The following is a 144179-nucleotide window of genomic DNA, read 5'->3' as shown; positions in this document are numbered from 1 at the left end:
CACCTACAAAATTTAGTGGAGCCTTCCATGGCCTAAAAATGTATCTGTCCTGAAAATTTGTATAAAATCTGTGAGGTAGTTTTGATGTAATCCTGCTAACAGACAGACAAATAAATAAATAAATGCTGATTAATTTATTACATCCTTGGCGGGTGTAAAAATGTCACTTTACAACAATAATGGTTAAAACAAAGCTAAGAAATTCCAGATCACAGCTGTCCTCTTCAGGAATTCTCAAAAGAACTTCAGTCCACAAACTCACGAAAAAGAATACATGTCATGCACGGATTTTGACAAAATTTTCACCACAGATAGATATTAGGCCAAGGAAGAAACCATGAAACTTTGGAGGTGATCCGGATTCTGGATCAAGTTACACTTTCTATAGGCTTTGAAGGATTACTGTTAGCACAATTATGTCAGCTTTTGACATCATTTTCCAACACAGATACACAATAGGCCATAGAAGACTCCATTAAATTTTGGAGGTGATCTGGATCCGGATCCTGAATCAAGTTTCACTTTATATAGGCTTTGAAGGATTACGTCAAAACTACTTCACAGATTCTCACCAAATTTTCACCATGGATACATATTAAGCCATGGAACACTCCATTAAATTTTGGAGGTGATCTGGATCCGCGGATTCTGAATCAAGTTTCACATTATACGAGGTCTGTTAGAAAAGTATCCGACCTTTTCTTTTTTTGCAAAAACCATATGGATTTGAATCACGTGTGATTGTATCAGCCAAGCTTGAACCTTCGTGCGCATACGTGAGATTTGTCACACCTGTCGGTTGCGTCATTCGCCTGTGAGCACGCTTTGTGAGAGGAGTGGTCCAGCCCCCTCAGCGGATTTTTGTCAGGAAAATGGCTGAGCGGCTGCCGCTTTGCTGCATCAAAATTTTTTCAGAAACTGTGAGAGACAGCCAGGTGGAAACCATTCAGAAAATTCAGATGGCTTTCGGTGAAGATTCTATGAGCATCACACAGATTAAGGAGCATTACAACCGGATTAAAGTTGGCCCACAGCGGCTGAGGGCGCGCCGCACTTCGAGCGTCCATCGACAGGCTGAAACGACCAGATCATTTCCAAAGTGAAGGCTGTGTTGATCCGGGACATCGTCTGACTACCAGAGAAATGGCAAGAGAGGTGGACATAGCACTTTTTCAGCACATTACACTGTTACAGGAGATTTTGTAATGAAAGACGTGCGGCGGAATTCGCGCATCAGAACGGAGCTGCGTAATGGTGCAGAACAAAAAGCACCTCCGTGTTGGAAGTCTCACGGGACATGCCCAGCTCTTCCACCATTTGGAAGATTCAGACGGCTTTGGGTGACTTTTCAATCGAGTGAGTATCCGAGAAATTCTGGGCATGTCACATGTCCTGTGAGACCAACACGGAGATGCTTTTGTTCCGCACCATTAGCGGCTCCGTGGCGAATTCCTCCGCTCCTGTTTTCATGACAAAATCTCCTTTAACAGTGGAATGTGCCGGAAAAGTGCTGATGTCCACCTTTTCTGCCATTTCTCTGGTAGTCAGACGACATCCCGGATCAACACAGCATTCAGTTTGGAAATGATCTGGTCGTTTCAGCCGCTCGGAGCACGGCGCGCCCTCCGCCATTGTGCGCCGTCTTTAAACCGGCTGTAACACTCCTTAATCTGTGTGATGCCCATAAAATCGTCACTGAAAGCCATCTGAATTTTCCGAATGGTGTCCACCTGGCTGTCTCTCACAGTTTCTGGAAAAATTTGATGCAGCGCTGCTCCAGCCATTCAGACATTTTCGTCACAATGAAAATCCGACGAGGGGGCTGGACCAGTGCTCACTCAAAGCGTGCTCACAGGCGAATGACGCAACCGACAGGCGTGAAAAAACTCACGCATGCGCACGAAGGTTCAAGCTTAGCTGATGCAATCACACGTGCTTCAAATCCATATGGTTTTTGCAAAAAAATAAAAAGGTCGGATACTTTTCTAACAGACTTCGTATAAGCTTTGAAGGATTACGTCAAAACTACTTCACGGATTCTCACCAAATTTTCACCATGGATACATATTAAGCCATGGAACACTCCATTAAATTTTGGAGGTGATCTGGATCCGCGAATTCTGTTTTTTCACGCGTGTCGGTGACATCATTCTCCTGTGGGCAGGCCTTGAGTGAGGAGTGCTCCACCCCGCCCGTCGGAATCTCTTTGTCTGAATAGCCGCTGCGGACGGCGCGCGTTGCTTTATCAACATTTTTTCTGGACCTGTGAGGGATATCCGAGTGGACACTATTCGAGAAATTAAGATGGTTTTCGGTGAAAAGTTTAACAGCTGATGAGAGATTATGGGGCGTTTCTGTCGCTGTAAGGACTTCCCACAGAGCGGGACGTCGCGCAGCGCTTCCAGGCACTGGCGTCGGCCTGTTTCGACCTGAAAACGTTCTAATTTAAGGCTTAATTCACCCAGGATGTCGTGAGAGAATAGAGAAGATTCAGAAGAGGCCGGCATGAGGACTTTATGCAGACATTCCACTGTTTAAGGACATTTTGTAATGAAAGACGTGCGTGCAAATTCGCCGAGTCGTTTCCGTGACGACTCGGCGAATCTGTGTGCGCCGCGACAGGAAAAACACCTCCGTGTTGAAAACCATTTGTAAAATTCAGGCGGCTAACAGTGGAATGTCCGAATAAACTCCTCATGCCGACTTCTTCTGAAAGTTCTCTGTTCTCTGACGACTTCCTGGGTCAACAGAGCCTGAAATGTGGAAGTTTTCAACTTGAAACGGTGAGACGCTGCCGCCTCGAAGCGCAGATCGCCATCAGGCGCCGTGGGCCGTCCTTAAAGCGACACTACCAGACCAAAATCTCTCATAGCCGTTAAAATTTTTACCGAAAACCAGCTGAATTTATCGAATGGTGTCCACTCAGTTGTGCCTTACAGTTTTTGAAAAAAATTTTGATCAAACAAAGCAGCAGTCTCTGAGCCATTCCTAAACAATGAAAAAAACGACGAGAGGGTGGGCCTCACTCAAAGGCTGCCCACAGGCGAATGACGTAACCGACAAGCGTGAAAAAACTCTTGCATGCCCACGAGGGTGCAAGCATGTCTGATGTAATCACACGTGATTCAAATCCATATGGTTTTTGAAAAAAATAATAAGGTTGGTTACTTTTATCACAGACCTTGTATTAGGCCATGGAAGACTCCATTAATTTTTGGAGGTGATCCAGATCCGAATTCTAGATCAAGATTTCACTTTATAAACGCTCAAGGATTACGTCAAAACTGTTTCATGTATTCTCACCAAATTTGCACATCAGATAGGTATTAGGGCATGGAGGACTCCACTGAATTTTAGAGGTGATCTGAATCTGGATTGGCAGACGCCAGGAATCTCTGATTGCTCTCGTCTCTTTATATTTCATAATGACCGAACTACAAAAATAAAAATCAGATCTAAAATAAACACACACCTGGAGATGTGATGACAGTGAAATACGAGTACTGATATTGTGGGAAGGTTTTTGTGCAATCTTAAACCTTGCTGCCCAGATTTTTTTTATTTATTTTTTAAGCCGTGGCCTTTGAAGCTTTGGGCTTCTTCATCTCATCAAATCAGGATCTTCTGGTTTTTTTTTTTGGGGGGGGGGGGTGGGGGGGTTGAGACACTTTTCATTGAACTTGTACTGATGGTGTTCTTAGTGATAAAATGCTGACCACCCTCCAGAGATGAAGATCAAAGCCCGGCGTGACCTCGACCTGAATACCTGCAGCGATAAGACCTCAACCTCACGCCACTGCACCTCCACCCTCCAGCTCGCACAAATATGAAAACTCTTTTCAGGAGCTGTTCTGAAGTGTCCAATCAAAGCTTCAAAGTTGAAGCAGGTAGCCACATCAGAACATAACATCAACCGAGACACATTGCTGGCGCATTCCAATATGGGTTTTTCAGAGGTCAATTCTGAAATTTTACAACACCAATCTTGGTTGGAATTACAGTCTTCTATGGATGTGAGTCAAGGAACTGGGAACGGTGCAACATTTGCCTGTTACTTCCCAAATCAATCTCACGGCATTGCGAAAAGTACATTAATCTAAGGATTTGTGACGAGGGCACGAAAATAGGGCTCTTTTTGTGACTGGTGCATGAATTCTTCGTGACGGGGGCACAAAATGTGGGATGATGGGGAGGATTTTGGGGAGTTAGGGGAGGGTAGACACTAACGCTATGGTTATGGGTTAGGGTTAGGACAAGAGGAGGATTATAAATAAAATAAAAAATTGTGTCATGAAACTATAAAACAGGACAAACCAATCAAATCTAGACCCCGATTTTCCATGTGCCTTCTAGCAAAACTGCAGCTGAAATTTCACGTTCTTTGAAAAAGAAAAAAAAAAAATCCTTCTATGACTTCATTGTGAAGCTGTATAATTGGTGATGCACCAGACAAAAGTTGCTCTCTGTGCAGTTCTCCATCCACAACCACAGAAGGCTGTATAACTCCTTCAGAAGTGTGTGGGTATCTCAGTGGCTTCCCTCACTCATCTCCTTCCTGCGTGGTCACTGAATTTTTGAGAACTGTCTACATGACACAGATTTATCTACAGTACCACACTGTATTTCTTAACAACTGATGGAAATGAAGCAACAAATTCTGAGTGGAAGCTATGATCTCATCATTTCTTTTCTTCCTCCCGTTTGTGTAGTAAATCACCTGCTAACCAAGGTCATCCTTCACAGCAGACTCAGTTTGAAGTGCGTCTTTTGTTGTGCAGTCAGCTCTGCAGAATTAAGCCTGGAGTTTTTTCACAGAGTTCTGCTGGAGTTCTAGATTGTCTGTTTGGAGGAACAGATGGACCTTTTCTGGTACTTCAGAAGGACTTTGGTGAACAGAAAACAATGTTCCAAATCGAGAAGTAGAAGAAACTCAAAAACTGTTATTGCTAAGTTCATCAGACTGGTTCAAATGTCCTCATTCAATCTCAAAAGGAGGAGAATAAACAGATGCCTCTGTTTCAAGCTGATCCTTAACCCGTGTCAAAGAACGTCACTGCTGAAATCAGTGGATGACTCTATAAGTTCTATACTTTCACCACATCCAGATACGCATCTGATGGCCGAGTCCAGGAAGTCACTGAAAGCCTGGATCTTAGTTTGGATCCAGCACCATCATAAACCCAGAAACTGATTCCTCACTCAGCTTCTCAAGAGCTACAATCAGAGTATCCAGTGATCCCACAAAGATCACCACATCATCCACAAAGTCAAGGTCAGTAAACCTTTCATCACCAACAAACGCCAGACCATGCAAGCATTAAACAGTGTAGGACCCAGAACACATCCCTGAGGAACGCCAGTTCTCACTGAGTCCCTGCCTATGCTGCATACAGTGCTCACAGTACCTATATGTGTTGGCTGGATATGACACACAGAAACGTTTTGTGGATCCCACAAATTCTCAGGATGTCCAGGAGGGCAGTCCAATCAGCTGACCCAAACATTACGTGAAAATTAACATACGACGGCTGCAAAGAAGCACTGCCAATATCCACGGTTAAGGGCTAGGAGTCCTTGCAGGGCTCGGCTGCGAATGATGATTGACTTCTTGGATGTGACTCCAGATTGAGCACCTTTCCCTGCCTCCTGCTAGCATCTCCACCTGCCTACAGGAGCTCACTGCCTTTGTGATGTCACTGAGGTTTGATGGTTTACAGATGTCTGTCGGATCGCCACAGCCACGGCACTGGATCCTGGTAGGAGGATCAGTACCGTAGAGTCAGTGTCAGGATTCTCCATGATGTTGGTATGTTTCTCATCATGTGTGTGTCTCGTGAACGGCTTCTGTTCATTCTTTCCTCTTAAGATCCTGTAGTTTGGTTTTTTGGGGGGCGGGGGGTGCAGCAGTAAGCAGAGACGTGCAGATGCACGGAAAATTTAGCTGCACTTGTTGGTGAGATTTAAAGGTGCCTTCAGGCTTTCAGCACCTCTTAAAGCGGGAACGCTAAACACACGGACATACAGAAAAATAACACAACTCACCGAGTGTTTCACACCAGCACCAGCAAATAAAATTAATCCCTGCACCGCCACAAAACCGCTTTTACAGTAACGTCTGCAGGCAAACGGCCACAGAAACAAGGCCCGTTTCACGGAACGAAGCCGCGTCTGCAGCCTCAGCCTTCTTAACGAAGCGCGTAAGTACACTTATTAGTCAAACTCTCAGTCCGCAACTGAGCCAAGACTAATTAATCAACAGAAATACTCTAATCAGGAGGGCACTCGTTAGAGCGCGTGCCTCTGCCAAAGCCCAAAAATCCTGGCTCCTCCCCTGTAATCACAGCTGCTCTGAAACACAAGTGCTGGTTTTTCACTTAAACTGTTTATAAAGTTGTCTAAGAAATTATCACATTTTGTCCAACACATCTTCAAAGATAACTTACAGAACGTGTGTGTGACATGTTTAAATGTCCGTAAGTACACGATTACTGCACAGAAGAAGAGTAACACTAATCAAACACTGACAATTTCTTCTTAATAAAGCTATCTATCTACATATATATATACATATATATATACGTATATATATACATATATATATATATGTGTGTGTGTGTGTGTGGGGGTCACACTGGTGGTTTGCTTTTAAAGTGCAGATCAGATAATGTGACTTGTGTTATCTTTTTTGGGTTGAGGTGGATAAATAAATATAAAAAGTTTCAAAACCATGTGAGAATCACAATGTAAAAAAAATAGTTGTTTAACTTTCTTGCATTCTTGTAATTTTATTTCATGCGCTAATATTTTAGTGTTTATATATATATATATATATATATATATATATATATATATATATATATATATATATATAAAACAAATGACATTGTACGGTTTGATGTTTTTAAAATGCCTCCTCACTCAATCATTGTCAGTATTTTTGTAAAATATTTACATTGTGATTTTTTATTTTTGCTCTTGCTAACTCACTGCAGATCCTAAAGGTGGCAGCACTGATCAGCTTCAATTCTCAAACCATGAATATTACAAATGAACAAACTGCATGATTAGTGGTTACTATGGAAACACCAACTCCACACATCATATTTTCATGAATTCAAATTCTTATGGACCCAAATAATGACGGCTCCACTGTGTCATGTGACTTCGTATAATGAGCCACACTCTGAGTTCTCATCTAGTTTTTGTTCTGAAATGTGCAAAACTGTAGAGAAGATCAAAATTGTCAGAAAGTTAACCAAACTTGGACCACTTCAAATATTGCAGATGTTTCAACTTGTCTACAATTTGAAATGAACCATAATTAAGAAGCTGATTTCAGTAAGTTGTCCCAACTCAATTTTATGTCATGTTTTTCCCCGTTATCAAACATTTCTCGATTTTTTTTTTATTCACATTTGATGGCTTAAGTCATAATTAGTGAAACTGTATTTCAGTGATTAAATCTCTTTGACCGCCACAAAACAAACAGAATAAAAATCATTCACTGGTTCAACATTGGTCATTTAATTAATAACAACATTAATTAATGCATTAAACAATATTTTTTCTATTAATAGGATACATTAGAATAAAATAGCAGGAATAATTACATTTTTCTTAAGGACTTCATTTTATAGCTACTATTTCACAAGATGTGGTTTGATTTCTTTATTACAACTGTTGAAATTATTTACAGTAAATATTCAGATAATTTTTAATGTCTCTTTGAAACATTTTTCATCCAAACAAATCAGATTCACTGAGTGTTTAAAATATTTTAAAATCTCACTGTGTTTATGGAAATATTTCTCTTTTTATAGGAATATAAGTTATACAAACACTAGTTATTTAAAGTGTACATAATTAAAATAGGTGATTTAAATAACTGTTCAGGTTCACTCAGCGTTTTCATTCAAACATAATTATTAATGTCTAATGTTAAAAAGTACCATCAGCCATTTCAGATATTTTTAATCACATCAACAGTCTTCAGGTTGATAAACTGATTGATCATATTGGTAGTTAACAGAAAACAGCCTCATGATGAACATTTTAATGTTCTGAAAATGAAGCGTCGTCTTCATAAATGCAAAGAACAGCAGATCTGATTCTATTTAGATCCATCAGAAAATAAATTGTACAGCAAATATACATTCTTAAACTGCAAAAAGTACATCTGTGTCTGAAACATTACTCTGTTATGTGTCAGTAATAGGGTGATTCTTTAACTACGGGCACTATTGGCCTTGTAAATGTAATTTCCACCACACCATTGCCTTACAATATAAAGCGCCTTGGGGCAACTGTTTGTTGTGATTTGGTGCTATATACATGTGCTCTGATGTCACTGTTTATCTCCATACAAACTACCCAAACAATCTTTCATACAAACTGTTTAAAGGGACATTACAGTGTTGTGGAAATTACGGCAATAGTGTGGGACAACTACATTTTGTTTAAAAAAATCACAACAGTTGTATGACATTGAATACCCCATTTATGTTTTATTTTACTGATATTTTATTCAGAGATATTTTAAAACATTAGAAAAACGTTTCTTTACCATTCATTTTTATCATTGAAGATAAAAAAGTCTGGGTGTGGGACAAGCACAAAACGGCAATATTTGCATATAATGATGCTGAAAAAAGGTGAAAAAGTCATCATAGACTACTAGAACAAATTTCTTAACACACTTTCTTTGTAAAGATAACTATAAAAGTGTGAAATCTCCCCTTTTTTCTGTTTTTCATACAATATGATCAAAGGACATAATAAGTGCCCGTAGTCTACGAATCACCCAATAATAATAATCCAGTCCAGTGATCCAGTCGAGTATTTTCCAAATGCAATATTCACATTATTCAAAATTGATGAATAAAATGGTGATTTAAATTGAAAAAAGAATCAGTTTGAAAAAATGGTATATTGAAAAAGTATTTAAAATGTGATAAATGTTGAGTACAATAAATTCAAATGCCTCAAATTTAATGAGAAAAATTAAGAGTACAAACTGATCCGATCACCCTGTGTTACAGTCAGGTCAGGGAGCAGACTGCTGCATCCACCACAGCACGGAACCACCTTGAGACCTGGGTGGCAACCACCCAGACAGATAACCAGACCATCAAATCTATCTGCTACAACAAGATCAAATGTGGGCATGTTCTTGATTTTTACTCTCTTGGGTCCTCAACACTGAGGGGCGTGCATGCTGGATCATGTCCAGAGAAACACGCATGCACAAAATGTCAAAGCTGATGTTCCCTCACAATGTCAGTGATCCTCATCTGAGTCTCACTAACTGTTCATTTGACACAAAGTCATTCCAGTGGGACCCAAAGATCCTCCACAGAGACCTGGTACCACAGAGATCCGGTGGTCTCCCTTAGCTGGTTATAGAGTCCAAGTCTCAGGAAGAATCAGAACCCTAAAACCTCGGACCTTTCTTCTCATCCAAAGGTATCGCCTTCGTCATAGTGATGATTTTGTTCGGAGGTCAGGTTTGTTTTTTAATATCCCCACCCACCCCCCACAATTGGAATGTTTTCCAAAATCTAAATCTGAATGTTAGCAATTTAATTTGATCTTGTTTTTGAATATATGCAACTTTTAATATTTTAGATTTGACAGATTAAATCTGATTTTGTTAAATTTGGCTTTAAACTCAGAGTTAACATCAACGACTTTTTGATATTATTCCCCAGAGGTGTTTGATACTTCACTCAAATTAAACTAAGAAACCTGTCAGTCATACATGTGGCATGACAGATGACCAATAAGTGAAATTAGGTGCAGATCCGAATCAGGATCCGCAAGTAATGTGAATCAAACAAACCGTCTGCTTGGCAGAGGTATGCTCCCAGTGCTCCTCTAGTTAAACTCTTTTACATTTTATTTTTTGAAAATGCACAAAGGTTCACTTGTTTGTTTGTTTTGCTGAGTTTGTGCAAAAGTGTGTTTATCCAGCAAGCAGATAAGATCATTTTGATTCTTTCAACCAGCTGATTTAAAGCAGTTTTTTTTTTTTTTCACAAAACATTTTGTTGTCTTTGCCAAAGATTGTAAATGTGATTTAAAGTGGGTTTTGTTTCCACTTGTCCTAGTGAGTCGGAGAGTTGTTGTGCAGTTTGTTAGGTGGGGCACGAACACTTGCACTCGGAGACCACCGGGTACTGGACCGGGATCCAGGCGCACTTCAGACCCGCCTTCCTCTGGACGCACCACCAGCGCAGGACGGTGAAGTGAGCGGACTTTGCGGGTTTGCAGATCATCCCTTCGGGGACCGAACACGACCGCTTATTGGAGCAGTTCCCCACCTTCACGTAGCGCGGCCAGAACCTGGTGCCCAGGTCGGTCCACGCGTGGACCACCGGGCACAGCGCGTACGACCACAGCCACAGCTGCAGCCGCCTGCGCAGCTTCTTACTCGGCTTCTGCTTCTTGCCGTTGTGGACCTCGAACTCCATGGCCCGGATCTCTTTGGGCATCGCTCCTGACAGCTTGTTCCGAAAGTCCGCGTCGCTGGAGTCCTCGTGTCCCGCGTGTCCTGCGTGTCTGTACCCCGGCGCGCTGACGGACATGAAGTGCGCGTCGAAGTGGCCGCCCAGCGCGCTCCGGAGCTCGGTCTCGTTCAGGTCCTTTTCCTTCGGGTCCAGCAGCGGATCGGGGTCCTCTGTGAGAGGCACGAGGGGGAGGGTGTCGCTGGGGATGGGCCGGAGGAGGTAGTAGTGTTGACACATGGCCTCCTCGATCCTGAAGACCAGAGAACCCACGAGCACGAGCGCAGCCAGCAGATAAAGGGAGTTTTCCATCGCCTCGGTACCGGTACCAGGACCGGTCCAAGAGCAGGAGCAGAGCAAGTCCCGGTGGTCAGGCTGAAGTCTTCCCAAAAAGACTTGATGACAGAATGAATCCACGAACAGCCGAACGCCACAGAACCGAGTGGGTTTCTCCGCGTGTCGTCACAGTCCGTGACGGGACCCGAGTTGACGTGACCTCCGGGCGTCTGCGCGCGCGGCGGTCAGCACAGCGCCCCGCAGTGCGCGGATCCGCGTCCACATTCTGACGGAACCCTGGTCCTCCTCCAGCCGAACTGAACCAAACCAACCTCTGACTGAACCCAAATACACCTCTCTCTCTCTCTCTCTCTCTCTCTGTTTTGAGGAACACCGACACATTTACCAGTTTTGAGGAGCACCGACACAGTTACCAGTTTTGAGGAGAGGTGATACATTTACCAGTTTTGAGGAGAGGTGACACATTTACCAGTTTTGAGGAGAGGTGACACATTTACCAGTTTTGAGGAGCACCGACACAGTTACCAGTTTTGACCAGTTTTGAGGAGAGGTGCTACATTTACCAGTTTTGAGGAGAGGTGCTACATTTACCAGTTTTGAGGAGCACCGACACAGTTACCAGTTTTGAGGAGAGGTGCTACATTTACCAGTTTTGAGGAGAGGTGATACATTTACCAGTTTTGAGGAGCACCGACACAGTTACCAGTTTTGACCAGTTTTGAGGAGCACAGAAACAATTACCAGTTTTGAGGAGAGGTGATACATTTACCAGTTTTGAGGAGCACTGACACAGTTACCAGTTTTGAGGAGAGGTGATACATTTACCAGTTTTGAGGAGAGGTGACACATTTACCAGTTTTGAGGAGCACCGACAGTTACCAGTTTTGACCAGTTTTGAGGAGCACAGAAACAATTACCAGTTTTGAGGAGAGGTGCTACATTTACCAGTTTTGAGGAGCACCGACACAGTTACCAGTTTTGAGGAGAGGTGCTACATTTACCAGTTTTGAGGAGAGGTGACACATTTACCAGTTTTGAGGAGAGGTGACACATTTACCAGTTTTGAGGAGCACCGACACAGTTACCAGTTTTGACCAGTTTTGAGGAGCACAGAAACAATTACCAGTTTTGAGGACAGGTGATACATTTACCAGTTTTGAGGAGAGGTGATACATTTACCAGTTTTGAGGAGCACAGAAACAATTACCAGTTTTGAGGAGAGGTGATACATTTACCAGTTTTGAGGAGCACAGAAACAATTACCAGTTTTGAGGAGAGGTGATACATTTACCAGTTTTGAGGAGAGGTGATACATTTACCAGTTTTGAGGAGCACAGACACATTTACCACTTTTGAGGAGCACAGAAACAATTACCACTTTTGAGGAGCACAGAAACAATTACCAGTTTTGAGGAGAGGTGATACATTTACCAGTTTTGAGGAGCACCGACACAATTACCAGTTTTGACCAGTTTTGAGGAGCACCGACACAGTTACCAGTTTTGAGGAGAGTTGATACATTTACCAGTTTTGAGGAGCACAGAAACAATTACCAGTTTTGAGGAGAGGTGACACATTTACCAGTTTTGAGGAGAGGTGACACATTTACCAGTTTTGAGGAGAGGTGATACATTTACCAGTTTTGAGGAGCACGGACACAATTACCAGTTTTGAGGAGAGGTGACGCATTTACCAGTTTTGAGGAGCACCGACACAGTTACCAGTTTTGAGGAGAGGTGATACATTTACCAGTTTTGAGGAGCACAGATACATTTACCAGTTTTGAGGAGAGGTGACACATTTACCAGTTTTGAGGAGAGGTGACACATTTACCAGTTTTGAGGAGCACAGATACATTTACCAGTTTTGATGAGAGGTGATACATTTACCAGTTTTGAGGAGCACAGAAACAATTACCAGTTTTGAGGACAGGTGATACAGTTACCAGTTTTGAGGAGCACAGAAACAATTACCAGTTTTGAGGAGCACAGATACAGTTACCAGTTTCGAGGAGCACCGACACAATTACCAGTTTTGAGGAGAGGTGACACATTTACCAGTTTTGAGGAGCACCGACACAGTTACCAGTTTTGACCAGTTTTGAGGAGCACAGAAACAATTACCAGTTTTGAGGAGCACAGAAACAATTACCAGTTTTGAGGAGAGGTGATACATTTACCAGTTTTGAGGAGAGGTGATACATTTACCAGTTTTGAGGAGCACAGAAACAATTACCAGTTTTGAGGAGAGGTGATACATATACCAGTTTTGAGGAGAGGTGATACATTTACCAGTTTTGAGGAGCACAGACACATTTACCACTTTTGAGGAGCACAGAAACAATTACCAGTTTTGAGGAGAGGTGATACATTTACCAGTTTTGAGGAGCACCGACACAATTACCAGTTTTGACCAGTTTTGAGGAGCACCGACACAGTTACCAGTTTTGAGGAGAGTTGATACATTTACCAGTTTTGAGGAGCACAGAAACAATTACCAGTTTTGAGGAGAGGTGACACATTTACCAGTTTTGAGGAGAGGTGACACATTTACCAGTTTTGAGGAGAGGTGACACATTTACCAGTTTTGAGGAGAGGTGATACATTTACCAGTTTTGAGGAGCACGGACACAATTACCAGTTTTGAGGAGAGGTGACGCATTTACCAGTTTTGAGGAGCACCGACACAGTTACCAGTTTTGAGGAGAGGTGATACATTTACCAGTTTTGAGGAGCACAGAAACAATTACCAGTTTTGAGGACAGGTGATACAGTTACCAGTTTTGAGGAGCACAGAAACAATTACCAGTTTTGAGGAGCACAGATACAGTTACCAGTTTCGAGGAGCACCGACACAATTACCAGTTTTGAGGAGAGGTGATACATTTACCAGTTTTGAGAAGCACCGACACAATTACCAGTTTTGAGGAGAGGTGACACAGTTACCAGTTTTGAGGAGCACAGCCACAGTTACCAGTTTTGAGGAGAGGTGACACATTTACCAGTTTTGATGAGCACAGATACATTTACCAGTTTTGACGAGAGGTGACACATTTACCAGTTTTGATGAGCACAGATACATTTACCAGTTTTGACGAGAGGTGATACATTTACCAGTTTTGAGGAGCACAGATACAGTTACCAGTTTTGACGAGAGGTGATACATTTACCAGTTTTGAGGAGCACAGAAACAATTACCAGTTTTGAGGAGAGGTGATACATTTACCAGTTTTGAGGAGCACAGAAACAATTACCAGTTTTGAGGAGAGGTGATACATTTACCAGTTTTGAGGAGCACAGATACAGTTACCAGTTTTGAGGAGCACAGACAGAATTACCAGTTTGAGGAGCACGGACACAGTTACCAGCTTTGAGGAGAGGCGATACATTTACCAGCTTTGAGGAGCACCGACACAATTACCAGTTTTGAGGAGAGGTGACACATTTACCAGTTTTGAGGAGCACCGACACATTTACCAGTTTTGAGGAGAGGTGATACATTTACCAGTTTTGAGGAGAGGTGATACATTTACCAGTTTTGAGGAGCACAGAAACAATTACCAGTTTTGAGGAGAGGTGATACATTTACCAGTTTTGAGGAGAGGTGATACATTTACCAGTTTTGAGGAGCACAGAAACAATTACCAGTTTTGAGGAGCACAGATACAGTTACCAGTTTTGAGGAGCACAGACACATTTACCAGTTTTGAGGAGCACAGAAACAATTACCAGTTTTGAGGAGAGGTGATACATTTACCAGTTTTGAGGAGCACAGAAACAATTACCAGTTTTGAGGAGAGGTGATACATTTACCAGTTTTGAGGAGCACAGAAACAATTACCAGTTTTGACGAGAGGTGACACATTTACCAGTTTTGAGGAGCACAGAAACAATTACCAGTTTTGACGAGAGGTGACACAGTTACCAGTTTTGAGGAGCACAGACGGAATTACCAGTTTTGAGGAGAGGCGATACATTTACTAGCTTTGAGGAGCACCGACACAGTCACCAGTTTTGAGGAGAGGTGACACATTTACCAGTTTTGAGGAGCACCGACACAGTTACCAGTTTTGAGGAGCACCGACACAGTTACCAGTTTTGAGGAGAGGTGACACATTTACCAGTTTTGAGGAGCACCGACACAGTTACCAGTTTTGAGGAGCACAGACACAGTTACCAGTTTTGAGGAGAGGTGACACATTTACCAGTTTTGAGGAGCACCGACAGTTACCAGTTTTGAGGAGCACAGACACAATTACCAGTTTTGAGGAGCACCGACACAGTTACCAGTTTTGAGGAGCACCGACACAGTCACCAGTTTTGAGGAGAGGTGACACATTTACCAGTTTTGAGGAGCACCGACACAGTTACCAGTTTTGAGGAGAGGTGACACATTTACCAGTTTTGAGGAGCACCGACACAGTTACCAGTTTTGAGGAGCACAGACACAATTACCAGTTTTGAGGAGCACAGAAACAATTACCAGTTTTGAGGAGCACAGAAACAATTACCAGTTTTGAGGACAGGTGATACATTTACCAGTTTTGAGGAGCACAGAAACAATTACCAGTTTTGAGGAGCACAGATACAGTTACCAGTTTTGAGGAGCACAGAAACAATTACCAGTTTTGAGGAGCACAGATACAGTTACCAGTTTTGAGGAGCACAGACACAATTACCAGTTTTGAGGAGAGGTGATACATTTACCAGTTTTGAGGAGCACAGAATCAATTACCAGTTTTGAGGAGAGGTGATACATTTACCAGTTTTGAGGAGCAGAGACACAATTACCAGTTTGAGGAGAGGTGACACAGTTACCAGTTTTGAGGAGAGGTGACACATTTACCAGTTTTGAGGAGCAGTGGTGTCATGCATCACTGCATCCATCACGCTACAGGAATGCATGGGTCTTCGTTGGCAACCACCCAGGCAGAAAGCTGTTCCATCCCACCTCTCCAGAGTAACCCCATTTCTGCTGCAGTCAGATGAAATGTGGATGTGTCCTTGACCTTCTTCAGCCCCGTTCTTACCTTTGACCTCCTTGACTGAGACACCTGGGTGATTCTTAGACTACGGGCACTTATGTCCTTTGATCACATTGTATGAAAAACAGAAAAAAGGGGAAATTTCACACTTTTATAGTTATCTTTACAATGAAAGTGTGATAAGAAATTTGTTCTAGTAGTCTATGATGACTTTTTCACCTTTTTTCAGCATCATTATATGCAAATATTGCCGTTTTGTGCTTGTCCCACACCCAGACTTTTGATCTTCAATGATAAAATTGAATGGTAAAGAAACGTTTTTTCTAATGTTTTAAAATATCTCTGAATAAAATATCAGTAAAATAATCAAAACATAATTGGGGTATTCAATGTCATACAACTGTTGTGATTTTTTTAAACAAAATGTAGTTGTCCCACACTATTGCCGTAATTTCCACCACAACACTGTAATGTCCCTTTAAACAGTTTGTATGAAAGATTGTTTGAGTAGTTTCTATGGAGATAAACAGTGACATCAGAACACATGTATATAAATCCAAATCACAACAAACAGTTGCCCCAAGGCGCTTTATATTGTAAGGCAATGGTGTGGTGGAAATTACATTTACAAGGCCAATAGTGCCCATAGTTAAAGAATCACCCACCTGCGTGCTGGATCATGTCCACAAAACCACGCATGCACAAAATGTCAAAGCTGATGTGCCTTCACAATGTCAGTGATCCTCCTCATCTGAGTCTCACTAAGTAACTGTTCATTTGACACAAAGGCATGCCAGTAGGACCCAAAGATCCTCCACAGAGACTTGCTACCAAAGACATTTAGTCTTCACCTTTCGCCACTGGTTAGTTCACCCAACCATACACTAAGACAGGAAGCACCTGGACCCTAAAGAATTGGACCTTCATTCTCCTGCAAAGAAAAAGCATCAACAAACACCTCTAACCTTTGGCCTCCATAAGAAGTTTTCAGTCACCTCTGGATCTCAAAGGCCGAGGACCCAGAGACATGAACGTGACTGTTCTGATGTCCAAGTCCAGGAAGTGACTGAAAGCCTGAATCTTAGTCTGGATCCAGGACTCTCAGAAACCCTGATTCCTCACTCAGCTTCTCACATGCTGCCGTCACAAACAATCGGTGCATAAATTTCTGTCCAATTTGAATCAGCTTGTTCTATTGCTTAAATTACGGATCATTTTCTCAAGGCAGTTATGTTATTTTACCTTCGTTCCCTCGCTGCCAGAAAACGTTTGATTTGCTGCGATAAAGTCTGAGTCTAAATGAAAGCAGGTTTAGTGTTAGAAAGTGTTCCCGTAAGACCGCGTGTTAATTGGAGGAGCTGATAAATAAAGGAGCAGAATGATGAGAACTGAATTAGTCAGTGAGGAGTGCTGGACCCGCCTGCTCCTCGTCTTAGAGCCAGAAGGCAAAAACCGTTGGAATGTTTGCGCATGTTGTAAAGGTTGAATTATGGGCCTGATAAAAAACAACTCTTGTCTAAGACGCTAATGCAGAAAGAGGCGGGCTGAGATAAAGGACCGACTGTGCTCGGCTGCACCGCACAAGGACAGGGACAAAAAAGCCCTGACTGTGGGGAACTGGTTCCTGCTGGGAATCCCGGCGCTCAGCCTTAATGTGCCCACACGGAGCTGTAACACTTGACTGGTGCACTACACGGGCAGACCAGCTTCCACATGGCTCCTTAGTCCCAAAAACCAATTAGTGTCACGTCCAGCGCTCCAGAAAAACAAGACGCACTGGATTCTGAACATCACGCCACAGACTGAGGACGTCTGAAGGAAATATTTCTGTTTCTATCTGAATATAAGTTACACAAACATTAATTATTTAAAATCTACAAAGTTATAGTCACTCATTTCCATTAATTAAACTAACTCAAAAATTAATTGTTGTCATAACAACTCAGTTCCTTTAAGTGCATTTAAAGTTTTGGAGCATTTAAGTGTTGGTGATGTATTTCCAGTGCATTCCATTGACTCATTTTAATTGAGTTTATACCATTATGATAAACTGTAAGTTCTGCTCATGGGCTACCATTTAGCATTTTTCATTTTGTTTTAGTCCTTTTAGATTTTTTTTTTTTAGGAAGCAGATTATTGTCAACAAGTAAACCAAAGAATGCATCCAAAAATGTAATCCAAAATATAATGCAAAATTTGTCATTTTTTATTGAAAAACAAACTAGATTTACTTAAGTTTGATTAACTATAAATTGTTAAGTTCCTAAAACATTAACAATTAAATTGTTGAAAATTATTTTATTTAAGTTGGCAAACTCAAATGGTTTAAGGAAATAGGTTTCCTCAAATGGTTTGAGTTCAGCTAACTCATTGAGTTTTACAGTGTACACAATTATTAATGTCTGACGTTAAAAAGTACAGTACATCAGTCATTTCAGATGTTCTTAATCACATCAAAACTCTTCAGGTTGATAAACGGATTGATCGTATTGGGTAGTTAACAGAAAACAACGTCATGATGAACATTTTAATGTTTTGCAAATGAAGCGTTGTCATCATAAATACAAAGAACAGCAGATCTGATTCTATTCGTGACAAAAAACCAACAGAAAATAAAATGTACAGCAAATATACATTCTTATACTGCAAAAAGTACATCTAAGTCTGCAAACATTACTTTGTTATGTGTCAGACAACTCCGAAGGTATTATAGGCTTCTGTGGCTGTGACTGGAGAAATTAGATTAGATTAAATACATCTTAATTGATCCCTTGGGAAGATTCCCTCAAGGAAATTTAAGTTCCAGCAGCATTGCATAATAGCACACAGGGTAAGAAGCACACAGAGTAGCAAAAGTGAAAAAGGAAACAGTTTGCAAATACACAATATCAATACCAGACATACTGATCAATACTAATTGTGCACAGTGCAAGCTTTGTATTTTGTAACCCCATTTATACAGCTTCATGAAGTGGTATAGAGGAGGATTTTCTTAAAAAGAAGACCTGAAAGTTTAGCTACAAATTGCCAGAAGGTACTTCTGAGATGCAAGCCTGGATTTGATCTGTTCTGGTGATCTGTTTCTTTTTATTGTTGTTTATGCACCAATGACATCAGATCAAATTTCGTGTATGTGAGAACTTACTTGGCAATAAATTTGATTCTGATTCTGAATATCCTTCTCTACTCTACTCAACTATGAAGCTAAGAGTGGTGATGCAAACTGCAAAATTTGCACTGTGCACAGTTTCTCCAATCACAGTCAAATAAGCCTATAAGTTCTTCTGGGTTGTCTCGATGTCTTGGTGGCTTTCCTCACTCTTCTCCTTCTTGCACAGTCACTCAGTTTTTGAGAACTGTCTATTTCATGCAGATTTACCACACTGTAAAACTCAGTAAGTTAGTTGAACTCAAAACATTTGAGTTAACCGATTGCCTTAAACCATTTGAGTTTGCCAACTTAAATAATTTTCTAAAATTTGTTAAAGTTTTAGTGACTTAATTAATAGTTAATTAAACTTATGTAAATCTAATTTATGTTTTTCAATAAAAAAAGTGACAAATTTCTGCCTAAAAAATTTGCATTACATTTTAGATTAGATTTTTTTTGATGCATTCTTTGGTTTACTTGTTGACTCTGCGTTGTGTTGTTATGACTCCGCCCATTTGCTCCCCTCGGGACGCAAACTCACGATCTCCGGCATGGATGTCGGACTCTCTAACCAGAAGGCTAAAACCCAGGACTTTGGCCTTGTGACCAGAGAATCCTTTTGAGCTGTTGGGAGTGAGGTTTACTAACTACATATGCACAGTGACACCTGCTGGCCTCCGTTACATAAACTCAATTAAAATGAGTGAATGGAATGCACTGGAAATACATCACCAAAACTTAAATGCCCCAAAACCTTAAATGCACTTAAATAAATAGAGTTATGACAATTTATTTTTGAGTTAGTTTAATTAATGGAAATGAGTAACTATAACTTTTCAAAATTTGAGTTACATTAACTTAATTATTGTATTAAAATGGAGTGTTTGGTTTACTTAACCAAACACTCCATTTTAATACAATATAAGTATTAAGTGTAGGGGGGCTGAGTAGGGGGGCAAAGCTCTCGATTTACAGATCGATCTACGTTCCGATCCTCACCTATGGTCATGAGATTTGGCTCATGACCGAAAGAACGAGATCGTGGGTACAAGTGGCTGAGTTTCCTCCACAGGGTGGCTGGACGCTCCCTTAGAGATAGGGTGAGGAGCTTGGTCACTTGGGAGGAGCTCGGAGTCGAGCCGCTGCTCCTCCACGTCGAAAGGAGTCAGTTGAGGTGGCTCGGGCATCTTTTCTGGATGCCCCATGGACGCCTCGCTGGAGAGGTGTTCCGGGCACGTCCCATTGAGAGGAGGCCCCAGGGAAGACCCAGGACACACTGGAAGGATTACATCTCTCGGCTGGCTTGGGAACGCCTTGGGGTTCCCCCGGAGGAGCTGGGGGAGGTGTGTGTGGATCGGGAGGTGTGGGCGGCTTTGCTTGAGCTGCTGCCCCCGCGACCTGACTCCGGATAAAGCAGAAGAAAATGGATGGATGGATGGATGGTGTTTGGTTTAACAGTGCATAAAGTGCCATACTGTTTGTATTTCTTAATAATTCATGTAAAGTCCAATATACACTCAGTGGCAGCTTTAACATGAGAGAACCTCATCCACAACTACCACAAAAGACTCCAAGCTGTCATTGATCTTAAAGGGTTCAGTGCACACTGAAAACAGAATAATTGAACCAACTTAAAAAAGCGTTACAATTGGCAAAACCCGAATGAATTAAGTTGTTTGAACTTAAGTTTGTAAGTTAGAGTTGATGTAACTTGCTAACTTAAGTTCAAACAACTTCATTCAGGTTTTTACCAATTGCAACGCTTTTTCAGCTAGTTCTTTTTTCAGTGCACGGTATTAAGAACAGGGGTATGTAAACTTTTGATTAGGATCATTTGGGTAGTTTCTGTTGTCATGATTTAAAAAGAGTAAACACAATTGTTTGACATTAAATGGCTTCACCCAACCACTAACCATAAGTGGAAAAAAAGGTTTTGTGCACTGAAAAAAGAGAATAGTTGAACCAACTTTAAAAAGCATTACAATTGGTAAAAAAAACCTGAATGAATTAAGTTGTTTGAATTTAAGTTTGTAAGTTAGAGTTGATCTAACTTGCTAACTTAAGTTCAAACAACTTCATTCAGGTTTTACCAATTGCAATGTTTTTTGAGTTAGTTCTTTTTTTCAGTGCACAGTATAAAGAATAGTTGAACCAACTTTAAAAAGCATTACAATTGGTAAAAAACCTGAATGAATTAAGTTGTTTGAACTTATGTTTGTAAATTAGAGTTTGGCAGCTTTGTTGTGATTTGGCGTTATATAAATAGAGTTGATCTAACTTGCTAATTGAAGTTCAAACAACTTAATTCTTACAGGTTATACCAATTGTAACACTTTTTGAATTAGTTCTTTTTTTCAGTGCATGGTATTAAGAACAGGGGTATGTAAACTTTTGATCAGGGTCATTTGGGTAGTTTCTGTTGTCATTATTATTAAAAAGGGCTAACACAATTGTTTGACAATAAATGGCTTCACCCAACCGTTAACCATGAGTGAAAAAAAGGTTTTGTGCATTGAATAAAGAATAGTTGAACCAACTTAAAAAGCATTACAATTGGTAAAAACCTCAATTAATTAAGTTGTTTGAACTTAGGCAGCTTTGTTGTGATTTGGCATTATATAAATAGAGTTGATCTAACATGCTAACTGAAGTTCAAACAACTTAATTCACTCAGGTTTATCAATTGTGACGCTTTTTAAGTTGGTTCTTTTTTCAGTGTTATCATATTCTTTGAAAAATGGCCAAAAAAAACCCCCAAAAAAACCAAATATATTTTCCTAGCTTTTTCTTAAAAATAAAACCTTTCATCATCTCTACAGAAAATTATTTCTTAGCTCTGGGTGATCGGACACAGGTGAAAATACACTGTCATGTCAGCAGGGTAAAAATTAATTTTCATTTAAATAAAAGCGGGATAAAAATGTGGGAAAACTGATGGATGCAGACGACAGAGGAACACTCCTGCACCTGTTTCATTATGTCACCGTGATCTCACCATGGTGCAGCCATGAATCACCGAACAGCTCTGTTTTTAACCTCTGACCCCTCTGTGCCTGGAGGGAGGATCTGGGAAACGTTTGGGTCGGGAGATGTGAATGTGTGAGCCGGGAACCACAGTGAAGCTTTGAGGCGAGGAAGACGATGCTCAGATAAGACTTCCTCTCTCTGCCCCATGTGCATATCAGGACCACAGTCAGGGACTCTGAGGGGGACGTGTGGTCCTACTGGGACTGATTTAGGTCTCATGAAGATTCTCATGGTCTGAGGGGAAACAACCATTATGTTCCAAGAGCATCAGTCTGCCTCTGTTCCCTCCCCAAAAAGTCAAATCTGAGTTATGTCTACGCGTAAGAGTTAACGAATGTCACCACCTTTGTGGAACCTTCTTTTGCCATCTTTCTTTAAATGTGTCACCAAAACATCTAAATACAGACTTGTGTCTGGTTGGAGGCAGTTCGCGTAACAAGTCTCGTAACTCTCAGACGTTGGCGTTAGCCACGGCTGTGGCGGTTTAGCACCCTGATTGGTCAGGTGTGCAGCGGTGCCCGTTGGGTTTTTGTTCCTGTCCCTTGGTGAACTCGCTCTCAGAGAAACTGTGTCTTACAAAGTCTGTTTGTTTTATCCATCTGTGCCAGATTAGTTCTTTGTCCACTTGTCTCACAAAGAAGTGGGTAAAATTCGTAGAGGTGATGCTCGAGCTCGCTTGTCTCACTCTATGGATCATTTTCGTGATGTTCACGTTTTCATGTGTACTTTAGCTGACATGAATAAAAGTGTTCCACATCAAACAGACACTGATGAGAGTTTAAACTTCAACTAGCGTGTTGCCGGAATGCCGTAGGGATCCACGGGCTCTAGATTGGGTACTCTTTATAAAATAGGTAGCTGACATTTTTCAAGGGTGGCAATCACTGGTCAAAAAAAAAAGAAGAAAATTCTTGCATGAACTTTGAAAAATGATTTAGAGTCATCTTGGGGTGCTGCATCCAAATCTGAGCTCAGATTTCTTCTATCACGTAACTTTTTTTTTGCAATCTACATGATCCCTATTGAGGGCTTCTGCAAAAGTTGCTCATTCACTCACAAGTTTGACACCACTAATCCTGCACAAAAGCAGCTTCAAAAGCATAATTTTTCAACCAGGTTCGCGAAATGTGAACAAGAGCCGTAATATCCTTTATGGTGCCGAAGAGGTGTGCAAGACTGCAGCTTCTGCTTCAATGCTTGATACGAGAAATATGTTTTCATATCTCAAAAAGGTGATGTGATTGGCAAAAACTAACACTAGATTTGGATTCAGTGCCCCCAAATTACCCAAAATCTGTTGAAAAACTCCATGCAAGAAAAACTGACCAGTGTTATGCAAAGTTTCTATAATGATTTAGAATGACATGCAAGTCCAGAATGTAAATATCAACGCCCACTGTTCAGTGTTGTTACGTAATATCAGTAATTTCTCCAAAAATATTAGTCCTGTTAACATTCTGTTTTGGCGGTGTTCATCCTTGACCCAAAATGCATAAGCACAGCAAACGCCAAATGTCAGCTCTCCCCAGTTTGTCCGTGAGAAGCCATATGCATGTACACAGAGGCCACTTGGCTTTTAATATATAGATGATCCAACAGCGACAGAATTTCACTCCTGTTGCCTTTGGACGGCTGACAGAAAGCAAAAAGCTTCATAAAAAAACCACTAAGGCAGTCAAAGTGTATCTCGGCCTTAACATCACGTTCACTCATCATCAAGCGTGTCATCATTAAGATTCCACTTTGCTTTACGCACATTTTAAATCACATTATCCTTTGATTTTCCACATCATGGCGGCGACACGGCTGAGCGGCGTGGATCGGTGCGTCCAGTTTGTGTGATGTTTAAATACATTTGTTCAATCTGAACAAAAATCAGACGAGCCACCGAGGATCAAAGACGAACAGGCCGCCTGCTTCCTCCATGACCCCGAAAGATAAAAACACTCAAAAAGCAGCCACTTGTTTGTTGTTTATGTCACTGACCACAAACAGAACATCTGATAGAGGAGTGGCTCGTTTAGCTGCTCCATTTGGGACCAAAATCTTCAGGGTGGCAGAAAACGCAGACGCTTTATCTTCCGTCAGTCTGCCAAAGTGTCGAAATAAGACACACTGAAACAGGAAGAACTCCTCCTGTGGAGCAAAAAAAAATGGAGTCACACAATCAGCAGATGGAATGCAAAAAAAAAAAAAAAATTAAACCCAGGTTCATTAAAAAATAAATAAATCAGCTGATTGAGTTTAAGCAAAAAAGATTTTGAAGAAAAAAAAAGGCCAGCTTCATTAAAAAATATAGAATATAATAAAACTCATTTGATTGAGCAAAAAAAGAGAAAAATTCTGACCCAAATTTCATTTAAAAAATAAAAATCAGCTGACCAAATTGAAGCAAGAAATAAAGGGGAAAACTCTGAGCAAAGGTTAATAAAAAAAATAAAATAAAATTGTCAAATCGAGTTTAAGCAAAAAATAAATAAATAAATAAATATTAAAGAAAATAAATTAACTGATCAAGCAAAAAAAGAGAAAAAACAGCCCAGTTTCATTCAAAAATAAAATAAAATTATTTGATCAACTTTAAACAAAACAATGAGAAAAACTGATTAAAAAATAAATCAAAACCAGAAAATGCAGAAAATAGCAAAAGAATTGGTTGAAACATTTTACAGGTTAATGTTCATGCTAGAATGATGACATTCAGATGGCTGAAATATTGTCCCATACATTATTCTGATTTTTGCACCATCACACTTTCTTATTTAATGTCATCACTGATTTTCTCTTTTCTATTAATTAACCTCTGGAAATGTTCAATCAATAAATCTATATCAAATAAAATAATGACAAAAGGTTACGTATTAACAAGGTTTTACACATTTCTTCTCAGAGGTGCAGAATTTTTTTTTTAAAGTTTCCAGATTGTCACAAAACTAGAACAGGCAAAGATTAAATCAGTTACAGGACAACTGGTTACTGTCTGCATTCATCATGTTAATATCTGAATAAGTGTATAAAACTGGAATTTATTTCAAGGTCAGATCTGCTACAGAAATACTGGAGTTTGGAGTTTTCTCAGCGTGTGTGAAGCAGCTGATGAGATTTCAGTTAGGTCACCAACAGAACTAAATAAACGGTTCTACGTTTCCAGAGTGGCGTTTAGATTACTGACGGCCTCCTTGTGTGAAATGCCAAGTCCTTCAGCAACCACGGCTGCCAAGCAGCGATCCTGTGGTTTGGACAGTGGCTCTGAAATACTTCGAGCGCCCCAGTGGGAAAAGTCTCTGCCAGCGGTGGTGTGAGATTCCAATTGGTTCACACCCTCCCACATGGCGTCCTGCGACCGCCACAGCTCAGCCTGCTGCTCGGGAGGCAGCTGAGCGTTTGGTTAGAGTGGATCGGATTCCTTCAAGCCTGCACTCAGAGGAAATGAAGCTGGAACCTTTTCTGCCCAGTGGCCTCACCAGAGCCACATACAGATGGATTAGGCCCCCAACCTCATAGTGACCCCTCCTCCCCAAACTCAACAACACGACACGTCACCCTTACCAAAAAGTAGTATATGCAAGTATGTTTCAAGTATACTTCCAGTTTACTTTTTACATACTTATCAGTACTATTTTTTGGTAAGGGCAGTCAGCCTCCAGCTGCAGAACCTGGAGCGTACACTGGCATCACCACATCCAGGATCCAATTGTGTTGGATGGCAACCACCCAGCCAGATGTCTGGTCCATCCCCACCTCATGAAAGTAAACATTAATTTGGTGCCGGGTGAAATGTGGGTGTCTCATTGACCTCGTCCAGTTGCTGGGGTCCTCCATACTGAGGCACCTGTGTGCTGGATCATGTCAATAAAAACACCCCACATGGACAAAATGTGGTGCTAAATGTTCCGTCACCATGTCAGTGATCCTCATCTAAGTCTCACTACGTAACCATTCATTTGACACAATGTCATTCCAGTGGGACCCAAAGGTCCTCCACAGAGACCAGGTACCAAAGAAATCCAGTCATCCCCTTAGGTCACTGTAGAACCTTAAAGACTTGGAGGTTCATTCTCCTGCAAAGAGTCCTCTCCATCCTCAAATCAAGATGCACCAAAACAAAACTGGTAAACTATTGCAGAGACAGGCACCAGCACCTACACAATTCTGAGGTGATCAGCATCAGTCAGACCAGACCGATCTGCATGGTTGAGAGAGAGAGAGGGTGGATCCTGCCCAATTAGGCTCTCCTGTGATCCTGCCGCTGGGTTCAAAAGAAGGAAAAAAAAGATCCCAGTAGGTGGTGTGTGCACTGTGTGCATTTAGAGAAATCCATCTTCTAGCTCCACACCATTGTTACAGCTTCTGAAAAGTTGAAATATCTGATTCTCTATAGAAATGGCTCAGATCATTCAAAGAAAGTCCGTCTGGTGTTGTATTCACATTTGCATAAGCACCGAACAGTAAATGGGATGTTCTCAATTCCGCCACCACTTGCTATGATTTTTTACACAACCACGAGCGCGTGAGAGCTTCCTGTTCTAATCTTCATTAAGTTACTGTCTATTTAACTCTGCAAAACCAGTGCATCACGTGTCAACACTTATCGTCTCCCACTACAGACGATGGTGATTCTGCACAGCAGATTAATTTTTTTTTACCATTAGCATGTGAATGCTGATCAGCCTCGGTTCCCAGAATCAGCAACTGTGTGACCGATTTCGATTCCCAGAAAATGCATCTGCGTGACTGACTTCAGTTCCCAGAATCAACAACTGTGTGACCGACTTCGGTTCCCAGAATCAGCGCCTGTGTGAACGACGTCGGTTCCCATTATCAGTAACTGTGTGAATGACTTCTGTTCCCAGAATCAGTGACTGTGTGACCGACTTCTGTTCCCAGAATCAGCAACTGTGTGACCGATTTCAATTCCCAGAATCCGCATCTGCGTGACCGACTTCGGTTCCCAGAATCAGCGACTGTGTGACCCATTTCAGTTCCCCGAATCAGCGACTGTGCAACCGACTTCAGTTCCTAGAATCAACAACTGTGTGACTGACTTCGGTTTGCAGAATCAATGACTGTGTGACTGACTTCGGTTCCCAGAATTAGCAACGTGTGACTGACTTCAGTTCTCAGAATCAGCGTCTGTGTGACCGAATTCGGTTCCCAGAAACAGCATCTGTGTGACAGACTTCGGTTCCCATTATCAGCAACTGTGTGACCAACTTCGGTTCCCAGAATCAGCGTCTGTGTGACTGACTTCGGTTCCCAGTATCAGCGTCTGTGTGACCGACTTCAGTTCCCAGAATCAGCGACTGTGTGACCTCAAGCGAGAAGTCTGTGAAGAAAAAACTCCCATACGAACGCAACCACAAATATCAAAGTTTAGGTGCAAAACATCCAGGCGATGTTTATTTCAATGTACATCCAGTCATGTGATTTCAAAAGGCATAAACACAGGACCACTTAACACATTCCATCTATACAAGGGGGGGAAGAAAAATCTACAGCTGCAAATAAATAAAATGTCGAGCATTTAGGATCAAAACTATACATACAGGAAGTTCAGCTTTGGCTGCACACGGACAAAAATATATATAAAATATCTCAGGCTTCATTGTCCACAGTGTAATAAAATAAAGAGCATCAATCCAACATCGGAATCAACCGTTTCTTTGGAAACGGCGCAGTTTCAGGCTAATAACAGTCATTAAACAGAGATTAAACACTTTAACGGTCAAATTTTGGACAGGAACAAAACTAAAAACCTATGAGGTGTTTCTGTGTTTTCTCTCCTAACCACAAGTCTTGATACTACAGATTCATTCCCATCAAGTAACTTTTATTTGCAGAGTAAACAAGCTAGCATGCTAGTTGGCTAATCTGTCTCACTACAAAGACTCATTAAGCCGTGAAATGACAGCAGATTTGCAGATGTATTTACGCTGCTGACACCTTTTTAGCGATCGGTTCTGATTCTTATTAGGTCAATTCCAGACACAATGTTCTGGCTTCCTAACTTAATACTAGATTTAGAAAAAAAAAAAAAAATTATCAGGCTTCCTTAAGAGTTCTGATGTACGCCGTTAGCTTCCTTTTTTTTTTTTTTTTTTTAAGTGCATTGTGAAATCCATTCGACATTTCCAAACACATTCCAAAAAAAACCCCTGTAAATTTACACTCAAAAACCTATGAAATGTGTTTCACCGTCTTTCCTGTTATAAGCTGCCACCGTTAATGCCCAAATGACCTCAATTAGCTCTAAATTCCATACTAATAAATTAGTATGTGCAAAAATTAAAAATATACTTTTCAAATGTGCATACTTCAGGAATGTGTTCATACGTCTGACAAAAAAAAAAACATTTAACACAACAACCTTCAACAATCCAACATAAGAAAACAAAAACACAGAAGAAACAACGGCATGAACCGTACAGTGACCCCTGAGCCCATCATGCTGAACCAGGAGGAGGCACAAAGTTTCAGTCAAGAAAACAAACAAGCAGACAAACAAACAAAATGACTTCATGCCTATACAAAGTACAGCTGGGATTACTCAGGAACATTCCAAGTAAAATACTACATCTGTAGTAGAAAAATACTTTTAAGGTTACTCGTAGTATGCATCATGTGACTGAGGCACATCACGTTTCCGGGATACGGCCGACATATTATCAATAGCGTTTTTATATTTGACCATGTCGGGACTCAGAGCGGCTCAAAATAATGGCGACCACACAGAACCAAACTACATTCACATCCGGTAAAGAATCCACGTGCAGACGAAAATAAGAAATATAATCCAATTTTAATTTGCCAGAAGCTAAAAGCAAAACGTTCTCAAGCTGCAGTTTTTGGTCGTGTGCAAAGTTCCTGGTTGGAGAAGCAGTGCTCGGTTTCTTGTAACAGTCGATGCCATGAGTTCTGAGGCTTGGCAGAGTTGAACCAGCAACTTTCCCTTTAGTCTACAATATACAAAGAATTCACGGACAAAATAAGTGAGACATGAACAACGGAACGCCAACAGAGACCGAAAACAAGCGCTTTGGCTACACTGGGCAACTTTTGAATTTGCAGGCTTTTTTTTTTTGGTCATTTGAAGAACTTCTCTGTTCAAGTGAAGATTTTATTTCTACACGAGCCGGATGTCCACATGTAAATGACTGACTGACAGAGTTAAAGTGCCATCAGGGATTTTTCCACCATCTGTTCGCAACTGGTCAACCTGCTCATCCCTCAGCTCCTCCTGAGCAAGCCAAATGTTTTCCAAGGTTGCATGAGATTAAAAAAAATTCCACCAGTGAAAACCACTTGAATCCCCCTCTAACGGGAACTCCATTTCTCCAGTTTGTATGTGCAGATGTTGTGAAGCAGGTTTATCGCTTTGTGCCGAATGACCAGACCTATATTAAGACCTATGGTCAGATTTGTTTCAAAGACGCTCGATGGACCATGTGGATAAACTTCTCCTCCGCAGATCCAACATCAGCCCTGTTTTTTCAAACTTTTGTTTCATTCGGCTTTATCACACCTATAAAACATCTGAATTTCATGTTCATATACACTTCCAAAATCATCTTCAGATTATAAGGACCATGCTTGTTTGTAACAGATCCGTCACAACAATTCCTTTTTTAATGTAATTCATGGATTTGCCAAACGCCTGATGGTCAGATGTGTTTTGTGATACTGATATATTTACAGGAGAACGAAGGTCCAAGTCTTTAGGGTTCTGGTGCTTCCTGTATTTCTATGTGGTTGTCCTAAGGTGATGACTTGATGTGTTTGATGCCAGGTTTCTTTGGAGGACCTTTGGGTCCTGCTGGAATAACTGTGTCAAATGAACGGTTAGTTAGTGAGACTCAGATGAGGAGGATCACTGACACTGTGAAGGAACATCAGCTGCCACATTTTGTCCATGTGGTGTGTTTTTCTGGACATGATCCAGCACATAGGTGCCTCAGTGTTGAGGACCAAAGCAGCTGGAGAAGGTCAAAGACAGAGAGAGCCACATTTTGGTCAAGGACACGCCCACATTTCACCTTGCTGCAGCATACAGATGGCTACCTTGGATAGGTTGGGGTGGACCAGTGGTCTAATTTGGTGGTTGCCATCCAGGACCCAAGGCGATCCAGTGTTGTAGTGGAACATGCAGCATGATGAGATTTTCCTCATATAATCCATGCAGATACTTTGCATCAAATCCAATTCCATATTGGTAAACTTTGGAGTACAAATCCTCATGAGGCTGAACAATTTTATTTTATTTTACGTGAAATTGTCAGATAGCAGGGTGGTTTTCTTCTCTATCTCTTTTTTGTTTTTGTATGTTTGACTATTCTTTGTCATACTTTATTTTATATCAAGCAGTTGGTCGACCCTCTAAGTCTGGTCTGTTCGATGTTTCTTCCTCAAAAACATCCAAGGGCATTTTTCCTCACCACTGTACCCTTGTGAAGTCACCTTGGGGTGACTTATATTGTGATTTGGCCCTACATAATCTAATTAAATTGAACTGAATCAGGGTTTCCAGTGATGCTTCCAAAAAGCATTGTAAAATTTGAGTTACATTTTTCATTTGAGAGTCTGAAGGATTTGTCAGAAAGAGTCCAAAGCTTCACTACCATGAAAGACGAAGTCTTGTAGAAATCATCTGTACCAGTCGAACTGACGTCTCCGTGTACTGATATTTCTTAGTAAAATTCCAAACTTAAGATTTTTAATTCTTTCAAATGTGATTTTTTTTTAGAAACTCAAACTGAAGTGGATTCATGGAAAAACATGGGAATTTTTACAACGAACTGAACCACTGTTCAAAGGTTTCAAGAGCCAAAACATATCTGTGAAGTGTCCTTTTTTTTTGCCCAGTGTAGCCACCCACCTGCACCATCAAACCTAAACATGGCTCCCAACTCTAGAGGGTGCTAATGAGTATCTCTGAAACCTGGGTGTCAGTTTGGTCATCTGAGTCTACATCTAGTCCTGTGGCCTCTTCTTGCTCTTCCCCTTCAGACTCTGCGTGTGCCACCACCACGGACACAGGTGAGGTTTTCATCTGTGTCGTCACTCCTTCCTCGTCTTCCTGCCAGCTCGTCCTCTCATGGCTGGGAGACAGCTCCCTACAGGGTTCTATGAAGATCCGCCGAACATGGGGTCTCTGCTCCCTGTGTCGGCTCTTCCGGTTCTCCAGCACACAGGAGGCCTGGCTTACGTAGGTGGTGCACTGTGGGGAGGGCACAGGCAGATCCAGGTCCTGCTTTGTGTAGATGCCCTCAGACAAGGACCCCGTGTGGCTTTCACCACTGTAGCCCCTGAGCCAGCGCTGTGGCCCGCTGAAGTACTGGCCCCCGTGGCTCCTAGATAGTAGTTTGCGTTTGGAAGGGGGGTTGGGCAAAGACCTCACAGGTGTGGCAGCTGGGTTACTCTCCTGGTTGCTCTTGGATAGCGATAATCCCTCCATAGTCTTGGTCGTGTCTGACAGTCCCGGCGAAAGTGGAAGAGATAGCGGGAGGTCTTTGGAAATTGTGGGAGACAGAGGGACGGATGGCGAGGCTGGGAAGGTTTTGGAGAGTGAAGGAGAGCGAGGCAAAGTGGAGGCTGAGAAGGGGCAGTCTTTAGACTGAGAGGGAGAGTGAGCAGTTCGGGATGAGAACAGATGAGCGTCAGATTTAGGATCCTTCAGCACAGGAGAAAGGGGGAGCTCTTTGGACAGGCAGGCACCATACCTAAGAAACAAGAAAAAAAGATGGACAGGAAGGCAAGGGTATTTCTAATATTCATAATTCTATTTGCGGATCACATCAGCACCTTCAAAAAGGCTGAAAAACCCCATTTATTTTAGAATTTTTTGATAACTATTAGTTTCCGTCAAGACCTAAGTTTTAAATCACTTGGGTATTTATGACTTGATGTGCCATGGCAGACTTTCCATGTAACGGGTACATCTACTACTATAAGCAACAGATTATCCCGTCCCAAGGTTCTTGAAATGGAGCAATATCTCCAACTAGTGGACAATTAATGCAAGTACAATAGACTTTCACCAAGACCTCTTGTCAAATATAAATATAAATGAAATCCTGAGCAGGCTGCAGCCTCCACATCAACGTTGCTCATAAAAATGGTTAAATGCTGCCGGGAACTCCATTTTCAGTTCATCGGGCTTCTACCAGCGAGAGTTTCTGGCTAACAGCCATCGTTCATGTCACTGGGCATGTTGAGCCACAGGACATCTCCAGAAAACGTGATGGTGCATATCACACAGCTTTTCCAGGTTTCCGCTGTGTACCTGGATCACTTCCATCTCTTATGGTAACATAAAGATTACTGTGGTGTGTGTTTCTCGTGGCACTTTCTCTGCCATCTCTCCTGCTTGTGGCTGGATATCACGGCAAGCAATTAATTAGTTGTAAAAAGTCACATACTAAAGAGCCATCATCAATATACAAAGTAGGACAGTTACACGTAACAGTCTCAGGAGCAGACTTTTGGCCACCATCGTAAATCCTGGATTCCACAGCTAGAAATCCAATATGGTGGTTTTTCACAGACCACGCGAGGAGCTTGCCATCCTCAGGAACTAATCCATTCTGGACCAACTTTCCATGTCCGACTATTTTATGACTGTAATCAGACGTGGTAATAGTGACTCCCAAAATGAGGGGCCCAAAACAAGATAACAAACCACAAAAGGCTACAAGAGATAAACGTTATCCGACAAACTGTTCAGATTATTGAAAAGACCAGAAGGCCTTCAACAATGGAAACAGAGTGGTGGGTTCTCATCTGACAAATGTTTTAACTTTCCAACTTTGACAGCTGCGTTCGTCTCCGATTGGTCAGCTGGGGACTGACATATAATCACATTGTTTTGCTTTTGCAAATGTGTTCAAGACAAAAACAATGATTGCAAATCAATAACAAAATTGCCAAACTTGTCTACCAGTTTCCTTGTATTGCTGAAATGTTTCATCCAACCCACAACTGTAGGTCACTGAAAGAACTCAACACATGGTGGACGTTCTGACCAGTGATCTTTTTAACTAGACCAGATGCTGTAACCTTACTTGAGCTCATGGAGCTGGAGCACATCTGGAGCGCTGCCACATAGTGAATGCACAGCCTGGAGGGATAGTTCCTGGGTTGGCGAGTAGAGCAGGTCTAAATCACGGGGGCTCAGGGCATCGCTGGAGTCATAGTCGCTGTCTGTAGGCAGGAAAACCTCAGATAATCCATCTTCATCCAAGCCAAACTGGGAGTCTGTGAACACAAATAAAGGTCAGCAATGGGAAAAAACACAGGTCAGTAACAACTATGAACAACATGTGCAACTGCTCAGCATTTTTTTTTTTTTTTTAATGGTTCATCCATCGTGTGGAATATTTCTGCTGATTTTTATTGGATAAAACTGCAGAACTGAAGTTGGGGAATGTAGCACTTGAACTTTTGCCATCTTATTGTGAGACACCACAATGACATCGTGCAAGTTTTGTGAACAGGATGAACCCGCAACTTTTACTTTGTGGCAGAGGTGGGACGAAGTCACCATCAAGTCACTCTCAAATCATGAATTAGCAAGTCCCAGGTCAAGTCTCAAGTCACCTTGCAAACAATTGGTGGTTATTATGACTTGAGATTTGACTTGTTTTTTTTGTCACTTTTCTCTCTGAACAAAGCCGTAAGAATTCCCAACAAATCCAGGGATATCAAATTTCGGTGCGAGTGATGTCCTGCTGAAATTATGGTGATTGATAGAGGACTGTGGAGCATTTTCCAGTGGTGGTTAAAACACGTATTTTTATTGGTCAACAGTTAAAATTTGGCCAATCTGCATCACTCTAACAATCCTGTCATCCAAGCGTGGCTGTTTGACTGATGTCAGATATCCACCGGTCTGCGGGAGTTCTAATGTTACGAGCAGAGGTGTATTAGTTTCTGTCTCAAAGTATCTTGTGCAACAGCATGTAAATAAACTCCTGTGGTAACATTTTTGTTTGCTCCGGTAGAAATACAAAATATCTTTATTCCTTCAGGACTGCACATCCAGTGAATTAGCACCATGATATATCTCACCACTGACGGCTTTCCTCCTTCGGGGTTCAGGTGAGGGTGAAGGCGTGGGCAGGCAGTCCATGTTTGACGAAGTGGAGTCAGTCTTCTGCTGTCCAGAGCCGCTCTCTGATGCAGTGACGTCCACCAGGCAGGTGATGGGAACACCACTGCAAGGCTGCTTGTAGCGAGCGTACTGCAGAACATCCATGATCCAGCGAAGGTCACGCCTCATCTCGTCCACTTGCTGTGACGCAGCAGAGGTTTGGACATGAAAAGATCATGTGACTACATGATACAAGTCAAAGTGAGATTACTTTTCTTATATACAGTCTTCCATATTTTTGTGTTCATTGCTAGTTTTTCTGTGTGTGCAGGATGACCTCCAGATCTACACATCTGTGTGATGAAGTCACCCAACTAAAGTGTATACAGTAGTGTTCAGAATAATAGTAGTGCCATGTGACTAAAAAGATTAATCCAGGTTTTGAGTATATTTCTTATTGTTACATGGGAAACAAGGTACCAGTAGATTCAGTAGATTCTCACAAATCCAACAAGACCAAGCATTCATGATATGCACACTCTTAAGGCTATGAAATTGGGCTATTAGTAAAAAAAAGTAAAAAAGGGGGTGTTCACAATAATGGTAGCATCTGCTGTTGACGCTACAAACTCAAAACTGTTATGTTCAAACTGTTTTTTAACAATCCTGTGAATAACTAAACCAGTATTTAGTTGGATAACCACAGTTTTTCATGATTTCTTCACATCTGCGAGGCATTAATTTTGTTGGTTTGGAACCAAGATTTTGCTCATTTACTAGTGTGCTTGGGGTCATTGTCTTGTTGAAACACCCATTTCAAGGGCATGTCCTCTTCAGCATAAGGCAACATGACCTCTTCAAGTATTTTGACATATCCAAACTGATCCATGATACCTGGTATGCGATATATAGGCCCAACACCATAGTAGGAGAAACATGCCCATATCATGATGCTTGCACCACCATGTTTCACTGTCTTCACTGTAAACTGTGGCTTGAATTCAGAGTTTGGGGGTCGTCTCACAAACTGTCTGCGGCCCTTGGACCCAAAAAGAACAATTTTACTCTCATCAGTCCACAAAATATTCCTCCATTTCTCTTTAGGCCAGTTGATGTGTTCTTTGGCAAATTGTAACCTCTTCTGCACATCTTTTATTTAACAGAGGGACTTTGCGGGGGATTCTTGCAAATAAATTAGCTTCACACAGGCATCTTCTAACTGTCACAGCACTTACAGGTAACTCCAGACTGTCTTTGATCATCCTGGAACTGATCAATGGGTGAGCCTTTGCCATTCTGGTTATTCTTCTATCCATTTTGATGGTTGTTTTCCGTTTTCTTCCACACATCTGGGTTTTTTTTTTTTGTCCATTTTAAAGCATTGGAGATCATTGTAGATGAACAGCCTATAATTTTTTGCACCTGCGTATGTTTTCCCCTCTCCAATCAACTTTTTAATCAAACTACGCTGTTCTTCTGAACAATGTCTTGAACGTCCCATTTTCCTCAGACTTCAACAGGTGCTGGCTTCATCCTTAAATACGGGACACCTGATTCACACCTGTTTGTTCCACAAAACTGGCGAACTCACTGACTGAATGCCACACTACTATTATTGTGAACACCCCCTTTTCTACTTTTTTTTTTTTTTTTTTTTTTTACTAATAGCCCAATTTCATAGCCTTAAGAGTGTGTATATCATGAATGCTTGGTCTTGTTGGATTTGTGAGAATCTACTGAATCTACTGGTACCTTGTTTCCCATGTAACAATAAGAAATATAATCAAAACCTGGATTAATCTTTTTAGTCACATAGCACTACTATTATTCTGAACACTACTGTATACGTATAGACCGCCTGAATATTCTGTATAAAATTCATCTGCATTTAATGCCAATAAACCTCTTTCAGGGTTTCCCCTGCCATCATACAGGCATGGCAGGCCCTCGTGCCAATGCTGGGGGCCATCTTTGTGGTGAACTGATGTCAGGAAACGTAACGAGGCTTAATAGATGTTCAAGTTTTCTTAAAAAAAAAAAACAGATTTCTAATATTAACATGTTTTGTTGAGAAGTTTTTTTTAGACTCACTGTCACACATGTCAATAAAATAAAGAAAATGATAACAACTGATGACATCTGGCTAGTTAAAGCCTGGAACAGAAATCTGCATAATCAACAAGAAAAATAAATTAATTCAATTAAATAAAGAGACACACGTTAGGATAAACACACAGATGTTTTCTGTAGGTTGGCAATTTCAGTAAATAAGCTGAGTAATGTTTGTATCACTGTCTAACATAGGTAACCATTGGGTGGCACTAGTGCTAATCCTGATGAAATTTAATCTTCTTTAATGTTCTGTAAATTCTTTGGGATCCTGTCTGAACCTCTTCAAAGAAATGCAGATATATTTTAGTTTCATTCCACATACCTATGACATAATAATAATAATAATAATCTGAAAAATCTCATTAATAAATAACTATACATAAATATAATGTGTAAACACTCAGCCTGTAAGCTGCATTTGTTTGAGCCAACTCTTGCAATTAATTAAAACCAGAATCCAATTAATCAGATTTTTTATTATTGAATGATTATTGACAGTTTGGCGCTGTCGTGTAAAAAGTGTCACACAAAGAATTCAATTTGGCTTTTATTTGAAAATTTCTGATTAGTTTCTTAAATGAAACCGAGGGAAAGAATGAATAGGAAAGCTTGAACATTTTAAATCATACAATTTACATGACATGACGTTCATTTAGCCAACACTTTTATACAAATGGACTTACAAGCGAAGAATCAAATCAAGCAACATTTAGAAGAAGAATGTAGCGTCCTGGGTGTACCCCGCCTCGCGCTCTATGACTGCTGGGATAGGCTCCAGCCCCCCGCGACCCCTAAATGGACTAAGCGGTAGAAGATGGATGGATGGATGTCAACAAAACAATAAAAAAAAAAACTCTCCTTACAATTTAAAGAAACCTTCAGTATAATGATAAATACCATTTTTTACAGACATATTTAGTCAAGCGATTGGTGCAAAAATGTAATTAACCGAAGAGAGAAATGAAGTTCGGCATGTTCAGGTTGTTGGAGATGTTGGGAGAAGAGAAGAGCTGGATTTCAGGAGCTTCTTGAAGGTAGCGCGGGACAGTGCTCTGATGATGTTTGGCAGTTTGTTCCAACATTGAGGAACTAAAAACAAGAATAGTCTGGATCGCCTCGTAGGTAAGATCCTTTGAGGGACGCAGCAGGCGAGGGGGTGGTATGGACCTCCATGAGAACATAGACATAGGTGGGTGGGTGCAGAAGCCCCAGTGGTCATTTTGCAGGCAAACTTTAGTGTCTTGGATTTGAACGCAGTTGGCAACCAGCAGCCAGTGGAGTTGTATCAGGGGCGCAGTAAGATGAGCCCTTTAGGGTTGATGAAAAACCAGAAGTGCTGCCAGGAGCCAGATCATCTGTAAGAGCTTCACCGTGCAAGCTGGGAGGCCTGTTGGAAAAGCGCCACAGTAGTCCTGGCGAGAGATAACCACGGTCTGTACCAGGACCTGGGTGGCATTGAGTTACACAGGGGTTTGCTCGCAACGCTCTGACCGTGTGGCATGCTGCTCTGTGCACGTGTTGGGGTCAGACTGAGTGACAGCGCCGTGACTCGGCTGGAAAGAATGTGGAAACTCAGGGAGCAGGCGAGGCGTCGCTCCCACCACAGATTCCTGCTCATCCCACCGCCGGAATTTCAGTGTTTACCAACAAACCTGCCAGAGAGGGCGGAGCTTTTTGGTCCATATAAACAAAAAATAGACAGCTCAGGATGTCCTCCTATCAAATTATGTAATATTTATTATTTATCAGCTTTATTATAAAAAAAAAAATAAATTCACAGAACACCTTTTCATTAAAATTAAGTGAATAATTTTTCACATTTTCAGAGGAATCCATTTACAAAAACTGAACGTAAACACAAGTTAGTAAAATTAAAAGCTGTTTTCTGAGTGCATAGGTTTAACTGCGTTTGTTAAAAAATGCCTCAAAGCTGTCACCGTTTATATCTCATGTTTGGGAATTTGCAGATAACTTGGTGATTTCAAAATAAAAGCACATGTGGCGCCACCAGGAAATGCTTTTACTTTGAAGTTGAGTGAGCACCAAGTGCCGAGTTAATGTGACAAACATTACAAATATTTAACAATTATTTAAAAATTTCTGAAATGTCTTATCTTTGATTCAACTCCAAAATCTGACATGATCTCATTTTTAATCCGAGCGACAACGTTTCATCAGATTTAAGAGAAATCAGTTATTCATGTCTTGAGAAAGAAATCAACAGATGGAACCTCGTTTTTTAAAACGATGTACTGCCGTTAGTTTGTAATATCTCTGGAGAAAAGTGAAGTCTTGCTGTGAGGAAGAATCTCCCATGTCGTCTGAGCATCGTGCACGGCGGGCGAACATTAACGCTCCGATCAGAATCATGGCACACTAAAACACACACACACACACACACACACACACACACACACACACACGCTCTGATGATCGCTGTTAGTTTTTCCCTGCAGTAATTTGTGGTCAGAGGCCACGTTGTTCCTCTAAAGTCGCAGACGGCGAGACAGACGGTGACACGCTCTGTGATTGAAGAGCACCATGTGGTTTTGTGGTCAGCCTCCATTAACAGAAGCGGTGAGCGCCGGACAAACTCCTAAACTGTTTAACGGCTGCAGCATCCAAATGGCTTCTGCTTTTCACACATTTTACGGCATCTAATGCTTCAAGCTTCTTCATACATTTTTTTTTATTATGATCTAAAAAAAGGTATCATTCAGGTAAATGAGTAAAAAAGAAATATAAGGAATTAATAACACAATGTGGTAAAGGTGTCTAAAACAGGCCGTCCTCAAAAACTGAGTGAGTGAGGGAAGCCACCAAGAAACCCATAACAATTTTTAAGGTATTACTATAGCACATTGGTTGTGATGACAGAGAGGTTTTTTTTTTGTTTTGTTTTCTTCACCAGTCACAGCCAGTGAGCCTTATAATGCCTTCATAATTGTTATGGGTTTCTTGGTGGCTTCCTTCACTCACTCAGGTTTCAGGACGGCATGCTTTAGACATGTGCTGCAGTAATTTGTGGTCAAAGGCCACGTTTTTTTTATAAAGTCACGAACAGCACCACACCCTAATCAAATCTAAATTCCACATTAATCTAAAAATGTTGAATCTGGACATTTTATATCCTGTTGTCTTAAGATATCCGTGGACAACATGAGGAGATTTTCTTGTATTCCAGGTAAATTAGTCATGAGGGAATGTAAAGAGTTTAACACACAATCTGGGAAATGTGTCTAAAGCAAGCGGTCCTCAAAAAGTAAGTACGTAAGTGGAATGAGTGAGTGAGTGAAGCCACCAAGAAACCCATAACAATTATGAAGGCATTACAAGAAATCTGAGATATGTGATTTAAAAGATTTCCATCTGTTACTTCACACAGACAGATTCTGGGGAAAAGATAAGTGCCAGAATGTTTCGCATGCCTTCTCTTTTTTTTTTTTTAATTCAGAGTGTGTTATGCTGCATTCACACCGGGTGCGACGCAACGCTACCACCGCCCGGTGTGTCGCTCTGCTTTCGCTGCGAAAATTCGCCCCAGCGCGTCATCAAATAGGAGGAGCTTCCATTCCGCTTGCCGGCTCCAGTTGTCAGTCAAGTTAACATGGCGGCCCTTGATCACACGGAGCGAGTTGCTGTGCTCTTAATTGTTGTGGAAAGCTGACAAACGTCACCAGCGGCGCCATCCCTGGGTTCACAGCATCCTCATGAGATGTTCCCAATTCGGGGAGTATCATTATTTGCTGCAGGAACTGCGTCTGGATGACGGCCGCTTTCAGAGGTCCATCTGCCTCTGCACGACCCAGTTTGAGGACCTCCTGTCCCATTCACGCACGCACATGTAAACAATAAAAAAAAAAAAAAAAAAAAACTGTCCGCTGCCACTGCTGCTGCTCGCTCTCTGTCATAATTGTGTTGATAAACCAGTCACCATTTGTTTTATTATTCATCTGTGTAGTTAAATAAAATAATCTTCACTGATGATTTGCTCGCGCGTGCACGTGAAAACAAAAAAACTGTCCGCTGCCGCTGCTGTGGGGCTGCTGCTCGCTCTTCCCCCAAAAACTCTGTCATAATTGTGAAATAAAGGACAAAAGGGACATAAGTCCTGCTCACAGGCTGGCTACCAGAGACAAGACATGTTCACATCCAACTCATGTCAAACTCCAGACATCTCCACGTCACTACATATCCAGCGCGACAAGATGAAAAAGTTCAGATTTTTCAGCTCGGGGGGGAGGGCAACGCGACACGATATCGCGCCACAAACGCGCCAATCGCTCAAAATCGCTTCATTCCCGTCCATCGTGTCACGTTGCGTGGCTTGGCGCCACAACGTGTCCTTCCATAGGGATTACATGGCAACCTGTCGCTGCTGTCGCTCGCGTTGCGCCCGGTGTGAACGCGGCTTTAGAGAAATGTGATTGCACTTTGAGATTAAACTCCATGATTTGGTAAAACCTGGTACTGTATGAAAAAGGCAGATTTTTATTTTTTTCTAATTAAAATTATTTAACTAATAGCACAAATGTGTGTCGATTTTTTTACCCAAGGCCAAAATATGGCCATCGGGCATCGTGTCCATCCATCCACCTGTCTGTCTGTACTGATCATAACTCCAGTCCTCTTACTGCCAGGGTCTTTAAATTCACAGGGAACATTCTTGGGACACAGACCTTGGACAAGTTCAAAGGTGGCGAACCTTGACCCATTTTAAGAGGTCAAAAGGTCACATATTCTGTTTCCTATTTTTATGCTTATACAGCTGAGGATATTGTAGCACTGTGTGACATTTATAGTCTGCAGTGACATTTTTCTGCAACAAGAAGTCTTTCTTTAATAGAAGTAATGGATATGAATAAAAAGCTGAAAGAGAGATTTATTGTCTTTAATAAGAGCTGAACCTCGTTCATTCATGTATCAAATGTCAAATGTTTCAGTCTGAAGTTTTACATCCAGCAAGCTGAAAGTCTCAGAATGAATCTGAAACCACTCAGACTGAATAATCGCTGAAGAACAATAAATAAAAGAATAAATCTCTGCTGATGATCAAAAGCTGTTTGGGAGGTTTTTAACTAATTAAACACCACTTCCACAGCTGAAAACATCTCTTAGCCTCTTGCTAAACTAACTTTGTTAAGAATTTCACCGTGCTTGCATGAACTAAAAAAAAAAAACCTGTAATACATCCAGAACACTGCTACCTGTTAGTACTTCAGTGTTATAACACACAGTATTAGTTTGGCTTTCCAGCTTCATTTAAATTACTAGGTGAGTGATTACTCTCCCCAGAGCGGGTGTGATTCAGAAACTGAAATGAAAAATTCGTTTTCACCAACAAAACTATCACCTCCCACCTATCCCGGATTCCACAGAACTGTTAGGGCAGGACTAAAGCTATGTACTAATACAGTGATTAGTGAGGGTTATTACGCTACATTCAATGGGCACTGGGAACTCCAAATTTCCCATTTCTGACTAGGGGTGAGGGAATGAAAGAAAACACTGCCAAAGGGCACAATTCCTGCTCTATACCTTGAGAAGGATTCTCAACTCTTCTACACCAGTTTACATTAAATTTATTGGCCCAATTTGGGGACAGCACCTTAATTTACTACCGATGACATCTATATATAGCAATTTTCTTAATTTTCATCTGTGTTTTTTTGACTGTCCTGTGATATCTCCTTGAGCCACAATGGAAATACATGTGTTTTTTATTTTTATTTTTCTCGCTGTTGTTTCATGGCTGGCTATACACTATGGCACGTTTTCTTTTTTGGAATAGCTTTGCCTTAAACTCAGGCTAAGTGGGGTTTTAATACACTGGATAACATAGCGCAACATACCAGCTTGGTAGCCTTTATGCTAGTTTCTAAACACGCTCACGCACTGGTGACTGATAAAAGTGAAAACCTGTACTTAAGCTCCGGCCTTCCAGATGTTTGATTTGTGGGATTGGTTCCTACCTGGATGTAGTCCAGGATCAGCTGGTGCCTCTGTTTTGCTGTCGCCACCTCGGTGTCAGTAATGGCTTCCCGCAATGTCTGCTGGGTAATGAGGGCGTCCAAGTCCAGTACCGAAGACAGACGGCAGTACAGACTGATGAACTTTTCTTTGTAGGTGCAAAAGTGAACTAAAGACAAACACAAAGACAAACCCTGTCAACAGTCATGTGACTTTTAGAATATTTATTTATTTTTAACTTATTTGCTGATGCTCTTTGCTTATTTATGTTTTTTGTTATAATTATTCGAAAAGACTAATTTAATTTTGATGATCACCACAATTTCCTTCTCTTAACACGACTAATCGTCCTTCCAGGTTTGGTGGATGTTGCCTGAAAACTATGTTTTCATCAGCAGTGATCACAGCTAATGACAAGTTAGCTTCAATAACCGCTAATTTGCTAACTGAAATGTTAACTGTGATAATGCTAAACCAACAAACTGCTAAAACATTTACCTAATGCTACCACACGCGGCTAACCTTTGTTAAATTAATTTGGCTTTGGTTTGTGATTTTTAGCTGTGAAACCCTGAAAACAGCTGAAATTCTAATATGTTGTAGCGTAAATATGGAGGTTTAGCTTTAGCATACAGAGATCAGATGTCTGCTAATGGTTTTAATGGTTTTCAAAGTTAGCTGATAAGCTAATCTGCTCATGAAAAAGCTAGCTTGTCTAACAAGCTGTTAGCTGATTAGCTGAACTCTGTCAAACCACCTATTTTTACCCAGATATTTTCTTCCATATTGGTTGATTAAATTGGTAATCGGATTACTCACAATTTGACAATTTGGTGTCCTTTAGGAGGCTGAAGCTGGTTTAAACCATTTAACCTCAAATACACCATCAAATCATGACTTTTAAGGAACCAAACAAAAATCAAAATATCAATCAATCAATCAATTTTTTTTTATATAGCGCCAAATCACAACAAACAGTTGCCCCAAGGCGCTTTATATTGTAAGGCAAGGCCATACAATAATGATGTAAAACCCCAACGGTCAAAACGACCCCCTGTGAGCAAGCACTTGGCTACAGTGGGAAGGAAAAACTCCCTTTTAACAGGAAGAAACCTCCAGCAGAACCAGGCTCAGGGAGGGGCAGTCTTCTGCTGGGACTGGTTGGGGCTGAGGGAGAGAACCAGGAAAAAGACATGCTGTGGAGGGGAGCAGAGATCGATCACTAATGATTAAATGCAGAGTGGTGCATACAGAGCAAAAAGAGAAAGAAACAGTGCATCATGGGAACCCCCCAGCAGTCTACGTCTATAGCAGCATAACTAAGGGATGGTTCAGGGTCACCTGATCCAGCCCTAACTATAAGCTTTAGCAAAAAGGAAAGTTTTAAGCCTAATCTTAAAAGTAGAGAGGGTGTCTGTCTCCCTGATCTGAATTGGGAGCTGGTTCCACAGGAGAGGAGCCTGAAAGCTGAAGGCTCTGCCTCCCATTCTACTCTTACAAACCCTAGGAACTACAAGTAAGCCTGCAGTCTGAGAGCGAAGCGCTCTATTGGGGTGATATGGTACTACGAGGTCCCTAAGATAAGATGGGACCTGATTATTCAAAACCTTATAAGTAAGAAGAAGAATTTTAAATTCTATTCTAGAATTAACAGGAAGCCAATGAAGAGAGGCCAATATGGGTGAGATATGCTCTCTCCTTCTAGTCCCCGTCAGTACTCTAGCTGCAGCATTTTGAATTAACTGAAGGCTTTTTAGGGAACTTTTAGGACAACCTGATAATAATGAATTACAATAGTCCAGCCTAGAGGAAATAAATGCATGAATTAGTTTTTCAGCATCACTCTGAGACAAGACCTTTCTGATTTTAGAGATATTGCGTAAATGCAAAAAAGCAGTCCTACATATTTGTTTAATATGCGCTTTGAATGACATATCCTGATCAAAAATGACTCCAAGATTTCTCACAGTATTACTAGAGGTCAGGGTAATGCCATCCAGAGTAAGGATCTGGTTAGACACCATGTTTCTAAGATTTGTGGGGCCAAGTACAATAACTTCAGTTTTATCTGAGTTTAAAAGCAGGAAATTAGAGGTCATCCATGTCTTTATGTCTGTAAGACAATCCTGCAGTTTAGCTAATTGGTGTGTGTCCTCTGGCTTCATGGATAGATAAAGCTGGGTATCATCTGCGTAACAATGAAAATTTAAGCAATACCATCTAATAATACTGCCTAAGGGAAGCATATATAAAGTGAATAAAATTGGTCCTAGCACAGAACCTTGTGGAACTCCATAATTAACTTTAGTCTGTGAAGAAGATTCCCCATTTACATGAACAAATTGTAATCTATTAGACAAATATGATTCAAACCACCGCAGCGCAGTGCCTTTAATACCTATGGCATGCTCTAATCTCTGTAATAAAATTTTATGGTCAACAGTATCAAAAGCAGCACTGAGGTCTAACAGAACAAGCACAGAGATGAGTCCACTGTCCGAGGCCATAAGAAGATCATTTGTAACCTTCACTAATGCTGTTTCTGTACTATGATGAATTCTAAAACCTGACTGAAACTCTTCAAATAGACCATTCCTCTGCAGATGATCAGTTAGCTGTTTTACAACTACCCTTTCAAGAATTTTTGAGAGAAAAGGAAGGTTGGAGATTGGCCTATAATTAGCTAAGATAGCTGGGTCAAGTGATGGCTTTTTAAGTAATGGTTTAATTACTGCCACCTTAAAAGCCTGTGGTACATAGCCAACTAACAAAGATAGATTGATCATATTTAAGATCGAAGCATTAAATAATGGTAGGGCTTCCTTGAGCAGCCTGGTAGGAATGGGGTCTAATAAACATGTTGATGGTTTGGATGAAGTAACTAATGAAAATAACTCAGACAGAACAATCGGAGAGAAAGAGTCTAACCAAATACCGGCATCACTGAAAGCAGCCAAAGATAACGATACGTCTTTGGGATGGTTATGAGTAATTTTTTCTCTAATAGTTAAAATTTTGTTAGCAAAGAAAGTCATGAAGTCATTACTAGTTAAAGTTAATGGAATACTCAGCTCAATAGAGCTCTGACTCTTTGTCAGCCTGGCTACAGTGCTGAAAAGAAACCTGGGGTTGTTCTTATTTTCTTCAATTAGTGATGAGTAGAAAGATGTCCTAGCTTTACGGAGGGCTTTTTTATAGAGCAACAGACTCTTTTTCCAGGCTAAGTGAAGATCTTCTAAATTAGTGAGACGCCATTTCCTCTCCAACTTACGGGTTATCTGCTTTAAGCTACGAGTTTGAGAGTTATACCACGGAGTCAGACACTTCTGATTTAAAGCTCTCTTTTTCAGAGGAGCTACAGCATCCAAAGTTGTCTTCAATGAGGATGTAAAACTATTGACGAGATACTCTATCTCCCTTACAGAGTTTAGGTAGCTACTCTGCACTGTGTTGTTATATGGCATTAGAGAACATAAAGAAGGAATCATATCCTTAAACCTAGTTACAGCGCTTTCTGAAAGACTTCTAGTGTAATGAAACTTATTCCCTACTGCTGGGTAGTCCATCAGAGTAAATGTAAATGTTATTAAGAAATGATCAGACAGAAGGGAGTTTTCAGGGAATACTGTTAAGTCTTCTATTTCCATACCATAAGTCAGAACAAGATCTAAGATATGATTATATATGGTATTATATATATATTAAATATGGTCTTTTTAGCACTACAGTATGTTTGCATGTAATAACAATGACCAAAGTGGCAAATAAATAAATAAATAAATCACAACTAGGGGCCAAAACCCCTTCAGGAAATTTTGAAGGTGCTTTCAGACTAAAACATTTAAAATTTTAAATTACGGCTTTAACTAATGTGCAAATCTCTGTGTAAACTGTGGAGGCGTTAACGATTTAAAGGGCTTGAAAGCAATTCATTAAGGAAGTCTTAATTCTCAGGTATATTTATTGTCTTCTTCATGGTCATGTTCAGGTTTGTGTTAATATTTCCAGAATTACCGTACACTGGCTTCAATAATTATCTGAGCTCGGATTAGCTAACTGTGCCCATAACTGGCCTGCGTGCTCTTACCGAGTTCAAACATTTGTAGACGGAGGTGGAGAAATCCGGACAAAGTGGTGTAGGGGTTCGTCTGGCCGGGGACGGAGCAAACATCATCGGCGGCCGGCAGCAGCAGCAGAAAAGAGACGCCATGACCAAGTTCCACCACTTCCTGACTGTACAGACGAAAGTGCTGAGCCTGAACACCAACAAGATTCAGATGAAACAGTAACTACCAGGATCATTTCTAGTCTTTTAAAATATCACAAGAATTTACAGTCTGCAAAACACCCAACATGCTCTGTAGACCCAGAGTCTGTAAAAAAACCCAAAAAACTCTCAGAATTTGAGATCTGGTCCTGAACTGGAGACTTGACCCATGTTGACAAGAAGAACCCAAAAATATCACTCTGGACGAACGACACGTGGTAAACTTTCACAGCTCACCAAACTTCAGTCTGTAAGGTTGATGGTCAAAGAGAGATGCAAAGCTTTGTTTCAACACTAATGAAGACAATGAGAAGTGAGAAGAAAGGGGGGGGGGGGGGTTGTAGAGCTGGTTTAACATTTCTGCATTGTGTTTCCCCACTCAGGGTGTGAACCCACAATCTCCTGGATGGAAGGCAGGCACTCTAGTGCCTTCCATCCAGGAGATTGTGGTTAAAACCTATGGTCTCTAGCGTCTGTTAATAGGGTGTCTGTTGCCATTTGGGGGTGAGGTTTATGGACCTCAATTGCAGAGCAACTCCTTGCTAAAAATGCCACAACAGAAAACACTGTTGATCACCTGAGAGCACCAAGGGTCTTGTCTCAGAAGGATGGTGACTGGTGTGGACCGAAAGGTTGTCCACTGTACAGCAGGGTTCAAGTCCAAATGTTAGGCAACTCTCATGTACATACACATGGAACATCCTTTCTTTCAGCTCCTTCAAATATCACCCCATCAACAAGTGTATGATGAAGCTCATATTTACTGTGGTAAGTGATATCTCAGTGTGGAAGACTTTTCTTGCTCTGTGATTGACTTCAGTGTCCTGATGTTTGAGTCTTACTGTATGGACATGAACCAGTGAGCTAAGGTGATGGCTGGATGTCTGTAGGTCTTTGGTACCAGGTCTCTTTGAAGCATCCTTGGGTCCCGCTGGAATGACTTTGTGTCAAATAAGCGGTTACTTAGTGAGACTCAGATGAGGAGGATCACTGACATTGTGAGGGAACATCAGCTATGACATTTTGTCCATGTGGTGTGGTTCGACTTTACCCTTGTGAAGCACCTTGGGGTGACTTGTGATTTTGTGCAACATAAATAAATTGAATTAAATTGAATTCTTGAGCGTCAAACATACGAGGCAGTCTGGCTGTACCTGGGGCAGAGGTAGGTTCATTTGTTTCAACAGGGATTTGATTGCAATCTGCAGCTCATAGAAGAGTAAAGGGGCGTGGCTTTCTGCTCTGGGCTCCGCACATTCGCTGGCTTGCACGGTCTGGTCTTTCTCACCTACAGCCGCCAGAGTCTGGATCCATTCCCACTCCTCTCTGAGTGCCAAAAACAAACAAAGATGACTTTACATTAAAACAAATGTAATTCCACTGTGGGACACAATCCAAGAATAAATAAGTTTCTAAAGCAAAAACTCTGGATAGTGCTTACTGAAAAATAATATGAAGATTAAAAATAAAATTAAAAAATACATAATTTCATCAGGTGGAAAATAAAACAAGTGAAACATGAACCTTGACTCATGGTCAGAAGGCCACGCCCACAACCCCCCCCAAAAAATCCAAACACCCTTTGATCAGAAAGAAACCTTGAGCAGAACCAGACACTACAGAAGAACCATGTGGGGTGACGTCTCCAAATATCATGCGTTTTGTCTAACCAGGAGTCTGAAACCAATGATATTCTGCAAAACCAAATCAGATCATCAGAACCGGATCCAGAGGCTGCGTTGGTGATTTTACTATATTTTTTTCTTTCTTGTTTTTCCCTCTGAGACTAGCATCCTGAACAACTTTTTTTTTTAATGGCAATTTTGTATTCTGATAAGATTTATATATATTTATACCATGGTCAGTGAGAATTCCATGTCTTATTGGTGTGCATTATTTTCGTGTATACGCACACATGGGTCGGTGAGTTAAGTCACTGCAATATCACTGCGCTCTGGTCGTCACCGTAGCAACGCGCAAATCAGTTGGCGCAGATCAGCTGTGTTTTGACAGGTGAATGACAGAAACGCGATAAAACATGGATTTCCAAGTGAATTTTAATATTTTTGGCCAAAATAAAACGTTTGAGGAATGGGAAGAGGAGGAGAGCAAACGAGAAGAACAGCAAAAGCAACGGCATAAAGATTTAACATCGGACGAGCTGGACAAGATTGAAGATGGGAAAGAAAAAGAGAACGATTGCCAAGGATGAAAATATCATGCGACTGGCATAAAATAGTCGCAAATACTTACGCATTTTTTTATCAAGTTCTGTTAAATAAATATTTGCGCGTTAGCTCACTGTGTGGGACCATGGTAGAAGCAGTAGAGGTGGGCGGATCGATCTTAATATCGATAATATCGATACCAATGCTGGTATTGATATTGAACGATCCTCGTGTAAAAAGATCGATGCTCAAGTTTTCTTTCTCTCCCGAACGCACTGACTGCTGCGCACGCAGATTCATCGAAGTCTACTCTCTGTCTGTAAGAGCAGCGCCCCCCCCCCGGTCTTTTGTTGTTGCGCAGTCACGTTGTTCAGTGGTACCAGCCAATTTTGTTGTGGTGTGTTAATTTTGTTGTATTGTGGTTTGTCAGCGCTCTACCTCAGGAGATTTTGTTTTAAGTTGTGTTGAGTGATGTTTTTTAAACAAAAATGTTGATTGTGATAATAAAGTATTTTGTTGTCACATACAATGTTTGGCGAAATTCGATCCTAGGTCTTTTGGATCCTTTGGATCTATGAAGCTTAAATATGAAAAAGTATCGGTATCTGTATCGATATCGGCGATACTGGGCCTGTATTTACTTGGTACTGGATCAATACCAAAATTCCCAGTATCCCCCACCTCTAATAAGCGGACTAAACAACTCGAAGCCGTGCATTATACGGTTTGAATGTACTTCGCGTTGTGGTGTTTTAGAGTCCGTATCGTGCATTCAAACCGTATAATGCACGGCTTCGAGTTGTTTAATCCTTACATACACATTATATATATATATATATTTTTTCTGTCTTTATTTCAGATTCAGTGTGTTTGTGGACATGCGGCTCGGTTTGGTTCTCACCCGTCCTGCTGCTGGTTTGTGTGTTTATAGGATTATTTTCCCCAAATGTCAAACGCTGAGTGTTTTTGGGTGTAAAATGGTCTCTCTGTATCCACCTCACCTGAGTAATCGCCTCCAACCAAAACAAACAAATAAACCAACAAGCAGCTCATTTACACAACAACGACTCACAGCACCCCCTTCTGCCCATTAAAGTCGCAGTCACCTCACTTCATTTGGTCTTCAAAAATTTATTTCTGCAAATGGTCTGCGCATTTCCCTCATGCTCCTGATTTCACACTGCCTGCAGCCTGAAGCTGAACTTCAGCCCACATCTTCATGGTTTCCAGGCACAATTTTGTTTTTGAAAGTTTGTGTGTCAGATGTTGATTTATTTTATTTTATGTGAGTTGGTGTATATGTTTCAGTAGACTGGAATAAACAGCAACAGGAAATTAAAAAGTAAAAACGCAAATTTTAAACACTTCTATACATCACTGCACCAAGTTGTAAACTTTGATGACCTCAGAAGAAGCCCTCGCAGAAATGTAAAAAGTTGACTAGCCACTTGAGGCTGGCCCCAAAACAGCGCCCATTCCCATAGGAGTTCAAGTCTAGAGCAGAAATAAACATGGTTACAGCCTGGTACAAAAACAGTTTTACGCTCTGTAGATAGTTTCTGCATCCATGACAACTGCAATATTCGTGCTAAGTGGAATACTCGTCTTATTTAATTTTGCATGCTAATGTTATTAGCACTTTTAGCAGCTGTCGGTAGCCTGATCCATTACTGAGAAAACAAGCAGTTCATTACTTTTAATGTCCACACCAAAGCAAATTGTTAGGAGAACAACTGTGCAGTCTCCAAAAATATGATTTAATAAAGACCCAAATCGAGGTCCTGTTATCTTAGGAAACGGAGAGTCGAAGAGACGGGCGTGATCAGACTTCTTTCATCACACACTGAGCCAATCGCATTTCACCCCTTTATACATTAAAGAGTTTATTGTGATGCTGCTGCTAATATGGCGACACTATGGGCTTCACATCAACTGTTCCGGGCCTCAATAGAAAACCTACTGGTGGATTTGTATATATGGAGTATATATAGAGCATAAAAGCCAGCCGGTAAACTGAGAGCTCCGCCTTCTAGTTCAGCAGCTTCTTCACCACAACACTGTGAAGCCACGCCCACATTACTCCTACCACCACCCCATTACACCTGTCAATACATAACAGTGTCATAAAGGGCATCAGCTCACAGTCAGGTCTCCCAGGGAAAAGGGGTAAGAGATCCAGGTTTAGAATGACTGCAAAGACCCGAAACAATCAGACACTCGGTCTGGAGCAGGATGAGCCTGAGAATGACCTCTCAATGTACAGAGAGGTCAACAGAGAGCATCTGGTCCCTAGGCCTACATTCAGGGGGATCTGGTAGAACTCAAGCTGAAGAAACCATGTGAGCTCTCCCCCTACAGGATGGAAAGGGATTGGTGCAATGCCTTTCAGGGGGCAGGTTGGACTGTTTCCCGGTCACAGGAGCTGGTTCCACCTGTAAATATTATTGTTTCTACTACAGGACAGACATGACCTTCCCACTAAGAGTCTTCCATTTGTTTCAAAGTAACTCTACAGTGGGCAGAACCCTGTACTGTTGTATAAGACTGCTAACAGATGGACACGAAACAAAACATCCTCCATGGTAACCTGGGAACATGATACCTTATCAGATGTCAGTCTTTAATCAGTCAGATTGAGTTTGGATCAAAGAAATCCCACAGTCTTCCTCTGATCCATCATCAAATCCCCTCATTTCCCACATGAGCAAACATTTTCCATTATCAGCTGAAGTCATCAACCAACACTTCGACCGAATATTTCCCCAACTTATGAAAATCCAGGAGTCTCTGGCACACTCAGTGGATTCAGTTCGATCTTTGGATCCAAACCAGAAAAAAAGGAGGGGAAAACCCACCCCGCCTGATCTGTCCGAGGTCGGGACGCAGCACTTACATTCCTACCGCAGAAGCAGAGGAGCATTTTAGGAATTCTTCCACCTGAGCTGGGACCACAATCAGATTGGACAGAACACAAGATAGATGTGAACACGTGGAATCCTGCTATCAGGATCCTGACGAAATCAGGTGTCACTCCACAGCTTCACATTCAGAAACACTCCGGCTGCTCTCCATCCAAAACTGTGAGCATCCAAATTTTCACGAAGAAACAGTCACTGAAGTCACAAACCGTCAGTAGCTTCTGTCACGTGACATATTTCCACGTTAAACAGGAATTTGGATAGGACAGTTTCAAAGTGGGCGGGGCAGCGTTGCATCTCATTTTTCACCTCTGATCCACTTGACTGATTAAAGGTCTCACACACGCCCGCTAGATGATACGATACATTGTCAAACATATCTACCTCTCCAAATAAATGGAACAGAAAAGGAATTTCTGGACAATGTTTTAAGAATATTTCAAAAACAGGCATAAGATCAGAGTCTGAAAAAAAACTAATTTCATTGTAACATGAAGACGGCTGCATATGTTTGGATTTTAAAACTGATTTACGAGTCAATTTAAGAAAGGAATGCCTAAGAAATGTCACTGTTCCAACACTTAGGGTTTGGATGGGTCAGACATCTGATTCCAATGCTTAGACAGATGGATAGATTTTAATGTCATTACCTGTGTCAGGCATCTGGTTGTGTTGCTTTGCATTTGGATCGGTCAGGCACTGGATCAAAACATTTTGCGTTTGGATCAGTCAGTGTCTCATGTGGACGTGCTGCGCTTGGAACGGTCATGCGTTCGATTCTGATGCGTTGAGTTTGGATCGGTAATGCATTGGAATCTGACATTTTGCATTTGGAGCAGTCAGGCATCTCATTCTGACGCGGTGCGTTTGGATCGGCAAGGCGTCTCATTCTGACGCGTTGCGTTTGGATCGGCAAGGCGTCTCATTCTGACGCGTTGCGTTTGGATCGGTCAGGCGTCTCATTCTGACGCGTTGCGTTTGGATCGATCAGGCATCTCATTCTGACGTGTTGCGTTTGGATCAGTCAGGCGTCTCATTCTGACGCGATGCATTTGGATCGGTCAAGTGTCTCATTCTGATGTGTTGCGTTTGGATCAGTCCGTTGTCTCATTCGGACGCGCTGCGTTTGGATCGGTCCGGTGTCTCATTTTGACGCGTTGCGTTTGAATCAATCACGTGTCTCATTCTGATGCTTTGCGTTTGGATCGGTCATGTGTTGGATTTTGACACATTGCATTTGGATCGGTCATGTGTTGGATTTTGACACATTACATTTGGATCGGTCATGTGTTGGATTTTGACACATTGCGTTTGGATCGGTCATGTGTTGGATTTTGACACATTGCGTTTGGATCGGTCATGTGTTGGATTTTGACACATTGCGTTTGGATTGGTCTTGTGTTGGATTTTGACACACTGCGTTTCGATCGGTCATGCGTTGGATTGTGATGCGTTGCGTTTCGATCGGTCGTGTTGGATTCCGACGCGTTGCGTTTGGATCGGTCAGGTGTCGGATTCTGACGCTTTGCTTTCGCCATTGTCAAGTGGCCCTTACTGAACTTCATTCACATTATTTTGGTTGCAGATGCACACGAAATAAAGTTTATGAAAAATGTAACAAAATGATGGAAAACTGGAAAATGTGTCCTCTGCTGTGTGCCATCTCCATGGTTCCATATGGACTGGTAAATTTTAACCCTCAGAGGCTTCCCTCAACATGTTCCACAAAACCTGTACAAGCCTGCTTGGATCAAGTACATCCCTAACTTTAGACACCAAAGACATAAAACATCTCAGACACATTTGTCCCACCTGGAGACATTGGCATTCTCTCGTATCCGGGTGTGGCACAGCATGTTTGGGGTCCGCTGGGATACCAGCACCTTGATCTGGTCAACGGAGCTGCTGAGCTTCAGGTATCCCAGGTAGAGGCCCGGAGCTAACCGGTGCATGCTGCGCCGATGATACGCTAAAATGTCCTTATGGGCAGAGACAGGAAGTAACATCCGTTACTTAGAAGTACCAGTTGGTTTCAGTAAAGAAGAAGCAGGAAAACCGATCAGTGTTAGGCTTGAGTCTCCCATGTGACTTCCGGCAAACTAACTGAAGCTGTCTCTGCTGTGCAGGTGTGAATATCTGACAGGACGTAGGAATAAAGCTTGCAGGGTGCATGATTAAATCAAAGATGCCCCGCCTACCTGCATGGTGATGATGAGGATATCCAGGGCATACGGTTCCTCGGGCGTGGACAGGCTCTTCCTCTGGCTCTGTAGTTTAGTCACCTGCATCCACTTCCCGCTGAACAGCGAGTGCTGGCTCTCCATGTCACGGATGGTCACCAGCAACACATTGCCATGGCGATCTTTGATGGGCTCGTAGTGGACCCGCCCCAAGTTGTGCGTTCCGAGGAGGTTCTGGATCCAGAGAAGATAAACTTATTCGGAGACATGCTTTAATAAAATTAATATACATTATAAAGTACAGAAAACAAAGAAAACCGTTGTTTGTGGTGAAGTCAGGATAAATGTATTGACAGTTTCTGACATGTTCTTTTGTTCCAGGTTGTGACAGAATCAGTTTATGGGACAAACGCTCCATGCAGTCTAATTACTGTTTCCTGTTCACCTCAAAATCTCAACATATCTTTGCCAGACCGGAACATTTAATCTTTGACACCTTTGTGAAAAGGTCATGTGAACATCAGAGAGGATCCAGATTCTGCTGCATCTCAGAAAAAACATCTCAGATACACCTGAGATGTTTTTGTGTAAATTTTAATTAAAGGTTTTTTGTTGTTTTTTTTTCCCCACACACGATAAAAAATAAATTGCAATTCAGTTTACACATAAATCACAGTCTGCTCCTGTTCATTCATAATTTAAAAAAGACTCGATGAGACGTAACTGCAGCTATTTACATATTTACATTTGATTAAAGCTAATGAGTCATGGACACTGTGAGACTGACTTGCAGCTGTCCAGCGGCAGTGAGCATCTTGTGGCGCGCCTGCAGTGTGGACGAGGAGGACATGGACACGGACATGCTCTGTCTGAGCCATCGCACGTCCTCCCACATACAGGACAGCTGGAAACACACAACAACCACAGTATCAATCAACTTTCTGACACGCCCAATCAATGTTTTCTCTCACTGGCTCGCCCAATCTCTCTCTCTCTATACCCTCTCCGTCTCTCTCTCTCCCTCTCTCACTGGCACGCCCCGTCTCTCTCTCTCTCTCTCACTGGCACGGCCCGTCTCTCTCTCTCTCTCTCACTGGCACGGCCCCGTCTCTCTCTCTCTCTCTCTCTCTCTCTCTCTCAGTGGCTCGCCCCGTCTCTCTCTCTCTCTCTCTCCCTCCCTCTCTCTCTCTCCCTCTCTCTTGCTCTCTCTCTCTCTCTCCCTCCCTCTCTCTCCCTCTCTCTTGCTCTCTCTCTCTCTCTCCCTCCCTCTCTCTCTCTCTCCCTTGCTCTCTCTCTCTCTCTCTCCCTCTCTCTCCCTCTCTCTGGCTCGCCCCGTCTGTCTGTCTGTCTCACTCTCTCTCACTGGCTCGCCCCGTCTCTCTCTCTCTCTCTCACAGGCTCGCCCCGTCTGTCTGTCTGTCTCACTCTCTCTCACTGGCTCGCGCCGTCTCTCTCTCTCTCCCTCTCTCACTGGCTCGCACCGTCTCTCTCTCTCTCTCTCCCTCTGTCACTGGCACGCCCCATCTCTCTCTCTCTCTCACTGGCACGCCCCATCTCGCTCTCTCTCTCTCTCTGGCTTGCCCCATCTCGCTCTCTCTCTCTCTCTGGCTTGCCCCGTCTCTCTCTCTCCTTCTCTCTGTCTCCCCCGTCTGTCTCTCTCTCTCTCGCTCTCTCACTGGCTCACCCAGTCTCTCTCTCACTTTTGCTCTCTCACTGGCTCGCCTCGTCTCTCTCTCGCTTTTGCTCTCTCACTGGCTCGCCCGTCTCTCTCTCGCTTTTGCTCTCTCACTGGCTCGCCCCGTCTCTCTCTCTCTCTCCTCTCTCTCTCTCTCTCTCTCTTGCTCTCTCCCTCTCTCTGGCTCGCCCCGTCTGTCTGTCTGTCTCACTCTCTCTCACTGGCTCGCCCCGTCTGTCTGTCTGTCTCACTCTCTCTCACTGGCTCGCCCCATCTCTCTCTCGCTTTCGCTCTCTCACAGGCTCGCCCCGTCTCTCTCTCTCGCTCTCTCACAGGCTCGCCCCGTCTCTCTCTCTCTCTCACAGGCTCGCCCCATCTCTCTCTCTCTCTCACAGGCTCGCCCCATCTCTCTCTTTCTTTCTCTCTCGCCCCATCTCTCTCTTTCTTTCTCTCTCTCTCTTTCTGGTTCGCACCCCCCCCCCCCCCCCACACACACACACACACACACACACACACATGCACACCTGGAATCTAACCTGGTCTATGTTCTGGCAGTCAAACTTCTATCCCACTGATCCACCTGCTCCACAGAGTTACATAAAATCATTTGCTGTATTTCTTATGCGCTTCAGTTGCAGATTTTCCATTTGCTGAATTAAATGTTGGAGTTGTACCTTAGTGAACCACATGAAGTCCTGCATGAGGGAGCTGCTGTAGGAGTCGTCCACTTCCACAATGGGAATCTGCTCCTCCGCCGTCACCAGCAAACTGTCCTTATGGTAGAAGACCGCCGCCAGGTAGATCCCCCTGAACATCCACAACAACGGTTCAGTCCACACCACGTTTGTCACGCTGACACTAACGACAAAAACCGTTTGTTTGCAGAAGGAACTCTTTAAGAATCACTCATTTAAAACACTCCCTTCATTTTAGATTGTCCAGCTTCAAAGCAGTTTGATTTCAGTTCATCCTACAGTTTACTAAAGCAGCTTCTTGTTTGTCCCATTGGCTATCATCACTAACTGTGGAGCATGAAAACACGTCCAGCGGGTGGCAACAGTGAGTCTGTGAATGTAAAAAATAAAACAAGTCAAAATGAACCAACCTTTTGAGGGTTTTCACAAATTTATTGGAGGAGTTGAAGAGATGTTTGAGACTTCTAGAGACAGACTGTTTTCTGCTGGGGTTCTGCAGCTTGGAGGAGTCTGAGGGAGGAGGAGAGGAAGCAAGAGAGGAAGAAGGAGGTAAAACATGAAGCAGAGTGAAAAAGACTGTTTCCATCTACATCCTGCTGACTGATGGAGGAGAATGGAAGACAGACTATCCTTGGGACAGAGGACAATATGAATCTTCCTCTGAATTTTCTTTTCATCCTTTTCATTAACAGCCTTGGGTTATGATGTCATAAAATACACGTTCTCTTCTCTGTGGGATGTGGAGGTCAGAAGATTTTACTGTTTTTACCATATTTTCCCGAAAAATAAGTTGCACCTGTCAAAGATGCCCCATGAAGAGGGAAAAAACATATAGAAGTCAGACTAAAGTTATACTTTTTTCTCTATTATCAGCATTGTTGTAATGTACTTTTATTTTAGGCATTTATTCTTTTATTATTGGAGTTTATTTTCTTATTTTCTTTAGTCCTTTCATTCCTGGTAACATCCTATCCACTACTACAAGCAACAGGTTTACCGTCGGGTCCCACAGCAGCCTGTATTCAAGGTTCTTAAAATGGAGCAATATCACCACCTGGTGGACATTGTCCATTAATGTAGTTACAATAGAAGGGCTCTTGTATAAATAGTTTAGTAAGACCCGGACCCGGTGCCATGAGGAGGCGTTTGGGGGCCACGCCCCCTCACGTCATCAACCTCGCCCCCTCGGATGTTAGAGTTATCAAAAAATAAAAATAAAAATAAAAAAGAAAGAAAAAGAAATACTGGAAAATATAGCAAAATATTAGTTATTCAATAATATCACATATTTAACAAATAAACCAAATTAATTAACTAAAGTAATTAATTTTAAAACAAACAGATATGGCGTGTGTCTGTGTTCAAGCGATTTGATAAGTTGAGGGTTGCGCTTGTCAGTGCGGCAGAGGGCATGCTCAATTTATTCAAGCAGTGTCAAAGGCCTTTCACACTACAAGCTTCAGCGCGACGCTTTAACGCTTCCCAACGCGTTGTAACGCCAGATTATTGATCAGCTAACGTTAGCTTAGCTTTTTAGCACAGTTGATCTGAGTGAATGCTTTAATTTGTAGATGGTTCAGTCTTTCTTATTTTTACCAAATAAAGCTACAGCTTTTTTCAGACACCACAAAAGCTCAACTTTAAATAACTTATTTTTTCGGGCGTTTTTTTCCATCTTTTTTTTTTTTTTTGCCATTTTTTCTCCTTTTTTATATATAAACTGTTTACTGTTTCTTTATATTTAAAGAAATATTTTTATTTGTCCCAATCAGGAACATTTGCTGTGCAGACAACCAAACTTCCACTGTTGAGCTGAACACCACGAAGTCCAGTCGAAAGAAAACATCTCTGCTCTTCAAAATAGGACAAAAGTGTCTTCAGCAACACCACCAGAGTTCAAAGCTGCAGAAGAGACCTTCATCTGGTCCCGAGAATCCAGCAGAACATCACCTGCTTCTAAATAAAAGGTTCTTTGAACAGCAACTGTTTTATTATTTTTTAAAAAGCTGTTTCATTTTATATTTTAACAATAAATGAACGGATCATTAAAAATGTGCATGAAATCAAAGTCAAAAGACATTTGCACAGGTAGAAGCTCTCCACTTATTGTGCTCAAATTCATATTTTAGAAATGACTCCTGATAATATTAAAGGCAATTACATATTTTGACGAAATTACAAGTTTAAATGACTATAAAAAAATTCATCATGAGGTTTATGTCACAGAAATCCTATTTTACAATCACACTGCAGTCATTGTTAAATTATTTCCTTTTGCAGTTATAATAAACATTTGTATTTATTTAGTGTTTGTTTTTCTGGTTGAAATGAGATATAAATAATCTACCAGACTTTAAAAATGTACAAGTTTCCATGTTATTTTATTTGTCTAAAAATAAATGTCTGAGGTTCCTTATGTTAAACAAGAAATTATCTAATCTGAAATAACAGGTGGTTTTAATTTACAGATGAAAGGTTTCTAAAGAACCATTTATTGATTTATTTAGCTATTTTAATTACAAGTGTTCTAAACTTTTTTTTAACAGTAATCAGAAATTTTGAGGTAACAAACAACAACAAAAAAAACATTTCCAATGATTTTTCTTCAGAAAACTGCTCTATAAATGAGCAGTCCTGTCACACAATGTTTTGACGCACCTCCGCTCGACAGACTTATCTGCCATGCACCTCATCTCGACAGAACACCTGTTGTGGTATGCAGGAGATCACTTTACCGAGGGTCTATACGTTCAAATAATAATTTAAAAAATACTGTCATCACTCTTTACTCTTAGTCAGTCTCTTACAACGGTGTAGCCTAAATACATGCGCTTTCCAGGAGCGCACCCAATTCATTACGCAAACTCAGAGGCACGTCCCCTACGGTGCGCACTTTTTTTGTGATAAACTCATCGCCCCCTTAATATTTTTTTTTCTGGCGCCGGGTTTGGCAAGACCTCCCAAACAAATAGCAACTTACACTCAGTGTTCTTGGAACATGTTTGGTGATTTTGAATTTATTTATTGTCAAATATGAACCTAGATGCAAAAACTGGGTGGGATTATTCCATAGCTTCATTGGTCATCATACCGAGACATTAGTGGCCACCACACCAAGGGGGCATGCAACTTCAAACACACCTGCTCCTGATTTCCATCCTGCATGTGATGATAAGATTATCCCCTGCAACAAGCCCAGAGCGGTCCAGCAGGTGGCAGACAGGTCTATGGGAAATTACACAAGCATCTTTCTGGTTTGTCAGTAGATGCTGATGATGTGTTCCTTTCATTTGGAGACTTGGGGGAGGATCACACTTTTTGTTTATGAGTTATCCAGTCTGGACACATTTCTGCATTTATTCCTAAGCTCTGACACACCCTAGAAAAAGGTTCTTTCTCTTCAAGACTCTGTGCAGAATCAGTTTTTGGTGGCCCACACCGTGTGTTTACAGGGTGAGCTGCAGGGCTGAGTAATTCTCCCATGATGCCAAGAGGACTGCAGGTTATCTTATCACCCGTTCAGCCGTCTCTCTCGGTTTTTGATCCCATGAGGATGGCGGTGTGCAGCCATGCAGATCTGCAGCACTCTTTCTTCTCAGGCTAATTAAGCATCACATGATTACCGGTCTGTAAACATTTGGCAGACGGCGACGGCACACAAATGTTCTGTGACGCTCACAAACATGTCAGAGAGCGACCGCTCTGCCCGGAGGCTCGCCGATTAACCGGAAATGCTATGTCAGGACATTCTGATCCAAATAGGTATTGGCTGAATCTTTAGATTCATGTTTACAAAAACAAATGTTGGAAACAAAAAACATAAAGCTTGAAAACAGTCAGGAGACAGTTTTGTATCTGTGGAGGATCATTCTCAGCATCATTACGAGCCCACTTTCATCCTTAGGAATAAAATCAGCCACTCAAGCTCAAAGTAATGTGAAACGTCTGCACGCTCACTTTGATTATTTAACTTTCAACTTTAATATTCTGTGATGAACAATAAGAAACGCTGTGTTACCATGGTTACAGCTCTCACCATCACCTGATGGATGACCTCGTGGAGTCGGTTTTTGTCTGGACGCAACAAGGGCGACTAAAGAGTTGCGATGCGAATAGGCCAACTTCGTCCGCTGAGTCCAGATCGATACGCGTTCTGGCGCGTCAGGATTTCATGGCCTTTTCAGGCAGACAGACTCACTGCGGTGTGGTTCGGCTCAAATTGCAGCTCTGGGTTCATTTCTCGATGTAAAATTGCCACCTTCTTGCTGTTAAGTGGTAATTAAATTCTGTATCTGAGGAGCTGCTTTTGTTCAGACTCTGCATGACTGCAGCGCTCATGTACTCTGTCCTTTAAAATGCTCTTTCCAGCACCTCCAAAGCTTCAAATCATTATGTTTCTGCAGAGCTAATGAACACATTTTTCCATCACCTTGACCAGCGTTTCATCAGAAAAGCAACCTTTTTCTTTCAGCTGAATGCCTGAAAGAGAAGTAGCAGAAATCTGCACAGCGTCTGAACACTGAGCAAGTCCTCAACAAGTCATTCAGACTCCTTAAAACATTTGCAGTAATCAGAACATTCGCAGTACTCTAAAGCTTCTTTGAATAATGGCCTCTGTGGATCTGCATTTGTATCTCTGCAGGCGGATCGCGTTTGACCAACTGATGAAATCAACACAAGAGCCGAACGAGTGTGCTGAACGCTGCGCTCGCTTTTAGGAATGAATCAGATTAATTTGATCTGTAGCACCTGACAAAAGCTGCAGGATGCTCAGGGATAGACAAACATCTTTCTGGCAGGATGCTGCTAACGCGTTCACGCGAACATAAACCGGCCGTATGCTAGACGAGATCACGTAGCTGCAGGAGCATACAGCATAGAGAAAACATATCGTTTTACAGCATCTGTGGAATGAGTGACCGGTTTGTGTGTGTGGCTGAGTTCAGACCGGTGCTATATTTACTGTATTACATCATAACATGTGGCACATACATGTTATTACAGGCAGAAAGTCCCACAGGGACGCACGGACACATATACACGTTTGCACGTGACAGATGGGCAATTCTATGGTAACGGATTTACAATCGGAGCACATTTTTAATGGGGAGCTAAAATATGGCCAGATTTTCCCGTCGTCGTAATTCCATTACCATAGAATCACCCAGATGCAATGACACACTCACCTGATTCACCTAATAACCCAAAGACCATCACACCGCCAAAACACCAAACCATCTCTTTCCTGGCTCCGTCCACCTAATGCTGCGTTTACAAATAACGAATGCCACGAAGTACACATTCTTGGCCGCTGAACACGAATGTGATGATTCAGGGCAGAGGCGTCAGGTGTCCTCAGGAACTGCTGCAACCTGTTACCACACGTTACGATTAATGGCACGTGTTGCTAGAGAATTATCAGGAACCATTACGCACGGTCAAGAATAATGTTCCGCGCTGTTGCGCGCTATTGCGCGTAACAGCGTATCGTTAAGTTCTGTCACGTTGTGAACGAGGTGAATTGTCTCCACACACACACACCCATATTCATCCAACCGAATTCAGATCGCTCCAGTTTTTAAGAAGAACTTTGTGACTGCATGCGTAGTTGGGCTCTGTGCCATGGAGTGGCGCAGAGAGGAGGAGGAGGACAGAGCCAGATGTGTGGCTTCATGTGGCTCTCGTCTCGCGCATTTTACCAAACATCAGGCACATGCAGCAGGTGGAACACCTGCAGGAGCGCACTGAAGAGCACTGAATTTAGACTTTTAGCCGACTTGGTGTCAGCAATCAAACTGAATGTTGTGCAGCAAGGTTTAATTGTGTGCGCGCTTCTTCCTCCGCCGGACTAGAGGAGGTGCAGAGATGTCTGGCTGCATGTGAGTCTCCTCTCGCTCCTCTGGCTCAGACTCGTTCTCTCGCTCATCGGTTACAACAGCAAGTGGAACACCTGCAGGAGCGTCCTGAGGAGCTTCAGCAGGAACTGTGGAACGACACTTGGAGCCGAGTTTAATTGTGGGCACGTGACAGAAAACTGATTCATCGTGGCGCGCAGTGAAATGTGACGCCACGTTACAAGTCGTGTCAAAACTTGACAGTTTCCGTGTCACTTCGTAATAACATGCGACAGTTTGGGCTCCAAGAACTATCACAGGAACCACTACGAATGTTGTCATGTTCTATTAAGGATCAATACTCATCAAGATGGATCAATATGCTCAATTGCAACCTCCACGACGTGAGATGAAATGAGGGTGGTGTGTGACATTCATGTAAGATTTTTTGACAGGCAAAAACATGCTCCACGAATATCAAGAATATCACGCACCAACACACACTATTAAGAAACCTATTCAGATGCGTTAAGTCACATTAAGAATGTCAGGAATGTGTCACAAATGACAGAAAAATGACATTCATAACGCGTCTTGGTTATGTGTAAACGCACCTTTACATTCTGCGCATCAAAAAAAATCTTTTTTTTTGTAAAAAATATATTTTTTGTTTCTTTTTTTTAAAGGATTTCGAACAGTAAATCATTCTGAATGTTGATGAACAGGCATCAATAATACTGCTGTGCCAAAGACGCATTCATCCATTCACTGGCTACAAAACAACAACATCACTGAGAAGTAGTAGTAGTGACTGTACCGTCACTAGCAGTAGTACTACTAGTAGAGCTCCTAGTTGTAGTAGTCAAGGTGTGTGGACTCAAATGTGTGATCCCCCGCCCATTTACTGATAATTTATAAATAAACAAACTAAATACAAAATTCTTACATAAACCATATTTCTGTTTCTGGGCTATGGTGTCGAACTGCAGGATGACGAGGAGCTCATGCAGCTTCTGGACGGATTCAAGTACTGTCAGTACGCGTCATTTCTCCACAGCGGAGTTCATCTACTGGAAGCGGTAGCAGCGACATGGAGGATTAACATACCAGAAGGCCAACAGTTCCAACTCCAAATGTCTCCTGAGGACACAACAGACCAGTTCTCTACCTGTGCCTAACTGCTTCAATTTTTATTACATACAGTTCTTCAATGATACATATAACTTAGAAGAAAAATTCTGTACTGCTGAAAATGTGGCAACAGTATGTCAAACTCAAACTACAGCAGTTTATGGGATTTAAATAAGCAGTGGTGAGTGAGGCTTTGACGGCCACCAGACGGGCTTTTGGAAATTCACACAAGTGAAAACATATCAATTTGTAGGCAACTTCGACCACACCTGCTCCTAATTTCCATCATGCATGGGATGTCTGTATGAGTTTATTCCCTGCAACAATCCCAGACATGTCCAGCAGGCGGCAGACAGGTCTACGGCAAATTACATAAGCACAACAAAGTTGGTTTTCCAGATGTATATTGGGATTTTGTCTGTGAGAGAAACCATCAGGTTTATTGGTTCAACTTCTTTCCAAATGTCCTTGATTTTGTCCTTTAATGCTGATCAGTCTAAACTTTAATGGCAGGAGCGGACTGGATGATTAGTTTTCTGATTTGTTTTGCTGGTGGACTCTGACGTGCTGGTTTTGGCCGACTCACCTCCACAGCAGAAGTGGGTGTGCGTGGCTCGGACCTGCTGCAGAAGACGTTCCATGGCCTCGATGTGACCTTGTCTTTTAGGCTCTCGACCGTCAATTTCTCTCCATTCTGAACATATGGAAGAAACAAAGAAATCCACGCACACCCTTTGTACTGGATCCAACAGGACACCACAAAACACAGAACTCTGTGGACGCTGACAGATGACAGGCTCAAATCACAGCAGACTGATGGTTTGAGATTTTATTGTACATGTCAGTTTTAAAAAAGTGATTGTTCTTTTGACGTATTTACGCTCTTGAGCTTCTGCACATCTGAAGGCACTCTGGGAACTTGTTTCTCTTTCACTGTGAATGTGGACGCTGTCGAAGCACACAACCACATAACACTTTCTTTTATTGCTTCAGACATGCACCCATCTCAACACAAGCTACATAAATGTATGAAAGCAAACAGACACCCACGCGCCGCAGCGCCGAGCCACATGAATGTGCAGAAAGAGAGTCGTGACTGAGAGATAAAACCTGTGTTCCAAACCCAAGGTTATCAGATCCACAAGCACTCACAGCTACAACTATCTGCTCGTCAGCAGACTCGCCTCTAACAGCCGCTACAAAGGAGTGAACTCAAAGCAGCTTTAAGACAAAATATGTCTTCTTGTCCTTCTTCAATGTCAGTGGTCAGAAGAATATCAGCTTCTGCAAAGTTTAAGACATTTGAACACGGTGGCACGGTGGGCTTAGTGGTTAGCACTGTTGCCTCACACCAAAAAGGTTATGGGATCACTTCCAGCCTTGGCCTTTCTGTGTTGGGTTTGGAAGAAATTAATTTTTCCCACAAAATTTAACACACAATACCCCATAATGACAATGTGATTTTTTTTTTTTTTTTTTTAGATTTTTGCAAATTTATTAAAAATAAAAAAAATGAAGAAATCACATGTACATAAGTATTCACAGCCTTTGTCATGAAGCTTAAAATTGAGCTCAGGTGCATTCTTTTTCCACTGATCATCCTTGAGATGTTTCTACGGCTTAATTGGAGTCCACCTGAGGCAAATTCAGTTGATTGGACATGATTTGGAAAGACACACACCTGTCTACATATAAGGTCCCATACCTGATAGAGCTTGCGAGGTGCTGCAAAGGAATAGGCAAAACAGCACAAAGATAGGTGCACCAAGCTTGTGGCATCATATTCAAGAAGACTTGAGGCTGTAATTGCTGCTAAAGGTGTATCAACAAAGCATTGATCATCGTGTGAAAATTTATTGTTTGTACATGTGATTCCTTAGCTTTTCATTTTTAATAAATTTGCAAAAATTTCAAAAAAAAACTTTCATGTTTGTCATTATGGGGTGCTGTGAGTGGAATTTTGAGGGGAAAAAATGAATTTCACCCATTTTGGAATAAGGCTGTAACATACAAAAGGTGGAAAAAAATTAACCACTGTGAATACTTTCTGGACCCAATGTAGTTCTGCCAGTGCCCAACAGGACTGTCTACGTGTCACTAAGGAGCTGAAGTTCAGGCTGTGTGTCCCTAACAACCTGAATTTTAGGTTACATGTCCTTAATGAGCTGAATTTTAGGTTGCATGATCTTAATAAGCTGAAGTTCAAGTGGGGGTGCTGTTTCATCAAAGTAAAAATAATATGGAAACCAACCGGAGACACTGTAAAAATATCAATTTAAGAAAAATGATCCACATCAGCTCCTCACTGATCCACCTGGAGGCCAAATTTTACAGACGTGGTCGTCTTTTTGAGGAAGCCTATGAAATGACTAAAGTCAAGTGGGAACATCAGGAGCAGTGAGCAAACTAGAGTTGTGTCAGGAAGAACATCCGGCATAAAACCAGTGCCAGATCCCATAGTGATCCAGTATGGATCCACTGTGGTTACCCAAAGCAACCAAGGGGGCGGAAAGAAAAGAGAAAAGCCATAGTTTTAGTTTACTGGAAGTGTCATCAAGTAACAGTTAACAGGTTACTTTATTTAAGGTAGATTTGCTTGCAGCCAACATCCAATCCACATACAGGAAACACACTGTTACACCACATATTTGACATAAAATTATGTTACAAATAAATACCATTAAAAATAATTTAAAATAACTGAAGGTAAAAGTAAAGATAAAAGTGCTCAAGGTTCTGACAAGTCTAGGGCATTTAAAAGGAAGAGATCAGTAAAAAACAGTAAAAATCCATGTGCAATAGCAGCTACTACTTATTCAGTTCAATGATAGCAGCGGGAACAAAGCTATTTCTGTTCATCATTTTAATATAAAGCCTGTACAAGTATTAGGTGCTGTGACTGAGAGCATCATTTCACACGTATATAATCACAAGAATTAGATGATTTACGACTACATACAGCTCAAAAATTAAAGAAAAGGCAAAAAGAAAAACTTACCAGACGGAGCTGCAGATGGAGGGAGGGAGGAAGCGTACGGACCCCAGCCTTTCATGTTATACGCCGACAACCGGACATAGTACAGCCGACCCTTTAAAAAAAATACAAAAATGTAAGATGATACATGAAAGAAAAATCTGATCAACTGTATTTAGAAAGAAAAATAAGAGGATGTTACAATTTACGTTTCTTATTTCACATCGTATGTAAGTGTACTTGTTTCTAGAGTGATTAGTGCAGCAGCTAAGAGAATATTTAGAGCAAAATCGTGCAAATGGTGATACAAGCACCAAAGTTGGCACAAATACTCCTTAGACATTACTCTTTTGAACAAACTGACTGGCCACTTGAATTTTCAATAGGCGGCCAGGTAGGGGTCAATTGAAGAATTACACTGGGATCAAAATTAAAAATGCTCAAATCATTTTGAAAACTAAACCACATTATTTGTCTGATTGTCAAGATTCCAAAAAGGTGTAGTTTGGACTGCCTATGACTGAATGATCAGGAGTTATGGGGTAAAAACAGCAAAAATGGTGACAAAGGTCAGTGTCAGTTTGTACAGGGGTCAAAAGTTAAAGTTCCTTCAATTATGGTAAAAAAAAAAGAAAAAGAAAAAAAGATGCAAATTATTAGCCGAGTTAACAGGGTTTTAAAAAGAAATAGTCTGGACCATGTATCATGCTTAGTTATGTTATGGGGTAACATATGTCACATGTCATAGAATCCAATGGACGCTGAGCTTGTTTGACCTTTACTTTGGAGACCAAACATTCAACACATTCAAAACTATTCCATTTATTAATCCTATTAGCTCAACCAATAATTTGCATGACTTTTTACCATAATTGAAGGAACTTTAACTTTTGACCCCTGTACAAACTGAAACTGACCTTTGTCACCATTTTTGCTGTTTTTACCCCATAACTCCTGATCATTCAGTCATAGACAGTCCAAACTACACCTTTTTGGAATCTTGACAATCAGACAAATAATGTGGTGTAGTTTTCAAAATGATTTGAGCAATTTTAATTTTGACCCCTTTGTAATTCTTCAACTGACCCCCTACCTGGCTGCCTATTGAAAATTCAAGTGGCCAGTCTTTTTTTTTTTCCTCCAAAAGAGTAATGTCTAAGGAGTATTTGTGCCAACTTTGGTGCTTGTATCACCATTTGCACGATTGCTTCAGTTATCTGCTGCACTAGAAAGGTTCCTGGTTCAAAGCCACCCAACCTATTCTCCATGTAATGTGGAGCTCTGTCATCTGGCGTAAAACTTGTGCCAAATCAACATGCAGTTCTGTGGTGACCCCGAGTGAAAAAGGGAGAAGCCGAAGAGATTCACCCTGTAAAATACAGTGCATAAATGGATAAAAGTCCATCCCCTTCAGCTGAGCCAGAAGGCGGGACTTTCAGTTTATCAGTCAATTTCTGCGCCTATCCTCACTTATGGTCATGAACTTTGGGTAATGACCGGAAGAATAAGGATGCTGATACAAGTGGCAGAAATGAGATTTCTCCAGGGACTGGGGATGGTCCAGGTTGGTGACCTCAGAATTGCATCTCTGCTTTTTTTTGGATGATGAAGTTGTGATGATGGCTTCATCAGACTGTGACCTCTGATGTGCACTGAGCAGGTTTGATGCAGAGTGTGAAGTGACTAGGATTAGGATGAGCACCTCCAAACCTGTCAAAAAAGGGTGGATTGAGTTATTGCTCCAAGTGAGGGAGTTCAAGTTTTGGAGGCCTGTTCAAAAGTTGGGGTAACTTGGGGCGTGAGATCGACAGATAGGTTTGGGCTGCATCTGAGGTCCTGCAGATGATGTATAGGACTGCTGTGGTGAAGAAAGATCTCTGCCAGAAAGTAAAGTTCTCAATTTACACTCCTATCCTCACCTACAGTCATGACCTTTGGGTAATGACCAAAAGAACATGATCCAAGCAGCGAAAATGAGTTGACGCTATCGGGTGTCTGGGCTTAGACTCAACTCAAGGACAAGGTGAGAAGCTCGAATATCCAGGAGGGACTCTGAGTAGAGCTGCTGCTTCTTCACATCAAAAGGACCTAGCTGAGGTGGTTCAGGCATCTGGTGAGGATGTCCCCTGGTCCTGATGGAGGTCTTCCACATACATTCAACTGGGAGGAGGCCTGGAAGGATTATATTTTGTGTGTGTGTGTGTGTGTGTATATATATATATATATATATATATATATATATATATGTGTGTGTGTGTGTGTGTGTGTGTGTGTGTGTGTATTACAAGGTTTTATTTTAACATCAACAAAACTTTGTAAAAACTTTAATTTTTACAGCAATAAAGTTTTATTTTGATAAAAAAAAGAGTGATATTTTCACTAAAAAAGTTATAACTATCACAATCACATTACAATTTCATGAAAATAAATTTACAATTTTAGGAGATAAACACGTAAAACATCACTAAAATGCAGATAAATGTTCAAGAGTTTTTATATAAATATTCCAACAACAACAAAAATGAAATAATAATTCACTTCTTGTCATATTATCTTGTACAAGCTTAAATTTGTGCTAAATTTGTCATGTCATTCCAGTTTTGTTCTTGAAAAGTATACTTTAGTTGTCCAAATATTCTCATGTGTATGTAGATTTTAGTTTGATTGCTTCAGTTAAAATCCGATAAATCAATTAGAAAACCTTCAAACATAAAACAGGCCAATAATTTATTATACTAGGTTTCTTAAAATAAAGTCAAAATAGACACTAAAATTTGCCTTTTCACAACTAGTTGTTACTTAATCATGAAGAAATTAAAAATATATATTAACATATTTTTTAAAGTGCATAAATTGAGGCGCACAAACATTCATTTCATTTATCGGCTCCTCTCTTTATTAATCCAGTGCTTTGTTTTCAGACCGTTTCGGGGGGTGTGAATGCAGCACGCCGCCTGCGGAGGCTCCAAATGGCAAATGATGTGCATATTTAAGTGGCAAACACTGATGCGCTCAGCGGTGAAATTTCCAAATGTCATCGCAGTCATTCAGCAAAGTGTCAGGAACACCGCTGTGCGTGAGCAACACCAAGGATTAAGTTTCAGGGGTGGAGTTTACCAGCTATATAGTTAAGGTCACGCAGAAAATCTGTGCTGTGCGCTCATTACAAACATAATCCTTTAAAAAGGCAGGAAAAAATGCAGAAAAGTGCACCATAATGACAAAGTCAATGATTCAACAGTAAGTCAAATGTCGAGCTGTCTCGTTCACCACAACACTCAAATTTCATTTTGATTGCTCGTCTTAAGTGCCTTGCATGAAAGAAAACAAACCCACATATTTAAGCTCCCCTTTGGGTTCAGACAAACGGGAAAAGTTCAAACTTAAAAGCACTGTTTTTCAACATCATGCACACAGCAATAAATCTGCAGAAAACATTCAGACTGCATCACGTGGGTCGACTGTTGCTATGGTGATGAGAAGAGGGAGGCAAAGCGTTCTCACCGTGCTCAGGCCGCTGATGGTGAATTTCAAGGACTGCAGGTTATCCAGTAGCGCATCTCCAGCCAGCAGCGAGAAATCCTTCAAACAGCTCCACTCCACTTTGAACACAATCAGAAAGCCGTGTCACAAATCATTTCTGCTGAATTAATAACCGCTGAAGTAAAAGCAGCTTCAACGCATCATCAAAAAAGTTGTTTAAAGACCTATACAAGTTTCACATTTATAGAGCGATGAAGAAAAGGCAACTTATCTGATTAATTATTTGGTTAAATGGCAAAAAAGTACAAAAAAATGAAGTAAAAAAATTTTAACCACAGCTCTATGAATTCAAATCAAATCAAATCAAATCAGTTTTATTTATATAGCGCCAAATCACAACAAACAGTTGCCCCAAGGCGCCTTATATTGTAAGGCAAGGCCATACAATAATTACGGAAAAACCCCAACGGTCAAAACGACCCCCTGTGAGCAAGCACTTGGCTACAGTGGGAAGGAAAAACTCCCTTTTAACAGGAAGAAACCTCCAGCAGAACCAGGCTCAGGGAGCGGAAGTCTTCTGCTGGTACTGGTTGGGGCTGAGGGAGAGAACCAGGAAAAAGACATGCTGTGGAGGGGAGCAGAGATCAATCACTAATGATTAAATGCAGAGTGGTGCATACAGAGCAAAAAGAGAAAGAAACACTCAGTGCATCATGGGAACCCCCAGCAGTCTAAGTCTATAGCAGCATAACTAAGGGATGGCTCAGGGTCACCTGACCCAGCCCTAACTATAAGCTTTAGCAAAAAGGAAAGTTTTAAGCCTAATCTTAAAAGTAGAGAGGGTGTCTGTCTCCCTGATCTGAATTGGGAGCTGGTTCCACAGGAGAGGAGCCTGAAAGCTGAAGGCTCTGCCTCCCATTCTACTCTTACAAGCCCTAGGAACTACAAGTAAGCCTGCAGTCTGAAAGCGAAGTGCTCTATTGGGGTGATATGGTACTATGAGGTCCCTAAGATAAGATGGGACCTGATTATTCAAAACCTTATAAGTAAGAAGAAGAATTTTAAATTCTATTCTAGAATTAACAGGAAGCCAATGAAGAGAGGCCAATATGGGTGAGATATGATCTCTCCTTCTAGTCCCTGTTAGCACTCTAGCTGCAGCATTTTGAATTAACTGAAGCATGTATAAAGTGAATAAAATTGGTCCTAGCACAGAACCTTGTGGAACTCCATAATTAACCTTAGTCTGTGAAGAAGATTCCCCATTTACATGAACAAATTGTAATCTATTTGATAAATATGATTCAAACCACCGCAGCGCAGTGCCTTTAATACCTATGGCATGCTCTAATCTCTGTAATAAAATTTTATGGTCAACAGTATCAGAAGCAGCACTGAGGTCTAACAGAACAAGCACAGAGATGAGTCCACTGTCTGAGGCCATAAGAAGATCATTTGTAACCTTCACTAATGCTGTTTCTGTACTATGATGAATTCTAAAACCTGACTGAAACTCTTCAAATAGACCATTCCTTTGCAGACGATCAGTTAGTTGTTTTACAATTACCCTTTCAAGAATTTTTGAGAGAAAAGCAAGGTTGGAGATTGGCCTATAATTAGCTAAGACAGCTGGGTCAAGTGATGGCTTTTTAAGTAATGGTTTAATTACTGCCACCTTAAAAGCCTGTGGTACATAGCCAACTAATAAAGATAGACTGATCATATTTAAGATTGAAGCATTCATTAGGGCTTCCTTGAGCAGCCTGGTAGGAATGGGGTCTAATAGACATGTTGATGGTTTGGAGGAAGTAACTAATGAAAATAACTCAGACAGAACAATCGGAGAGAAAGAGTCTAACCAAATACCGGCATCACTGAAAGCAGCCAAAGATAACGATACATCTTTGGGATGGTTATGAGTAATTTTTTCTCTGATAGTTAAAATTTTATTAGCAAAGAAAGTCATGAAGTCATTACTAGTTAAAGTTAAAGGAATACTCGGCTCAATAGAGCTCTGACTCTTTGTCAGCCTGGCTACAGTGCTGAAAAGAAACCTGGGGTTGTTCTTATTTTCTTCAATTAGTGATGAGTAGTAAGATGTCCTAGCTTTACGGAGGGCTTTTTTATAGAGCAACAGACTCTTTTTCCAGGCTAAGTGAAGATCTTCTAAATTAGTGAGACGCCATTTCCTCTCCAACTTATGGGTTATCTGCTTTAAGCTGCGAGTTTGTGAGTTATACCACGGAGTCAGGCACTTCTGATTTAAAGCTCTCTTTTTCAGAGGAGCTACAGCATCCAAAGTTGTCTTCAATGAGGATGTAAAACTACTGACGAGATACTCTATCTCACTTACAGAGTTTAGGTAGCTACTCTGCACTGTGTTGGTATATGGCATTAGAGAACATAAAGAAGGAATCATATCCTTAAACCTAGTTACAGCGCTTTCTGAAAGACTTCTAGTGTAATGAAACTTATTCCCCACTGCTGGGTAGTCCATCAGAGTAAATGTAAATGTTATTAAGAAATGATCAGACAGAAGGGAGTTTTCAGGGAATACTGTTAAGTCTTCAATTTCCATACCATAAGTCAGAACAAGATCTAAGATATGATTAAAGTGGTGGGTGGACTCATTTACATTTTGAGCAAAGCCAATTGAGTCTAATAATAGATTAAATGCCGTGTTGAGGCTGTCATTCTCAGCATCTGTGTGAATGTTAAAATCGCCCACTATAATTATCTTATCTGAGCTAAGCACTAAGTCAGACAAAAGGTCTGAAAATTCACAGAGAAACACACAGTAACGACCAGGAGGACGATAGATAATAACAAATAAAACTGGTTTTTGGGACTTCCAATTTGGATGGACAAGACTAAGAGTCAAGCTTTCAAATGAATTAAAGCTGTCTGGGTTTTTGATTAATTAATAAGCTGGAATGGAAGATTGCTGCTAATCCTCCGCCTCGGCCCGTGCTACGAGCATTCTGGCAGTTAGTGTGACTCGGGGGTGTTGACTCATTTAAACTAACATATTCATCCTGCTGTAACCAGGTTTCTGTAAGGCAGAATAAATCAATATGTTGATCAATTATTATATCATTTACTAACAGGGACTTAGAACAGAGAGACCTAATGTTTAATAGACCACATTTAACTGTTTTAGTCTGTGGTGCAGTTGAAGGTGCTATATTATTTTTTTCTTTTTGAATTTTTATGCTTAAATAGATTTTTGCTGGTTGTTGGTGGTCTGGGAGCAGGCACCGTCTCTACGGGGATGGCGTAATGAGGGATGGCAGGGGGAGAGAAGCTGCAGAGAGGTATGTAAGACTACAACTCTGCTTCTTGGTCCCAACCCTGGATAGTCACGGTTTGGAGGATTTAAGAAAATTGGCCAGATTTCTAGAAATGAGAGCTGCTCCATCCAAAGTGGGATGGATGCCGTCTCTCCTAACAAGACCAGGTTTTCCCCAGAAGCTTTCCCAATTATCTATGAAGCCCACCTCATTTTTTGGACACCACTCAGACAGCCAGCAATTCAAGGAGAACATGCGGCTAAACATGTCACTCCCGGTCCGATTGGGGAGGGGCCCAGAGAAAACTACTAAAAATTCACAGATCAAGTATTTCAAGGAAGTGATACGCAAACTTACGACAACTTACTGCACATGAAAAAAAATTATAACTATGGTTCAAAAAAGAAAAGGGAAAAAAAGACTGAATTCATCGGTTCAGAATCCCTGAACGTGATGCCTGTGAAGTTTGTTAGTAGTATTACTCAGAATCAATGATACAAGAAATAAATTAACTAATTAATTAAATTGAATAAAATGTAAAGAACCAACAAAACGAAAAATACATTTTTTTAAATTAAATGGTGACACAAAATTATTATTTTTTTTTTTACAATGAACTGATGACACAAAATGAATACAATTTTAAAGTGTACTGAAGACACAAATTCAGAAATAAAATTTTAAAATGAACTGATGACAAAATTAATAAATAAAAATTTTAAATGAGCCAATAACACAAATTAATAAATACAATTTTAAAATTAGCTGACAACACGAATGAATAAAATTTAAAAATGAACTGACAACACGAATTAATAATTTTTTTTAAATGAACTGATGACACAAAATGAATATATTCAAAATTAAAAATAAAATGACGACAAATTAATAAAATAAAATTTTAAAATTAACTGACAACACGAATGAATACATTTTTTAAATGAACTGATGACACAAAATGAGTATATAAAAAAGAAAATATTAAGTGACGACACAAATTAATAAATAAAATTTTTAAATGAACTAACACAAATGAATTTGAAAATGAACTGATGACACAATTAAAAAATTAAATTTTAAAATGAACCTGCAATGTTTTTTAATCCTGAAGATGATGGTTTAAATTTTGGAACACAGCCAAAAAAACCCAAACTTTAAAAGTGAAATCTTATAAAACTGTTTTCACGAAAGATCCTTAGAAAGTTCTGAAACGTTCAGTGACTTCAGTACAAAGTGAGCTCTGCCAACAGGTAAGACCACCACTTCTGACGCTTTACGGACTGAAAGGTTGCCGCGGTTGTTTTTAATTCGCGATGGGAGCGTTTTGTACCTCTGTACTTGGTGACCACAGCAGAGTTGAGACACTGCGGCTCCTGGAAGGTGACGGTGAGTGAGGTGCTGCTGCTCACGCTCAGTCGGACCATCGACGGCGCCTCTGGAACACCTGAGCACAGACATCATGACCTCACGTGAGGTTTGGACGCCATAATGACAACAACAAGGTGAGTCAAGTCAGACAAGCTGCAAAAATCTGGAACATGACACAATTTTCAGTTTTGGAACGCTGACACTCATTTCAGAAGTCTGCAGAATCACGAAACAAGACGGTGAGAGCTTCTAGAGAAGAGCCAATCCATGTGTGCGTGACATCTGGATCCAGACAAACGACATCTACAGGCATTTCTACAACTTTACGATAGCTTGTGTTCTTGAAGAGAACTTTCATTTCATTTCAATTTGAGTTTATAAATTGTGAAAGATGAGGATTAGCACATTACTAAAAGCTATGCAGCAAATATCGTTCAAATATTACACAAGCCGAAAATAATTTCCCAAATTTTAAAGCACCAGCAACGATGATATGATCAGACAAGTTCAAAGCAGACATGGAGTGATTACATTAAAATTGTAATGATTACAATTACAATTTTTTTTCCAATTCCACGATTAAAACTACAGTTACAGTTGGAAAGTTAGATTATAGTTAAATTCTGATTACATTTCAACGATAACAAATTATGATTGCTAACAAAATAAATAAATAAATAATATAAAATAAAAATAAATAATAAATACAAATAAATAATATAGTTTCTTCTTAAATATGTTTATTGACAGAAATACATCAACTTCTTTCACAAAAAAAAAAAAACGTTACATTCCTTGCATACTGTTGGTACTAACGGAAAGGAAATCGTCTGAACAAATTTGTTGTTGAACTATTCAAGATAATCAATGTTATTTTAGAGTAATCTTGACATAATTCTCACAATTACAATTTTTTTTATCCAAAGATTACAGTTAAATCACTATTACAATGATCTATTTTGGTTAAAATTACAGATTATACAAAAAAATGTAGTATTACAGATTGTGATTACCACATATCTGGTTCTGAGTGCCTCCTACTTGTTTATAGTTAATCTATGACATTAGCGCTTTAAACAGGTGGCTGTTTGTCAGTGAAAAGTAACAGCCACAACACTGCCCCTAGTGGTCATCACAAGCTAAATTCAATCTGTCATTTGCAAGAACAAACACGAAAGTCGAAATAAATCATCAAACAAAGACGCGTTTTGCGTCACATTCACAATGATTCATTTGTGGTCCTGGTTCTGGCTACTTCCTGTACGTGTGATAACGCACAGAAATCGTGGCAACTCACGTGCGTGCTGGAAACCCGTCCTCATGCGTTTGTAGAGCTTGCTCCTCCACTCCCACGCTCTCAGCGCTTTGTCTTTGTGACACGCCTCCAGAGAGAGGCCGTCCCTCTGAGCCTGAGCCGCCAGCTCCTCCGCCCGACGTTCCGCCTCCATCACCAGCGAGTTCAGGTGTGCCTCGCGACTCTCCACGCTCACAACTGTACAGAGAAAAACCACAACACTGCACTCAGGCCAGAGGGATCACAAGAAAGAGCAGACAGATGACCGGTTGGTTATTCACCAGTTATAACAATGTTGTTAATCTGGCAGAGGTCTGCACTCTGAGGTCTCAGGTGTTTGTCTCATTAATAAATCAGAGTGCAGCAGTTATTGTGCACGAATCATTCGCCGCTGGAAACTGGTTCTGGGGTCCAAACAGAATCGGTTTGCAGCAGAACAGACGCCGCTCTGTGCTTTCTGAAACCTCTGCTCGCCACGAACACTGCTTCATTACTACGAGCTCGCTGGCCGCCGATCGCTCGCCCGCTCCTCCAAACCTTAGTCACCAACCGTGACGACAGCGCAAAATAAACAAACACCAGCAAAGAAGAAACACCTCATTCACAGCCGCAATATGCAACTGTGCTGTTAAAATATATTTATCAGTTAGAGAGAATAAAATAAGAGCCTGTTCAGTTTTTTTTTTATTTTCTTCATTAAAAAAAAAAAACTTTAAAACATCTGGAATATAAATAAATAAACAAACAGTGAACAGATGATGAATTAATTACTGAATGACTCATTTGCAGCATAAACATAACCATGCACTCAAACTAATAATCTGCCAAAATGCTATTCGACAGCTTTGAGTTACTAAGTTTAATTCCTGAATTATTAGTTGATGATTATTATTTAGTGCAATTTATGTTTGACTTACCAATATTTGCTGAACAATTTGGAACATTAGCGTTAAAAAATGATTAAACAGTTCTTTAATTATTCACAAATTAGTAAGTGATATTAAATTATGAATTTCCATTCTTGGATTACTAATGGCTGCTGTAACCTAACTGTAATTTGTTGAGTGTTGTTAGTTAGTGATAATGAAGTTTTCATTTGTGCTCCAGAATCATTCATTTTGTGCACTCAGAGTAATTAGTCATTTGAAGTCCATAATTAACAAAGGTGAATCACCAGAAATGACTGAAGGACATCTTTAAATGACTTTTTTCTAATGATAAAGAGAACTTTGTTAACGATCCACATGCTGGCGTGTCATAAATTCACACACGCAGATACAGATTTAGAACATGTTTGTGTAAACACTGACGCTGCGGCTGTCAATCAGGGAGGCGCGGCTACGGGGGGGAAACCAGTGAACCGTCCTGAGGTCGCTGTTGCAATAAACTAGCTGCTAATTGAAACAACATGCTGTGTCTGTGCGAGTGGGAGGGGTCTAAATATAGGCAAGGCCCCCCATCCTCCCAACCCCCAAGAGGCCCCGCAGGGCCTCATAAATTAACAGACATTTGAAAACACACAATCACTCACATTAAAGAGACAGTAGGGCGCAAAAGTTTTAGGCACGCTAAATGTGCCGAGCTGAAGAGACGAAATGATTCATTTACACTCAAAGTTTTGATTAATGTTAAGAAATAGCATTTATGTATAACTAAAAGCAAATGCAAAATGTGACGACTTTAACATTCCTATAAAGAATTTAGTCCTCCCGCCCGCCTCCCGATCACAAAAACAACAAACAAGCTGCACTGAACACCAGAACCCGACAACATTTAGTCAGAAAATTCAGTCAGTCAGTCAAAAGAGACACAAAAACGCACATTTTGCATAAAAAATAAACTATTTGCACTTTCAGCATCACTCCCGCGTACTGATTGGTCAGCTGTGTCTTGGCATCAGGGGGGCCATGTTTTATTATTGCAAGCTCGTGCAGGAGTGAATTCACATCATCGGTTCCACGTGAGACAAGAAAAAAATGAAAAATGTATCACAACTATGAAAACAACGCAGTGACCTCAACCACCATCTCCATGAGGACATGCGTTTATGTCCAAATGTGCAGCATGAGCAGCTGAAGCAGTAAAACCCACAGAGGCTGTTCTGACCCGGTCCGACAGGGGTCGCGCGGCCTCTGCCCACGGAGCGGCGCGACTCTGTGGCAGTCGCTGTCAGAGCGCCAGCTGATCGGTTTACTTGGCACTTGAGGAATGAAATAAACAGAGCGCACAGTGGAACCCAGGAGAAAAACAACACCGCACCAACCTTTACTGTATTTGTTTTCAGGGATCACGCAGACGCCGAGCGTCCAGCCTGCTGTTTGGAGAACGCTCGCCACAACCTCGCCGCAGCACAATAAATCACTTAGCTGTAATTACCCGGCATTACATGCATCACTGGAAAAGTTAAAGCATTAAATGACAAACCTCGTTAGAGCTGTGCTGCAGGGGGGCACGAGGCTGGAAAGCCAAGAAGAAGCACCTGTCTGTGATTCCAGTTCTGACGGACAGCGGGTGACTGATAGAGGATAACGAGGGCCTCATTCATATCTGGGTTCACCAGACACCCACGCATGCACGCATGCACAGGCACACACACACACACACACGCGCATAGACTGATGTCAGCGTGCTGCCATGCAAAAAGTGCTCAACTGCTCAACAGGAGCAACTTGGGGGTTGAGGATCTTGAACCGAGGATCCTCGTGGCTCAAATCCACCACATTTACTTGCAGACAGTCACCTCCCATCTTAGCTGGTAATGTTTTCCTAAAACCAGACTTGTAACATGCATGTTTTCCCCAAAATAATTCAAACTCCAAGTGAGTTCAAAAATCAGCTAAAAAAAAAAACAAAAAAACAAAAAACTGCAGTGTGTTTATTTGTGATGCAGAATAAATGTGGCGGTCTGATGCTGCAGAACCCATCTTTCTGCTTGTGGACTCACAGTGGGGACTCTCTTTGCCGCCAGCTTTCAGTAGCAGTTTAGCGATTGGCGTGTTATTGGTCATGATGGCGATGTCGAGCGGCGTCAGGCCCTGGCTGTTTGGCGTGTTCAGGTCCAGGTCCTCTGCGGTGAACTGGAAGAGCAGAAGCTGCACCATGTCCAGGTCCTGCTGCTCCACTGCCTCAAAAATACAGTCGCTGCTCTGCATGGTCTGCAAGACAGAAGCAGTTAGCGCTCATCTCTTCAGCAATGCATCATAAACAACAGCTGAATTTCAAGTATACACAACCGCTACTATTAGTGTTACGGCGCAAAATTTAATCAAGCCAGCAGCCAGCTGGCCCGAGAATTTGTGAGGTCATAAAGCGGGTTTTTTTCAACAATGGGAAGAATGTAATGAAAGGAAAATTTTAGAGAGAGATCTGGTTCACCAAAAAAAACAAGACCTGTGTGCTTCCTTACTGTCAAATACTGTATTATCGACCAGACAGACGGAAAGACACACCACCACCAACACCCCCAACCAGTCCCAGCTGCCCCCCCCCTCGCCATACACACCCATTTAAGGAGACAGAGCAAAAGCAGGACACCAAACGACACTCCATGAAGGCCAAGCCCACTATCACTACCAAGAGCCACCTGACTGCACCAGACACGTCCCAAGGTCCCCAGTCACCCCAATATGCCCCCCCCAACAGCCTGCTCATAAGTGTGTGCTCCATGCTTTTACTGACCACGCCCCTATGCACCCCAACCATACCCCCAGCCCCAACATTATCTATAGAGTGTAGATTTGTTGGACATTTGGAACAAGAAATCAGTAGAGTACAGGCATGAGGGCCAGGGAATGAAGAAACAGCGCCACAGCAAGCAGACCACCCCTCCATGCCCCGGCTCACCACGCCCACAACTCAACAACCACCTGGTGAGGAGAAATATGGGCATGCAAAGATGTACATGGAGGATATGTCAAGAATGCTGGTGGTGTGGGCACAAGCGTCCCAATGGAGGGATGTACTTCACTCATGCCCAAGCCCCACCCACCACCCAGGTCTGGATTCAGGTCACCTTGGTGACCTGAATCCAGATCCTTTATGTTGCATTCTGAAGGCGTTTTGCCAGATTATAGGTAGATCATCTGATTCACATCGACAGCAGGAGGGGCTTTTAGTTGTGCTCTCTGTGTCCAGCCGTAATCACCCCCCCACCCCGTGCCCCTCCTCCCCCTCTTTGTTTCACGTCGACCGTCACGTCTGAACTGCAAATGTCATCAGGCGGGCACAAAGTGTTCTGAAGGCCTTGAGCAGAGAACCATCACGCCAAATGTTTCACACTAAACTCCACGGAAGTGAAGAGCGCCGCTTCACCATGACACCAAGATCTCTTCAGACACACTGCGAGCCCTTGAGCAAGGATAGACGCGTAATGTATCCACTCTGTTCACTGAAAGGCGCGAGAACATTAAGGGGAACACGTCTGAGCTCACATCAAAGACGGAATGTTAGAATGTTACTTCTATTAAAGTGAAGAATGTGAGAAATACTTTAGCTTCAAAGAAACAAAAAAATCTGTCTTTCAAAATTCATTTTAAATTCTTCAAACTATAAAACATCTGGGTTGAAGACAGCCAATCATATTACTCATAGACCGAAACTTACTTATTTCTAACTTTTTTAAAAGAGGTGAAACACTTCCATCTGAATTTCTTCACCTCTATAGAGTGTTACTAACCTGAGTACACTGACTTTTTTGATATTAACTTGCATCTTTAATGCAAATCAGACACTTTTTCTTCTGTAAATGATGACAGACTAATTGGTTCTAGTTTGATGATGTGAGTGTTAAAACAGGAAACAGCTGCCGCCGGCGAGAAATGGATTTAATTAAAGTGTGAAGGAACAAATGAAGACAAACAGAATTAGAACCAAAGTGGATCTTTATTGATCCTTCATTAGCACAGACAAACCGCCTGTGATCTCAGCACAGTGTCCCCTGAATATCAAAGTCTAAACCCGCCCACAGCCAGGCCATTATTTCAGTGTGCAACGCAAAACCAGTTTGAAACTAGAAAGGTATTTTAGAGTGTAGAACCCTGCTCGTGCTCAACAGTCCGTCTGCTCCGCTGCTCGGCCAAAACTTTCTTCTGGAGTCAGAATTATGACTGTAATCATCTGGAAGCCAACACAAACTAATTACGGATCCAGATCCAACTTAACATCGTATCAACTCGTCCTTGATTCAAGCTCCGCCCCTCCAACATTAAAGCAATCACAACAACATTAGTAAGACCCTTCAGCTGCTCCCTCGTATTCACTCGGGGTTGCCACAGCAAATCTGAGGTGCACCTGCATGTTGATGTGGCAGAAGTTTTACACAAGATGCCTTTCCTGACGCAACTCCACATTACAGGGAGAAATGTGACAGGGTTGGGGTTTGAACCGGGAGCCCTCCGCACTTAAAAACAGATAATTCTGTTGCTGTTTGCACGCAGTCTCGCCGATTTATCTTTTACCTGCTCCACAGAAGACGTGCACGGGTGCAGATCCGATCACATGATTTTGGAGACTTGACCCGAAATACGAGAGAACACAGCGTGAATGTCAAATCTGTCACATTGCCAGACTGGAACTGAACATAAACACTGAACTAGAGCGGCATTCATGCACACATTCGACAAAACCCAAAAGTCTCATCTTGCAAAAACTTAAGGATTCAAGCTTTTTGGTTCTATCGCCAAAATTTACTGATTGTGATTCCAGATCAGAATCAAACTTTGGCTAAAGATAATAAAAATGCTGACAAAGCATTGCAAGTTGTAAAATAATCCTTTCATATTTTGGTCCTTAACTTGTTCTTTAAACTCACCGACACTTTACGAAGGCGGTCCGATTTGCCGAAGAAGTAGCCATCCTCAAAGGAGGAGGTGCTTCCTCTGAGCTTCTCTGACAGGTTACGGTACAGACGCTTGGCGGCATTTGGAGAGGTCAGCCCACCGGGGCACTTCCTGGTCTGGGACAGCTGCAGGTTCTGCATCTGCTGGGACATAATGGGGAAGCGTCTGCAGGGGACAACACAAGCGGGGGATGCAGGTCAAACATTGTATGAATATTAACGCATAAACATCAGAAAATGTCAGTTTTATTTGCACATAATCTTGAAAAGCTGCTGCTGCTGGATGTTTTTTGGTGTCATGTGTGGCAGTTCCTGTGTTGTCAGCAGTGTTGCCACAGTTATTTTAATAGCACTTTATTAATTACTTTTTTAGTTAGTTACATTATACAGTTACCACGGAGCTGTATATAGGAACTAGAGAGCGCAGTAGCGCTGAGCCGTGTGCCAACAAGGAGGCGTGATCGCCATTTTAATTTCGGGCAAGTTAGCGATTTGAGTGCATAGACGTTCACTTAGTCTCGTCAAGAAACAGGTGGAATATGCCGGAAAGCTGCGCATGTTGGCAAAGCCACAAACGGAGGAACAAGGGAGACAATATTTCCTTCCATAAGTAAGTGGTTTTGGTTCTTCTTGTCACTTTGTCCGTGATATTTGGATGATAAACAGCTGTATGTCTCCTGCCGTACCTGTGTCGCCCAATGACACGGACATTAACTCTTCACTTATGTCTAGTTGATATTTTCCACTGCTAGACCAATGTCTAGTTAAAATACTTGATGTTAGTGATTAAAATTGTTTGACAAGACTGGGGATTTTTTTTTTATTTGCATCTTAAAATAATGAGATTATAATGACCCGCGCTGTGCTGCTCAGTCACACCCACACATAGAGATGTGTACACACACCACTGACTTCATGAATGAAACTCGGTCAATAAAGGATAATTGTGTAAAAATATAATATATATAAATGTATTGTAATGTTTTTAGGAGCCGCGCTGTGTTGAACACAGCAGCAACTCAGCCTAGCAGCACAGATCCGTGTAACTTTCAACACTAATATTTGGGAATGTGTGAGTATCAGAGTAAGTTTAATACTTTCCTGACATGATTTAATGTAAATTAATTTTACTGGCTCGATATCCAGGTCAAAATGGCATTTTAACACGTATTTTGCGAGCATTTTTATGAGTGTGTTCAGTCACGAATATCCATTGAAAATGCATTAACATCCGGGAACTTCATCAATATTTTGCCCTGTTAGGAGACGTCATGTCGCTGTCCATGAAGGGACGTTTTCGTTTAGTGTGCAGCAATGGGACTGCGCTCTCTAGTTCTTATATACAGCTCCATGACAGTTACTTTATTAGCAGCTGCCGACTACTGCTAATAAAATAACTGTATAAAGTAACTATAAAGCAACTTTCCAAAGCAAGCATCTACTTGACAGCAAAGGTTAAATTTCTTCAAAAACGTCACAAAAATGTCAACCAACAAATATTTAGCTGTCTTGTTTGTGAGGTATGGAGTGAGAAATAAACCATCCTTATAAATGGGAGCAGAAAACAATCAACATTTAGCCATCATTTGAAGTGGAAGACGTATTAGCTGTGAGCGTTCACCCGTATGTAGTCACCAAACACTTGCATTATGATTGAAATAATTAATTTAGCACACTTGGGATGCAGCAGAGGGCGGAGCCAGAGATTCTGATTGTTATTCATGTTTCAGACGATGCTTCTGGTCTTGATGATGAGAACAAAAAACACTTTCAAGTTTCAAACAAGAGTTCAATATTTTTTGGTTTCTGAGTTCTGTCAAAAAATTCCTCCTGGAGACAGGGGGTGGAAAAACAACCTATATATAAGTCACAGCAGATGATAAAATGTTTTTCTGTATGTAAAATTCACTTTTTAAAACTGTGTCCCTGGCGACGAGTTTCACAATGTACAGGAACTCTACAATGCACGTGCACACCACAGCATGTGCTATTACTTAACATCAGGCCTTTTAAATAAAAAAAAAAAAAAATAAGCAAGATGGACAAATAAACATGTAATGGAAAACATAATAAATGTTATTTTTATGCAGTTTGGACAACAGATAACATCAGATGAATACGGATGGAAAACTGAACAGTGGATTTTTGCAGGAAGCCCTGATTTGTGGTGCGCCTCAAAAGGACTTTTAAATTCCAAAAATAAGCAAGATGGAGAAATAAAGGTGAGAAGGCAACATACTGAGTGCTATCTGACACAGATGAACACAGATTATTGATCTACATTTGAAAAAAAAAAAAAAAAAGAAGCTAAAAGCACAATTCCATTTGTTTTTGTTTTTTTTTAATCAGCTCTTTCATTGGGGATATTATGCATTGCTGTATTGTATTTTTATTATTTTATTCATTAATTTTCTTTTGTTTAGTGTGATGATTCGTAACAATAAATAACAACAACGCATGATTTTTCAGTATATAAGTCACAGGTCCTCTCAGACTAGAAAACAATAAAATAAAAAAATTAAAATGACTCAGTGACTTACACTCTGGAAAATATGTTACTTTAAAAGGTTCAGAGCCTCACCAGGAACCAAAAGTGTCTGAAGGCCCCAGATGTGACCTTCTTCCAAGAAGAGACAGTGAAGCTTGAACATCGACGGACCGAGTGCACCGAAGTTAAGGAGACTATGTTGGAAAATGTTACAAGAACAATCCGTTTCCTGTGGCGTTTTCTTTCTGAAGTACCCTGGTACATCATCTTGACCTTTAGACCAAACCTATATGGTATAAACTGAACATCTGGATCATGTTCTTGCCTGTCCAGGCTGAGTGAGGTTCGAGAGATTGGCGAGTAAAACAGCGGGTTCAGGTCTTGGATCAGAGCTTCTCTTGCAGTCCTCTGGTTCCACCTACGAGCCAACCGTGAGATCTTATTGTCCGCCCTGAAAAACAGACAAAAAACAATCCCATATAAAGCTCGATTTCAGAATGGAGATCGGGGGTTTTTCCAGATGGTGAAGCCGATTTTCATGAAACCTGATGAGAAATATGTGTCTGTTCTGGAATAAAGTCTGTAAAATTTTTAGGTTTGATATTCAAAAAAATGTGCAGAATCAGCAAACTTTTTTGTTTTTTTTAATGATGATGCAGAAGGTGGTGATTCACTGAAACATTGTCCAAAGGTGAACTCTGGGGTTAAATTCTTGGTGGATCCTTCCAGAAGAGGAGGATTCAGGAAAGACCAAGACACTGTACTTTGGGCTGCGCAATAACAAGGGTAGATGTGGTGGCATATTTTACACTAATATTTTGTGTAAAAATGACTCGGTCCATTTACTCCTGAATTGTTTGCAGCTGAAAGCTTCGATCACGCTATAAAGAGTCACAACGGCGCCATCCAGGGGCAACACAAGGCAGTACAGCTACCTGATGAGAGAAAATGTTCCAGAATCATCTGTATTCAGCTCATCTCAGTTTCATAAAACTCTGTCAAATGTTCTGGATCTGGAGTCAGAAGTTTTACATTTCAAAGATGATACTTAAAGGTTATTATTGTTATTATTAATATAACAGAAAAGATTTCCATTCAAACTGCTGTAGACCAATGTGATAGAAAGCTTTCCTAGAAAGTGATGTTTTGAGATTACAACCAAGAAGTGGTTCTGGACGGATTCCCATCAATCAGCCAGGATAAAAAGAAACAAAACAAGGCAACATGGTCATTTTCGGCATAAAAATGGAAGGCATTTCCAAACAAATGAACCCACGCAAATAATTTTGGGACAGAAACAATGTCAATGACAATATTGTGCCCTTGGTAAATTAAAAGAAAAGCTATCGGACAGTTCTTGAGAAAATTGGGTCCAAATATCCAAATTGGCTGGTTTTGGCATAAAAATGCCAAAAATAAATTTCCAAACAAACAAATCTATGACTATAATGTTTGCATGAAATATGTGAATGACCCATATTATGCCCTTGACAAATTAGAAAAACCGTTAGTTTTAGAGAAAATTGCTCAAAATGACTATTTCTAGCATAAAAATGGCCGCCATTTCCAAATGAACGAATACGATTTTTCGATGGGAACAATGTGAATAACCCATATTACACCCTTGCCAATTCAGGAAAAAAGTTATCAGACACTTCTTGAGATATTGCAATAAACGGACGATGACAGACGCCTATCGGCCGGTAACCCCCTCCCCCCAAAAAAGAATTCTGCTCGGAGTAGAGCCGCTGCTTCTTTACAATGAAAGGCGCTAGTTTAGGTGGTACAGAAATCTGGTGAGGATGCCTCCTGGTCATCTCCCTAGGGAGGTCTTCAAGGTACGGCCAACTGGGAGGAGGCCCTGGAGAAAACAGAGGACAGGGAAGTGTGGGATGAGCTGCTTGGTGTGCTGCCACCACGACCCGGACCGGAATAACCGACAGAAAATGAAGGAATGAATGTTGATTTGCTGCAGGAGCCCACATTGTGTGGGTTCTGGATCACAATCCATTGAAACGGGTTTACAATCCTGCGGCCAAACTAGATAAAAACCATCACTCACATTAGCTCCAAAATGATCAGAGTTGTATTTTTGCACTTTTGGATCATTTTTAATTAATTTATCAATTTGATTCATTATCTCTGCAAACAAGTTCAAAAATGAATCAGTAAACCGACGTGTTCAGAGGAACTTCAGACTCTCTGTGGGTGTTTCAGATGCTGCATTCTCTTTATGGCCAATAAGCGATCAATCAGGGAACCAATAACTGATTCATTGATGATGAAAATTAACTGCTGCAATAAACTCAGAAACAAAGTAAAAAAAAAAAAAAAAAAAAACGGCACCTCGTTTTCAGAAAAACAAACTTCTAAAGTGAGATCTGCAGGAAACTTGTTGCCGAAGTCGACGCGATCGGATCGAACCCGTGACCTCCGAGGTGATACTCACAGGCGAGCAGCGTGCGGCACAGCAAATCTATCCCAGCGTCTGACGCTCCTCCGCTGGGTTAAACCTCGCTGAGTGACACCGCCCGGCTGCACCAGGCTCTGCGGCGCTCCTTAGCATCTCCGGTGCTGAGGAGGGGGCGAGCCCCAGGACACGGCGCTCTGTGCGGCTCCCTACTGTGGAGCTCCAGAACACCTGTTCAGCAGCGGTGAGCGCATCACGACGCATCGACACACTTACAGAGAGTGCGGCATGAACACTTAGCGAGAGAGAAACAGAGAGAGAGAGAGAGAGAGAGAGTGTGTCTATATTATGAAAGCAGACGCAGCATTCCAGAGAACAAAAGGAGAGAGAGAAGGAGAGTGAGGTCCACCCGGAGGTTAACGTTCACTTTACTAATGCAGCAGAAACTACCGCGGCACTCAGAGTTCATAGCTCTGCCAGGAGAAAAGTACTTTTACATTTACAGTGAGCAGTTTTGCAGAACAGATCCAAAAGAATCACACACACAAAAAAGATCAATACGCCACAGCTCCTCCCACATTTAAAAAAAAAATCTTTAAGTTATAGCTTAAACAAATGTTTAGTTTAAAAATAATAATAATAATAATAATACCCTCTTCTCTCTGAGATGATCTCTCCTACAAACTTTAAGACTCACTGATTACCCTGTGTCCCAAAGTGCGAGGGGTATTGTAATCAGTCGTGTGTGTGTGTGTGTGCGTGCGTTTATCATAATTTATAGGAATCATGAAAACTAGATGAAAAAGCAGTAGAATCAAGTGACAAGTTCTTCCTGCTCCTTTTCAAACATGTAATTTGCCATATTTAAAATGTTAACTTTGCTATCATGAATTTTTTTCATGTCTTTTGTTAAATTTTCTCATATAAAATTGTATTTATCCTTTTCATTTATTCACTCAATATTTTCCTTTATCAATAGTAAAAGTAAGACCCTTCGGCTGCTCCCTTGTTTGCACTCGGGGTCGCAACAGCAAATCCAAGGTGGATCTGCATGTTGAATTGGCACAAGTTTTATGCCGGATGCCCTTCCTGACGCAACTCCACATTACATGGAGAAATGTAGCAGGGGAGGGATTTGAACCGGGAACCTTCTGTACTGACACCAAATGCATTAACCACTTGGCCACCATCCCTGCCCTTTATCAATGAGGCTAGTGATTTTATCAAAAGCACATATTGAAAAATATGTGCTTTTATAAAATTGTATAATTTGTAAATTTAGTATTTTAAATTATTTAGTAAAATATCAGTGACCGACTGGTGTAGCTGACCTCATAATGAAGTCAGAAAAAAAGTCAGAACATGTATGACGTGTTCTGATCCTAACTAGATGATTACTTGCCCCAGGGCAGGTTTGATTCACAGATTGAAATGAAAACTTCATTTTCACCAACAAAGCTATCACCTCCCACCTATCCCGGATTCCAGGGAACTGTTAGGGAGTGACGAAAGCTGCCTCAAAAAAAAGACAACTGCTGCTACAACAACAACAACTGCTACTACGGTACTACTACTGCTGCTAATCACTACTACTACTATTACTACTACTACTGCTACTAAAGTCTTCAACAGCTTATGTCACTCTGTACGTCAAAGTATATGTGTGCAAAATTTTGCTGAATTCTGAGGCTCCATTTGAACAGGAGACACACACACACACACACAATTCAAAATAATAGCAGTGCATTTAAAAATGTGAGTAAAGCTTAAAATCCTTATAATAGCTTTTATTTCCATACACACAAATGCATTGGGAACACTGCACTTTCTATTCCAAATCAAAACATGAAGAAAAATTCAACAAATTTCTTATTACTTTACAGAAATTAAAGAAAAAGTTATATTAGGCTGCTCACAAAAATAACTGTCTGCATTTTTCCTTTCTGTGACCCTTATTACACCCTTACAGGCGAGCTTTATTTAAGAATGAAGGCAGCAAATGTTGTACAAGCTGGTGGTTGTGTACAGTATTTCTGAAAATCTGACTAAATCTGTCTTCCAGGCATTCTTCAGAAGAACAGCTTACTTTGATTAAAAAGTTGATTAATGAGGGGAAAACATCTAAAGAAGTGCAGAAAGTGACAGGCTGATCAGCTAAAATGATCTCAATGCAGTGATGCCGGTATTTGGTTAGACTCTTTCTCTCCGATTGTTCTGTCAGTTATTTTCATTAGTTACTTCATCCAAACCATCAACGTGTTTATTAGACCCCATTCCTACCAGGCTGCTCAAGGAAGCCCTACCATTATTTAATGCTTCGATCTTAAATATGATCAATCTATCTTTATTAGTTGGCTATGTACCACAGGCTTTTAAGGTGTCAGTAATTAAACCATTACTTAAAAAGCCATCACTTGACCCAGCTATCTTAGCAAATTATAGGCCAATCTCCAACCTTCCTTTTCTCTCAAAATTTCTTGAAAGGGTAGTTGTAAAACAGCTAACTGATCATCTGCAGAGGAATGGTCTATTTGAAGAGTTTCAGTCAGGTTTTAGAATTCATCATAGTACAGAAACAGCATTAGTGAAGGTTACAAATGATCTTCTTATGGCCTCAGACAGTGGACTCATCTCTGTGCTTGTTCTGTTAGACCTCAGTGCTGCTTTTGATACTGTTGACCATAAAATTTTATTACAGAGATTAGAGCATGCCATAGGTGTTAAAGGCACTGCGCTGCGGTGGTTTGAATCATATTTATCTAATAGATTACAATTTGTTCATGTAAATGGGGAATCTTCTTCACAGACAAGGTTAATTATGGAGTTCCACAAGGTTCTGTGCTAGGACCAATTTTATTCACTTTATACATGCTTCCCTTAGGCAGTATTATTAGACGGCATTGCTTAAATTTTCATTGTTACGCAGATGATATCCAGCTTTATCTATCCATGAAGCCAGAGGACACACACCAATTAGCTAAACTGCAGGATTGTCTTACAGACATAAAAACATGGATGACCTCTAATTTCCTGCTTTTAAACTCAGATAAAACTGAAGTTATTGTACTTGGCCCCACAAATCTTAGAAACATGGTGTCTAACCAGATCCTTACTCTGGATGGCATTACCCTGACCTCTAGTAATACTGTGAGAAATCTTGGAGTCATTTTTGATCAGGATATGTCATTCAATGCGCATATTAAGCAAATATGTAGGACTGCTTTTTTGCATTTACGCAATATCTCTAAAATTAGAAAGGTCTTGTCTCAGAGTGATGCTGAAAAACTAATTCATGCATTTATTTCCTCTAGGCTGGACTATTGTAATTCATTATTATCAGGTTGTCCTAAAAGTTCCCTGAAAAGCCTTCAGTTAATTCAAAATGCTGCAGCTAGAGTACTGACAGGGACTAGAAGGAGAGAGCATATCTCACCCATATTGGCCTCTCTTCATTGGCTTCCTGTTAATTCTAGAATAGAATTTAAAATTCTTCTTCTTACTTATAAGGTTTTGAATAATCAGGTCCCATCTTATCTTAGGGACCTCATAGTACCATATCACCCCAATAGAGCGCTTCGCTCTCAGACTGCAGGCTTACTTGTAGTTCCTAGGGTTTGTATGAGTAGAATGGGAGGCAGAGCCTTCAGCTTTCAGGCTCCTCTCCTGTGGAACCAGCTCCCAATTCAGATCAGGGAGACAGACACCCTCTCTACTTTTAAGATTAGGCTTAAAACTTTCCTTTTTGCTAAAGCTTATAGTTAGGGCTGGATCAGGTGACCCTGAACCATCCCTTAGTTATGCTGCTATAGACTTAGACTGCTGGGGGGTTCCCATGATGCACTGAGTGTTTCTTTCTCTTTTTGCTCTGTATGCACCACTCTGCATTTAATCATTAGTGATTGATCTCTGTTCCCCTCCACAGCATGTCTTTTTCCTGGTTCTCTCCCTCAGCCCCAACCAGTCCCAGCAGAAGACTGCCCCTCCCTGAGCCTGGTTCTGCTGGAGGTTTCTTCCTGTTAAAAGGGAGTTTTTCCTTCCCACTGTCGCCAAGTGCTTGCTCACAGGGGGTCCTTTTGACCGTTGGGGTTTTTACGTAATTATTGTATGGCCTTGCCTTACAATATAAAGCGCCTTGGGGCAACTGTTTGCTGTGATTTGGCGCTATATAAATAAAATTGATTGATTGAATGAATGCTTTAAAATTGCAACACAAACCAGAAAGACGTGGAAGAAAACGGAAATCGGCCATTTAAATGGATCGAAGAACAGCAAGAATGGCAAAGACTCACTGAATGATGATCAAAGAAGGTCAAAAGTTACCTGTGAGTACTGTAACAATTAGAAGAGATCTATGTGAAGACAAGCTATGGACAAGGAGGTCCTCCGCATAGTCACATTGTTGGGAAAAAAAAAAAAACACCAAAGAAATCATTAACTGGCCTAAAGAGAAACAGAGCAACATTTTGTGGGTTGATCAATCAATCAATCAACTTTTTTCTTGTATAGCGCCAAATCACAACAAACAGTTGCCCCAAGGCGCTCCACATTGCAAGGCAAGGCCATACAATAATTATGAAACACAGTCTACGTCTAAAGCAACATAACCAAGGGATGGTCCAGGGTCACCCGATCCAGCCCTAACTATAAGCCTTAGCGAAAAGGAAAGTTTTAAGCCTAATCTTAAAAGTAGAGAGGGTATCTGTCTCCCTGATCTGAATTGGGAGCTGGTTCCACAGGAGAGGAGCCTGAAAGCTGAAGGCTCTGCCTCCCATTCTACTCTTACAAACCCTAGGAACTACAAGTAAGCCCGCAGTCTGAGAGCGAAGCGCTCTAATGGGGTAATATGGTACTACGAGGTCCCTAAGATAAGATGGGACCTGATTATTCAAAACCTTATAAGTAAGAAGAAGAATTTTAAATTCTATTCTAGCATTAACAGGAAGCCAATGAAGGGAGGCCAACACGGGTGAGATATGCTCTCTCCTGCTAGTCCCCGTCAGTACTCTAGCTGCAGCATTCTGAACCAACTGAAGGCTTTTTAGGGAACTTTTAGGACAACCTGATAATAATGAATTACAATAGTCCAGCCTAGAGGAAATAAATGCATGAATTAGTTTTTCAGCATCACTCTGAGACAAGACCTTTCTGATTTTAGAGATATTGCGTAAATGCAAAAAGGCAGTCCTACATATTTGTTTAATATGCGCTTTGAATGACATATCCTGATCAAAAATAACTCCAAGATTTCTCACAGTATTACTAGAGATCAGGGAAATGCCATCCAGAGTAACGATCTGGTTAGACACCATGCTTCTAAGATTTGTGGGGCCAAGTACAATAACTTCAGTTTTATCTGAGTTTAAAAGCAGGAAATTAGAGGTCATCCATGTCTTTATGTCTGTAAGACAATCCTGCAGTTTAGCTAATTGGTGCGTATCCTCTGGCTTCATGGATAGATAAAGCTGGGTATCATCTGCGTAACAATGAAAATTTAAGCAATACCGTCTAATAATACTGCCCAAGGGAAGCATGTATAAAGTGAATAAAATTGGTCCTAGCACAGAACCTTGTGGAACTCCATAATTAACTTTAGTCTGTGAAGAAGATTCCCCATTTACATGAACAAACTGTAATCTATTAGACAAATATGATTCAAACCACCGCAGCGCAATGCCTTTAATACCTATGACATGCTCTAATCTCTGTAATAAAATTTTATGGTCAACAGTATCAAAAGCAGCACTGAGGTCCAACAGAACAAGCACAGAGATAAGTCCACTGTCCGAAGCCATAAGAAGATCATTTGTAACCTTCACTAATGCTGTTTCTGTACTATGATGAATTCTAAAACCTGACTGAAACTCTTCAAATAGACCATTCCTCTGCAGGTGATCAGTTAGCTGTTTTACAACTACCCTCTCAAGAATCTTTGAGAGAAAAGGAAGGTTGGAGATTGGCCTATAATTAGCTAAGATAGCTGGGTCAAGTGATGGCTTTTTAAGTAATGGTTTAATTACTGCCACCTTAAAGGCCTGTGGTACATAACCAACTAACAACGATAGATTGATCATATTTAAGATTGAAGCATTAAATAATGGTAGGACTTCCTTGAGCAGCCTGGCAGGAATGGGGTCTAATAAGCATGTTGATGGTTTGGATGAAGTAACTAATGAAAATAACTCAGACAGAACAATCGGAGAGAAAGAGTCTAACCAAATACCGGCATCACTGAAAGCAGCCAAAGATAACGATACATCTTTGGGATGGTTATGAGTAATTTTTTCTCTAATAGTCAAAATTTTGTTAGCAAAGAAAGTCATGAAGTCATTACTAGTTAAAGTTAATGGAATACTCAGCTCAATAGAGCTCTGACTCTTTGTCAGCCTGGCTACAGTGCTGAAAAGAAACCTGGGGTTGTTCTTATTTTCTTCAATTAGTGATGAGTAGAAAGATGTCCTAGCTTCACGAAGGGCTTTCTTATAGAGCAACAAACTCTTTTTCCAGGCTAAGTGAAGATCTTCTAAATTAGTGAGACGCCATTTCCTCTCCAACTTACGGGTTATCTGCTTTAAGCTACGAGTTTGTGAGTTATACCACGGAGTCAGACACTTCTGATTTAAAGCTCTCTTTTTCAGAGGAGCTACAGCATCCAAAGTTGTCTTCAATGAGGATGTAAAACTATTGACAAGATACTCTAACTCCCTTACAGAGTTTAGGTAGCTACTCTGCTCTGTGTTGGTATATGACATTAGAGAACATAAAGAAGGAATCATATCCTTAAACCTAGTTACAGCGCTTTCTGAAAGACTTCTAGTGTAATGAAACTTATTCCCCACTGCAGGGTAGTCCATCAGGGTAAATGTAAATGTTATTAAAAAATGATCAGACAAAAGGGAGTTTTCAGGGAATACTGTTAAGTCTTCTATTTCCATACCATAAGTCAGAACAAGATCTAAAATATGATTAAAGTGGTGGGTGGACTCATTTACTTTTTGAGCAAAGCCGATAGAGTCTAATAATAGATTAAATGCAGTGTTGAGGCTGTCATTCTCAGCATCTGTGTGGATGTTAAAATCGCCCACTATAATTATCTTATCTGAGCTAAGCACTAAGTCAGACAAAAGGTCTGAAAATTCACAGAGAAACTCACAGTAACGACCAGGTGGACGATAGATAATAACAAATAAAACTGGTTTTTGGGACTTCCAATTTGGATGGACAAGACTAAGAGACAAGCTTTCAAATGAATTAAAGCTCTGTCTAGGTTTTTGATTAATTAATAAGCTGGAATGGAAGACTGCTGCTAATCCTCCGCCCCGGCCCGTGCTACAAGCATTCTGACAGTTAGTGTGACTCGGGGGTGTTGACTCATTTAAACTAACATATTCATCCTGCTGTAACCAAGTTTCTGTTAGGCAGAATAAATCAATACGTTGATCAATTATTATATCATTTACCAACAGGGACTTAGAAGAAAGAGACCTAATGTTTAATAGACCACATTTAACTGTTTTAGTCTGTGGTGCAATTGAAGGTGCTATATTATTTTTTCTTTTTGAATTTTTATGCTTAAATAGATTTTTGCTAGTTATTGGTGGTCTGGGAGCAGGCACCGTCTCTACGGGGATGGGGTAATAGGGGGATGGCAAGGTTGATGAAGACAAGGTTGTCCTTTTGGGGTGTAGGGGCCGCAGACAGTTTGTAAGACAACCCACAAAAACTGAATTCAAGCCACAGTCCACTGTGAAGACAGTGAAGCACGGTGGAGCAAACGTCATGATATGGGGATGTTTCTAATACTATGGTGTCGGGTCTAAATCTAGATAAAAATCACATAAATCTCATTGCTCACAATAAAAGCACTCGGCTCATGCTAATGTTACCCCATTAGCATCGCATTATGTGATACTAGCGAGATTTCAGGCTAATGTTAGCCTGTTAGCATGGTGTTAAGTGACACCCTTTAGGATTAATAAATAAGATTCATGAATGGAATAGTTTAGACCGTGTTGAATGCTTGGTCAAACAAAGGTCGACATCCACTGGATTCTATGACATACGTTATGCCGTAACTTGGCAACTAAGCATAACAGATGGTACAAACTATTCGTTTTTATAACTATATTAACTCAACCAATAATTTGCCTCACATTTTACCAAAATTGTAGCAACTTTAACTTTTGACCCCTATAGAAACTGAAACTGACCTTTGTCACCATCTTCGTTGTTTTTACTCCATAACTTCCTAACATTCACTCATAGATAGCCCAAACTATGCTTTTTTGGAATTTTATGACAAATAATATGGTATACATCTCAACATGATTAGAACATTTTTATTTCAGCCCTGTGTAATTTTTCATTGGCCCCTACCTAGCTACAGCTGCCAACCTGGGATGCCCACCATATATTTTTGTGTCAGTCGTGGTGCACTGAGGCTGGATTGCAGTGTTGCTTTGAGAGATCTTAAATGATACAAAAACAGCTTCTTCAATTAGATAGACTGCTGCATAAAACACAAGCGATGAAATCATTTATCTTTAGCAGAGAGCTTTTGTCACAACGCGCCGGTTTCTCCTCGACTCTGCAGGCTGCAGCGAGTTCCATCAGCGTCTGCTGCAGAAACAAACTTCAACTTTTGCAGTGGAAATAAAGAATTTGATTGCTGCTGAAGTTTCAGAGAAGTTAATGAAGCGATTCAGCTTAGGAGCAAACTTTAAAGCTCATATTAGATGCTGTAGATGGCGTCATTGGTTCTTTTCCTTGTGATTTGTCTGCAGTGTGAACGCAGCAGCTTCACTATGGGAAACAGCTCCCCACATGAAAGAACGCCAAAGGAAAATATTATTTTGACACCTTAAAGGACTCTAAACAATTACTGTACCGGGGAGACGAACGGTGGAGGCTGATTGGCTGAAAGCTGCCTCAGAATTGCACTGTTTCCATGGTTCCCACTGCGCAGCAACAGGTGAAGAGCAGAGCGAGTTGTTCCAGCACAGACGCATTTCACTTCATTGATTTCCGTGGACGTTTCTGCTATGACGAATCGCTGCACTGATTCATTTCAGAACGGCAGTGAACTGGAGGAAAAGCTCAAACAGCAACGCTGCTCAAAGTGACACACGAGTCGTCTTCTGCTCGAGGCATCACCATCGTTTGACTGGAAAAACTAAGAGTGTGCGCCACTCACAGTCAGCCGCAGTGGAACATCTCTGAATATCTCTGAACGCTGATGATCTCTTTTTGATATATTAAACATAATCTTGAAGAATGCCTCAAGTTGCTATAAAAAAAAAGTTCAGAATCCACAACCAGACGGAATCACAATCTGGATCTGCTGGAATTAAATCTGGATTCATATTTAACTGAATTCATTGAAAGTGCTTTATTTTATGAAATAAATAATCTTAAGAATCAAATCAGTCATCCGGGCAGAACGGTGGATTAGTGGTTAGCACTGTTTGCCTCACAGTAAGAAGGTCATGGGATCGATTCCCACCTGTGGCCTTTCTGTGTGGAGTTTGCATGTTCTCCCCGTGTTTGCGTGGGTTCTCTCCGGATGCTCCGGCTTCCTCCCACCTCCAAAGACATGCAGTTTAGGTGGACTGGAAACTTTAAAATGTCTGTAGGTGTGAGTGTGTTTGTTTGTCTGTATGTGACCATGCGACAGATTGGCGTCCTGTCCAGGGTGTACCCTGCCTCACACCCGATGACTGCTGGGATAGGCTCCAGCCCCCCGTGATCCTTAATTGGTTGAAGATGAGTGAGAGAGTGAGAATCAGTCGTCAGAAAACATACGATGTTGATGCTCCTGTAAAACATCTGAAAGGTCCTGCTGAAATCTGGAGCTTCGTCATGAAGGCTGAGCAATTTTAAACACATAATAATAATAATAATAATAATAATAATAATAAACAGTGTCCTCCAAAAGTATTAGAAAACTTTGTAAATTCACACCTTTTAATTTGTTTATGCCATTTCAAAGACAAAAATAAATAAATAAATAAATTAATTAATTCTAAAATAATCTTCCTTAAACTGAAAGCAAATCTCAACAACCTGTCATAAATTAGTTAAAAATATAAAACTCAAGATGATAGTTGCATAAGTAATGTAACGCTTTGCTATAATACCTTTAAATAATCAGTTTTATTTCCAGTTTTCTTCAGACAAGTCAGGGGATGGATACATGAACATTTCCAAGTTACTGAATATGTCTTGGAGGATTTTCTTTCACCAAAACATCAATTCTAGGCTTGCATCTCAGATGTACCTTCTGGCAAATTGTAGCTGAACTTTTAAGAAAATCCTCCTCTATACCACTTCAACATGAAGCTGTATAACTGGGGATACAAAATGCAAAACATGCACTATGCACAATTTCTCCAATCACATCCACAGAAGCCTATAACTTCTTCTGGGTTGTCTGGGTGTCTTGGTGGCTTTCCTCACTCTTCTCCTTCTTGCACAGTCACTCAGTTTTTGAGAACTGTCTACTTCCACACAGATTTACCACAGAGTGCCATACTGTTTGTATTTCTTCATAACGGACGTAAATAAAGTCCAAGACATTTTCACTGTCTTGGAAATGTTCATATATCCATTCCCTGACTCGTCTGAAGAAAACTGGCAATTAAACAGATTATTTACAGGTATTATACCAAAGGGGCCCATTACTTATGCAACCCATCATCTTGGTTTTTATATTTTTAATTCATTTCTATTAAATTGTAGAGATTTGCTTTCAGTTTGAGTTTAACACCTAAGCCTGTATATCCTTATATATATATATATATATATATATATATATATATATATATATATCCTATCATCGATGGGAAATTTCACAAGCCAAAATGAGGCTGGTGGTAGGCGGTTAAGGAAGATAATTTTTGAAATTTTTATTTTTTTGTATTTGAAATGGCATAAACAAATTAAAATGTCTGAAATACTAAGTGCTCCAATACCTTTGGAGGGCGCTGTACATAACATAACTAAGGTCTAAGAGTTCATCCAAAATTTAACGTCTCAAATCTCAAAAAAATAATAAAAACTACTCATACTTCCTCTGCGAAATTAAAAACTTTCTTGCATGTCGTTACATCTTAAGCCTGCTGCGGTCACAATGACAAATAATTTTTGAGTGTAAAAACCAAAAAGTTTAAATATTTTGTTATATTTTCATAAAGTGCTTCCATTTAAAGGAAATATAAATGAAAACACATCAGTCCAAGCTTTCTTGCAACTGCTTCAAATATGACAATGGAAATCTTCCATTCTGCACAAAATTATCCTGATGGATCCTTTCACAGCACGCCAGTGCACCATGACATCTCACAGCATGCGATACACCTTGGCATGTGTCAGCACGCCAACACACTGTGATGCATCACACCATGCGATACACCATGGCACCTCATAGCGCGCCGATGCACTGTGACATCTCAAAGCTCGCCGATGCACTGTGACATCTCACAGCGCGCAATGCATTGTGATCTCTCAAAGCTCACCGATGCACCGTGATGTCTCACAGTTCGCGGGAGCACCGTGAGGGCCTTACAGCTCGCCGATGCACTGAGATATCTCAAAGCTCATCCATGCACTGTGACATCTCACAGCGCGCAATGCATTATGATGTCCCACAGCTCGCCGGTGCACCGTGAGGGCCTCACAGCTCACAGATCAATCAATCAATCAATCAACTTTTTTCTTGTATAGCGCCAAATCACAACAAACAGTTGCCCCAAGGCGCTCCACATTGCAAGGCAAGGCCATACAATAATTATGAAACACAGTCTACGTCTAAAGCAACATAACCAAGGGATGGTCCAGGGTCACCCGATCCAGCCCTAACTATAAGCCTTAGCGAAAAGGAAAGTTTTAAGCCTAATCTTAAAAGTAGAGAGGGTATCTGTCTCCCTGATCTGAATTGGGAGCTGGTTCCACAGGAGAGGAGCCTGAAAGCTGAAGGCTCTGCCTCCCATTCTACTCTTACAAACCCTAGGAACTACAAGTAAGCCCGCAGTCTGAGAGCGAAGCGCTCTAATGGGGTAATATGGTACTATGAGGTCCCTAAGATAAGATGGGACCTGATTATTCAAAACCTTATAAGTAAGAAGAAGAATTTTAAATTCTATTCTAGCATTAACAGGAAGCCAATGAAGGGAGGCCAACACGGGTGAGATATGCTCTCTCCTGCTAGTCCCCGTCAGTACTCTAGCTGCAGCATTCTGAACCAACTGAAGGCTTTTTAGGGAACTTTTAGGACAACCTGATAATAATGAATTACAATAGTCCAGCCTAGAGGAAACAAATGCATGAATTAGTTTTTCAGCATCACTCTGAGACAAGACCTTTCTGATTTTAGAGATATTGCGTAAATGCAAAAAGGCAGTCCTACATATTTGTTTAATATGCGCTTTGAATGACATATCCTGATCAAAAATAACTCCAAGATTTCTCACAGTATTACCAGAGATCAGGGAAATGCCATCCAGAGTAACGATCTGGTTAGACACCATGCTTCTAAGATTTGTGGGGCCAAGTACAATAACTTCAGTTTTATCTGAGTTTAAAAGCAGGAAATTAGAGGTCATCCATGTCTTTATGTCTGTAAGACAATCCTGCAGTTTAGCTAATTGGTGCGTATCCTCTGGCTTCATGGATAGATAAAGCTGGGTATCATCTGCGTAACAATGAAAATTTAAGCAATACCGTCTAATAATACTGCCCAAGGGAAGCATGTATAAAGTGAATAAAATTGGTCCTAGCACAGAACCTTGTGGAACTCCATAATTAACTTTAGTCTGTGAAGAAGATTCCCCATTTACATGAACAAACTGTAATCTATTAGACAAATATGATTCAAACCACCGCAGCGCAATGCCTTTAATACCTATGACATGCTCTAATCTCTGTAATAAAATTTTATGGTCAACAGTATCAAAAGCAGCACTGAGGTCCAACAGAACAAGCACAGAGATAAGTCCACTGTCCGAAGCCATAAGAAGATCATTTGTAACCTTCACTAATGCTGTTTCTGTACTATGATGAATTCTAAAACCTGACTGAAACTCTTCAAATAGACCATTCCTCTGCAGGTGATCAGTTAGCTGTTTTACAACTACCCTCTCAAGAATCTTTGAGAGAAAAGGAAGGTTGGAGATTGGCCTATAATTAGCTAAGATAGCTGGGTCAAGTGATGGCTTTTTAAGTAATGGTTTAATTACTGCCACCTTAAAGGCCTGTGGTACATAACCAACTAACAAAGATAGATTGATCATATTTAAGATTGAAGCATTAAATAATGGTAGGACTTCCTTGAGCAGCCTGGCAGGAATGGGGTCTAATAAGCATGTTGATGGTTTGGATGAAGTAACTAATGAAAATAACTCAGACAGAACAATCGGAGAGAAAGAGTCTAACCAAATACCGGCATCACTGAAAGCAGCCAAAGATAACGATACATCTTTGGGATGGTTATGAGTAATTTTTTCTCTAATAGTCAAAATTTTGTTAGCAAAGAAAGTCATGAAGTCAGCACCGAGACATCTCAAAGCTGATCGATGCACAGAGACATCTCAAAGCTCATCGATGCACCGTGATATCTCACAGCGGGAAATCAAATCAAATCAATTTTATTTATATAGCGCCAAATCACAACAAACAGTTGCCCCAAGGCGCCTTATATTGTAAGGCAAAGCCATACAATAATTACGGAAAAACCCCAACGGTCAAAACGACCCCCTGTGAGCAAGCACTTGGTGACAGTGGGAAGGAAAAACTCCCTTTTAACAGGAAGAAACCTACAGCAGAACCAGGCTCAGGGAGGGGCAGTCTTCTGCTGGGACTGGTTGGGGCTGAGGGAGAGAACCAGGAAAAAGACATGCTGTGGAGGGGAGCAGAGATCAATCACTAATGCAGAGTGGAAATGCATTGTGATGTCTCAAAGCTCACCGATGCACCGTGACGTCTCACAGCTCGCCGGTGCACCATGAGGGCCTCACAGCTCGCCGATGCACCGAGACATCTCAAAGCTCATCAATGCACAGAGACATCTCAAAGCTCGCCGATGCGCAGTGACATCTCACAACGGAAAATGCACTGTGATGTCTCAAAGCTCACCGATGCTCCGTGACGCCTCACAGCTCGCCGATGCACCGAGACATCTCAAAGCTCGCCGATGCGCTGTGATGTCTCACAGCACACAACACATTGTGATGTCACACAGCACGCCGGTGCACCATGACGTCACACAGCGCGCCGGTGCACCATGACGTCACACAGCGCGCCGGTGCACCGAGACATCTCAGAGCTCGCCGATGCACCGAGACATCTCAGAGCTCGCCGATGCACCGAGACATCTCAGAGCTCGCCGATGCACCGAGACATCTCAGAGCTCGCCGATGCACCGAGACATCTCAGAGCTCGCCGATGCACCGAGACATCTCAGAGCTCGCCGATGCACCGAGACGTCTCAGAGCTCGCCGATGCACCGAGACGTCTCAAAGCACGCCGATGAACCGTCGTCTCAAAGCTTGCCGATGCACCGAGACGTCTCAAAGCTCACCGATGCATTGAGACGTCTCACAGCGCGCAATGCATTGTGATGTCTCAAAGCTCCCCAATGAACCATGACGTCTCACAGCGCGCCGATGCACCGTGAGGGCCTCAAAGCTCGCCGATACACTGAGACATCTCAAAGCTCGCCGATGCACCGAGACATCTCAAAGCTCGCCGATGCCCCATGACATCTCAAAGCTCGCCGATGCACCATGACATCTCAAAGTTCACCAATGCACCGTGACGTCTCACAGCGCGCAATGCATTGTGATGTCTCAAAGCTCACCAATGAACCGTGACGTCACACAGCACGCTGGTGCACCATGACGTCACACAGCGCACTGGTGCACAATGACGTCTCACAGCGCGCCGGTGCACCATGAGGGCCTCAAAGCTCACCGATGCACCGAGACATCTCAGAGCTCACCGATGCACCGAGACATCTCAGAGCTCACCGATGCACCGAGACATCTCAGAGCTCACCGATGCACCGAGACATCTCAGAGCTCACCGATGCACCGAGACATCTCAAAACTCACCGATGCATCGAGACGTCTCATAGCGCGCAATGCATTGTGAAGTCGCAAAGCTCACCAATGAACCGTGACCTCACACAGTGCGCCGGTGCACCATGAGGGCCTCACAGCTCGCCGATGCACCAAGACATCTCAAAGCGCGCAACGCATTGTGATGTCTCAAAGCTCACCAATGAACCGTGATGTCACACAGCGCGCTGGTGCACCATGACGTCTCACAGCGCGCTGGTGCACCATGACGTCTCACAGCACGCTGGTGCACTGTAAGGGCCTCAAAGCTTGCCGATACACTCAGACATCTCAAAGCTCGCCGATGCACCGACACATCTCAAAGCTCACCGATGCACCGTCACGTCTCACAGCACGCAACGCATTGTGATGTCTCAAAGCTCACCAATGAACCGTGACGTCACACAGCACGCCGGTGCACCATGACGTCTCACAGCGCGGCGGTGCACCATGAGGGCCTCAAAGCTCACTGATGCACCGAGACATCTCAAAGCTCACCGATACCTCTCAAAGCTCACCGATGCACCGAGACATCTCAAAGCTCACCGATGCACCGAGACATCTCAAAGCTCACCGATGCACCGAGACATCTCAAAGCTCACCGATGCATCGAGACGTCTCATAGCGCGCAATGCATTGTGAAGTCGCAAAGCTCACCAATGAACCGTGACGTCACACAGCGTGCCGGTGCACCATGACGTCTCACAGCGCGCCGGTGCACCATGACGTCTCACAGCGTGCCGGTGCACCATGACGTCTCACAGCGCGCCGGTGCACCATGACGTCTCACAGCGTGCCGGTGCACCATGACGTCTCACAGCGCGCCGGTGCACCATGACGTCTCACAGCGTGCCGGGGCACCATGACGTCTCACAGCGTGCCGGGGCACCATGACGTCTCACAGCACGCCGGTGCACCATGAGGGCCTCAAAGCTCACCGATGCACCGAGACAGCTCAAAGCTCACCGATGCACCGAGACATCTCAAAGCTCACCGAGTGCAATGCATTGTGAAGTCGCAAAGCTCACCAATGAACCGTGACGTCAGACAGCGCGCCGGTGCACCATGAGGGCCTCAAAGCTCACCGATACACCGAGACATCTCAAAGCTCACCGATGCACCGAGACATCTCAAAGCTCACCAATGCACTGAGACATCTCAAAGCTCACTGATGCACTGAGACATCTCAAAGCTCACCGATGCACCGAGACGTCTTACAGCACGCAATGCATTGTGATGTCGCAAAGCTCACCAATGCACTGTGACGTCTCACAGCGTGCCATGCATGTGACATTTCAAAGCTCGACGATGCACTGTGATGTCTCTCAGCGTGCCAGGGCACTGTGACGTCTCACAGCATGGAAGTGGCATTGTTCAGGGTTTCACAGAATGAACCATCTAGGTGCCCAAAATGAATCACAATTCTGCAGCATGAAAACTGTGACCGTTAAAGGCATGCACGTTTGTGTGTGCATGACATTTTATGAGGGATTGTGGGCGTTTTCCCAGCGGTTTCTCTGACAGCGAGGAAATGACTCACATCAATCATCAGACGCCACATTAACATCGCCATGGTGATGAGCAGTGGCACTTTTCACTTCACAGAAGCACTGCAGCTCACTCAAAATATAAAAAATTAGACAGTACCCCAAATATCATCACCCTCGCCCCCTAGTGGCTGAATGCAGCACCATTAGCCCCCCCTCAATCTCTCAATTTAGTGAAATATGAAGTCAATAAACTCTGTGCAGATGATTTCATACAGTTTTAATGTATATATATCTGCACTGAATAAGCATATTTATGATTACTTATCTTTTTCCAAAGGTGTAGGCTCATACTGACAGTGGTGGCGCTCTTCACCACAGAGTGACAGACTAAACGCCGCTGTGATTGACAGCTGCTCTGAATTCAAAGATTTTAAATGGATCCACTCCAAATCATGTTTTCTGAGAAAACTGATCATTATTTGTTAAGTGATTTTCCAAGGACTTTAAAATGATCAAGTTCACTGACGCACAATGAAACTCAAACGTCAGCAGACACAAACGTCCGTGTCCGGATCCAAACCGAGCTGTGATGGATTAGTCACTGCTCGCTGCGTTCACGCCAACAGAACAACAAGCAAAGTGCAAACAGGAGTGAAATGAACTTCAATCACAGTCGTCAGTCAGCAAATAATAATGTTTTTACACATAAACGCACACACGTGCCAGCAGCCGCACATGCACAAACATTTTGGAACCCTTGCGCATTTTGCACATCTGATCAGACTGACTGTTTCGACTCTGATTCGTGTCTTTGTGTTTTAGTCTCCATTTTACCTCAAAGAACTCTGGGAAAGTGAGAATATTGGCTGCTGGAGTTTTGACCAGATCGAGGAGCTTTGGATTAATGGATTTGATTTGCTGCTAACTTATAAAATCATGACTGGTTTCATCTTAACTTCCTGAACTGGTTGAACCTTAAGTGCCGCCATGACCCCTTTGTTCTCCAGGTGCTAATTGATTATTTGTTTCTTGGATGAAGACTAATTCTGCAGGTGGTGGAGACTTTGACCATCTTGCTCAAGTGTTATGGAAATTTCTAGCTGCCAAAATTCCTCACATTTAGCTGAAATGTTCAAGTTTATGCTTAAAATTCATATTTTTTCCTGTTCTGTACCATTAGCAGATTATTTGACTGAAGCTCACCGTTTTATCAGGAAGTTGATTTTTGTCTCTTTGACTTGTAAATTATTTTATTTCTTGTTTTGTTTTGTGATTTCCCACATTAAGGCCCTTTATGAATAAAGTCATTACTATTTATGATGATGGTTGGCATCCAGGAGCCAAAGTGATTCGATGTTGTCATGGATGCAGCACAGACTCGACACAGAAGAGTGAATGAAACATCTCGACTCAAGTCCCCCACCAGAAACTTCACATCTTTTTAATCTGTGGCCCGAGTCATCCCGGAGGAGCCACGGTGGAAGAATGTGGCTTTTTTCAAAGCAAAGGAGTCACTGCAGAATGAAGAAAAAAAAAATGCATTCCAAATTGAACAAGAGAAAGAAGAAAGTGAGTGAGAACAGAAAGACGAGTCTCTAATGAGCCTGTGAGTCAGAAAATTTCTCATCACGACAAAATGTTTTCATGCAGCAGAGCGTGTTTAAACCGCGGCTACGTGCAAGCCATTTCACACTGACAGGAAGTCCATCCTCCTCCCTGAGCGGGAGGAATCCAGATCAATGATCTGATCTGGATCAATTCATACCAGTGACAGTTGCCTGTGGTTTTCTTGTTTGTTTTCACTTTTTAACATTTTTGTTGTTGTTTGTTGATTTATTTCTTTATCACTCCTCTTGTATCTTTAAACTATTTATTTTTTAACCTTTCTTTACTTTTTACCTCCACCAACAAAATTGGGAGGTTGTTATGTTTTCACCCATTTGTTTGTTTGTCTGTGAACAGCCTGAAACCCACAATTTTACAGACATCGTTATGAAATTTTTACAGAGGATTCATATCCTGATAGGCAAGAACTGATTCAATTTTCAAGGTCGTAGGTCAAAGTCAGGAAAAATATTGGAACAATTCCTTTCACTTAATATTGAATGAATTTTCAAAAATTCAGAACTTGAATTTCTTTCATATCTGAGTGTTATGTAGGATGGTATCCTTTATCAGCTGACAAAGTTTGATCCAGATCTGATCCAGATTACAGATTTTGTGGCCATGGAAAACCCCATTGAATGTATATTTTAAAGTATATCTTAATCAAACGTGCCCAATCACACTCATATCTGAAAGTCAGGTGCAGACTGGCACTCACTATTGTAGCTTTTTTTTTGCCAAAGACAGAATAATAATTAACAACAAACTTGTGATGATATGCAAATTCTAGAAAATGGCGTTGTTGTGTAGTACAGAAAACAGATGTTTAGAGGGACATACAACCCCAATTCCAATGAAGTTGGGACGTTGTGTAAAATGTAAATAAAAACAGAATACAATGATTTGCAAATCCTCTTCAACCTATATTCAATTGAAGACAAGATATTTAATGTTCAAACTGATAAACTTTATTGTTTTTGTGCAAATATTTGCTCATTTTGAAATGGATGCCTGCAACACGTTTCAAAAAAGCTGTGACAGTGGTATGTTTACCACTGTGTTACATCACCTTTCCTTCTAACAACACTCAATAAGCGTTTGGGAACTGAGGACACTAATTGTGAGTGTCATGATTGGGTATAAAAGGAGCTTCCCCAAAAGTCTCAGCTGTTGTTTTCTATCAAAGGAAACTATAAGGCCGGAATATGGATTTAAGGGTGTAATCTAAGTAAAGCACTTACTTTTTGAAGAAAATAAATATTGGATTAAAAACTTGGTTTTTACAGGAGGGGTAAATTTTCATGAATCAGGGCCTGTTCGCCTGGGGTTTTCCAAGAAATTACTTCAAAAATGATGTCACTGAAAGCTGCTATTATTGGTGTGAGATTTGCTTAGTGTGGAAAGGTCACCCACTTTGGGTGGAGACACGAACCCCTGAAATGTATAAAAATGACTGTCATGCTTCGTGTATTCGAAGTGGTCCTGGTGTTTGCCGTTTGACCGGGACTCCATGAACTGACAGTTTTCTTTAAAAAAAAAATTAATTTTTTTTTTTTTTTACCGGCCCATGAAATGTCTGATCACGCCAGAGTTTTCTGTAACAAACTTAAACTGACTTGAATGTAACTGATCAATTGAATGTGATCAGTGGATTTATTGTTGCATTATTCTGGGTTGCATTTAACGGCACATCATTAGCGCTGCCTCACATCATTTACTTGAAAAATAAATTCAAAAAACATCCATTCTGGTAATGTTATTAAAAATAAAGAAATAAATTAATCACTTTAAAAAAATGATCTATTCGTCTGCGTCAAACATCATATACGTCAATACATCACAATTTCAAAGCAAATTCATCAATTTCAAATACTTTAGGAAACTCTGTTTATTGCTTTTTAAACAATTCAACAAAACAAAAAACAAGCTCTTTGGTGGAAGTCAACAATAAATACTCATCAACAATTTACTTTAACATGATGAGAATTTATGTAATTATTTAGCAGCTATCAATCTGTTTTTAGAACAGTATATAATCTGACATTCGATTACGTGGGACGGCTCGTCAATACGACAGCTACAGATGGAAGCTGCAGAGAGCCAGCGGATCAATAAGCCCATGCTAACTAGTTAACTGGTTCCTCACCATAATATGTCATCTCACCAGTTTTGCTTTTACAGCAAATTACCAGTTAATGAAAAAAATTCAGAACCTCACAATATTGATACAAATGTGTGATTCTTAGTGCCGCTTTGACACTGCGGTCATGTGACTCACTTTCCTGCGCTGCATCAGCTGGGCTAAGGGACCGCCCACAACGCCCACAAGCAAACACAGAACACGCAGTTCCAGCGACAGTGTGTCAGAGTGAACCCGAATGAGCTCTCTGCATCTCAACCTCATCAGAGCTGCAGATTCTCTAATGTAATCCCGCCTGCCTTTTTTCTCCTTTTGCATTGCCATGGTAACACATTGCCAGAGATGATGATTCTTAATGGCTACCTTGGGCCCCCGGCGGTGTGCCGCAGGGAGCGATGCTGCGGCACAATTCCAGCTTCAGTCCAACAATCAGAGACGTGGAGTCGAGATGTTCTAATCTCACATTGTTCTGCAGAACCAAAAATTTAATCTCTTTATCATATCGAATTATACGCAACTAAAGTCAAACGTCATCTTTCTAAAATACTGAGGTCAAATCTTTTGAAAGTAACAAAAAAAAAACTGTGTGAACAGATGTTTATTCCATTAGTTTGTTTGTTTATTTTTATATTTGCACCTTGTGATGTCACAAAGACTTCATGAGATTAAAGACAAACAACTGGTAGATGATGGAAAAATAAACAGGAAAAATCTGCATCCCCTCCTAGTTATTCTTCAGCTAAATCACATAAATCTGTCACTTTGTGTCCGTTTTGTTGTGCACTCAGACGGTAAATAACAACCGGAAATAAAGATCAACTGCCAGAGGGCCATCACATGTCCGACCCTTTGTGACATCATAATCTGAGGCAGCCCGTCATCACCAACTAGATTTGATGAGTTTATCCCAAATCCAAGTAGTCATTCATTTTGACATGTCTCGGGTCTGGACAGAAAGGGACGGTGCGATCCTCCGTCGAGCGGCGGAGGCACTCAAACAATCACAGACAGAAAAGAGAAGCTGAAAAAGTCCACGAGTGCTGCAACACGAAAAAAAAAGATGTAACTCTGAAAACAACTAGATCCACATACTTCCTGTCCAACAATCTCATCAACCAACTAGAAGCACTCGGAAAGCGCAAACCTCCGCCAAGGCCATAGATTAACCCTCTGGGGTCCGAGGGCATTTTTTTGGACAGTTCACTCGCCTGGCATAAATGTTTTAATTATTGCTGTTAACACCTCTCCTTGCATCCCACAATCAAGTTTTATGTCTCTTTTTTCAGGACAACCTGTACTTTCAAAATATAAAACACAACTACAGCATATATAAGTGTAATAAAGGTTTACAATCAGAAATAAGAAAGGAAAAAATAAAGCGGAAAATAATTTTACACACATTTATTCAAAACACACAGCAAACTATAATAAACTAGTAGCACATCACTCTTAAAAACAACCTTTGGTGTGTCACGTGAGGTGAATCTGCCCTACGACTGGATTTTGGAAAACCATGTGACGGTGAACCAACACTCACAATGTGGACACTCACATTGCTCACGTCATCACACAGCTTCTATGAGGAGTACAAAGATGGTGGACAGTGGCTCGAAAATCCGCGGAGTTCACTTTTCATAAAAAAAAAAAAAGTAAGTTTCCATCTCATATCATTAAAAAGTTATTTATAATTTAGTAAAGTTTGGTCTCAGCCGTCGTATACGACGGCGTCGGCCCCAAAGGGTTAAACCCTTAGATCTTCAGCAAATGTATTTATAAAGAGAAACTGCATGAACTACACAAGTTTTTTTATTTTCTAATAACAAGTTTATTCAATGAGGAGAAACAAATGCTAAATTATTGTTGTGTCGTAACTTAATTTTTGTTCAGCCTTTGTGACCCGTCTTCATGAAGTTAGATGCAAAAATATTGAAATTGGCCCTATCCTGCAATGATAAAGAATCCTTAAAAAAAATAAATTACTGGATCCGGCTCGTGTTCCAGATCATTACCAAAATTTAATGACTTCTAAGTTAGGCCAAGATACACCCCTGGTAAAAATTTCATTCAAATCCGTTGAGCGTTTTTTGAGCAATTCTGCTAACAAACCAACCAACCAACCAACCAACCAACAAACGGACGCGACCGAAAACATAACCTCCTTGGCGGAGGTAATTATTGAGTACCAAATTACCATGGCAACATCAATGCTTTTTTTTTTTTTTTTTAATCCAGCAGCAAAAACAAAATGTGTTTGTGAAATAATAAAACTTTCAGTGCAGCGTTTGCGTTAGCCAGCACGTCACCTCTGATGACATTACTTTAATTTTTTTTCCTGTCGATATTTACGTGCAAGCTTTATGTGGGGTCAAAAGGGTGCATGGGGGGATTGAATCCACATAGGATGGATGACACCCCGCCAACATTAGCAGAAAATTATTATAATTTCTTTATAGAAACTTCAGCACTTTATTAAAAGACTTTAACTGGAAGATAAGACAAGATCTTTCTAATGACTTAGAAATTATTACTTTTGCTGCTCTTCTTTTTTTTTTTTAAAGTGTGTGAAGAGAAATACAAAAAAAACAAAAAAACATTCCAACACAGTGAAAACATTCTGACCTTTCAATTAAATTAAATTAGTCAGCCTGTGGCCATGAAAAAATTAATGACGTTTGAGCACATGAGACCATTAGCTACAGAGTGTGAGCACAAAAATAAATAAATAAATAAAGGAGGCTGACAACAATAAAGCAGCGAGCTGAAAGGAGTGCAATTAAACAAACGTCACGTATGACGCAAACGGAACACAGGAGGTGTCACACTTCATGAAACCAAGAATATATTGAGCATTTTAAACATTTTAATGGTCGGAAAGTCAACAATGTTGAAGTGTGACAAGAAATAAAAAAGAAAAAGCACAAGTTCAAAGTGTCAGCTTTAAGTTCAGGGTGATCACATCCAGTGAACAATTTAGAAATCACAGGACTGACAGAAAGAAGTTCTGGCAAACTTAGCTTTTACATGTTAAAACTCACGTCAGTAAAAGTCAGCAAATGTTGTGCAGCAAGTTAAATTTCTGCTGTGATTTAGACGCTGCTGCTGCTTGCAGATGCGTTTACAGGCGAGGGCTCCTGACAATATTTAGGATAATATTTCTCGATGCAGGATTCAGAGATATTGCGAGTGTGAAACACAAAACACTTACTGGTTCCTGGAGTCATACGAGCCGGCGGTCCACACGCTCTGACAAACACAGAGAGGAAAAGACACACATTACACACCAGCAGCTAACAAAACACACACACACACACACACAACCAGTGACACTTTCACATGCAGTTGTGTGAAAATAGATTAGATAGAACTTTATTAATCCCTTGGGAAAACTCCCTCAGGGAAACTGAGGTTCCAGCAGCATTGTATAGCCGCACACAAGGTAAGAAGCACACAGAGCATCAAAAGTAGAAGTAAAAAACAGTGGATATAAATATAAATACAAAAATATAATACATGAAATACTGCTCGCTATTGGTTTACTGGCTACTACTGTTCCTCTCCTTCCCGTCCCCTGTCTTCCTGTTGCTCTCCCTCCCCCTGAGTGAGGAGTTGTACAGTCTAATGGCCTGAGGGACAAAGGAGTTTTTCAGTCTGTTGGTCCTGTACTTGGGAAGGGGCAGTGTGTGGCTGAAGAGGCTCCTCTAGTTGCTGATGACGGTGTGCAGAGGGTGACTGGCATCGTCCATAATGATTTTGGCCTCCCATCACTGGCTTCCAGGGGAGGTGATGGTCTAGTGGTTGAGCGTTGGGCTTTGGACCAGAAGATCCTCGGTTCAAATCCCAGCCTGACCGGATAATCAATAAGGGCTCTTGTTGCTCCTGGTGTGTAGTGGGCTCCTTGCATGGCAGCAGCCTGACATCAGGGTGAATGTGAGGCAATGATGTGTAAAGCACTTTGAGCGTTTGATGCAGATGGAAACTCAAATCAAATCAAACTGATGCAGTGCATCCGGAACGTATTCACAGCGCTTCACTTTTTCCATATTTTTTTATGCTACAGCCTTATTCCAAAATAGAGTAAATTCATTTTCCCCCCTCAAAATTCTACCCACAACACCCCATAATGACAACTTTTTGTTTTATGAATTTATTAAAAAAAATTTAAAAATAAGAAATCAGATGGACGTAAGTATTCACACCCTTTGCTCAGTACTTTGTTGATGCACCTTAAGCAGCAATTACAGCCTCAGGTCTTCTTGAATATGATGCCACAAGCTTGGTGCACCTAGCTTTGGGCAGTTTTGCCCATTCAGCACCATGCAGCACCTCTCAAGCTCCATCAGGTTGGATGGGGAGTGTCGGTGCACAGCCATTTTCAGATCTCTCCAGAGATATTCAATCTGATTCAGGTCTGGGCTCTGGCTGGACCACTCAAGGACATTCCCAGAGTTGTCCTGAAGCCACTCCTTTGATATCTTGGCTGTGTGCTTAGGGTCATTGTCTTGCTGAATGATGAACCGACATACTCGTCTGTGGTCAAGAATGTCTCTGTACGTTGCTGCATCCTTCTTTCTCTCAATCCTGACTAGTCTCCCAGTTCCTGCCGCTGACAAACATCCACACAGCATGATGCTGCCACCACCATTCTTCACTGTAAGGATGGTTCCTGGTTTCCTCCAAACATGACACCTCCCATTCACACCAAAGAGTTCAATCTTTGTCGCATCAGATCAGAGAATTTTGGTTCTCATGGTCTGGGAGTTCTTCAGGTGCCTTTTGGCAAAGTCCAGGTGGGCTGCCATGTGCCTTTTACTAAGAAGTGACTTCCGTCTGGCCACTCTACCATACAGGCCTGATTGGTGGATTGCTGCAGAGATGGTTGTCTTTCTGGAAGGTTCTTCTCTTTTCACAGAGGAATGCTGGAGCACTGACAGTGACCATCGGGTTCTTGGTCACCTCCCTGACTAAGGCCCTTCTCCCTGATCGCTCAGTTCAGACAGGCAGCCAGCTCTAAGAAGAGTCCTGGTGGATCTGAACTTCTTCCATTTACAGATGGAAGCCACTGTGCTCATTGGGACCTTCAAAGCAGCAGAAATGTTTCTGTACCCTTCCCCAGATTTGTGCCTCAAGACAATCCTGTCTCTGAGAGCTACATGCACTGTCAACTGTGGGACCTTATATGCAGACAGGTGTGCGTCTTTCCAAATCATGTCCAATCAACTGAATTTACCCCAGGTGGACTCCAATTAAGCTGTAGAAACATCTCAAGGATGATGAGTGGAAACAGGATACACCTGAGCTCAATTTCAAGCTTTATGCCAAAGGCTGTGAATATTCATGTACATGTGATTTCTTCTTTTTTTTTTATGGATTTGCAAAACTCTTAAAAAAAACTGTTTTCCACATTGTCATTATGGGGTACTGTGTATAGAATTTTGAGGAAAAAATTAATTCCATCCATTTTGGAATAAGGCTGTAACATAACAAAATGTGGAAAAAGTGAATGCGAATACTTTCTGGTCATACTGTAAATTTGTACAAGCTGCCAAAAATATGAGAGAAGCAGGTGTTAAACTGGCTTTCAACTACTCATTGTAAAAAAAATAAACAAAGAAATATTTTAAAAAGCAATCAAATAAAATATAAAGGATTTTTCACTCTGAAATAAGTCCTTTGAAATCATTTATTAAGAGAAATTATATTTTATAAAGTATTTTCTGACATTTTATAAATTAAATCAATCATTACAAAAATAGTATTTGATAAATCAGTGATTTAAAAAAATTAACTGCGTGTTGAAGCCTCAGTGTGTTGAATCTGCTGTCTGCTGGCGTTTGAAGAAGAGATGCATTGGGATTTGATGGAGCGATGGTGGGGTTGGGGCAGAGATGCGCGAAATTGTTCAGTCTTCTTGACGACTGACGCTGTGCGGCGTCCTCCCCCTCCTCACCTCAGGCTCTGAAGACGTGCAAACGAAGCGAGTCCCTGCAGAAACGTCACATCTCCTGAACGCTTTCCACCACATTTCTCAAGCTCTCGTGATCAATCACGACAGCGTTTTGAGGCCGTGTAATTGCCAGAACACTTTTACGTGCTGCGCTTGTTTGGCTCATGATGACTGTGATGGTGGGAAGTTACGATACTGTGAAGACAAATGCTTTGCCCCCTCGCGGGCTCCGTGATGAGATCATTACACAGTCTGCAGGAAGTTATCTGCTTCCTGCTCGGAGCGAGATTTTAATGTCAAACACACAAACACCCCCGGAAACAAACAAGCACAGGGGACACCGAGTGCTGCATGAAGATCAACGCCGTCACCTCCATCAGCCAACAGAGGGCGGCAGAGGTCACCCAATTCCCATTCAACATTTTTTCTGGTGGTGGTGGTGGTGGTGGTGGTGGTGGGGGGGGGGGGGGCAAGCATGAGCGCAATTAATTTCATCTGATTCCTTGACCCCAGGTCAAGACAAAATATTCTGCTGACAGCCAAACAAAGTAATCACATAACATCATCCTCAGAGGAGGCGGTAAATATACGGAACAAAAACCATGCCCCAATAGAATCCATCTAACAAGAATATCTACATCGTCTAAATACTCTGTAGCTTGTTACACAATTATTATGCAGCCATGCTCAAGTCATTCAGCACATAAATCAAAACCTCAGACGGGAAAGCAGTAAAATTAGGGAATAACCCTGTTGTGTCTGATTTGCGGATGTTAATGCTGGATTTTACGGCCGAAAATTAAGTTAAAAAAAAAAAAGTTTTACAGCCATTTGCGACCATTTTTAACATCCACAAATTATCAGACACAACAGGGTTATTCCCATTCGAATCCAATTCCAACGTTTGCACGTTTGTCCACCACTTAATCCGCATAATAATATAGTTCGGTAAAAATGTTACGCAGACAAAGGGTGTGGTCGGCTTGTCAAAGCTTACTGTGGCAACAGCGTCTTCATGCCAAACTGGATATTCTGTGAGCAGAATCGACATCACTACTTTCGTATGGTAGCTTAAATTAATCCATTTCGGTGTCATTGCTCCGACAGTTGGTTTTTTTTCTTCTTCTTCTTCATGTTTAAAGGCGGTTGGCAACCTCTCGCTCTCAGCTGACAGCGCCATTATTGACATCTGCAGAGCAACGTGTGCAGACAGGGCGCAGAGTAACACATTAAATGTGAAACAGTTTTAATATTTTGCCACCGTTTACACGATATTTTATGGTCTGAAATCTCACACGATTAACCAATCAGATTTGTGGAGAAAAAAATGTAACTGGATTAGAATTAAATATATAAAATAAATTAAAATATCTGGCACCAGAGGAGGAGCTTTGGTATAGACTGGCCCCGCCTCTCACCCAATGACAAGCTGGGAAAGCCTTCAGCACTGCACGACTCTTAACTGGAGTAAGTTTGGTAAAAAAAAAAAAAAAAAAAAAAAAAAAAAAAAAGGGATGAATAATTCCCTCATCATGCTTAAAAAAAAAGTGGAAAAAATTCACTTATTTTTAATTAAAACACATTGTGGAAATGTTTAAACTTTGAGGTAAAACCAGGTCCTTATTAACCACTTTCGTGAAGCAGTCTGTAAATGCTCCTGAACATACACATATGTGGTTGGTCACCGGATTTGGTGAGGCGGGCCGCCCTGCCAAGCCTATTGGGGGGCAGGGGAGGAATGCTGCATTTTATTTATTAAAGAAGTTTATTGAATTGCTAATATATAGACAAGAGTTTAATTCCAGGTCTGTGCTACCTGTCTATGTCCTTGGACAGGGCACTTCATCTGCAGCGTCTTAGTCTATGCATCTGTAAACTGGGAACCAGCCTTAGCTGGGGAAGTAATCTGTGACCGACTGTCGCCTCCTCCATGGGGAGTTACAATCTCATCCGTATCATGCTACGGAAAATGGAGACTGGTGCTAATGGCAGGGATTTTACTTTATAGTACTTCATCTTTAAATTATTAAGTCTTCTATATTTCTAATTTAATTTGGTTCACGTTATAGCGATATATTCTGTTTTGGATATAATGTCATAAATCATTGTAAAGGGTCTGACAGCACTGCGTACTGTTGGACTGTCTCTGTACGCGAGAGTCTCAGCCACTTCCCAATGAGCTTGTGTCATGAATTATGTAGGAAGATTCATCTGCTGCCCGTCGCCTTGAAAACGCCACAAAAACAAAAGCTCACCATTCGGCCAGTTTACAGCAGAGTGGTAAATACCCAGGAGGCCCCGGGTGGATTTTTCCATCGACCGCAGACATGTCAGACAAAACAGCGGAATGTTTGTGTTGCCTGGAAATCCATTATTTAGTCAGCAAGAACTCTGAATTTATTACTGCGACTGAGTCAAAGACACTCGTGTCAGGAAGCGGCTACGCTCAATGAGGGATCGAACCCAAACAGAACCCCCTCCTGAGAGTAACTCTGGAACCGTTTGAATACGGCGGAGAATGTTTGTGCAGGGTCGCTGCACCGCTTCAACCGCCGATCACACCCACTGACTGCGTTTCTCAGTCCTGAAGTACTGCATGCGTCCCGTGTGGCCCTGATCTACACAGACCAGATCAGCCCGGTCAGGTGTGTTCAGCCAATCAGCAGCCAGCTGAAGGAAGGAACACAGAGAAGTCTGAACCATCTGACATGGGAAAGTGATTTTGGTGCCGTATTTAGATGTTTAGAGGTGAGGAATCTATTTCAGGTTTCATTAGGATTGGTGCAGTTATCATGGCAAAAAAAAAAAAAGTACACCAAAACCATCAAAAGAAACATTGAACTTCTTGTTTCAGGAGCTCCCATTAGGGGGCGCCATTGCAGATCATGCATCTGTCTCACCCTGTCCTCTGTCATGCGAAACACCTGCATGTCCTCCCTCAGTATGTCCATAAACCTCCTCTTTGGAGTCCCTCTTCTCCTCCTGCCTGGTGGCTCCATCCTCAGCATCCTTCTCCCTATATACCCTGGGTCCCTCCTCTGCATATGTCCAAATCTTCTCAGTATCACCTTTGTGGGAATATTATAACAACAACAACAACAACAAGGAAGAAGGAAGTAGAAGAAGGAAGAAAAGCTCTTCCAGGTGGAGCCTTTTTAGCCTTTTCTCACATCCTCTTTTTGATCAGTTTGAACTGCTCCCTTCAGGACAGAGGTATAAAGCTCCTTTCAGCAGAACTAAGTGCTACAAGAGCACTTTTACTCCTGCTGCTATCACTGCTCTTAATAGATGACTTTGAATGCATATTTAATTTATTTATTTGTCACTTTGCATAGAGATGGCAGGCACATTGTGACTTTTTTCTGGGTGCCATGCTATTGGCCTGTACTTGCACTGTTCATTGTATTTTTATTATATTTATTGTATTTTTTTTATCGGTAATTATGTGTTTATGTGATTGTTATGAATGCAGTGACTCACTGCCAAACCAAATTTACCTTTTGGTACAAATGAAGTAACCTTGAACCTTGAAGGAGGTCCAGGCTGATTAAAAACACTGACGGGAAGAAGATGACGAGCAGAAAGAGGCTAAAACATTTTTACTGAGCAACAGCTGATTAACAAAAGCAACTTCCTGCTGCTTCCTTTCTGCACTGATCGATTTTGTCATAAAATCCATTTATAAAAGTCCTAACTTTCATCACGCCACATAAAGCCCCGCCCACTTTTGTGTGTGCGCGTGTGTGTGTGTGTGTGTGGGGGGGGGGGGGGGGGGGGGGGGGGGGCAGTGACAGCAACAAAGACTCACGCTGATGTTGCAGAGCTTCTTGCGGCCTCTCTCCAGGCGACTCAGTAGCTTCAGCTGATGTTCTCCACCTGCCAGCTGCAGCAGACGGTCATCAACCGACACGGTTTTCCTCAGTGCCGCTCGCTCGCCCACAGGTGACCTGCCCTCGTCTCTCACAGGGAGGCGCCTGGCTTCCCTGCTGCCTCCTGCCACGTTCCCGTGTGATGTAGCAGGCGGCTCCGGTGACCAGAAATAACGCTGCACTGAACCTGAAGGAGAGAAACCAGAGAAGCGCTGCTGTTATGGGACACCAGAAACACGTCAGCGAAACCCGACGAACCGCACGGCGCACAAAGAGGCTGAAATTTATGTCCGAAAACCAAACTATGACTTTTTAGAAATACGACATCTTACTGGACCTCAAAGTGAACCTTCACTTTCACGTCAGAGAACTGTATCGTGTAGTGTTGATCAAAAGGTCGTTATTAATAAAGATAAATGACACTAAAGACTCAAATGTTGTTAATGATTGAAAATTATTGACTGACTCTCTGATGGTATCCATCAAGGGGATCAGTCACAGTTTTCCAGAAGTGCCATTCAATGTACTACGCTGTGATATTTTAAAATTTCAGTGTTTTGGGTCATGTGACGATAGATAATAGTCACATACACAATGTTAGCTACAAACCCAAGTTCAAGTCTCAGGTCAAGCAATTGTTATTCAGTAGTTACTCTTCTCAGGTGTCGTCTGCTTTTTTTCCATATTAAAGTCTTACCCTGATGACAATTATTCTTTTATATGGTATTTTGCAACCTCATTAATTTTATATGGGTCGTTTGTGTATATTCCAATCTGTTGCACACATGCTGATCATGTATCTCCTTTTGGGTCACAAATGAAATACGTGTCTTTTATACATTATGTAATGATTTAAATATGCATTTTACATGTACGGATTTTTACCAAAATATAACCAACCAATCCAGATATAATTATTGTATCATTTTACACAGTGTTATTTTAATAATGAATAAGTCAAATTAAATAATGCAGGTTTAGTTGGTTGGTACTCATGTTTCACTCAGAGCCCTGTTCACAAAATTGAAGGTGATATAATCCCTCACAATTTGACACCAGTTTAATCCCATACATTTTGACTCCAATAAAATCCCATAGAATTTGACAATATAACCCCACAGAATTTGACACCAGTCTAATCCCATAGAATTTGACATTATAATCTCATAGAATTTGACAGCAATACAATCCCAAAGAATGACACCTGTCTAATCCCATAGGTTCTGACTCCAGGATAACCCCACAAAATTTGACTCCAGTAAAATCCCATAGAATCTGACAACAATATAATCCCACAGAATTCCAGTATAATCCCAAAGAATTTGACAATATAATCCCACAGAGGTTGACACCAGTCTAGTCCCATAGAGTTTTGACTCCAGTATAATCCCACAGGATTTGACACCAGTCTAATCCCATAGAATTTGACAACAATATAACCCCACAGAATTTCACACCAGTCTAATCCCATAGGTTTTGACTCCAGTATAATCCCAAAGAATTTGACAATATAATCCCACAGAGGTTGACACCAGTCTAGTCCCATAGAGTTCTGACTCCAGTATAATCCCACAGGATTTGACACCAGTCTAATCCCATAGAATTTGACAACAATATAACCCCACATAATTTGACACCAGTATAATCCCATAGAATTTGACAACATAATTCCCTAGAATCTGACACCAATTAAATCCCATCGATTCTGACTCCAGTAAAATCCAACAGAATTTGACACAGGTATAATCCCATATAATTTGACAATATAATCCCACATATTTAACTCCACTAAAATCTCACAGAATTTGACAATATAACCCCACATAATTTGACACCAGTATAATCCCATAGTATTTGACACCAGTTTAATCCCCTAGAATTTGACACCAGTTTAATCCCATCGATTCTGACTCCAGTAAAATCCCACAGAATTTGACACAGGTGTAATCCCATATAATTTGACAATATAATCCCTCAGAATTTGACTCCAGTAAAATCCCATAGAATTTGACAACAATATAACCCCACAGAATTTCACACCAGTCTAGTCCCATAGTTTTGACTCCAGTCTAATCCCATAGAATTTGACAACAATATAACCCTACAGAATTTGACTCCAGTATAATCCCATAGCATCTGACAATATAATCACACAGAATTTGACACCAGTCTAATCCCATAGAATTTGACAACAATATAACCCCACAGGTTTTGATTTCAGTAAAATCCCATAGAATTTGACAACAATATTCTCGTTTACAAGAGCCTACAGTTTGAAAAAGCAACAAAAGTTTGTGTCAGTTTTAAATGAGATCTATGAGAGAGTGATCAGTGTTATGGTTCAGCACGGCTGAAGTCGGCCCAAACAGGCAGCACTTCACAAAGCACGACTTTACACTGTTTGGACGATGATTCAGAAGCAGGACAAACTGTGCAGACCTGCCAAAATGGTGCGAGAGAATGTGACAGAAAAATGCCCTCATCTCATTTCCTCCTCCTCCTTCTTCTTCTTCTCTGGTAGTCTGTTGCACAATGACCCATATAAGCAAGACACCACTGAGTGCTGAGATCAGTGTGCGTGAGAATGTGAGGCATCACCGTAAAGTATTTTGAGCATCTGGATCTAATGGAGAAACACTTTAGAAATAGACATTTATTCAAACTGCAATGGCTTTGATGTTTCTTTGATTCTAGTCCAATTTCTTTCCTCTTTACAACCATGAAAATTCTGGTTCAAAGCACTCAAAGAACTCCAATATTCAAATGTCACAATTTTACATCCTTGGCGGACATAAAAATTGTGACATTTGAAAATCTTTTGCAGCTCATTTTAATTTCTTGGCTTTATTGCTTGATTCAATTTTTTTAAATAATCATGAATATTTTGGATTAATTCTCGTAAACTGTATTGCACACTTGAAAATCAAAGAGGTTTTTGTTGATTTATTCTTAAAGACCTCTGCAGCACCTCTCGCGGCCCACCAGGGGGCTGTGGTCCACACTTTGGGAATCCCTGTTTCATGCTCCTAGTACTGTAATTTGTTTTCTGCTGATGGAGTCTGAGCGCCTGCAGGAAGCTTCCTCTCTTTGATCTCATGCAGATTTAATGTGGAGGTCGTCATCTGGACTGCTGCGTGAAACCAGAACCGGTGCTCGGTTCGGTGCTCATTCAGGACCGACCGGTGGACAAACTGGGTTCAGAGCTCATCTTTCACTTCCTCTCTATCTGAGCTTTTTACTTTAATTCACTTTCATTGGGAAGGAAGTTTCCCAGCTGCTGTGTGTCATTAATAATTCACAGTGTTCACAAACCCGACTTCATGCAGTTCCACAAAAAAAAAAAGACAATCATCAAACTCACACACTCTCTCTGCGAAGAACTTTGAGAATAAGTATCTTGCTCAACAGCACCCAAGTGTGTGTATGTAATTAAATTATTTGTTTAACGTTACATTTCCTGAAGTTGTTCTAGGCAGGGACACTCAGGTCCATAAGTATTTGGACAGCAACAGGTTTTGTCATTTTTCTTTTGTTCACCAACAGCAGATTTAGTATTAAACAGTCAAGATGTTCTTGCAAGATGTCCAGTTTTGGCAAAAACACGACTTACAGACATTTTTATAGACACTGGCTCCCTTTTCAGAAGCCATAAGTAATTGGACAAAGTCAAAGTAAGCGTTACTTTTTAAGACTTTTACAGCCAGTTTTCTTTGGGCGCATCAGGAGCAGTAATTGCTCAGGGCCACACAACCAGAAATAAAGTGCAAAATGCCAAAAAATTATTTTCTTTCATTGCAAATAATTACTAGTAAAACTGCAGGACCTGCATCTACTTCCAGCTAATCTGCAGAGGAAAAGCAAGAACTCCATGAACAAATGTTCCAGACAGGTTCAGGCTGCACATCCATCATGTTAGAGCTGCTGGACTAACGGCGCCCTCTGGTGGACAGACTAGGATCTAGCACCAAAACCAGAACACAAACGGGTGAAAATCTCAGTGTTCAAGTCAAGTTTAGGAGAACTGTATCCGAAGAATTACTTTGGCTCCAAGAACGATCACATCCCACCCGCAGGTGTCTTTGTCACAACTTCAGCACCGAGTCCACACAGATTATGATTACGGGCTGGATTTGACATCCCAGAGAGCAGTCCAATCAACTAAATGCAACGATTTGAGAAATTGAACATAAACTATTCCGGGTTTGCTGCAGGTCGACCCTCAGCTGTCTCACTATCATGTGACCATGTGAGCTCACTGATGGATCAGAAACCAGACACCTGGAACCACAGATGTCTGACATCCTGACACGAGGATCGGCGTTATACCGGCCCAGTCAAAAGCTGAGGTCACAGTTCACTTTACACTGCTATTGTGTTTCTGTGGCGGCTGAAACGCGGGGAACGCCATTACGGAATCTCATCAGCAGCTTGGATCAAAATCCATGTGGACGTCTCACACACTTCCACCCTTTTACCATCTTTTGGTTGACTCTAAAGTGTGTACAGACCACAAACTAACATGTCTGAACCATGTGGGTCCATCCAAACTATTTGAACCTTCCCACCCCAACTCCCCCACCCTGAGCTGTGAAGTAATTCAGACTGTCAGGTGAATTTTGAGAAGTACAGTGCAACAATGTGACAAAGACGGAGCCTGAACAAAGACGAGGAGATGAGGAGGGCAGGGATGTGTCCGAGACGGGACATCGTAATCTGGGCATCAAGAAACTCGTTAACATCATTATCATTCTCCAGACGGGTGGAGCTTAAAAACAAACACACCCCGAACAGGAAACAGCGATCAACATTCCTGACATGACAGCACATCCTGCAGCAGCTCTGCTGCCTCCACACGTTGACCTTTTACAGCTCAATTAATTAAAAGGAAAATAATCAATGAAGATACTGATCACAGAATTATTTTGTAAATGTTTTCCGATTTCAGCTTCTGTGATGTGTAAAGTTGTCGGTTTTTTGCAAACTGAAAGTCTTCATGTTTCATGATTGCAAACCTGAATTAATTGTAACAGCAAAAAGCAAATTAAAGAATAATGAAAATTATTTTATTCCACATGGACGCACCGATGTGTGCTGTTGCCTGCGGCCTGAAGCAAAAAAATATTAATTCAAATGTGAGAGCATACACATCACCGCTGGTTTCAACAACCCAACCCTACACGTAGTCCATACAAGTGCTGAACAGTGAGTGAACCAGAACACATCCCTGAGGAATGCCAGTTTCCACTGTGTTATTAGAGTCTCTGCCCCCTACTTCCACACAACAGTCACACGTGCGCAGGCTAATTATGATTAAATGATTGTTGGGAAGCCTGCAAATTCTTAGGATGTCCAAGAGAGAATCTGATCGACTGAATCAACAAACCAACACCGGCTGCGACAGAACCCCCACCTCTCACCCGATGATCGCCGAGACAGCCATCTTTCAGCATGTTCTGACAATACATGGATCAAACAAATAATCCACTAATTGAGAAAACAAACAGAAGAATTAGCGGTGAAAATAATTGTTAAATGCAGCTAAAAACCCAGAATACAGTAGTGTTCAGAATAATAGTAGTGCTATGTGACTAAAAAGATTAATCCAGGTTTTGAGTATATTTCTTATTGTTACATGGAAAACAAGGTACCAGTAGATTCAGTAGATTCTCACAAATCCAACAAGACCAAGCATTCATGATATGCACACTCTTAAGGCTATGAAATTGGCTATTAGTAAAAAAAGTAGAGAAGTAGAAAAGGGGGTGTTCACAATAATAGTAGTGTGGCATTCAGTCAGTGAGTTCGTCATTTTTGTGGAACAAACAGGTGTGAATCAGGTGTCCCCTATTTAAGGATGAAGCCATGCTTTTCTCTTTGAAAGCCTGAGGAAAATGGGACGTTCAAGACATTGTTCAGAAGAACAGAGTAGTTTGATTAAAAAGTTGACTGGAGAGGGGAAAACGTATACGCAGGTGCAAAAAATTATAGGCTGTTCATCTACAATGATCTCCAATGCTTTAAAATGGAAAAAAAAAAAACAGAGATGCGTGGAAGAAAATGGAAAACAACCATCAAAATGGATAGAAGAATAACCAGAATGGCAAAGGCTCACCCATTGATCAGCTCCAGGATGATCAAAGACAGTCTGGAGTTACCTGTAAGTGCTGCGACAGTTAGAAGACATCTGTGTGAAGCTAATTTATTTGCAAGAATCCCCCGCAAAGTCCCTCTGTTAAATAAAAGACATGCGCAGAAGAGGGTACAATTTGCCAAAGAACACATCAACTGGCCTAAAGACAAATGGAGGAATATTTTGTGGACTGATGAGAGTAAAATTGTTCTTTTTGGGTCCAAGGGCCGCAGACAGTTTGTGAGACAACCCCCAAACTCTGAATTCAAGCCACAGTTCACAGTGAAGTCAGTGAAGCATGGTGGTGCAAGCATCATGATATGGGCATGTTTCTCCTACTATGGTGCTGGGCCTATATATCGCATACCAGGTATCATGGATCAGTTTGGATATGTCAAAATACTTGAAGAGGTCATGTTGCCTTATGCTGAAGAGGACATGCCCTTGAAATGGGTGTTTCAACAAGACAATGACCCCAAGCACACTAGTAAACGAGCAAAATCTTGGTTCCAAACCAACAAAATTAATGCCTCGCAGATGTGAAGAAATCATGAAAAACTGTGGTTATACAACTAAATACTAGTTGAGTGATTCACAGGATTGCTAAAAAAGCAGTCTGAACATAATAGTTTTGAGTTTGTAGCATCAACAGCAGATGCTACTATTGTGAACACCCCCTTTTCTACTTTTTTTTTTTTTTACTAATAGCCCAATTTCATAGCCTTAAGAGTATGCATATCATGAATGCTTGGTCTTGTTGGATTTGTGAGAATCTACTGGTACCTTGTTTCCCATGTAACAATAAGAAATATACTCAAAACCTGGATTAATCTTTTTAGTCACATAGCACTACTATTATTCTGAACACTACTGTATTTGTTTGTCCACAACTATAAGTTGTGCTTGTCAAGAGAAATTCCTGTCCTCCCGTCCGTCCACCCGGCAAAATCTTCTGTGTCCTAAAACTAAAGGACCATAACACACTCAAAGTCAAAATTTTTCTACATTAATACTAGGAGGTCAAAGAGTTGCATGTCAAAAAAATAAAAATCATGCAGTTTTGACATTTATAAAATGCCGTTTATTAAACTTGATTTTGGTTTTCAAGTAGGAAATGTACAGATTTATTTGCCCTTATAGGCATCTTACAGCGGCTGTGTGTGTTTCTCCAGGTTACACTGGAGTTGTGTCAGGAAGGGCATCTGGCGTAAAACATGTGCCAAATACCAATGCAGATCTGGCTGTATCCGCTGTGGTGACCCCAAACAAAAAACTGGAGCTGCCAAATTGATGACAAGAACAACAACTTGTTTTAATTAGAATAATTCTGCATTTTCATCAACGTCAGAAAAGAGAATCTGAAATGTGTTTGTTTATCTGGCGGACACATTTTTGTGCAACTCGACATAACAGCGATGGGAGATCCTGAAGCACACATTCCAAAGGGGCGGGGACACTCAGCTCACCGCCAACTGCATTAACGAGGCTGATGATACATTTACTCCAATCACATGCAGGAAGCTGTGTTCTATGATATCAGGTTCAGGAGGACATGAAGCCACAACTTTAAAAAAAAAAAAAAAAAAAAAAGATCACAGGCGAGGTGAGAGGAGCAAAAGTTCATCAAGCCTCTGTTATTGATCAAAAAGTCAGCAGAAAATGTTGATGTCTAAATAACATTTACCCAAACACGAACATCATGTGGCGTTAATCAGAGGAACACACTCTGAAGAGTGCTCGTGTACTTTAAGCATTATCCAAAAGAAAAGACAAGATGGCGTTTTCACCTGCAGAATTCCAGCGAAGTCCTCCGGGACTGGCAGTGAGACGCCGGCGTTTCCGAACGACTCCACACTGAGAGGCGGAGTCTCTCCCTGAGGTCCCAGATGTCCGCATTACCCCAGAAGCAGGGGTCGAGGACAGGACAGGGACAAGGGGTGTGGCCAGCGCAGGAGTCAGAACCACGCCCCGTTTATCAGGTGACCTGCAGCCATCAAAAAGGTTAAATAAATAAAACATTAAATTTTTGAAAGAGGAAAATCTGTGTGACATTAAAAACAAACAAACAAAAAAAAAACAATGAAATGCTGAGAAACAAAAGAAAAGATGCAGATCTTTGTGGAACTTTTAGCTGAGCTGGTCGCTCTCAGGGGGCGGGCTCAGCCGTGGACACACGGATTGATGGGGACTTCTTCCACCCATACTTTCCAACTTTCAGAGCCTCGATCTGACTCGTGCTCGTGTGTGAAAATCGTTCTCCGTTCTCTGCAACAGACACTCCAATCACAGCCACAGAGGCTCCTCCCACTTGCTGTTGGAGATCACCTGACCTGCTCCACCCGCTGCTAATTAACTAAGTCAGCTGTGCTCAGCCAATGAACAGCTCCGAAACACAAGATTTAATTAAAGAGCCGTGGCTCCAGAAGGTGCACAGTGAGAACATGCAGGCCTGGTGACCTCCAAGCTCCTTCAGGAGTTGTCTAGGTGGCCTCCCCCACTCATATCCTCCGTGCTCAGTCACTCAGTTTTTGAGAACAGATTTACCGTACAGTACCATAATCTTTGTATTCCTTAATGATTGATGGAAATATTATTGTTTTCATCATCTGAAGGTAAAAGTATTATTTCCTGTTAATTTCCCAGAAAACGTGTTATTAAACATTTTATGTTTTTTTTATTATTATTATTTTACCATATTAAAGCATTGTGTTGTAGGGCTGCAACAAACGAATATTTGGATCATCGATGAATCTGATGTGGTTTTGACACGATTAATCGATTAATCGGATTAGCGGGGAATTTTTTTAAAATGTCCCAGGGAAACAATTTTTCTCTCCTTCCATCACTTTATTTAACAACAGAACATTATTTGAAAACTTAAAATACTTGAAAATCAACAAATTGTCAAATGTCCCTTGGCTGTTGAAATCTAAAATAATAAAGAATAAAACAATTTATAATAAAGAACAAAAATAATTATTTCAAATGGCACTGCTTTATTAAAGTGCTGAGTTGCCATAAAACAACATTGAAACATATAAATGTTATAAAATATATGGTGAAAAAAAGATGTATTTTTGTTGCTGCAAACGAGCAATTAGCATAACCAGTTAACCATAAAACCTAAATCAAAAACTGTAGCCTGACTCATTATATGTGCAACATTCTCTGTATAACTTGTAAACGATGTGGTCATTTCACAATGACACATGTGACTCATGTCTCTTTCTCTAAAATTGTATTGTAGCATTATTAGTTATTATTACTATTATTATTGTTGCTATTATTATTAATACATAAATAAAAATAAATTAAAAATATTATAATTTGTAATACATCTGACTCTTTTACGACAACAAATGCTGAGCCATTAATTATTATACAGAAAACAAATGCACAAACATGCTGAAATGCCAGCAGCTTAATGCTAACTTTAACACTGAAAACGCCATAGACATGCTAACATGTTAGCATTGGCGTTAGCATAAAATACATCTATCAACTGTTTCAGAAGACCATAACAGGTCAGTTTAACATAAAAAGGTAAATATTCCTCACAGACATATGCTCTTTAGGGTTTTAGTGGGGAAAAATTAAGATAATGCGAAATAAAACAAATGAAACCAACGAATCAGCAGCTCGAAGCACTCCATTGTTTCAAGAGTCAAAGCAATGCTCGGTTGATTATATGGAAGAAACGAAACATTTGTGGTAAAACAAAGTTATTTAGCAACTAATCGATGACTAAAGTTGACAACTATTTTAATAATCGATTTTAATCAGTTGTTTCAGCTCTATTTTGTTGTTGTATAGCTTTTGACAGTTCATAAAAATAATTCTGAGTATAAAAACTGGTTCTTTTAACTTTTTTAAACATGATTTTAATTATCGGGGAGGGGGAGTACTGCAACACTTATGATCTGACATTCAAAAAAAAAGTACATTTTTTGCAGTTGTCGCTTCCTGTGTGGAGCTGATGTTTAGCGTGCACCTGAATGTGGACTTTCAGATGTTTGTGACTAAAATAAAAAACTGGTCTTTGGTCTTCAGAGGAAAGAATAATTTTGGTGGCAATGTGAATTTGCAGCAGCTTCATCTCGTCTTAAACTGTGAGACTGGTTCTCCTTTAATTATACAACCATCCCATCCGATGACATCACAAATAGTGATGGAGCTGTTATGACATCATAACCTGAAACACTTTGACTTTGGTGTGTAGTATTTAAAAATCCATTTTCTGATCTCAAATTAAAAAAAAAAAAATCTCTACAAGACTAACCAAAATTAAAATGTAAAACATAAAATAATGATGCATAAAAACACTAATAAATCACCACATTTTCAAAGGAAACTATGAACCAACATCTCAAAGTTACCCTTACTCTCTTGGAGTTCAATCATGAAGAAATAAAATAAGAGCAGATCTTGTTTGGGTCAGAGTGATGATGGTCTTCTCCAAGACCAAAGTCCAAGAGTTCAGACCAAATCAGGATCTGGAATTTTCACAGTGGAACAGACAGACTAAACTTCAGCCTATCTGAGGTTCTGTGATGGCCGTTCGTAAAAGTCGAAAGAGAGTGGCGTTACCTGAGCAGGGCGGCCATGTTTTCCGGCTCACTGCAGGTGGAACAGCGGTAGATGGAGGAGGAGACAGGAAGAGAGCAGGAGGTGCGCATGGATACGGTGTCCAGACTTCTGGGCAGCAGCAATGTGGATGGCATGCAGAGCCACGTCTCCAGGTCCCACAATTTGGAGTAGCTCAGCATCTCCAGGACACTGGAGAGACCATGACATCACATTATGCAAGTCATCACAAGCCCCGCTGATTTTCCTGGGCGATGATGACTACAACTCTGAAAATTTCCTCGCAAGCAGCTACGGATAGTTAGTTTGCTGCTATGTACTGCGGTAAAGGAAACCCAGAAGAGAACCTAGTCTGGACTCGGTACTGCGAACAGGGTCTGGTATCAAACTGGTCAAAATGGTACTTTTAAAATCACTATTTAGAGAAGTCAGGTCAGCTCTGGTAGCATGTGCTGCACGTCCCTGCATCCAACACACCATGGAGCCACCCCAGGTCATGAACGGGCACCAAACGGTTCATCCCTACCTGTCTGGGGTAACATTCCATCTGCTGCAGCCAGGTATATAGTGGTCATGTTCTCGACCTTCTCCAGCCAATGGGGTCCTCAACACAGAGGCTCCTGCGTGCTGAATCATGTCCAGAGAAACACACCACATGGACTACATGTGGTAGCTGATGTTCCCTCACAATGGCAGTGATCCTGCTCATCTGAATCTCATTTGACACAAAGTCAATTCAGTGTGACCCAAAGATCCTTCAGACAGAGCTGCTACCAAAGACATCCACTCGTTAATCTAAGGTCACTGGTTAGAGTCCATGTCTGACAACCAGACAGTAAGATAGGAAGTACCAGGACCCTAAATACATGGACCTTCATTCTCCTGCAATGACATCAGCATTACTTACCTGTCCTCACCAACTGCAGAGACGTCATCTTTCTCATCGAGTGTTTGGAAGACACAGGAAGTCCTGGAATTTCGTGATGTCAAGAAAACAGAATCAGGATTCACAGACATCTTCAGCCATAGCTGCAGGGATTCAGAAAGAAGCAAAAACAGTTCAAACACAGTAAACAATAACAGCTGTGCCAAAATCCCCTTAGCCTCATTCATATGCAAATTATGCCGAGCACTGCACCAAAATCTGCTCAGCTGATCTACATGCCAGAGTGTACCAATGTGGTAAATATGAGGTGCTGAGCAGGTATGTGTTACAGAGTTATCACATTCAGAAAAATATGTCTGCAAGCATGGCAGATGGTGGCCAAATATAAAAAACGCTTTTGCTTTAGGAGAAGGTATAAGGATGCACATGTCTTTGGAACATTTTATGACAGACACAGATAAAAGCACCTGCAGTCTGAATCCACGTTGGTCACCGGTTCCAAAGTGTGAATTGTTTGTATCGACTCGACCAACCAAAAACTGAAGCAGCTCAGTCCAATGACTAAATAACCAGTCAAGATTTTATTTCTTTGCACCTCAAAATTCATCCTCCACCGCCTGAGTTACTTGGTGACGGGATGACAGCAGCCATTTTATTTCACAGAAGTCTTTGTGTAATGAGTCTCTTTCTCACATACACACACACCAAGGAACATAGAAACATGAAAAATTCTAATAATGTGCAAGACTTCTGGAAGTGTTTAAAGCTGGTGCACAATTCAGGAAGTATTACTCATATTTCTAGACTTAAACCCTAATCCAAAACAACAGGAGAAGAGGAGAACAACACTTGATGTTTTATATGCTAGCAACAGAACACGCGGCGGCATATAACAATCAAAAAGGTCAGCACAAGGAAGAGAACAACCTCGTGACATTTTATATGATAGCAACAGAACACGTGGTGGCACACAACGATCAAAAAGGTCAGCACAAGGAGGGGATTAACCACGTGACGTTTTACATGCTAACAGCAGAACACGTGGCGACACGTAATGACCAAAAAGGTCAGCACAAGGAAGAGGACAACCACGTGACGCTTTACATGCTAGCAGCAGAACATGTGGCGGCATGCAATGGGTGAAAACATCGGGCACAACAAGGAGGAGAAAGAAGAAGCAGAGTTTTATATACTAGCAGCAGAAATTTAAAACATGTTCATCACAAACACTCCCTATAGTGCCATCAAGTGGCAAACCAGAAAACAAATCAATTTTAGAAGGTACAAATATGAATATCGATGTCCAAGCATCAGTCACAACAGAACCAGTCTACCTACAGTGTACACAAATAAAAAAAGACCATTGTTCATTATCTCTGTAATATGGAGATTTAAAAAAAAAAATCATAAAAATCACAAAGACTTTTAACTATCAGTTTTGAAGAACACAATCACCAACAGATAAAATGACAATCCTAGAATCATGATGACTTTTGTCATAATTTGAATGTGGAAAACTCAATTTTCACTGCAAACAAACAGACCTCCAGTTTTTATGAGCGACATTAGTCACAAAAACAGGTATATTAGCACAGCAGCTACGCAGAGAGAACGGCAGTAGACCCAGAACAGAGCCTTGAGGTACCCCATACATCACCATGAAAAACTCAAACATGCCATCTCTGACATTGCTGCCACATTGGACGTGGAATGAAAAGTTAGTTCGGTGATATTGTAGCTAATGTTGTGCACAAGTCTTGTCCACAACAGCAGGAAAAACTACAATTATTTCTGGCCCCGCCCATCACACTGAACTGCAAAGACAAAATTTAATTGGTAACTTTTTTTTTTTTCAAATTTGTGGCCAATCCTTAAAATAAATGCCTCTGGTCTTCATTCATCAAGAGCCAAATTATAAAATCACATCAAAGTGCTAAACCCGATTTGGCACAGTTTGGTCTTCGTCTTCTCGTTTTTATTTTTAAGACAAGAAGTTTTTAGCTTCAACTAAAATTAACGCGTTCGCCCATCATCAGAGACGAATAATCGGTCTTCATTAGAACAATTAGTTGTTAGCCGAGCACTCCCCGGACAGACCAGAGGCGGCGCTAATGTTCTGTGGCCAGTTAGTAATTAACAACCGGTAATTAAAACGCAAACAGTCTTTGTTCCGATCCGGTTTTCCTGAACAATCTGTTCTTCAGATGTGACCGCACATTTCTCTCTAATCGTTTCCAAACACATAAAGCTGAGTGCGGTGAGAAAAAGTTCAACTTTACCGTCTGTTCCCGTCAGGAGGAGAAGAAGAAAAAAATCAAAAGCTTCTTTTCTTCTCGTTTTCGGTTTGGAGGTGGATCCGCCTTTTAACGGGACTTTGTTCCGTAAAACATCCCGAAATCCAGCAGCTCGGATTTCACTGCGGTCACTGACACACAGCCAGCAGCCTGCAGGGGGCACTGTGCCGCCAGCACGCTGACGTCTGCAGGATCCGGTTCAGACCAGGTCCAAATCCAGTTCAAACGACGTCCAGGGTCCCATCCGCTCACACGTGTCTGTGGAGGGAGGGAGGACGGAAAGAAGAAAAGAGGACGGAATCACGTTAGGAGTGATAGAAGGAAAAAGGGAGAGGAAGAAAGGATGGGAAAACAAAGAGAAAGGATGGATGGAAATGGAAGAAAGACAATGAGAGACGAAAGTTAGTGGAAATAGGATAAATAAAGTAAAGCCAGCTGAGGAAAATTGAAATAAAGTGTCAACAGAAGGAAAGGAAGAAGGAGACAGAAGGAAATGTGGAGAGGAGTCAGAAATACTTTTCTTACCACAAAATGTACCTCAGAACTTCAAGAAGGAAAGAATCTGAAGAGTTAGAAAATGACTCAGAAAACACTTGAAGAAACATGGTTTCTCCTGATGTTCTTGGTGATAGTTCGATTTAGATCAAATTGAAAACACAAGACGACTCAAAGGTGGCAGTTCAACACAAGTCACCTGTTTTTGCTCGCTGTGTGGTCCAAACTTAATAACGTACATTTTAATTGGCCACTTCACTGGGTACTCTATGCTAGTTCTGGGTTGACCCAGTTTGGCCTTCAGAACTGCTGTATTCTCGGTGGCATCGACTCAGCCACCTGCCGAAACGTTGACATGACATCTCCCACCACGAGGCGGATGGATCCTTGCTTTCTTTAGGACCAGGCAGCGGTCTTCCTTCACCCACTTTTGGTGCACTCGTGTGTCTAACATAGCCTCAGTTTCACGTTCTTATCTGGCAGGAAGTGGAACTTCATGTGGTCTTCTGCTGCTTAAACATTCCACATGTTGGTTATCTAGAGGATCTGGCTGTAACTGGTTCCAGGTGGCTTTTTAGCGGCTCAAAGCAGTCTGGTCATTTTCACCCAGAGAATTTTTTTCTGTATTCCCCTGAGGTGGTTGTGGGTGAAAATCCCAGTAGATCAGCCGTTTGCTTTTCTGGCACCAACAACCACAAACTTTGAATAGATGAATAGATGCTACAATGAAGATACTCAGAAGAGTTCATACAGTAGAAGCATACTCTGCTTGGACAATAGAGACCAGTGTTTAAAGAATTCACATAAGTACCATTTTTCCATCAACAGAAAAAAAAAAAATCTGTACCAGCACTCCCCACCTCTCCAAAGTAACAATCTAGTATCTGTGCAGCCAAGATGTGTGAGCGCCTTTGACCTTCTCCTGTCACTGGGGTCAACACTGAGGCACCAGCGTGATGGATTATGTCCAGGGTAACTCACCACAGAGACAAAATCTCGTAGCTGATATTCCCTGACAAGATTAGTGGTGTCAGGACCCAATCATTCACTGGTTAGAGTCCAAATCTGACAACCGTTCAGTAAGACAGGAAGCACCAGGACCCTAAAGACTTGGACCTTCATTCTCCTACAAAGATCAGCGGATGTTAAAAAAAAAAAAAAAAACGCCTAAATTGTGACCATGTCTCAACGTTATCCTTTCATGTAACCCATAACTCCTGGAAAACACCCATAATTACAGAATATTATAATTAGGGTGATGTGGTGGACAAGCAGTTATCGTGCTCATTTCCAGACTAACTCCGCCCATGTAATGTGGAGTTGCATCAGGAAAAAAAAAAAAAAACTTGTGGCAAAACAACATGCAGCTCTAGAGAAGCCAAAAGACCTTACGAGACATCAGGGAACCTCAAACTCCCTCTCAGTGCACAAACTGAATAACTGTTTCATGATGAAATGTGCCTCGGAGTCCATCAAATGTTTCCAAAAAGGTGGTGAGGACTTTCAACTTTGTGTAAAATCTTTAGATCCACTACATCATCTTTTGGAACTCTAAAGGTATCATGAAAGCTAACACAATAGACAACATGCCACTTCCTGTCAGTGAGCAATCATCGGGCTGGCCCAACTAATCCATGGCGCCTCCAACGAAATGTCCAACTTTGAAAGGAAATTTCAAACTAAATTAAGCCAAATCTACTTTTACTCTAACTCACAAGTAAAGTAGAACACAGTACTTCTCTATTTTATTCTCAAACTTACTCCCTTTCTGTAAAACCTGAACACAAATACTCCTCCAGTGGAACTGAGTCTCTGGCTTACAGTTAGATCTTTGCTGCCCCCTGATGTCCAAAAGCAGGTAGTACATGAACACGCAAAACATCTTAAAAAATAAAGGATCACAGACATTCTGAACTCATATTTAATATAGTTATTAGAAATGTCAAAACATTGAAATATAAATGTGAAAGGTTCAAACTGAAGCTGGATTTAACATCACTCATTCATCACTATTTTATTTTTGTCTGCTGCATCTTCAAACACCACATTCAGGCTGATTGACTTCAGTCTATCAAGCAAATATGAACTGCAATAATTCATCATCTTTTCTGATGCTACACAGATTTCATGTTTTTAGAAATTCTACATCAATTCTGCAGTTGGAAAAACAGCTTGACAGTGTCTGACAGTAGGGGGCGCTTTTTCACTAAACTGTAAATAACATGGGAGCCAGTGTTCCAAATGTTCCAGATCCAGATCCACTTCTAAATCCAGTCTCTTCTGTGATCTGAGGCTGGCCCCTGCAGTCCAATCACAGAGCGACGGAAAACATTCAGAGATCAATTCTGACTGGTTTTCATTTCAGTCATAACTTACCATGATTCAAAAATATAAATCCACAGGTTGTCCCGTTTCATTAACCAGGTGGTTCACGAAAACCTTCCAGAAACAGGCAACAGACTCATTTCAGTCTGGTGTTAAAATTCACGCAGAGTTCTGTCTGTGACTGACTCCGCCCTCTGTCCGGGTTACTTGCGGGTGTAACCCGGCAGGTTCAGGGTCTGACCCTCCTTGGCCTCAAAGAAAGTGTACGACAGGGTGATGGTGTTGACCCGGGCCATCCGTGGGTCCTCATCAAACTCTGGGTCGATGTAGAAGAAGACTGGCATGTCCACCTCCTCGTGAGGGTTCAGCCTCTGCTCCTCGAAGCAGAAACACTGTGGAGATGCAAACAGAACACATATTTCATCCACTGCAGTCAGACACTGCGCCTGCACAAAATTGATTTCTATCAGGAACAGACTTCAGCTGCCAGTAAAAAACAATGCATAAACTAGTTTGTCCAATTAATTAAAATCCAGTTTAAAACCAATCCTTCCACACTGGGCCTTCAGAGATTCAGTTTAAAACCAACCCATCCACATTAAGCCATCAGAGATCCTGTTTAAAACAAACCTATCCAGACTAGGCTTTCGGAAACACAGTCTGAAACCAATTTATCCGCATTAGGCCTTCGGAGCATGGTAAAGATGAACAAGTCAAAAGAGTTTAAATCCAGTCAGAGCAAACTCACTTTAAACTGGTTTTCATCTGGTTTAATGCATCATGTCATATTCTAATCTTGTTTTATGATAAGTGTTGATGCATGATGGTTCCTGGTCTAACCTGGATCTTGTTGAAGTATTGCCCTGCTTCATAAGGCACCACGTTGTAGGTGGAGATACCGATGATGGGTTTATCTGTGGGGTTCTTGGCTCTGTAGAAGGCAAGCGCTGTTTCTCCTGGAACAACCTGCACACAAAAAAAATCAGGTGCCAAAGTCCTTCCAAACTAGAAGTTGTGTTTTTCCATTGGCCAAAGGTTCAGTTCCTGCTACAGTTTCTTATCTCTAAAATGTAGTACCAGACCCTAGGGCAGGGCTTCTGATCACCAATTGGTTCCATCCCTTCATGTCTCGTAGTTAATATTACAGAGTGGTGCCAACTGTCACAGTGTGTTTGTTTGTTGTCAACAGAACCATTTCCACCCCAAGAATACAATAAACGTTGAAGTTCATACTGCAATCTGATTGGATGAGGAGGTACAGCATGAGCTGGAAGGAAGAGAGTCAGGGAAATGTGGTAGTGCACAAGAGAACTGAACGCTTCAAAAAAATAAAAGGAAACAGGATTACAATGTGCAGTTTCCATTGAAGCCAGTGTCAAACCAGAACTGAAGTTAGTACTGACAATGTATATAGTTCTTATTTGTGGTTTCAGTGGAAAAGCTTGCAGACATTAAACATGATGGAGATCAAGTCAGATCAAGGCTTAGTCCAGTATTACCATAAACAACATCAAAATTTATCCATGACAAATTTAAAACTAGTTTATTTGAAGATTCCATCAGTTTAAAGTCAGTTTATATGGAACCTAATAATCCATTAATCAGAATGAAATGGCTGAATCTGATCAGAACTTCAGTCAGAACAACAGTGATTGTGCAATCCTTCAGTAATCGGTTAGAAAGGAAAAGGTCCCAAGGATTTTAGACACTTCAATGTCCTCAGAGATTTTCCAATAAAGACACTACTGCTCAAAATCTGTCCATTTTGATGGCTAGAAACAAACAGAATGGGGACATCATCTGTAATGTAGATGATCCTCTGAACGCTGTCTTGGAGGCTCATCCACATGAATCCTGTCTCGGGTAGAACTAAAGAGAGACTGCGATTCCGCTGACCTGTTGTTCAAGGAGTCTCTCCTGTTGCAGATTGAGCAGCAAAAACCGAACAACTACTATCAGGTCGGCTATGATACCCGGGACCATTACCGAAATGAAAGCGGATAGAGCATCAGGAACTGCTTTTTATGCAGGTCCAAACAGCTAAACTGATTTTATTTAACAATATGCACAAACATGTATCAGATTATTTGAATCAACGTCATACACAATATGCTCACCAAAATGTAGCTACTGTTTCAGGACCAATTCTGAGCCTTGTCTGTCACCATCTGATACCAACTATTTTATAATCAATGTTTAAACTTATGAAGAAAAAAAAATGTAACATTTCAATTTATTCCCACGCAGTGCAACATTAACTGGTTTTGTAGTGTTAAGGTTTATCAGGGAGGACAAAAACAATTATAGAAACTAGAAGCACTCGGAGAGCGCAAACCTCCGCCAAGGCCATAGGGTCACTGACGTCACATGGAATACCCTTTGGCAAAGAGACTTCTTCCACGTCGTTTCACGCATGTTTCAGATTCAGTGGCTAACCCTCTGGGGTCCGAGGGCATTTTTTGTACAGTTCACACGCCTGGCATAAATGTTTTATTATTGCTGTTAACAGCTCTCCCTGCATCCCACAATCAAGTTTTATGTGTCTTTTTTCAGGACAATCTGTACTTTCAAAATATATATGCTATAGTTGTGTTTTATAAGTGTAATAAAGGTTTACAATCAGAAATAAGAAAGGACAAAGTAAAGCGGAAAATAATTTTCCACACAAATTTTTTCAAAACACACAGCAAGCTATAATAAACTAGTAACACATCACTCCTAAAAACAATCTTTGGTGTGTCACGTGAGGTGAATCTGCCCTACGATTGGATTTTAGAAAACCATGTGACGGCGAACCAAGTCACAATGCTCACGTCAACACATAGCTTCTATGAGGAGTACAAAGATGGTGGGCGGTGGCTCGAAAGTCTGCGGCGTTAAACTTTTCAACAACAACAAAAAAGGTAAGTCTATCTTATATCATTAAAAGATTATTTATAATTTAGTAAAGCTTGGTATCAGCCGCCCGAGGGTTAAACCCTTCGATCTTCAGCAAAGATATTTATAAAGAGAAACTGCATCAACTACACATTTTTTTTTTCTAATAAGTTTTTTCAATGAGGAGAAAGAAAATGCTAAATTATTGTTGTGTCGTAACTTAATTTTTGTTCAGCCTTTGTGACCTGTCTTAATGAAGTTAGATGCAAAAATGTTGAAATTGGCCCTATCCTGCAATGATAAAGAATCATAAAAAAAAAAAATACTGGATCTGGATCATTACCAAAATTTTATGACTTCTAAGTTAGGCCAAGATACACCCCTGGTAAAAATTTCATTGAAATCCATTGAGGATTTTTTGAGTAATCCTGCTAACAATCCAACCAACCAACCAACGGACGCGACCGAAAACATAACCTCCTTGGCGGAGGTAATAATCTTCAGTTCACTAAAGATTAACTTTTCTAAACAACTCACAGTAAATCAAGTAAACTACATTTAAAACTGTTCACTAACAGATCATTTCAAGGACAATCTGGACAGCAGGCAGGGCTTTTTTTTTTTTTTTTTAACATACGTAGATTTCCGTTTGCTGTGGCTTGAAGTTCCACTGCATGCTGGAGTGCGTGTCGGCATTGAAGGTGACTTTGATGATGCGATCACTCACAGGTGTCATCGTCTCCACCCGATCTCCCCCGTGGCCGGCAGCTGGCGTGCCGCCGAATCCAGTGGCCTAACGGTTGGACAGATGCATTCAGAATCGAAGGAAAGAAAAAAAAAACGCTTTCCACTTTAAAGACAATTTTTTTATTGGTCGTTCCATAGGAGCAGAAAAAGGATTCACAGTGTGAAAGGAAAAACTGTTTAGCTAAAAAGAGCAGTTCAACTGTCAGTTATATTAAATAAGTAACTGTACACAGACAACTGATGGTTATTTTCATTAATTAGTTTAAATAATTAGCTTTCAAATCGATTCATAAATCACAAAATAAATATAATAATTATAATCCCTGCCTGTGTTCAGAGCTTTTGTTTGAGAAGAAATGAAAAAATTTTATGACGAGGCGACTTGTCAATTGGACCTGTAATCGCCAGATTTTCTTACCTGGCAGTAGAGCCTGTAGAGCGGCACAGCAGCGTATGACAGACCAATCATCCCGACTCCACCTGCAGCAATATACGTCAACAACGTCTTGTTCCTCGTTCGCCAACTCTGCTCATACTTCTGGTTCCACCTTGCTCGGTTCTGAGCACTACGACTTGGCGCACTGAAGCGCAGGCAAAGTCTCCGAAACAAGAAGTGTTCGGCACGAGTGTGCAGAGTTCTGCAAGTATCATATCGAAGGCCCCGCAAGCTGCAGATAAAAAGATGGAAGATTTGGAGAAAAAAAATGAATGTAAAGTGATTTGAAGTACAAAAAAAAAAAAAGACCTGCAACACAATTCAGTTTCAAAACCGTCTCATATTTATCAGGCTCAAAGTTACAAAATCGTTTCCAACATATGAAGGTATATTTGGCACAAAACATCTGAGCAAAAGATTAACACTTGAAATGATGGTCCCTGGTCCAGCGAGACATAGACACCGGTTCGACCAGCTAACACTCAACCTAGACTTGCGGGTCATACATCACACTGACAAAGTGAAGAACTTTGGGGTGATTTTTTTAATCCCACATTGTCCTTTGACCTACACAGAGAGAAATCTCCAGGGCCCAGTTTCATAAAGCAGTCTAATCTTGTTTAGTGGACTAAACACACTTGGTCAACTCATCTTTTCGCATTAGTCGTTGCAGAAAACGCTTAGTCAGCTAAAGTTTTGCGTGAGTAGTGTTAGACCTTACTCGTGAAGGTTATGATGACTGTCATATATACAATTAATACTTGAAATAGAAAGAAAACAAAATGGCGAACGCGATTGAGATTCAAATCCGGGGCCTTTAGCTCAGAAATTCATTGCCCTACCACTTACACCACAGCATCTCACACTGTGGAGTAGGCCGCAGCTTCAAGTTATCACAAACACCACAAACTTCATTGCTGCTGTGTGGTTTAATGCAGCAGCTATGAAGGTTTTCTCTCCCTAGTTTTACCTTGTGTGTGCTTTTTATATGTGTTCATGTACCGGGCCTGCTTATGTGTGTTGTGTGTTATGTGTGTGTCGTCTGTTGTCATGAGGCCGGTCATGGTTTGCTCAGCCCTGCTGTTGACCTAGGCAGGGATGTACATCTTTAGCTGGTCCCCGGGTGCCTAAAGGCGACCTCTGCTCCTAACTGGCAATTAGGATGGGTTAAATGCAGTAGACACAATTCATTGTGCAGGGAACATGTTCCTATGTGCATATGACAATAAAATTCTTTGGAATCCTTGAATCCTAAACAAATGGCTCTGAAATAAACGCAAATAATAATCATAATTCAATGGGCTAATTGGCACAGCTACACAGCTATGTACAGATAGACTTTTGTAATCAAAATTTGAAATGTTTGTGTTGTAGCAAATAGTGACATTATGAGTTGTTCAGAAAAAATTATATCTCATATATATATATATATATATATATATATAACAGTCTTACCACAGATATGACGTCATCAGAACGGATGACTGGTGGCGGCTGACGCAGTGCGTAGCCAGGAGGGGGCGCAGCAAAGAAGACATTTGAAGCCTGATCAGTTTAAAAACACAAAAGTTAAACTTACAATCAGTTTACTACAAAAATCAGATTATAATGATTATATTTATTTCACTTACACTCAAACATTATCTGTGTTTTTGTAATAGAATGATACAGTACTCATCTGATTGAACACTGTGTTAAAGCTTCGAACACTGAAGTACTCGAATCGTGCCGTCACCGCTAACTAGCTTTAGCTCACTGGCTAAAGGTTTGTCCACGTTGACGATACACTTAAAACAGTTTATTTGAGGAACTTAAGCCCTATAAGAAGAATCGTTACCTGCGAATTAGCTTCCCGACAATTCACCTCTAAGAAACATTACCAGAATCCTTCAGATCGCGCGTGTAACTAAAAATGTGCTCCGACTGAACACGAAACCACGAAGGTTCCGCTCTTTTAATTTTGAACTTTTGACTTAATCTCTGTTCCCAAATGTCATTTAAATTATTGTAAATTAATTGTTCTTATAAGCTGTTATAACACACACACACACACACAAACACACACACACACACACACACACACACACACACACACATATATATATATATATATATATATATATATATATATATATATATATATATATATATATATATATATATATATATATATATATATATATCATCATCATCATCAAACTTTATTTCAGACACAAGGTCCATAGTAACACAAAATAACATACAAAAATAAAACAAACAACAACAATAAAAAGACCAATTTCATCCATGGCCATATCAATCAATCAATTTTTTTATATAGCGCCAAATCACAACAAACAGTTGCCCCAAGGCGCTTTATATTGTAAGGCAAGGCCATACAATAATTATGTAAAACCCCAACGGTCAAAACGACCCCCTGTGAGCAAGCACTTGGCTACAGTGGGAAGGAAAAACTCCCTTTTAACAGGAAGAAACCTCCAGCAGAACCAGGCTCAGGGAGGGGCAGTCTTCTGCTGGGACTGGTTGGGGCTGAGGGAGAGAACCAGGAAAAAGACATGCTGTGGAAGAGAACAGAGATCAATCACTAATGATTAAATGCAGAGTGGTGCATACAGAGCAAAAAGAGAAAGAAACAGTGCATCATGGGAACCCCCCAGCAGTCTAAGTCTATAGCAGCATAACTAAGGGATGGTTCAGGGTCACCTGATCCAGCCCTAACTATAAGCTTTAGCAAAAAGGAAAGTTTAAAGCCTAATCTTAAAAGTAGAGAGGGTGTCTGTCTGTCATATAAACTGATACGCCAATGTTTCCACAGCCTAGAAGAAAACCTGACCGAGCTCTGTACATATCCTCTGGTCAGGATATGAATGATACTGTTTACACAATCTGTAAATCTGCACATACATCTGTACATGAAGTTTCTGAGCACAGCAGCACAAGTTGGAACACTAACATTTACAAACATCTGACTGGCACTACTCCATCTCGGCACCTTAAGCAGTATTCTCATGCCATCATTGTATGCAACCTGAAGTTTGTGCATACTGCTTTGTTTGAAATGCCGCCACAAATGGGCAGTGTACATTGAAGTGCAATATGCTTTAAAGAGTGAAATTTTAACAGATACAGAGCACATAGAGAACTTACGAGCAAGCATATTTGCTTGTGCATATTGAATACACCGCTGCCTGTACATATCTCTATCATCAGACAGGTCAGCAGTTATGTAATGTCCCAAGTATTTTACTTCATCACACACTTGGAGAATGCTGCCTGACAGAAAGAAAGCAGGAAAACACGATTTCGAGTCCTCCTTACTTCTGACAATCATGATGTTGCTCTTTTTTGCATTATATTTAATGTCAAAATCCAAACCATACTGTGAGCAAACCTTCAACAACTGCTGCAGCCCAGCACTACACGGGGAGAAAATTACAAGATCATCAGCGTACATTAGGTGGTTTATGGTTGTATGGCCAACCCCACAGCCCGTCCTACACTGATTCAGCAGATTAGATAGATCATCCATATACACATTAAAAAGGCAAGGTGAAAGAATACTACCTTGTCTTACCCCATTCCTCACATGAAAGGGGGAAGATACATAATTTCCCCATTTCACATACATAGACTGGTGAGCATACCAATACACTAAAATTTTCAATAAATACTTTGGAACTCCTCTATTATACAATTTCTAAAACAATTTATCATGATATACATGATCAAACGCTTTTGAGGCATCAATAAAACACATAAAAATAGTAGTATTGCACCGATTATAAAAGTGTAAAATCTCCTTAAGAGCAAAAATGCACATATCAGTGCCAAGTTTTGACTTAAAACCAAATTGATTATCAGATGTCACCAAATACTTCTCCATTCTATTAAGTATAACCCTTTCCAAGACTTTGGATACAGTACTGGCTAAAGCAATAGGTCGATAGTTATCTTTATTATTTATTTTACCACACTTATCCTTAACAATAGGCACTAAGAATACAGAGAGTATAGAATTAGGTAAAATAAAAACAGATAGCCAACAAGGAAAACAATTTCCTTCTTGCAAATTTTAAATGCTCAGCTGATATTTTATCCACACCGCATGACTTATTATTACTCAAATTCATAACAATATCACTAATTTCTTGTGTAGAAATAACCACTTCCTCATGTTTATCTATACTGTTCATCACAAATGAATTACTTTTAATACAATTAAACAATTCATAATAATGATTCCGCCATAATTGAATAATTTCGTCAGGACCATTTGCACAATCTATATTAGTTGGCAAGGATGTTTTTAAATTCTTCATTTCGCTATATATATATATATATATATATATATATATATATATATATATATATATATATATATATATATATATATATATATATATATATATATTTTATTTGTTATTATCTATCGTCCACCTGGTCGTTACTGTGAGTTTCTCTGTGAATTTTCAGACCTTTTGTCTGACTTAGTGCTTAGCTCAGATAAGATAATTATAGTGGGCGATTTTAACATCCACACAGATGCTGAGAATGACAGCCTCAACACTGCATTTAATCTATTATTAGACTCTATTGGCTTTGCTCAAAAAGTAAATGAGTCCACCCACCACTTTAATCATATCTTAGATCTTGTTCTGACTTATGGTATGGAAATAGAAGACTTAACAGTATTCCCTGAAAACTCCCTTCTGTCTGATCATTTCTTAATAACATTTACATTTACTCTGATGGACTACCCAGCAGTGGGGAATAAGTTTCATTACACTAGAAGTCTTTCAGAAAGCGCTGTAACTAGGTTTAAGGATATGATTCCTTCTTTATGTTCTCTAATGCCATATACCAACACAGTGCAGAGTAGCTACCTAAACTCTGTAAGGGAGATAGAGTATCTCGTCAATAGTTTTACATCCTCATTGAAGACAACTTTGGATGCTGTAGCTCCTCTGAAAAAGAGAGCTTTAAATCAGAAGTGTCTGACTCCGTGGTATAACTCACAAACTCGTAGCTTAAAGCAGATAACCCGTAAGTTGGAGAGGAAATGGCGTCTCACTAATTTAGAAGATCTTCACTTAGCCTGGAAAAAGAGTCTGTTGCTCTATAAAAAAGCCCTCCGTAAAGCTAGGACATCTTTCTACTCATCACTAATTGAAGAAAATAAGAACAACCCAGGTTTCTTTTCAGCACTGTAGCCAGGCTGACAAAGAGTCAGAGCTCTATTGAGCTGAGTATTCCATTAACTTTAACTAGTAATGACTTCATGACTTTCTTTGCTAACAAAATTTTAACTATTAGAGAAAAAATTACTCATAACCATCCCAAAGACGTATCGTTATCTTTGGCTGCTTTTCAGTGATGCGGTATTTGGTTAGACTCTTTCTCTCCGATTGTTCTGTCTGAGTTATTCTCATTAGTTACTTCATCCAAACCATCAACATGTTTATTAGACCCCATTCCTACCAGGCTGCTCAAGGAAGCCCTACCATTATTTAATGCTTCGATCTTAAATATGATCAATCTATCTTTGTTAGTTGGCTATGTACCACCAGGCTTTTAAGGTGGCAGTAATTAAACCATTACTTAAAAAGCCATCACTTGACCCAGCTATCTTAGCTAATATAGGCCAATCTCCAACCTTCCTTTTCTCTCAAAAATTCTTGAAAGGGTAGTTGTAAAACAGCTAACTGATCATCTGCAGAGGAATGGTCTATTTGAAGAGTTTCAGTCAGGTTTTAGAATTATCATAGTACAGAAACAGCATTAGTGAAGGTTACAAATGATCTTCTTATGGCCTCGGACAGTGGACTCATCTCTGTGCTTGTTCTGTTAGACCTCAGTGCTGCTTTTGATACTGTTGACCATAAAATTTTATTACAGAGATTAGAGCATGCCATAGGTATTAAGGCACTGCGCTGCGGTGGTTTGAATCATATTTGTCTAATAGATTACAATTTGTTCATGTAAATGGGGAATCTTCTTCACAGACTAAAGTTAATTATGGAGTTCCACAAGGTTCTGTGCTAGGACCAATTTATTTACTTTATACATGCTTCCCTTAGGCAGTATTATTAGACGGCATTGCTTAAATTTCATTGTTACGCAGATGATACCCAGCTTTATCTATCCATGAAGCCAGAGGACACACACCAATTAGCTAAACTGCAGGATTGTCTTACAGACATAAAGACATGGATGACCTCTAATTTCCTGCTTTTAAACTCAGATAAAACTGAAGTTATTGTACTTGGCCCCACAAATCTTAGAAACATGGTGTCCTAACCAGATCCTTACTCTGGATGGCATTACCCTGACCTCTAGTAATACTGTGAGAAATCTTGGAGTCATTTTTGATCAGGATATGTCATTCAAAGCGCATATTAAACAAATATGTAGGACTGCTTTTTTGCATTTACGCAATATCTCTAAAATCAGAAAGGTCTTGTCTCAGAGTGATGCTGAAAAACTAATTCATGCATTTATTTCCTCTAGGCTGGACTATTGTAATTCATTATATCAGGTTGTCCTAAAAGTTCCCTAAAAAGCCTTCAGTTAATTCAAAATGCTGCAGCTAGAGTACTGACGGGGACTAGAGGAGAGAGCATATCTCACCCATATTGGCCTCTCTTCATTGGCTTCCTGTTAATTCTAGAATAGAATTTAAAATTCTTCTTCTTACTTATAAGGTTTGAATAATCAGGTCCCATCTTATCTTGGGGACCTCGTGGTGCCATATCGCCCCAAATAGAGCGCTTCGCTCTCAGACTGCAGGCTTACTTGTAGTTCCTAGGGTTTGTAAGAGTAGAATGGGAGGCAGAGCCTTCAGCTTTCAGGCTCCTCTCCTGTGGAACCAGCTCCCAATTCAGATCAGGGAGACAGACACCCTCTCTACTTTTAAGATTAGGCTTAAACTTTCCTTTTTGCTAAAGCTTATAGTTAGGGCTGGACCATCCCTTAGTTATGCTGCTATAGACGTAGACTGCTGGGGGGTTCCCATGATGCACTGTTTCTTTCTCTTTTTGCTCTGTATGCACCACTCTGCATTTAATCATTAGTGATCGATCTCTGCTCCCCTCCACAGCATGTCTTTTTCTTG

General features: G+C 41.1%; 3 protein-coding genes across 4 annotated transcripts; all 3 read right to left on the bottom strand.

The window, feature by feature from the left end:
- Window positions 1-9951: 9951 nt before the first annotated feature.
- nog3 (noggin 3) lies at window positions 9952-11087 on the bottom strand. The gene has a single exon (XM_034193314.1). The coding sequence runs from the start codon at window positions 10812-10814 to the stop codon at window positions 10134-10136; it is 681 nt and encodes a 226-aa protein (XP_034049205.1). The 5' UTR covers window positions 10815-11087; the 3' UTR covers window positions 9952-10133.
- A 12621-nt stretch (window positions 11088-23708) lies between these two features.
- On the bottom strand, window positions 23709-130345 carry ankfn1 (ankyrin repeat and fibronectin type III domain containing 1). 2 transcript variants are annotated; one of them, XM_034193303.1, is made up of 26 exons: window positions 130174-130345; window positions 127916-128037; window positions 127012-127200; window positions 124212-124408; window positions 116234-116481; window positions 109687-109724; window positions 84055-84180; window positions 81215-81407; window positions 78350-78560; window positions 75409-75603; window positions 74074-74187; window positions 69475-69572; window positions 65995-66085; window positions 63583-63690; window positions 56442-56541; window positions 56011-56143; window positions 54449-54565; window positions 53680-53895; window positions 53294-53460; window positions 47550-47721; window positions 46216-46384; window positions 42131-42297; window positions 34025-34247; window positions 33019-33211; window positions 30834-31677; window positions 23709-24097 (listed from the first exon to the last, which is right to left on the bottom strand). In XM_034193303.1, the coding sequence occupies exons 2-25, from the start codon at window positions 128023-128025 to the stop codon at window positions 30867-30869; spliced, it is 4386 nt and encodes a 1461-aa protein (XP_034049194.1). In that variant the 5' UTR covers window positions 128026-128037; window positions 130174-130345; the 3' UTR covers window positions 23709-24097; window positions 30834-30866. The 2 variants fall into 2 exon arrangements, with proteins under 2 accessions (XP_034049194.1, XP_034049193.1); XM_034193302.1 differs by lacking the exon at window positions 23709-24097 and adding an exon at window positions 27679-28917 and having other exon boundaries at window positions 30865-31677.
- Window positions 130346-132634: 2289 nt separating this feature from the next.
- On the bottom strand, window positions 132635-138982 carry LOC117530431 (cytochrome c oxidase assembly protein COX11, mitochondrial). Its single transcript, XM_034193313.1, has 6 exons — window positions 138906-138982; window positions 138524-138613; window positions 137051-137300; window positions 136523-136678; window positions 133849-133974; window positions 132635-133400 (listed from the first exon to the last, which is right to left on the bottom strand). The coding sequence occupies exons 2-6, from the start codon at window positions 138604-138606 to the stop codon at window positions 133212-133214; spliced, it is 804 nt and encodes a 267-aa protein (XP_034049204.1). The 5' UTR covers window positions 138607-138613; window positions 138906-138982; the 3' UTR covers window positions 132635-133211.
- Window positions 138983-144179: the final 5197 nt, after the last annotated feature.

This window comes from Thalassophryne amazonica, chromosome 18 (assembly GCF_902500255.1).
Source record: "Thalassophryne amazonica chromosome 18, fThaAma1.1, whole genome shotgun sequence".
Lineage (NCBI taxonomy): Eukaryota > Metazoa > Chordata > Actinopteri > Batrachoidiformes > Batrachoididae > Thalassophryne > Thalassophryne amazonica.
Note: the sequence above shows the minus strand (reverse complement) of the source record. Positions and strands in the feature narration are given on the sequence as shown.

Excerpts from the sequence above, each read along its gene's own strand:
- nog3 (XM_034193314.1), bottom strand. The coding sequence starts at position 10,814 with ATGGAAAACTCCCTTTATCTGCTGGCTGCGCTCGTGCTCGTGGGTTCT.
- ankfn1 (XM_034193303.1), bottom strand. The coding sequence starts at position 128,025 with ATGTCTGTGAATCCTGATTCTGTTTTCTTGACATCACGAAATTCCAGG. Across the intron at positions 84,181-109,686 it reads TCGTATGACTCCAGGAACCA|GGCGGACAATAAGATCTCAC; the intron begins GTAAGTGTTTTG and ends TCTGTTTTTCAG. Across the intron at positions 78,561-81,214 it reads ACCGCCTTCGTAAAGTGTCG|ACCATGCAGAGCAGCGACTG; the intron begins GTGAGTTTAAAG and ends TCTGTCTTGCAG.
- LOC117530431 (XM_034193313.1), bottom strand. The coding sequence starts at position 138,606 with ATGTCTTCTTTGCTGCGCCCCCTCCTGGCTACGCACTGCGTCAGCCGC. Across the intron at positions 136,679-137,050 it reads TCTACAGGCTCTACTGCCAG|GCCACTGGATTCGGCGGCAC; the intron begins GTAAGAAAATCT and ends TCCAACCGTTAG. Across the intron at positions 133,975-136,522 it reads CACAGCAAACGGAAATCTAC|GTTGTTCCAGGAGAAACAGC; the intron begins GTATGTTAAAAA and ends TTTTGTGTGCAG.